Raw genomic sequence first — 144,179 nt, forward strand, 5'->3', positions numbered from 1 at the left:
GGCTGGCCAAATTCAGTGCTGCTATCTCATCAGCTGACTGTGTTTGTGGGGCTCCTTCAATGTTTCTGTCTGATGTAGCTAATTATGTCACCCAGGTTTATCATGTCACTCCAGCTGTGTGGGCCTCCCTGCCCCTTCTAAACTAATGTGGTCTCTCTCTTTCTAGGCATGCACCTCTAAACCGAAAATCACATTTATTCTCATTTTGAGCAGTAACAGTTGTGAAAAAAAAAAAATTGTGCCTTTACATTTTTAAAAAGGCAAATGATTGTCTTCCTTAATTAAGGTCTGGAAAATTATTTGTTTAGAGGCTCTGGAACTGGATAGGAAGATATTATTTTGAACAGGTAGAAGAAAACTGGTATTAATGAATTGCCTATGGAGATAACTTGAGAAACAATTCATCTCGGGCAAAATATTTTGTAAACAGCTGTATTTCTATTGGCCTAAAGGCCTTTAAGAAGTTTCTGTAAATTAGTGTGTCTGCCTGAATATCTTTTTAAGCATCCTTTATATTAATGCACTGATCCGCTCTGACAGATTTGTCATTACCTCATCCTTATTTTACAGTGAGAGTAGCTTGACTGGTCTCCCATGTGGCTGAAAATATGTGAGTTTGAAATTCAAGAAACTTTATTAAAAATAGTACTGGAAGGTATGGCAAGCTGCTATTCTTAAAAAAAAAAATCACCAAATATATAGAAAGCAGATTCTAAAATGATGGTTTGTCCAAACATTTAGTTCACACAAGCCATGGCTAGGGTCCTCTTCTAGAAGCAAGGAAAAGTGGCCGAGCTTGCAAAGGCATGCTATGGTTTCAGTCATTTATATACATTTTAATGGATTTATAATTGGATTCAGGATTCCAGCTGGAAAGCAGGAGTGGAAAGTGGGGAAAATGCCTCCCTGGGTATTTCCTTTATAGGGATCGTTGAGAAGCAAGCCACAGAATGAAACAAGAGAGAAGTGGGAATTGGTACCCCTAAAACTGAAGAATACATGCAACCAAAGGCCTTTCAGAAGTTGTACTTAAAAAGCTAGGCATCTGGGATCTCGATGGAGAGGATGACAATTTTGACAACCTGAGTCTGATCATTAATACGATGATTCATTCCAACCAAGACTAAGTCATTTTATTTGCATTAACTAAATATATTATGAGTAGAAGTCAAGCTGGCCATGGCAATAAATGGAATATGGAGTTTCCATTTACTTCTCTGGCAGAAATCCAATATCTTTTCATTTTCCCTTTTCTCCCTTCACAATGAACACAGCTGGGAACCCGCATATATAAAGGAGAAAGGCTGGGTGGTGGTTTCTTTCTTCCTGTTACATTTGACAGTTTTAATGACTATAACTTTTGCTAATTTCAAAGTGATTCCCACATAGTTCCTCATGTTGTTAAAACAAAAATTGCAATTTAGCCCAGGAAGATGCATAGAAAACTTTTCTCTCCTTCTACTTGTTTTTTTATAGATATCTATGCAAATTTGATAATAAAACAGAGCTTGAAGTATTAAATGATCACCACGGTTTGGTAAACTCTATCTTGTCATTAAAGAAAAATTGAATTATTAAAGCATGTACTAAGCCAGTAATAATTAACAGAATCCGTTATTAGCAGCTACTTACAAGCTGTGTTCTTTAGGGTCTTTGCTTTGCAGGAAGAATAAGTGACTTTGAAGGTGCTCTTTTTATTTCCTCCAATATTCTTGATAGTCTACTCCAAGCACCATCATTCACTATGGCCAGTGACTTAAATGATTTTTCTAGAAGGTCTTTGATTCCAGGTGTCCCTCACCTTGACTTTGGTAGTCCTTTACAGCCATGGTCGGGGTCCCCTCTTTGCGCTGGACTGACTTTTGGAGTAAACTTCCAGTTGCTGCTGCTGACCCCTCTCAACCCCCTAAAACCCTGCTATCGTGGGCTGGATATCCTTCCTCAATCCCTTTCATCACATGACTCTCTTACCGACAAGCAGACTCTCTCCCAAGCCCATCTGGAATCTCATTCCTTCCTGCAAATCAGTGCCTGCGTCCTCCTTCAAAACACGCGTGCACGCGCACACACACACACACACACTCTTCTCAAGCCAGAGTATTACGTCCCATGCCAATCTTTCCTTTACTATGCCCCTTCAATAATACTTATGTTTTCCTTATTTTGATATACATTATTTTGCATTTGCTACCAGGGGCTTGTGATTCATAAATGACTCTCCTGGGCCAACATTTCCTTCAGATAAACTATCACCTTCTTCAGAAGCTTCTCTAATTCTTCTGCCTAGTTTATACCACCTAACGATTTAGTTGAGCTCAGTGGAAGCCCAGTAAAGACTTTTAATTAGCTATTCTCTCACAGAGCCACATTTTGTTGTGTTTTTCATTGCCTGGTTACCTAATTACAGTGGTCTTTACAGCCCTGAGGTCATTCCCCATACCCTCCTGCACCTCGGGCAGGCTGTAGTGGTCACCACGTTGGTGCCCCTTGCTGTGGGTGTCATTGGCTTCTGTGCACCAGATAAGGGCTCTCTCTGTGTGCTGGTGCAGGCTTTGTATACACACTACAAGAAAGCCATCTATGGCAGTAAAATCATGCCTAAGTGTACTCAGCACATTTTCATCAAGTACCTGCTCCCCACACTATTGCAGGATTTTCCTTGTAACAACTTTTGGAAAACAACTGTCTCATGTTAAATATAACTCAACCACAGAAATGCATACAAAATATATGCACAATGCAATAAATTGTGTAAGGTCAACACCCAGGTAATGACCACCTAGGTTAAGGGTAGAAACAGTCCCTGAGAATGACGGACACACTCTCCCCACTTTCATGGAAGTGACTTCCTCACTTCACGGTTTTATCTCCCAAGTGTGCTTTACTACACTCTATAATTTAGATTGCCCATTTATTTTTATTATCTTGTAATAATTTTAAAAACTCGAAACCAATTGCTTTTAAGGATTAATTCCATGTGAATGCTTAAGTAAGCTCTCTTTTCTGTGTTTTGATGCTAACTTACATATACTGTGTCTCCATCTGTATCCTATTACCATCCATGTCCATCTGGGTACCTGTATTCTTATCTCTCCTCCTATCTCTATATCTCTACCTCCATCTCTAAATCTATCTAACCGTACATATCATCCATTCATTGGTTCTTAATTGTCATCTTGACTTTTGAACATAACATTAAGCATAATATGTTCTGTTATTTTCATGTCTTAAATTCTGGAATAAACGATAATGATGGCAATGAAGTTAGGGAGAATGTCAATATAAAATATACTCAGATATGTTAGTACTTATGGATCTAATCCTTTTATTAAAGGATTGTTCTAAAATCTATGAAGATAATGTTTAGAAAGGTTACTGTTCATACCAAGCAGTACTCCTAAAGATAATATTAAGTATAACCTAGATAGTAATTTTCTTCAGAGAGATTCAAGTGATTTGCAAACACTATCTTCTTGTTCTTAATACAGTCTTTTGAGTGTGTAGAATAGTAGGAAAGTCATAATGATCTTATTTTGAACCAAGCAACAAAGGTAGAAGGGAAAGAGACCCAAAACAAGTAAGCATATTAAATGTCATGGGCTTTACTGGTGGCACAGTGGTTAAGAATCCGCCTGCCAATGCAGGGGACACAGGTTCGATCCCTGGTCTGGGAAGATCCCACATGCCACGGAGCAACTAAGCCCGTGTGCCACAACTACTGAAGCCCGCATGCCTAGAGCCCGTGCTCCGCAGCAAGAGAAGCCACCGCAATGAGAAGCCCGCGCACCACAATGAAGTGTAGCCCCTGCTCGCCATAACTGGAGAAAGCCCGCGCACAGCAACGAAGGCCCAATGCAGCCAAAAGTAAATAAATAAATAAATAAAATAAATGTATAAATAAATAAATAAATAAATAAATGTGTCAGCTAACATGGAATCCTAGAATTCCTGGAAGAATTCACCGCCTCTGACACAGGACACCTGACTGTCTGGTGCTGAACAAGCCAGGACATGAAGAGGGACAAAATATTTGCAAGCTGACAAAGTCTATCTCTCCATGTTTGGAATCAAAATAGGACAAAAAGGAAGGAAATCAGCCAAGAGACTTAATGTGGGTTTTTTTTGGAGTCGAGTTTGGAGGTGTGTTCCCCTGTAAGACCCGCTGAGGATTGAGGGATTTTTAGCTCTATTGAAACAAAATCACACATATGTCAGGGAACTGAGACACTTCCAAAGGGAGGGCTGGCTCTACTCTTGTGGTCTGCAGCCTCGGCCCCGGGGGCAGGCGGCAAGCGGTGATGAACTCAGTATAACAAGGACAGAGGTAGGGCCCATTCAGAAAATCCTGACGTCTGCCTTGTGAAGCCCCTCCCTCAGGTTTATCTGATTCCACATTCAAATGAAGTGCTCCAGTGGTTCCAGATTTAAAGTAGGATAGTTGTGTTTCTGGTAACAGCATCTCAGTGTGAAGAGCCTCTCTCCGCAGTTAGCTATTATTTATCTAACCCCTGTTAAAGGTCAGTAATGCATTCTCTTGTCGAAGCCCAGTGACTGTGGTACTTTATCTCAATATTAAGTCTCTGCCAATCATTCCACTCCTCAGAACTATGATCAGAGACAGGATCCCTTCTTCCTTTGAATTAAAAATGATGTTCAATCCCGCTGGCCGTGCAGTTGACTTCAGTCCCATCTAAATGGGTTTGAAGTACCAATAAGACCTATACAGGCTCTAATGGACAATATTCAAAAAACTGAGATCAATACAATATGCAAATACACATCTACCCCCCTTCCTCACAATGGAGTTTATTAAGCAGAATAATGGTGGCTTATGGGTAAGTAAATATGAATTTATTACACAATACAGAGTGCATAAAAACTCCTGAAGTTGTTTCTACTTATAACAAAGGTTTTTCTTTTCCATTTAGAGAGAAGTCTGAGAGTTGAGCTTACTGGGCACTCACTCGATAATGTGTTTGGTCATTGGCTTGTCGATGGCTCCCTTTCACATTAAGTGCTATTTAATCCATTGAGGTCACCTTGAAGCAATGAAGAAATAATTATCTTAGGACTTTGAACTCACAGAGATAATCTACATTGCAGTTTCTTAATGGACACAGTATGGTGGCTTATTTTTGAAAATAGAGAGGTGAAACATTCATGGATGTTTTGCATATGTGTTTGTGGATGGAGAGAGAAAAGTCTAGAGTCTAGATATATATTTCTAGGGCTTAACTTAAATTTTCTTTTTACTACTGTGATTCCACAACAGTTTTTAGAAATGTATTGTCACATGAAGATAACAATTTACTTTCAAAAAGAGGTGAAGGGTATTCTGAGAAACCATTTATGGCTGGTCTAAGACATTAAGCTTCTCACGGTCACAGATGTGATGTTGTCTCTATCAAATCGTTAATGCTATAAAAAAGAAATGATGTTTCTCATCTCAGTATTTCTTTCTTTGGTTTGCATTAACATTGAACTGAATTGAACAGAGTGGAATTAAATAAGTGTGAAGTGTTTCCACACCTAGATCTATTGAATCTGGGCCTGCAAAATGACTCTCCAAAACTAAACAGGCTATAAACCATCCACTAAATAATGAGATGATGCTGCCAGCCTTACAGAATTGTTGAGAAGCTTCAATGAGATCATGAAAAGTGCTGTCATGAGGCTTAAATAGTAGATCCACCCTCCTGCCCTCTCCTCTCCCAAATGAATTAACACCAGGCCCTGTTGATCCCATTTGGAAGGTTCTTTCTAATCTGCCCGCTCTGTCCTTCTCCATAGATACGTCTTTGATTCACCATCACTCGTATCTGAGATACGAAAACCCCTGCCTGGCCTTCTGCATCAGTCTTGCACTATTCCAGTAGAATCTCCCCTCTTCAGCCAGGAGGGCCTTCTCAAAACAAATGTGAACACGATAACCTTCTATTTAAAACCCTTTGGTGGTTCCTCAATGCCTCCAAGATAAAGTCAAATTCCTTAATCTGCTTACAAAGACATCCTTGACCTGGCTGCCCAGCTCTGCAGTGTGGTCCCTGAGATCTCTCTTCAGCCCTCTGTGCTTCCAAAAATAGCATTTATGGGAAAACAGATGCAAAAATGGGTTTCATGAGTTTAATAAGTGTACAGCTAACAATATTGTAACTTGTAGACGATAAATTCGAGAAGCCTGAGGTCATGAAGAAACAGAGGAAGTGTATGTAGGTTCAATGAGACCATAGCTCGACACCAGTAAGTCACAGGACACTAGCAGACCACTTGAGCTCCGTGTCATGGGTCCTTGGGTGCGACACGAGGGGCTTGGACACAGTGATTTCTCTGGCCTTGGAAGACACAGTGCCTAGAAGTTTCTCGACTGTGTGTGCATGTGTGTGTGCACGTGGTGTACACATTTTGTGTGTGTCTGCTGTGCAGTCAAGCTGAGCCAAGTGCCAGTTGAGGCCGAGTGTAAGCTTACACAGTAACTCCTTTTTTAGGAGTCGAAATCTACGGTTTGGTCCATATGTCTGAATTGTCAATGAGAATTAGCCACCAGTATGTCAAAACGTCTGATAAGTCATCACGTACTGAGCTGACGCTACCAGATACCTGGTGAAGCACTTACATGCATCTTTCGATTTAATTGTTACAACGCTCTGTACAGTGGGTACATTTAGCCTGATATTGCAGAAGAGAAAACTGAGCCTTACGGATGAAAAACCTTGCTTATCACATGGGAAATAAATTTTAAAAAACCAAACACAATTAGGATTTTTAGCTCCAGTCGGCTAAAACCTTAAGGTCTGAACCATTATGGCACACCTTTTCCTAAAACCCTACCCACCTCCAACTTGTGAAAAATCGTCTGTTTCACTGGCATGGTAAATTAACTTCTAAATTTTGTATCATCTCTGACTCTCAGGAAAGCACTGTGACCTGAGGTAGAAAGGATTTGAGAGCAGAAGGCAGCTGTCTGCCCCTGTGACTCTGACAAGAGCTGAGAGGTTCCCGGAGTGGATGCACTGTGGGGCCTGGCGAGGAGGGGGGACACCACCCTGGCTCCTGAACCTCCGGCCAGGCTGGAGCCCTGCTCCGTGGCGGTTGTGAATGGGATCAGTCTTGAAGGATCTCACCATTAAAGACAGACTCAAGATATTTCCTCTGTAATAACATAATGATGACAAAGCCCATCACCATGTTCCAGGCGCTGGGGTTGGGTTTTCATGTATCCCAAGTGTCAACCTTTTTTCAAATTTCAGCATTTCACACAGGTCCATCATAAGGGTGCTTGCTTTCTCTCCATACTCTTGTACTCTTGTGTGATATACTCACCCTTTCACTGAAAAGAATGAATGAAAAAGGAAATCTTTAAATTAAAAAAAAGGAGGAAATCAATATCATTTGTCATAAATGCAAGGTGAAGAAATACATGCATGACCAAATACATGAGTACAATTTTATAAAGTTCATCTCCGTGCCACCTAAAATCTGCCAAAATATTATACAAACCAAACCAGTCCTTAGGAAAGTTGGATAATTGCATCACTGATTTCACAACCTTGTAAGACTGGACATAACATCTCCATTTCACAGATCTGAGATTGAGACTACCTAGGTAACTTGCCAGAAACCTTACGTATATTTTCTGATTCCAAAGCATCTGATCTCCCCATGGTCAGTCTAGATACAGGTTAGTTAGATTCATCTCATCCATTGTAGGCACACGTTTTTGTGTCTGATATTCCTCCTCACCTCAGCAGTCATGGCAAGCAAAGGAGAAAACCCTCAACAGGTTTATACCAGAATTTCAGTTGCTGTGCACCTCAAAAAAATTCTCCTTAAAGAAAAGGACTGTGTTATTCAAGTTACTAAACTTAAAAACACTGATTTTGAAGTTCATGTGTCATCTGCCCCGTTGTTCATGCAAAGCCCAGAATCCTGGATCAGAAACATCCCCCCAAAGATCCCGACAGTGTGTGTCTGTGTGCCCACAGGGATGGGCTCTGAGTAGCCCGGTTGCATTTAGGATGACAATGAAATTCATGCTTATTTGGGGAGCCCTTTGGGCCAGTTCCCATCGTTCATAGATCCCTGCACTTGGAGGGAGGGGACCACAGAAACAGCACAGCCCATGAGGTTGTCACCTGTCATGGTTCATGTTGGGTTTCAGGCCACAGTGTAATGACATGCCACACTGTGACATTTGAATGAGAATGTGTAAGACTTTGCATCCGTTCCCTTCAAATATTGTGGTGTTGGGGGGATGGTACGAAGGAAGTTATTGCAGATACTATAAAAATCACAATGAGAGAAAATGAGAAAGGCAAAGACAGGGAGAGAGAGAGAAATTTCGTTGCCCAAGTCATCTGCTCCTGACCACACAGCTCCTTAATGGTCATAACTATACTGAAGGGAAGGAGAAGAGCTGAGATGTGTCTGTCTGAAGGAGGCCACCTTGGGTTTCTGGCTGTAGACCAGAAGCTCTCACCCAGCTTTCAGCTCTGATACAACTGCTTAACTCAGACTTACCATCATTTCATGTTTAAAAAAAAAAAAAAAAGAGAGAGAGAGAATCCATTTGCTTAGATTGGTACCTTGAGTTAATCTGGAAAATTCTGTTTACAACAAGGATTTAGAAAACTAATTAGAAGCCTGGAAAATAAGAATACAGAGCCTGTGAGCAGAGAGGAAGATCCTTGAAGCACTTTGCCTCAGAAGATGCCCTGCAAGAACTCAAAGGTATTTCTTAAAACGCGTTGACATGTCAGGATTCACAATGACTTTTTCAGCAGCAAACAGAATATATTTTTTCACAAACATGTGCCTATTGAAAGAAAAGATCCAGAGTGTGTTTCTTTGACCCGTGTGACATCACGCTGTGTGGTGACAAGCTGCAGCACAATCAGTAAACAAACGTCAGGCCATCCCTCATGGGTAATGATGTCATAGAGACCTCGGAACGGGGCCTGGGGAGTTTGTGGGAGGAGGGCGGCAAGCTGATGCCATCTGGTTAGAGAGGAAGAAATAATAGGTTTGTAATGTTCTTCACAGTGTTGTTGTGTATTTTTGTGTGTATTTGCTTCCACATTTTTTATAAAACCAGGTCACTAATCTCTTGACATTTTCACACATGGATTGATACCGTATAGCAACATTCAGGCTTTTTCAATTTGTTTTTTGTATTATGAGATGTCATTTAAATCATTTTCAACTCCTCTCATTCTTCTCCTCCCCAATTCCATATTAAGCTTTGAATTGTGTATTGATCATTTTTTTCATTCAGAGGTTATGTCCTGGAGAAAATTTTCCATCAACATTTGTAAGTCATTAGATTTTCCTCTACAATTACTATTAATGTTAATATTGGTAATAATGTTGAGCACCTACTCTATGCCAAGCATGATGTTGACACTTCATATACCTAACTTGTTACTACGAGGACCAGGTAAGGCGAGTGTTATTATATTGCTTCCTGGGTTTGAAACAAAGAATAAGAGAAGGTAACTCACTTGCCTAATGCCACACAGTTAAGAAGTGGTGGACGCAGGGGTGGGAGGAAGGGGAGGGAGGGACGAACTGGGAGGTTAGGACTGACATATATACACTACCACGTGTAAGACAGACAGCTAGTGGGAACCTGCTGTATAGCACAGGGAGCTCAGCTCAGTGCTCTGTGATAACCTACATGGGTGGGATGGGAGGGGAGGGAGGGTCAAGAGGGAGGAGATATATGTATACATATAGCTGATTCACTTCGTTGTACAGCAGAAACTAACACAACATTGTACAGCAATTATACTCCAAAAAAAAAAAAAAAAACTGGTGGAGCTAGAATGCTGAGAAATCCTGGAGTGAAAGAGGTAAGTATTCAAAACACCTGAATTCCCTAGCACTAGGTGAGGCAAAGTGGTGCAGGGCACCTTGAACCTGCAGCTACCAGTTAAATACCGAGGAGCAATCTGAGTGTCTATTACGTGGGAAAGAGTCTCTGTTATGTGGGAAGCTCACAATACATGTGGTCTAGTCTGTGGTCTCCTTGGAATGCTTCGGTACATAAAACTTTGCTCACTGGCTCTAAACAGAGATGGCTAAACTCAACATTGCTCAGATTATTTTCCAGAGTCCTCTCCGCCATAGCCTCAGCCATAGAATGAAGGGGTAAATAAAGCACTTCTAATGTGCAACACATATAAGCAACTGGGGAAAAACTGGCCGCACCACGCAGCTTGAGGGATCTTAGTTCCCCCGCCAGGGATTGAACCGGTGCCCCCTGAAGTGGAAGGGCGGAGTCCTAACCACTGGACCGCTAGGGAATTTCCTTAAAGGTTGTAACGGAAATTATCAACTCCTGTTGATTTTAGCCACCCTGTTCAATGGATTCATACTATACAAACCATCAGAAATGACAGATGAAATTGAAATCCGACTGCATTTTTTTCATTTGCTTGAAATCCTTCTTAGTTCTCCATTGCCTACACATGTGGCTCAGTATGGTACCACTAGCCACATGCAAGGACTGGGCACTTGAAATGGTTTAGCCCAAACGGGGATGTGCTGTAATTACAAAACACACATTACATTGAAAGACTTAATAGAAGAATAAGACTGTAGAATAAGCTCATTAGTAACTTTTATATTGTTTACACATTGAAGGGGCAGTATTTTGGATATATTTTGTAAAATAAAATGTTATTACAACTAAGTCCACCCATCAACCAAGCCAAAAATAAACAAATGGGACAACATCAAAATAAAAAGCTTCTGTATGACAAAGAAAAAAAAAAAATGAATCGAGGGAGAAGTTAACCTGTAAAACAGGAGAAAATAGTTGCAAACCATATATCTGATAAGAGGTTAATCTCCAAAACAAATAAAAACTCCTACAACTTAATAGTAACATGACTAATAAGCTAATTAAAAATGGGTTAAGGGCTTATAAGTCTTTTAAAGAGCTGTATAACTGGAGTAACTCCTAGAATGGCTAAAAATAAAGGGTTGGGGGAAGCTAGTTAGGGAGTTTGCGACTGATATGTACACACTGCTGTGTTTAAAACGGATAACCAACAATGACCTACTATTATCTAGCACAGGGGAGGGACCCTGCTCAATATCATGTAAAAACCTAAATAGGAAAAGATTTTGAAAAAGAATAGATACCTGTATATGTGTAACAGAATTGCTCTGCTATACACCTCAAGCTAACACAGCATTGTTAATCAACTCTACTCCTAGATAAAATTAAAAGTTTTTCAAAGAATAGAGGTCAACCCTAAGACGATCCACAGACCTCTGACCCTATATAAAAATAAAAGATGATGTTAAAGTGGAACAGCTCCAGAGAGGATATTTACCTAAATGAGCTCCCATGGAGCCCTGGAGGACAACAGACAAAGGTGATTCTCCCAGAGAACAAAGTCAGAGCAGCCAAAGCGACCAATGAGGGAAGGCCACCACCAGCCGTGGAGTCCTGGCCCCATGGACCAGAAAAACTTTGTAGAACTGTTACCTCTGAGCACTGTTTTCCATTCCCCAAAGGGAAGTGGTCCCTCAGCCCCACACAACAAGCCTGGCTCTATTTTTGTGTAGCGGGTGCATTGGGAATTGTTTACTTTATCATTTAGCCATAGACCACCAAACAGGAGGAGCTAGATTAAGACTAACCCAAAGAATTGCATGTCAGAGAGCCTTAATCTGGACCTAGAGCTGAGCGAATTAACAGTATGGTGCAACTTTGTCTTAATTTAGGACGTGGTGTGTTTCACAAACACAGGGCATTTTGTTAGATGTGAATGGATGGGAACAGGCAGTTGCAAAAAGGTGGATTGGACATTGGCTGTTATTTTTGTCTCATAGCATCAACCCGCCCATTACTCCTCAAATAACTATGCCCAAAGCCCTCCGAAAACAACCCCGCTCCTGTGTTCAATCAATGCAAATGTAAGGTTGCAAAGATGGGGCATTTGGCCTAATGGATACATTTAGTTCCCTTACCAGTCATGGAGTCCAGATAGAAACACAGGACCTAAATCCAGCCCCTCTTTGCCAGTGAGACTCCATTCCAGAATTTTATGTGTGCCCCCTGGAAAGTGAACAGTTGTTCTCTGTAGAGAACATGTGGGGGACACACTAGAACTGCTGCAGCTTCCTTATGGGGATGGGACCTCAGATAGCTCAACCCAGAGGCAGCAGAGCTGAGATGTGAGGGGGAAAACTTGCCCTGTTAACACTGTTTGAGACTGGGGTCCTGTCTTTCCCCAGGACTCTTTTTCTGTTTGTTCTTAAGCTGGTTTCAGTTGGATTTCTTATCGATGGTAACAGAAACCGTCTAAACCAGCTGCCAGCAATATTCTTGGCACATGAGAGAAGTGTGCTAGCTACTGAAAATTCTTCAGAGCACTTTGAGTGCCTTTCATAATAGTATAGGTAACTGGTTAATGTTTCTAGAATAAAAATATGCAAGACTAGACAAAATTACATTACGCAAGAGTAGGAAAGAGGTAATGCTATTTTATCTTCAAATTTATGTGACATAAAATTAAAAAAAATCTGGCTTAAATTCTTCTTGGAGCTTTTATTTATTAGCTTTAAATCAAATGTATATTTTCAGACTTGAATCTGACATTTGTAATATTATGGAGATTTCCAACTTCTTTGGGGAGGGGTAAAAGAATTTAAACATATATGAGTTTGTGTGCATGCAAGTACACACACACTCGCAAAAGCTTGCCAAGAGGTATAATTTTATATTTGAAAGTGACATCTCAAGAGTTTTTTCTCAGGTAGAAAATGACTAGAAGTTTTTCACGTACAGGTACTGAACAAAATCAAAATGCACATTGATAGCACCTACAAAAATTCAGCTGAAAGCAACACTAAAGTCATTCTCACCTTGTTTTTGATATGGCCTGGCTTCACTGGATTTTACCATTCTTTCCTAAGTGGAACTACAATTATTTGGTTAAAAACATAAAAACTTTTATAACATTACTATATATTTTTTTATTATAAACTTGGTATGTCATCATATCTTGTCTGAAAAAAGGTCTATGCTTTAAGCCTTGAAAAAGTCAGCTGAACGTCTGCTGCTTAGACAAACATGCCTTTATTATCTGGTTTAATATTTGGGAACTACAATTAAATACATGTATTCAGAATATGCTCAAAAATAAAATTGAAAATTGAGTGTTGCCAAATTAGACTTTGTTCATATTTCCCAAAGAGACATAATTTGAATTTTCAAAATATGTGTGTGTGTGTGTGTGTGTGTTTCTTTTGTAGTTTGGTTGGCTTTAGGTATGAAGAAAGCATTTAAATAGATCCTGAAATACTGGTCTGCAAAAAGTCATGAAAGAAAGGTTGTGCATTGGATTATCAGTAGTATCATCAATTGGAAAGTATCCAGTGTCACATCCAGTTAGTATAGCCTGTGAAATAATGAAGCTGTTTATAAGACTTCCCATGACAATGTCGGTATAGGAAGGTGATTATGTGAACACAGGCAAACTACCTCTGAAAAGAAGGAATGTCATAGCCAACGGGAAAGGAAAAGAGAAAGCAACCTGGTTTCTCTCTCCTGTTTTTACTCTCAGTTATGCCATACTCAGGTTTTCTCCTCTACGTTTGAACAATGTTTACAAAAAATTCTAGTGAGTGCTACACATTTTAGATCATTATTGAGTCATAAAAGGGTTCCAGTGTTAATATTGATCACATAGTGTGTGAAAGCTCTCAATCTCTACCAGCTTCTATCACTTACTTCACAAAACTGAAAAGACCTCATTTTCTAAACTCAAAATGGATTAAAGACCTAAATATAAGGCCAGACACTGTAAAACTCTTAGAGGAAAACATAAGCAGAACACTCTTTGACATAAATCATAGCAAGATCCTTTTTGATCCACCTCCTTGAGAAATGGAAATAAAAACAAAAATAAGCAAATGGGACCTAATGAAACTTCAAAGCTTTTGCACAGCAAAGGAAACAAGATGAAAAGACAACCCTCAGAATGGGAGAAAATATTTGCAAATGAAGCAACTTACAAAGGATTAATCTCCAAAATATACAAGCAGCTCATGCAGTTCAATATCAAAAAACAAACAATCCAATCCAAAAATGGGCAGAAGACCTAAATAGACATTTCTCCAAAGGGGATATACAGATTGCCAACAAACACATGAAAGGATGCTGAACATCACTAATCATTAGAGAAATGCAAATCAAAACTACAATGAGGTATCACCTCACACCAGTCAGAATGGCCATCATCAATAAATCTACAAACGACAAATGCTGGAAAGGGTGTGGAGAAAAGGGAACTTCTTGCACTGTTGGTGGGACGGTAGATTGATACAGCCACTAGGAAGAACAGTACGGAGGTTCTTTAGAAAACTAAAAATAGAATTACCATATGACTCAGCAATCCCAATACTGGGCATATAACCTGAGAAAACCATAATTCAAAAAGAGTCATGTACCACAATGTTCTTTGAAGCACTATTTACAATAGCCAGGACATGAAAGCAACCTAAGTGTCCATCGACAGATGAATGGGTAAAGAAGATGTGGCACATATATACAATGGGATATTACTCAGCCATAAAAAGAAATGAAATTGAGTTATTTGTAGTGAGGTGGATGGACCTAGAGTCTGTCATACAGAGTGAAGTAAGTCAGAAAGAGCAAAATAAACACTGTATGCTAACACATATATATGGAATCTAAAAAAAAAAAAAAGTGGTTCTAAAGAACCTAGAGGCAGAACAGGAATAAAGACGCAGACGTAGAGAATGGACTTGAGGACACGGGGAGGGGGAAGGGTAAGCTGGGACAAAGTGAGAGAGTGGCATGGACATATATACACTACCAAATGTAAAATAGCTAGTGGGAAGCAGCCACATAGCACAGGGAGATCAGCTCAGTGCTTTGGGTCCACCTAGAGGGGTGGAATAGGAAGGGTGGGAGGGAGACACAAGAGGGAGGAGACATGGGGATATATGTATATGTATAGCGGATTCACTTTGTTATACAGCAGAAACTAACACAACAATGTAAAGCAATTCTACTCCAATAAAGATGTTAAAAGAAAAAAAAAAAGACCTCATTTTCATTTTTATTTTTTGCAGCTGGAGTGGAAATTAATGCAAGCTTGCAAAGGATTCTCAATGCCCAGACATTGAACAACTTGGAAGCTTTTCTAGACGAATAGTCAATTGTGCACTCGTGAAATTGCCTTGGGGATATGGAATCTGTGCTAAATTACTTCCCATTCTCCAAACACACCCACTTAGCTACACAGCAATGGAATGTTTATTAGGAATGGCTTTAAATATATGCTTTATTTATTTTTGTGTTTTATTCTTCCTGTTGTACATCACTAGAAATTTCTTCCCTTGCCTCCTTTATAACTATGCTATTTAATTGTTGATGTTTTGATTAAAATATTTATTGTTCCCAATATAATTTAGTTTCCAAATACCACAATTCACGTATTTAACTTCATTCCTCTATTATCTCCTAAATATAAAAGCCTGAGGAGGTTAAATGCTGATATTTCCTGTTCTAGGAAAAGATGCTTTCTCTAAGCAGTTATATTCACCTGAGTCAACTGTGAACAGTGGTTTCCACTAGAGGCTCCATTTTCTCCGCCATATCTCAATTTATTTGTCTAGTTTCTTCAAATGGAAAGTCAATAGTGAATGAATATTGTGAAAATCCTATACAGAAATTTTTTTTCTGCTCAACTTAGAATTTCTCATTTCCTGAGTCCTTCCATGAGATAAACTGTATCTAATAAATATATAAATATAATAATGAACTAAAAGTTCCATTTAAAAGCAAGAACTAAAAACTAGAGGCTCTGGTTAAAAGCAAAAATGGAGTGACTATAATAAAATTCCAACTATATGTAATTTATGAGAAATATATCTAAAACATAATGTATATGTAAAACATAAGGCTGAAATGAAAGGACAGAAAGCAAAAGATATACCAAGGAAATACGAACCAAAAGAAACCTGTGTAGCTATTTCATTATCAGAGAAAATTGACTTTATGGCAAAGTATCACTAGAAATAAAGAGGTAGTAATGAAAGTTTCAAATGATAAAAGTTCCAATTTACTAGGAAGACATAACAATGCATAGATTTCATGCAAATGTATGACCTCAAAACATGAAAAGAGAAAAAAAACCTGACACAATCATAAGAGAAAATAAAATAAACTGTAATCACTGTGGGAACTTTTGCAATACCACCCTCAATAATTAAAAGAATAAGCAGATAAAAACTCATGAAGGATATAGAGATTTAAACAAAAAAAAGATCTAATGCAATGGAGAAAGAGAGAGAGAGAGAGAGAGAGAAGGAAAGATGGGAGGAAGGAAGGAAAAGAAATCAAACTCAACTGCAGAATACACACTTTTTCCAGCATGCTTGGAATATTTTTTCCAAAATTTAACACATCCTAGTCCATAAGGAACTCTCAACACATTTCAAAAGTTTCAGGTTACACAGAGTACGTTTTTTGACAACCATGCAATTAAGTTGGAAATAAATAACAAAAAAGGTACAACAAAATATGCTTACTTTTGGAAATTAAGAAAGACACTTCTAAGTAACCCATTGATCAAAGCAGAAATAATAATGAAAATAAAATATTTTGAACTGGATTATAATAAAAATTCTATACATCAGAATATGTGGGCTACAACTAAAGCAGTACTTAGAGAAAATTTATAATCTTAAATATAGAAATGTCTATAAATTAATGAACTAAATGTCTATCTCAAAAACTTAAGAGAAAAAGAGACTGACAAAATAAATCCAAAGAAACAAGAAAGAAGAGAACACAAAAAATTAAAACCAGAACAGAAGTTATTAAAGTAGAAAAAAAATTCAGAGATCAACAAATCCAGACAAATCCAAACAGTGGTTCTTTAAAATGACCAAAATTGATAAACCTCTGGTGAGACTGTGGAGAAAAGAAGAAAGAAGACCCAAATAACTAATTTCATGGACCAAAAGAATCAGCCTCTATAGACCAGGCAGCTATCAGAAAGATAATAAAGTAAATTATAAACAACTTTAAGCCAATAGAACAAACAATTTACTTGCTATGGACAAAATATCCTAGAAATATCTAACTCACCCAGATTGCTCTCTCCTCAGCATAGAAAATGGGAGTAATCTTTACATAAGGAACTAAGTTTCTAAAACACAAACAAAAAATCCACTCCACTAAGATAATTTTAGATCCAGACGGTCTTACAACCAAGCTTTCCCCAAATATTTAATATACAACTCCAATTATACATGATTGCTTCGAGTATTTAATTTTTGCACTAATTAATCTGTTAAAAAAGGTAAAGGAGAGAAAATTACACACCACCTCCCTAATGAATAGAGATAAAAAAGAAATCTAAAACAAAACATTAGCTGGCTAAATCTAAACTCTAAAGCATGACCCATCAAGCTTACAATGTAATTCAAGATTGGGTTATCTTTAGAAAATCTGTCCATGCATTTCAATTCAAAACTGGTTATTCAAGGAGAACACTCTGATACATTCATTTAAATGGATGCATAATGGCATTCCATGAAATTTAAAATCCATTCATAATAAACATCACTTGGCAGATTCAGAGCAGAAAAACATTCCCTTTACTGATAAAAGTGTTTAACAAAACAACAGCAGATATCTCACTAACAGCGAAATGTTAGCTGGCCCTCTTAGGTTCTAACAGGAGACTTGTCCTCCACCACCGTTTCTTTTCAGTAGCGTATGGAGCTTCTATCCAGTGCATTAAGCGTTATAAATTAATACTATCCAGTGTGTTAAGTAAATAAATTGAAAGGTACAAGAGTTGAAAAATAAATTATTCAAAAGGAAGAAATAAAACTGTAATTATTTGTAGATGCTCTGAAGGAAATTCTCCAAAAGGATCTATAGAAAAGTTAAAAGAATTCATAAGATTTTACCAAAGCTGAGGAAAATAAAATCAATGTTAAAAACTGCATTTCTCTATCCCTGTAACAACGAAAATTGAGAAAAAAATACCATTTACAATAAAATCCCCAAATCCATAAGACAAGAGACAATTTTACCACTACCAACAGCAAAAAAGTGCAAGATTTCAGTGTAAAAAAATATAAACCTTCATTAATGACATTAAAGAGCACTAATAGAGAGACCCGTCATATCCCTGGACTGGTAGACATGGTAGTGTATTATAAAGATGCCAGTTTTTCCCAACTGAAATATATATATTTAGTGTAATTCCAAACAAAAACCAAAAAGGATTAAAAAACAAATTTTATGATTCAGCTTCATGGATTATGAAAATTCACATAATCGAAATAATTTTGATACTTTTAACAATGAAGCAGGGAGATAGTAATATGCCTGCTATCAAAGCTTTTTACAAAGGTATAGTAACAAGTACAGTGTGGTAACTGACCCAGAGACAGACAGACCAAAGGGCAAGAAGGGAGAGTCCAGAAATAGACCACAGTGCATGTGATCAGAACAAATGACAACAGCAGGTTCAGAAATCAACTGGAAGGGACAGTTTTCTCAATACATGGAACTCAGTCAGTAGGGGTCCATACAGAAAAACAAAACATATGTGGACGGCTATCTCAAAACATATGTGGACGGCATCTACTCTAGAAAAATTGTTCACCTAAATGTAAAAAATTGTTCACAATAAAATAAAATGAGATAAAATTTGAGATGCAAATATAGAACAGTTTTACTACCTCAAATATATTTTTTAAAAAGACACAAAGGGACATAGATTAAAGCAAAAGACTGATAAATTGCAATAAATTAAAAATAAGCAATTTTATATATGAGAGTAATTAAAGAGAGAGAAACAAAACGAGCCACAGAATGGGGGAATACATTTGCAACTAATTTATTTTGCAAAAAGACTCATATCTAATGAACTTTCACAAGTTATTCTATTGTTATTGTTATCGTTGTTATTATTACAAAGCAAACAACCTAAAAGAAAAATAGGAAAAAGATATAAGCAGACACTTCAGAGAGGAGCAGATACATGTCCAAAGAACATGTGAAAAGGTGTTCAGTGTTACTAGAAAATGAGATAGTACATATTCACTGGGCTGGAAAAAATAAAACAAATGGCAAAACAAAATGTTGCTGAGTGAGGTGCACAGAGCTCTGGGAACACAGTCTCTGTTGTTGGGAAAACAGTTGGGTTATCTCTATCAGAGTGAAAACATGTATATACTATGAAGCAGCAATTCCCTTTCTGATCATATGTGTACTCAGCAGAAAGTTAAGTATAACCAAGTACAACCAGATACATGTACAAAAATGTTTATTGCAGAAATGTTCATAGATAGTTAAAACCTGGAAAGAATTCAAGTCAACATCAGCAGCCTAATTGGAAAACACCTTGTGAATATTCAATGGAATTCAACACAGAAATGAAAAGACTGCATCACTTGGGACATGGACCAATTAAAGCTATATTGTTGAGTAAAAGAAGCAAGTGACAAAAATATGTGCTGTACAATTCCATTTATACAAAGTTAAAAAATAAGCAAAACTGAAATGTAGTATGTAGGGATACACAGGTGGATGACAAGAATATTAAGAAAGAAAGGAATGATTATCATTAGGTCAGGATAGTGAGTATACCAGTGGAAAGAGTTAGGACAAGAAGGGAAGCAGGAAGATTCAGGGGCTCCTGTGGTCCCAGCAGTGCTCGAATTTATTCTGTGGGTAATGGTTACAGGGTGTTTACAATTATTTGTTAAAGTATGCCTTTACATTTTATGGATTTTCCTGAGTGTGCATGATTTCACAACAAAAAGTTTAAAAAGTACATGATAACTTTTCTGCAGAAACTTGTATTTTACACATCGGAATTCTTACTGGTCCTGGTGCTTATGGGAGAAAATATGAAACATCAGCTTTGTTTCATGACCTTAACATGCCAATTTTACTTATCATTTGCAGGCAATGTAATATACATACTATATTTACGTCTGCGTGTATACACAGATACAGGTATAGATATAGATGCAGATGCACGTAAAAGAAAGCAGAGTAAGGACATTTGTAACGCTGTGCTGCTAAATTCATATTCCTGGTGAATCCAAATGATTCACTTGCATTTTTCTGACATCAAATAAAATTGATAAACTTGAATTCTCACTGTGCTCAAGTAAATATCTAAAAATTAGGTGTCATTGCATTGCGTATAGAAATAAAACATTCTGAATCATTCTAAATGTACAAATGCATCCTTGTCCTAAGCTCTGGGAAGGTGCTCTGAACACATTTGCATGTTGATATGGCTTCAATCGAGGTGGAATGTTCATGTGCAAGAACACTCGACTTCCTAGGAGATTATTTCTAAATATGCACAGTTCCTTTGTGATGCTTTGACGTTGACTAAGCCATAGCATTTTTGAAACACTCAATTTCAATTTTATTTTGAAATAGAGGGTTTAGTTTTCATGAAAACACAAGGATGTGTTCCACTAGATCATACAGGAATGGATCTGAGATTTTAGAACCTTTAGACGCAGCAGCATCTTCGGGGCTCACATGCAAATGGCCTTTAGGGTGAGATACAAGAGCTGTCAATTTCCCTTGACTTTGGAGGACTTGGCCCCCTGGCAAAATGAAGCTAGATTGCTTGGTTTGGCTGTTTTCCACTGCAAAAGTAAATGCTATTAAATTAATGGAGTAGATGTTTGTAATTTTAATAGTACAAATAAGACTTTATGGTTCTCTTTGAGACTGTCAATTATTTCATTTTGGTTGGGCATGCCTCATTTAAAAGAAAAATATGAAAAGGAAAGCTTGTCCTTTAGTGCAGAGTTACTGGCCATATGAATCAGCACCAAATCTTGAGAAAAGAAGGGAAAAGTGGTTAAATTCAGAAAGCTGACAAGGCTACATTTTCACTACAAAGGGAATTTTACTCAGGATGCAAGCGAAAGTAATTATACATTTAGTCAATAGTGAGGATCTGATTTGACTAAAGAACTCCATATTTCGGTAGAAACATCTTAATTTGTCATGGAGGAAGGAAGGTTCGTCTCCAACAATAATAAGATGCACCTGGACTTTGTCTACCAGTTGAGTCTAAGCTACTTTCTGTGTTTAGGAAAGGATATTTACCTCCAGAGTGTGTATCTTGCAAATTCAGCCTACTTCACAGTGGAACATCTCAACAATGCCAGGATATATTCCTTTTTCAATTTTGTCTGCTTAGTAATTTTGCCAGAGTGAATAATAGTACCTGAGAAATTCACTCCTAGATCTGCCTGAAGCTCATCATTACCCTTTTAAACAACCTAAAGTTGAGAATTATATTTCATCTGGTGGACTTACAGAGGACCTAAGCCCGGGAGACAGGCTCTCAGAGCTCTGAGGGATGGCTCCAAAGAGGTCAGGGAGGAGCCAGGACATATAGGAGTGTTTTGCGAAACAAAAACAAAACAAACAAACAAACAAAAAACCCAGGTAGTTGGAACATCAAAATGCTACTGTTAATTACAGAAAACCCAGATATCTCAAGTTAATGAATTTAGCACTTTTCTATGTACAGGATGATGCAAGAATCTGGGCTTATTGAAACCATTCCGTTGATCTGCACCTTAATTATCTGGGGCCAGGATCCTGCTTTTCTCCATCCTGAGTCCCCTCAGAGTGCACAGTTTGGGGGGCGGGCGGCTACAGTGGCTGATGTCTTGATGGCCTCAATATCCTTTATTTACTGATAAGGCAGGTGACATTCTTCATCCACACTCCCAAGCTGTGCCCTCTAACTGAAGAGGATGTGTATGACAATTTACAGATCTGTAAGAAATTGGCCCAACTTCACCTGGAAATATTTTGAAAGCATACTGATTCTGAAACCATTGAATCTCAGGCATGACACCAAATCTGGTGGAATGTTGAGCAAGATGGTAGAAATGACAGCACTCCTGCTGTTCAGCACAAGGACATAAGCTCTAGATTTAACATCAGAAACCCTGGGTTTGAGCCCCCCACTATGTAATCCACTAGCTGTTTGACCTTGAGGAAACCATCTGTCTTCTCTACATTCAAGAGTTATTGGGAGTGTCAGGTGAGAAAATGCATTGGGGCATATAATGGAAAGAAGTATCCATACTTCAGCAGGTTGACAGGAGCTCTTATTCAGTTTCCAAGTCCCAGCTGGGGACCAGGGCTGTAACTCTCATACTTTGGTCATTAGCCTTTTGATAAAAGTGGTTGCCACTCAGTTGTAGGTGTGTCTCTTACAAACAGTGTATAATTGGATTGTGGGGATGAAGATTGGCTCAACTGTGGAGAGTTTGCCTATTAATAAATGTGTTTCCAGTTCCATTATTATTTTCTTTGAGTGTTTTTATTGTGTGGTGTACATAATTTTTACTTACCGACTCTGTGTTTGTATCTGATTTATAAAAATGTTGACATATGAATATCCTTGGTAAGTGTACTTCTGGTCCTTCATTTTCTGTTTTGTGGCAGATTTGCCTTATTACACCCATTTCCTATTCCTCTTTATTTTTTGTTTTTGTCATTTGATTCTTAAAGGCTTTGTACTTTTTAAAAATAATTTACTCTTAACTTCTTGGACTTCCCCAATGAAGACAAGACTTTTGAAAATTTTTATTATGGTAATTTTTTTTTCTCTGAGGTGGTTTCTCCTGAGCTTTACTGAAGTTTGTGATCAATCTATTTTCTTTTTGTTGAGATCTTTCTCTTATGTTTATTCTCTCCTATTTATTTATTCATAAACAAAACAGATCTACTCAAATACACTAGTTGTCAATAAATTGTAGAAATTGAATTTGGTCGATTCTTAGTGTCCAAGGGTATTTGATTCTTCCCCAAACACTTTGGAAGCTCTTACTAGCTTTTTAGTTTCCAGGAGCTTATCACTATGGGCCTGATTGATTTTGTGAATGTTCTTCGTTTTGTGAATATTCTGAACTATTGGGTAGTAAAAAATAAAACCAACTCAATCACCATCAGAAGATGCTATAGTTCGTCTTCTAGTTGTAAAACAATGTACTCAGTACAGAAGCATATAAAATAAAAATTGATGGTCTTTTTTCATTCCCCTCTTGACCCTCCCACCACTGTTCCTACTAGCCCCAATCCACTTGCCTCCCCAGAGAGTTTAACTTTAACAATTTTGAGTGTATCTTAGCAGCATCCCTTTGGCTTTTACATAGGAATATAGATAAACACTTTATATTTCTTTCTTCTTTCTAGTGTATAAAATATTAAGATGATACTCTATAAAATAGTCTGCTGTATATTTTTCTTTCCAAAAATGTATATCTCAGAAAACCTTCCTTTTCAGTATATATAAACCTTTTAAATAGTTTCATGCTATTTCATAACAGAAACATTTCAATTTTTGAGCACCTGCTTTTTCAAAGACTTTAGTTGCCTACAGTTTTTTTTTTCTTTTACAATAAATGTTGTGTTAAACATCTTTCCACATGTGCTTCTTCATACATAATTGCAAAATTTTTGTAGGGTAGACACTGAAAGGAAAAATTCCAGGTCAAAAATGAAGACATTTATGCTTTTAATCAATGATCCCAAACTTTGCTCTTGAAAGGCTGCAGTAAATTAACTTCTTCAGTAGCACTTATTTGTCTACACTCTTGTCAATGCTGGTTGTTGTCAAAGATGTTAATTTTTATAAGTCTGATAGGCAAATAAATTGCATCTTATTATTTTTAATTGGCATTTCCCTGACAAGATGAGACTGAGCATATATTTATTATTTTGTATTTTTTCTTCTGAATATGTCCTGTTCTTATCCTTTGCTTAGTTTTTTTTTTTTTTCTTTGTAGTCAACTAGTTCAACTTCTTTTTTTATTGGTCCTGGATTTTGTTTCTCATTTAAGAAGATTCTCCCACCTCAGTAACTAAAGCCCACCATTTTACAGGGTGAATTCAATCCTTTATCTGATTCACTTTCTAGATTTTGAGTGAGAAGTCAACCTGGAATTTGTTCTCCTATTTCCCCAAAGAGCATATAAAATATATACCCCTGTTATGTAAAAAGAGACAAATTGCTCGGACGTCCTACTGAATTGAGGGGAACCTCACTCCTCCATCCTCTAGGTCAGCTCACATCTAGGAAATGACATATAGGTAAATTTGTCAAAATGTATTTGATAAGACTTTGCATTTTAAAACCTATCTTCCCAATGATTGCTTACAAAGAGATTGAAAATTTTGTCCGGTTTATACTTGCCCTCAGACAAGGAAATTGCAAGGGAATGGGGACCAGATTATTATGTAGAAAATCACCTAACTACTCAGAATTGTTTAATAGGAGAATAGAAAGAGTCAGCCAGGAACGGGCTGAAATATTTATTTTAGACTCAACTTTCAGAAGCGACACCCGCACCTTAGTTTATACTGACATCAGCATCAGGCTAAAGCTCTAGCTGCTTATTTTTCATTAGTTTATGCACTTATGGTTTTGTTATTTAGGACATTGTGAAACTTACTTCTCAATTAACCTTTTTTATGCACAATATAAACCGAGTGAAAAATGGAGCCACTTCAAGAATTGTTACAGAGAGGGAAAAAACTAGCTGACCATTGTGCTCAAGGTTCTGATGCCCAGGGTACGCAAACTGGAAGTGTACTGCTCTTTCCATAGTAGGGTCTGCACAAAGCCCCTCCTCAGCTCCATAGACACTCAGTGACTATTGAGTGAGTAATTGATCTCTAATTACAGTATTTAAACCTTGGGTATTCCATAGGAAATGATAGTACTCCTATAGGAAAAGGCAGCAGGCACAAATTGCTTAATTGGGGCTTAGCTACATAAACACTGTGATTTCTGCTATAAGCAGTTCATGTGAGCTTCCCCTATGTGAGATCACTGGAGAAGTTCTCTCAGGATGAGTTAACTTAGAACTTAGAATCACTCATGGAGGCCAAACTGTGTCAGGAGACATGACAGTGTAAACGAAGAATACAGCTTTCATGTGTACCATTTTCTAAAGGGGAAAGAATCATTTGACAGTCCTTGGGGTTAAAGATCAGCCTCATCTGTGATGTTGTTCAACTTGGTAATGTAACTCTCTTCCTTCAGCTTCCTGATCAGTGATCACCATTTCTCACAGGGATGTGGTAGAACCAATGGGATAAAAAAGCGGAGATAATGTGCTATGAGAGGTGCTAGATTAGCACAAGGCATGGCTGTTAACTTTGTAGGCTATTATTAATAACCCATAAAGAAAATCTAAATTTAACTCTACACCAATTCACCTTACCATGAACTGAGAGCAACTGAGTATCAGAATAAAAATATCATTTCCGTAATCCTTCCCCAGCAAAATTGTCTGCGGAACACCACACGCATTTTAGGATTACACCGATTAGAAAATGATTAATACCAAATATTTAGTAGACCCAAACCGTTTAATTATACAGGTAAACTAGAGCAACCCCAATTTTGAATCCGACGAATAGGTATTTTATATTAATACTAGAGGTTAGTTGTACATATTTTCAGGAGCAAAACAAAAAGAGGTAGTATTTTATTTAAATTCATTTCCTTGATCTCAGAGTTTGCAAAGGTTGCAAACAGTTGTAGTTCTGAGAATAATACTTTCAGACTCAAATGTACAACAGAACAAAACCAAGTGTAGACAAGACCAGTGAGGCAGTAAGACTACAGTGCCACATGTGTGAAAGTCATTGCTGTTCTTGTGGGAAACTAACACTTTGAGATTGTGGAAGTTGGAAGGGAACTTGGAGGTCATCTTGATCAATACCATCTTTTTTTACAAGTTTTAAATCTCTTCAGGATGTACTTGGTGAAAAACCTTTGCATACGTGTTTTTGAACTGAGAATATCTTAGAGCTTGCTGCTACATCACCAGGAAAGAACATCTTCCGTGCTCTTCTGCATTAACATAGATTGTGCTGGTTGCTCCAAGTGCTTGGCTCTGTGGTCCTGCTGGGACATGCAGTGGATGAGCCCTTGATCCTGCCTGAAATGACCCATAGCCACAGTCCTAAAGGTTTCCCAGCTCCTCACTGCCTGCCCGAGACTTGACCCACTTGGGGGCCAACCTGTCTTTTGCAGTCTCACACTTGCTCCCCTGCCCATCCTGTTCACCAACCACAATCAGCTCACTCCTAATCATTCCCAAGGAAAAGGAGTTCTCCACATGTCCATATTCTTGTTCTTATCCTTCTCTTCAGCCTGGAATTCCTGCTCCCTCTTCTCCTCTTCACTTGGCCTCATGGCTCATCCTGTGCCCTCTTCCCTGCCCGACGTCCTTCTTGGTTCTTTGCTTTTCCCTCTCTGCTGCTGCAGTGCCTGGTACTTACTTCTGCTGCAGCACGTAGGTAATCTCTCTCATAACTACTGTTTACATTGTGTGTCCCCACCTTCACTGTGGCTTCCTGCAGGGCTAAGTTCGTGTCCCTCCATCACCTCATGAGGGATCTGAACCCTAGCTGACACTGGATGTGAAGTGGGTCAGGGGAACACCTGAAAGACATATGCTGGTCTTCAGTTACCTCATGGTTTCCATGCATGTGACTGAAATAGAAAGAAGCTATTTCAGATCAAAAGTAGGAGTCTGATGCTCTAGACTATTCCACGGGCTTGGTCCGAAAAGAATTGTTAATTCTCTTTCATTACTTGGAAACATTTCAAGAACTGCAGAATACCTGAGTAGGCAAGTTATCTCATCTTATCTTGTAATTCTTCTCTCCTCTTCTCTACCTGATTCTGGGAAATACTAAAAAACCCTATTGTTCCATTGAGTCCTTTGCAGATTCTAACTCCATTTTTTGTATCAGAATGCTGTTAGGAGGGGGGCCATCGTTGTAGGTGTGTCCTGGGATCTTTTTTGTAGCAGTGCTGTGGGAAGACCCTGTGGATAAAGAGAAGAAAAAAAAACCTCAAGGAGAAATGGAAGAGCCGTGTTTTGGAAACATTTTCAATGATGGAATCAGGGTGCTATAACAATTCACATATTTCAATAGTTTTTTATTCAGTTAACTAATGTTTGCTGGATACTAGTATATTCCGGGCATTGTGATGGGTGCAATCTTGACTTTCCTTAAGAAATGATAAGTTATTCATCACTGCAAATGTTCATATATAAGTTAGAGAGTCAATTTTGGAGGTTTAAAATAGTAGGTTCAAATATTTAATGTATTTAATGTACTAATGCAGATAAACTTTGAAGCAATTTCAGACCAAAAGTTCTGTGAGTCAAATGTTCTTCAAGACACTTAATGCCTTTTAACATTGGAAATAAACTATACTCAGCAAGGTTTTAAATGATGATTTTATTGTATGGTAATTGTTTGAAAGTATGGAATATATACAGAATATATCTTTCTCTCTATTACCCGTTTCCTTTTCATCACACATTTACTATACTTTCACATATCTAATTGGTTCTTGTTGGATATATACTGATCAGCAATTTTGATATATTTCTATAATATGTTCTAGTAAGAGTATCACATATATTTGTAGTTTTTTTGTGATTTCAAAAAATTGAGTTAAAAATCAGATTTTTGGTTGATGTTTTTCTGCATGACTGTGCATGATAATTGTTTAAGATGGTAGTTAAGTGCACTTTGTTATTCTGAGGGGGGTACATTGGCACAGGGTTTATCGCAGCAGCTGTCCTGTACACCGTGGCAGGGATTCTTGCCCAGTACAGCTTGACTGGCTACCACATTGTAGAGATGATACTGAATGTTACACAAAAATGAAGGGTCAGGGGCTACTCGTACCTGTTTGCAATTGTAACTTGAAAGAAAAGGAGACAGGTATGAATCCAAACGAGTCCTCAGATTGCTCCACCTAACTTTTTATCTAATCACCACAGAATTAACACAAGAGAGATACAAGTGTAAATGGATATCATGAGAATAAAGGAGAAGCAGCAATGGTCTTAGATTTGCGTGCATACATAGATTATACATATATGCATAGATAAACTATGTACATACTCATATGTGCATATACACTGGGGGATATATTTTTTGTTAACTTGAATATAACACATCCTCTGGAAGTGCTCTAGATAACGGCTTCCAAAAGTTTTAAAATATCATATTACTAAAGTACATCTCACAGAGAACAACTTGTTAACAGTCTTCATCATATGTATAAAAAATATAATTCACACATTTAACAGGTTTTCAGAACAAGGATATCCAGCTATATTGGGTGTTAGTTTTTCTGAATTCTGTAAAGCTAACCAATGAAGGCGAAAGCATCAGAATATGAAGTGATTAAAAGCAACAATCAGTATATGCAGAAGGAAGCGATGTGAAGGAGGAAGGCCAGACTCCAGTGTGTACATAGTGGACTCCAGGAGCAACTCATTTACATGGTTGCTCTTTTGGGCCGATATGTATCTTTACATAACCAGTACTGAGAGCATTGGAATCCCTTCCTGATTTAAACACACCAAGAATTTCTATCTTCCTCTCCCATAATTAATTTAGAGGTTTAATACATTATTATTCATAGATATTTATCATGTGTTAATTTCATAATCATTTCAGACTTGGAGTGATTGACTAAAATCAAATTGTAGCTTGTTAAAAATGAAAATTAACTGCAGCATATTTTCAAATTGGAAATTTAGATTTTTCTGATGAAAATTTTGAGACACAAGGGATATAAGACTCATTGTAATCTCCCTACTGTGTCTCTATAAAGAGAAATTCTATAAAGAGAAAACATTATGGATTGCCATTCATCTTTTTAAAGAATACTTTATAATGAAATCCATATTATTGAGGCTTACACTTTTGGTTTAATTAAACGTGCTGTTTTCTTATAATGAGTGTATATGGCATAAAATATTTTGAATAATAGCCAATAGGATGTTTTGAATCAGTATATATTAGTGCTGATCAGTTTGTTTCCTTCAATCTACTAAAGCCAAACTCCTCAAATAATAAAGTTTTAAATTACCTTCGAGGCTTTCAAAACTAAATCTGACCCACACCCTAGCAGTTTGGAGAGCTTTCCTTCTGGTTGAGGCATCCCAGCTCAGTATTTGGTCCTGATTACAGCTGCACTTTACTGAACATCACATCAGAAATGCTAGTCTGTCTGGAGACTCAGTGCTCTCCACAATAGGAGTTCATTTGAACCCATGCTGGAGTTCTCCACAAAGTCACTTGTATTTAAATCGGAGACACAAACCTCTTTCTTCGGTTCCTCGCCCTTCCCCCTCCGCCGGCTGGCGGGTATATTTTCCTGCGCTTTCGTGATGTTAATTGGAGTTACATGTGTGCAATTGGGTCTGAATATACTTCCAGATGTGACTTTTGTAAGCAAGCTCTTTCAGACGAAAACCCCTTCATATTTCAAATGAAAGTGCAGCGCACAAAGTATCTTCAATTAAAAAAAAAAGAAATTCCAAAGGACACAGCCATTAGGATGATTAGACACAACGTAAAAAAATATAAAATTACATCTATATTCTGAATTAGGTCGTCTGATTTTGATTCTTGCTTTTCTCTTATTTTTGACTTTAAAACATTTGCAAAGGTCCTGGGTATGTGATCTTCATTTAAAGAATAAATCACTGCTTTTCACTTTAAAACATCATGAAATCTCACTTGGCTTTGTAGAAAATTGAGGACAGCACGAGAAATTCTAGAAGATAAACGATGTAAACAACATAACGTCAGCTGCCTAAAAATTAGTTTTGTTTGTGCCTTTACTTCATATTTTAGTTATTCTATAATGATAGCAGATTTGATACCAAGGAAAATAACTGATTTTGTGCATATCCTGGAGTGTAGTCAGAGAAGAAAACACGAAATATAATATGAGAGAAATGTGAGATCAAGTAATCTCTCTTCCTACGACGTCTATGCAAAAGCACAGCAGTGTTTCCATGCTCCTGTGGCCATGTCTGCTTTTATTTGGCAGGAATTCTCTTATCACTTAAGTCAATGGATCTTACATTTCTTCAACAGAATTAAAGAAAAGCTGAATCTCAGTAACAAAGAATAGATTTGAGTTTTAAAAATATATGCACTACTGTGTTATGTGGTGAAAGGACACATATTTAAAATGGGTTATGTTTTATGAAAAATCCTAGCCAATAATACCACAGAGCAAAGCATCTTAAATTAAAATCCAAAGAGGCAACAACATGGGGAGGCATTGGTTATCCTCACTCAAAGAAAATGGGGGGAAATCTTCAACGAGCCATGCTGTGCCTCCTCCAATAACACTCTGTGCTTAATTCTCAACCATTTATACAGGGCTCATTTATAACTCTGCCTGGTTCTACTTCATTGGCAAAGGCAGACACCAAAACAAGTAATTACCATAATTATTTTGGTCCAACATGAAATCCTTTTATAGAGTACACGTTTTATTTTGTGTTGGATTTTTATTAGCCACGTACATTTGAGTAAAAATTCTATTATGAATAATTATAAATACCAAAATGAACCCTTAGTGGGATGGGCTGATAATTTCACAAAGTCTTGTCTCTTTTTGACTCTTTTTCATTTTCTTGTCATCACCTTAGTTTTCATGTCTCTACTTTGAGAGATACAGCAAATAACATGCATAATTTAATTTTGAACATTAAAGCAAAGAAGTAGATTTAGTTTTCCCCAGGGCATTTTATTAAGGAAATATTCTCACAGCTAAGAAAAATACAATATGAAATACAGAAATGAAATAAATATGTGTGGTGGCATATTTTATTATATGGGATTTATTTTGATCAATCAATCACACTGAGAAGAAAGATTCTTTAGATCCATATTTCAATGCAAATATTGGGGGGAGAGGTGAAATCGAAGTCTTCAGTGTTTAATGAGGTGTCTCTTTCATTCTTCTTAGCTGAAATACTTTAAAAACGACAGTGGTTAAACTTAATAATTTTATTAGACTGTAATAGTTATTTTATTAACATTTTTCTCCAAGGATTTTTCTGTCTGATTATGAGTACTTTGCAATTTCAGACAGTATGATGGATGCGACTTTTCTATGACAAGAATTTTAACAGCCCTTCTCAGCACTCAATGCACACCCAATTATGCGTCTGAGCTAGTAACCTTGAATTTATGTTGCCATGGTGACAAACTGGTCATGCATTATGGATTATCATTGAAATTCTACACCCCTACCTAGCATAATGAGAGTTGGAGACTTAATCAAATCAGCCATTCTGTGTGACACAAAGTGAAGAACTAGCTCTCATTGTTCCTCGCCTAGAAAGGAAGCAGGCCTGATGGGGAGGCAGCTGCATGCTGCAGTCTGATAGATGGCTCTTCTATACATCTGTGAATGTATAGGCAGATGGTGCTCAATGCCTGGAATTTCCAGCTTAGGCAGCAGCTGTTCGGATAACCTCTGCCGTCTCACCTTGTTGTCATGGAACATTGAACAGAGACTGAGAATGTGTATGGATACATTGACAATCCGACTGAATTTACCCTGCATGGCATCCTTCTTTTATCATAAGACGGCTGGGCTAGAATGAATGCAGAGTGAGGGTAGGGGAGATGGGTGGGGGACACATGGGGGAGGGGAGGGGTGGCCAAGGGTTCCTGCTTCTGAAAGCCAGAGCCTGCTCTTGGACTATCTCTCTTTCCCATTTTACAAGAAGAAAGACAGAAAGCATTATTAGTGTGGTCCTCTTTGCCTTGGAGAAATCCAGTTTGCTGCTTTTTCAAAGTCCAGAAATCATAGGCAGAACAACCCAGCCTTGTATAAACTTCATGCTTCCTCCTTTCCATAGGTAATAGGTGTCTTTGTTATCTCTTTGCCTATTACAGAGACAAAATCCTTAAGGTCAAGGAGCAGGTTGAATGTCAGAGAAGCATCTGACCAGAGAGAGAAGTTTGCTGACTTGGTCTGGTTCTCTCTCTTCAGAAAACATGGTGAGTATAAACTAGACAGAACCAGTCACAGCACTTCCCGCTTTACAGTGGTTTTCACAAAGCTGGCTTGTCAAATGATCTTTTATATCTTTTATAAATTACTGGACAAATGCAATTGTTTAGATAGGCATGTTTTTGAACAGACCGTCAGGCTCCCTAAGTCTCAGGGTCCGTGTAGGTGTTTCTCAAGCAAAAAATGAAGACTTATAACTGTGTTTATATTACACTCCACCCGCCGACCCCTCATTCAGCACCACCCAAGATCACTGATAAGGTTGCCTCATTAACAGCCCTATAAGACCCACACATTCACAGAATTATTATATACTGACAGACATTCTACCTATTTCTTTCATCTGAGATGTTCTATTTGCTTGATTTTGTTATTCCATCTTATTATTTGCTTCTTACCTCCCCAACCTCAACATTTAAAAGTGCCTCAGCCATGTGATTGGGAAGACTGATTTGTGTTTGCACGGAGGAAGGTCCTTCTTAAATATTTCATTAGGTTTTGGGTGTCTCGCCTGATCTGGCAGACCTGCCTGACTGCGGAAGAAGCAAAATTGTCTTACTGAAACATGCTTTGACCCAATAGCTTACAATGGTTTCAAAAAAGCCACTACACTTTCTCATGTTAATGCTTGGCAGACCACCAAGTATTTTAGCCAGTTCCAGGGGGCAGGAAAGACCCTGACTCCAGAGCCAGTGCTGCCCTTATGTGTGTCCAATAAGAAAGTGGATTTTTAGAAGTCTTCCAATCGGGTCAATATTACACATTTAAAACCTCTCTGGGGTCTATTACTGACATTCAGGGAATTGGATGCATAGAAAAATTTTTTAAATGGACAGATACCTTTGTGTCATTTTCTAAGTGCTATTACAGGCTATCTATCTATAAATGGATAGAAAGACTTCATGTAGATTTGTATTGAAGAATATGAAAACTGCCATTAAGACATTATATTAAAACTAAAGGGTAATGCTGCCATACAAATTAAATACCTAAATGGAATATATAGGCAAAGAAATCTGCAGTCACCTAAATACATTTTTCTAAGCATCTGTTTTATACACATATGTCTCGTGTTCATGTGGAGAGTGGCTTGCTTCAAATGGATGGAAAGCAACAATCATTTGAAGTCTGTATCTTTGTGCTCATGCACAAGCGACAGCTTTAAACTATTATCATCAAAACCATTTTACTTAATTTTTCATTTCTCTGTGAAATAGCACTTAATGAGTAATTCTGTTTTTTCATAAAAGTGTTACAAATAAGCACAATGAGAACATCCATCCAAATAGTACTGCAAGCTCTAAATAGATAAAAATTAAAATTTTTTGACAAAATGAAGAAAACATGGTGTATTTTTCCACTAATTCTTCAAGCCTATTCATGTATAAATATACTCTAGACAGATATATATTAGATTTAAAATGTCCATAATTAAAAGTAATATTGTTTATTTTCTCTAAAATAATCATAAAAGCATAAACTTAGATATCAGAAAGTTTTTCTAAACAAAAATGTTATTCATATTTTGCAAAAATTGTCTTATTTGTAAAGGCTTTTTGCAAAGTATCAAGTACATATTAGATATATATAGACAGAAATAAATTAAATGTGTAATTAATATAAAAGTAACTTAAAATTTCTAGTAGAACCGTGATTCATTGACTAGGTCTTAGTATTACCTCAACACTTAAAATCAAAAGCAATTGCAAAGTTTGGAAATTGCAAAGTTTTATCCATGGACATTTGACAATGATTTAGCTCTAAAAGAACCTCTTCACTGGCTTCATGGTTCCTGATTAGGTCATATTTTTTCAACCAATTCTACTAATGGTCTAATAAGAATTATCTAACTATATTTTTAATTTGTTTAAAATAATTCTCAAATGAGTTATCAAAATATTTATGATGAACAGACCTCCATATATATATATATATATATATATATATTTTTTTTTTTTTTTTGCATACTGTCTAATCCCTATTTTTTAATGATTTCACGTTGTCATATATACTGGACCTCTTTGACCATCTCTCCTGTTAAATAGATTTATTTTATCATAATAAAATAAATCTATTTTATTAAATAGATTACATTTTATTTATTTATATTTATTAGACATTTTTAAAATGCTTGCAAGTTGGGAATGGCATGGTGAGAAGAGAAAGAATTTCTAAAAGAGAATGTAAGAAAATGTGTTTTTTTGTCCTATGGTGACTTGGGATTTAGGATGGGTGCTGGGAAGTGTGAAAGTGCATGCCGAGTTATGCTTGGTGTCTTGCTCTGTGATGGTTACATCAGGGAACAAAAACACACTCAGGACTGCCAGCACACACACCCTATTCCCAGCACTCTGTTGACTCCCCAAGCTTATTTTCCAGTGTGACCCACCCTGGGAGAGGCATACAACATCTAACCACTGGTTTCTAACTGGTCTATCTCTCAGAAAATTTACCTGTATGCCAGTCACCAATTTGATAACTGTTGGGCATTGAAGAACCATGTTCCTGAATTTTCGGAGCTAAAAGCATTATAGTAACTTCTCCTTCACTGCATGCCCTCTGCATTGCTCATGCAGGTTTTGGAACAGTTGCATATATATCAAAGGTAGTTATATTCTCTTTCTGTCCTGAATGAGGCGATATAGCCTCAGAGTCATGTTAGTTTTAGGGCTACTTTGGACCGGTTCTTTGTGAGAAATTAGAGTGAACTCCTTTGGCTTACATCCTGGCCCTCTTGTGCTAGTGAGGCCTTGGCTCTCCTACTGAAAATAAAGGTAAACCCAACCATGCATTTCAGCCTGAGCTTCTCCCTCCTTTGGAGCTACTCAGGGGTTAGTGTCAGCGTGAAGAATGGCCAGAGCTGCTTCTGCTGTGCATGGTTTCTTAGATGAGAAGTCAGCACTGTTACAGAAATCAGGTCAGGAAGCCAGACGGAGTGGGCTGAAACTCTCCACAGCTTCACTTAGTGAAAATCAGACCAGCCTGGCTTCCCATGTCTCCTTCTCTTTTCCTGCTGCATCACAGCCTTCCCTGACCCGCGACTCCTTCCTGAACAACCCACCTCAGTTCCATGCACCACTAAAAGGCAACTTGAGATGCTCTATAGAAACAGCTCCACCTGACATACCTGCCCACACCTGAGAGCTGCAGCCCAGGCTTAGGCTGTGCAGTGTTAATGGAGGCTGAGAAGGCCGCAGACCGATTTTCCTCTTTGTTCTGACCTTTCTCCCTCTTCCTTATTCTGTGGAAATGGAGGCTTTGGCCATGAGCTGGCCTGGCAGAGCTGGACCACACATGTGGTCCCGGAGGCCCAGGGCAGTAGCGGTGGCAGGACATCATGAAGAGGCCATGCTCCCTAGAAAGACTCCCCAGATGGCAGAAGTGTTGCTCTGATGTTATTTCCTCGGGATCTTGCTGCCCTCCCCTCTTTCATAGTCTGGGTAGGTGGGTAGGTGCGTATGCCTGTGTGTTTGCGGGTAGAACGTGGAGATAGCATGACTTAAGGCACTTGTTTTCAAATCGTTTTAAGCAGCAGAACACTTTTTCAAGTCAGCTTCTAAGACATTCAGTCTACAGAACAGATTGTAGGAATGCAGGGTTGGTTGGAGTCAGGTGGTGGCTTCATCCCCCACCGGGTCAGCCTTCCTCCCCCCGCCAGACCCCCCTCACACCTTCCCCATAGCTCCTGGCATGGTATGAAGAATCCTTAAAATTCAGGAGCACAGTATGAAAAGCCACTGGTTTAGCAGAAAGTGTATGGGATTTGGAGTCACAGGGCATCCAGTGGTGAGGAGCTTCACCAGATCCTATGGAATCTTGGTCAGTTCTCTATGCATCTTGTCCCCTTATCAGCAACAAAGGGAAATAATGCCCTGTCTGCAAAAGACTTTAAGAGCAAAAGAAATCCAACACTTCTGAGAACACACATAGGGTGTGAACTGAAGGATGAAACAGCCACTTGACTTTGCCTGATTTCTAGAAAAATGGCATTGTTGAGCGCTTGCTTAATTTTTCACCTGTGATTTCAATGTTCTCTTGGCTTTGCACATTTGGAACACTGTGCAGCAGCTATGCAGAAGGAGCTCCAGCTACATGGAGTCACAGACTTGTCAGGCCACATGTCCTCACTAGATCTTGATAGAAGAAGACGAACCACCCACAAACTAGCTCCAGCCCCCCAGTGATGCTTCTCATGATTTCAAAACAGCCCCACACAGCAGTGTCCTTCTCTGCTCTGTGATATTCTTGGATTTGAAGAACAGCTGTCAGTTACAAAGGAAGGGAAAGTTGATGTGATTTTCCTCCACCATGGCCAAGTCAGTGTTGGGGCATTTAGAGCACAATTCAGTCAATTGTGCTTTCTTCAACAATGCCACTCTTCATAAAAAGCATGGCCAGTTGGTGCCATTTTCCCAAGATAGTCCTGGTTTATTTCTGTTGACCCTGCATAACTATGGATAGCATATTCTTTCACTCTCAAAGAATGTTGAACTGGAGATAAACATTATGATCAACTGACTGATACACATCATTATGTATTGTATTTAATTTATATTACAATTATAAGTCAAGACAAAATAGAGCAACTATATCAACAGGTATTATATCACAGCTTTATTAACTGAATTTAAGCTATTATTTATCACTACCCACATTTTTTCTAATATTTCTTGCCAGGGCTACATAGAAGCAGCCTCTCTGTGTCTCAGCACTTTTTTCAATGAAGTCAAAACAGCTTTGTCTTCTGTGACCCTTTCAATCAGGACAGGTCTCCTGACAGGTCTCAGGACAGGTGCTCTGACAGATATGCTACAGCGCTGGCTTCTAGCTAGAAAGAAGGAAAGTCTAATCAACTCTCCCTCCCCCCACCAACCAATATTTGATTCGGTAATGCTACGTAAATACAAATGAAATTCATTACAAACTAATGAAACCAAAGTATATTTTGGCTCTATAGTATGCTTTTTAATCCTTGATTCCCATCAAGTCATGTGTTACCGTCACCACTTCAGCTTTGTGAAAAAGCTAAGATCCTCTGATGTGGTACCTGTAAATTAAGAGAGAAAGAAAAAGCATAAACACTAACCAAAGGATAAATGGTGAGTAAATTTGGTGCAAAAGTCTGAAAGTCATAATGGGTGATAAAGGAAACACTCATTAGCAATATCTGGGGCAAACAATATATTAAGGTGCAAAAATAACAGTAAATGTGTGGGAAAAGCGGGGAACCTTGTTGGTCAGCTTATGGCCATGACCTTAGCGTAGTTCAGGCACTACCAACTCAAGAAGTGGCACACAGCTTGGGGGAGGTTGAGGGAAAAAAACTGAGATGAAGCAAAACTTGGAAATAAGAACCAGCAAGTTTTAAGGATTATTTAATCTTCATTTGTCAGAGAGACAATGCAGAGGAGACCTAATAACAGGCTTTATATAATCAACAGACTGTTAGAAAAGAAACTGGCCCACTGAGCAAAGCTAGATTTGAGTTTATGCATGAAGACTTTTATTTAAACTGAGGGAAGGATTTTTCTGCCAAAATAGATAGGTTTTAAAATAGTAGCATGTGACTGAAGAAACCTAGAGTTTTCTTTGCAAGAGGACTTATATTTTTTGCAGGGTGCTGAAGGTGGGAGGAGACCCCCCACTGTCACATTCATGGGTGGGCCTTCCTGGAAGCAAAGGTTATCTGGACAGAGGAGCAGCTCTTGTTTTCCTGCCAGCCTCTGAGCAGCTTAGTAGCAGGGCTGAGCACCCTCTGACCCAGGTGGACATTCACAAGGATTGGTTCTCTGTTGTGACCACACTTCTCTAATTTGACGTACTTCAAAGTTTTCTTTCTTTTTTTAAAAAAATACTTACTCTCGATGCCTTTCACAGGACTGTTGTATTTATTCCCTATTTAAAAGCATTAAAAAATAGATCATCATCTTCTCCAGGTAAAAATGACCACTGGAATACATACATCTCCTTTTTATCTCTCTTCAAACCCTATGAAAACTAGAGTAAATGGTCATAAATCTGCCAGGGCGTTGAGTACAAGTGGAACAGCATTCAGGAACTGGAAACACGTAGAGAAGGAGAAAAGGACCACAGGACCTTGAAGAGTGGTGTGCTGAGTCCACAATGAGGAGCCTGTGAGGGAGTCACCTTGACCATGAGGATCCCCACAGCTGTGGGGACTGGCAGCAGTGGACACTGCAAAATTGGAGTGAATTCAGAGAGGAAGGGCTGAGAGCTTGTTAAGACAGTTAGATGGGGCTACCCTCTCTCCCTGTGCATCTGGGCCACTCGAAATTCCCCACGTGCAGGAACCCATGTTCTCACATGTGTTACAATATCGTGTCTCCCGGCCAGAGACCTCAGGTGGAGTGCAGCCTGGACCCACCCTAAAGGCAAGGTGATTGGAGAATATAGGAGCCTGGACACCAGTGTTCTGAGGGCCCTGCCCAAGGACTCCCACTGGGTGGACGGGCAGGAGTGCCAGCCTTCTCTGAGGAATGTGACAGGCTCCAGAGGAAAGCATAAAGATATTGATATTGGAGTTTTGCCAGATCACTAACCTCAAGATTAAAGAATTATTTCTGAGGCTTATATGCTTCAGTTTCTTGTTTTTAACATTTCCATCTTTAACCCATCTGGGATTTATTTGGGTGTACAGACATGTTTTTATACAGTTATCGTGTTCGAGAGGTATCCTCTGGTAAATATTGTGGTAAAAGTAGTGGGAAAGGTGAATGAAATATAGTGTTTGCAGAAGAGAATGAGTCTTGATGTGAAGCTAGTGCAAATTAATTCTCACTACCAACTCCTGGGGGATCACCAGAGGTTACTGAAAGCCTAGGCAGAAAGTAGCCAAGTTGACTTAAAGGTTTATTTTCAGAAAACCTCTTGCAGCTACAAGCCCTCTGAGGAACAGGTCCTGGAAAATAATGTCACAGACACAGCGGCGGGTTGAAGGAAGTTCCAGGAGGTTGTGGTGAAGGAATCTGTCTCAAACGGAGATGACCCACAGTCTCTGGGTTCTGTAGAATCATCTCCAAGACATGCAGACAGTCAATGATTTTCTCTCTGCCAGCGGCATTTCTATTTCACATCCTTTGGGGATCAAGGCAGATATTTCTAGCCAGTGTTATTCAAAAAAGGTCTCTGCAACAGATGACTTGAAATTCTTGTAAAAATACAGTTCCTGGGTCCACTGGATCTGCTTGATCAAAATCAAATTGGCAGCACTCGCTAATTAACTGATTGTAAAACAAGATGGTGCTCCTATTGAAGGGGGGATGAAAGGTTTTGGGGGAAAGTGATAATTATTTACTGCATCTTAGGACCCTTTAAGGTTTCTGAAAACCGGACCACACCCCAGACCAATTAACTCACAGTTTCCAGGGGTGACAAAGGCAGACCGGCTTGCTTTGAAGTTTCTCATGTGATTCCAACAGACAGAAAAGGTTGAGAACTACTGAGTGAAAATACTCAGTAAGTAACATGAATCGAAATAATATTAACGGGTCGGAGTGTTAGTAGATTAGGGCAGTGATTCTCAAACAGGGTTTCTGTTCTGTAGTTCTTGGTGGTGCCAAAGAATGGCCTTACTAGCAAGGAGCTGCTGCAGGTCTGGAGACCCCTTGGATTAGAGAATGTGATACTGAAGAAAAAGACATAGTGAAAATATCCTACACCTGCAAGCACAGAGTCTGCTCGAAGGTCTTCATGTGCAGGATGAGCCTGGAACTTCCAACCCTGTGATCCACAGAACAACTAGGTCTGCAGGAAAGACCTTCACAAATTCAAGCAATGCTCTCCCGAGTTTCCTGTTGAAAGAACCACATCTAATGTGGTTCCTGATTGCTTCCCAGTGTGAGCTGCCTAGCTGAGGGCCATACTGCCTTACTCTTAGGTAAAAATTCAATGGCTCAGGTAAAATATGGAAGGAAACAAGCCTACCAGCATTTAATGTTAAAAAACAACCCAGAGGGACTTTACTACCAGGAAGATGGAACAGGTTTCCCTATTCCTCCCACTAGGTAGAATTAAAACCCTGGGCAATCTAAATAAAACAAACATAAGGGACTCTGAAAGGTGTTTCTTTCTGAAAAAAGAATGCGGACAAGTGAGAGGACTTGGAACTCAGGGTGGTGAGTGTCCTGGTGAGGATGTAAGCCCCGTATATTCCAGACTTGGAGCTGAAGACATTGACAACCTAAAAATGCCGAAGAGCAGACAAAAGAACAAAAAGCAAAAAAACAAACCAAAAAAAGCCTTTTGTCTCCAGCCAAAGGACCAAGAGAAGGGCAGCCTAGCAAGACAGAAAATGTTTAGACAATGCCTGCTTTACTCCAGAAAAATGCAAGAGGAAGCTTTGCAGTCTGACCCCTGCAAAACCAGCAAACTCTGCATGGGGGGGCCCAGACCTCCACTCTTGCCTGTCACCAGCCTATAATGAGCTGCCCCAGCTGCTCTCCTGGGTGTCAGAGGAGGCACATAGGGAGCCAAGGCAGTCCGCCCCACTGGGTTAGTGGAGACGTTTGGGAGCCAAAACTTACTGCCCTAGCCAGCCCTCCCCTGCCCAGATAATGTGGTTGAATATTGTTATGAGTGTGCTCTGGAATCAGGATTTTAAAATCTTCCTCAGAAATTTTAGCATGAAGTGAAGTTTGAGAACCTCTGACCTAGAGCAGGTGTCAGCAAACTCTGGTCAATGGGTCAAATCTGCCCAGTGGCCTGGCTGGTTCCTACAAACACATTGTTGGAAGCCAGCCACACACATTCGTTTACATCTGGTCTGTGGCTTCTTTCCTGCTGGAACACAGAGTGGGGTAGTTTTCTCAGAGACTGTCTGGCTCACAAAGCCTAAAATATTCATTATCTGGCTGTTTACAGAAGAAGATTGTTGACCTCTGACTTAGAGGATGTCATGGTTATCAAAGTCAATCAGATCCACTCTATGACATGATGACTTTAAAAACTCGAGTCATTTTTACTTTATTTAATTAAGGGATAGTTCTGGAAATAGATTCTTTGTATGTAAAATAAGTGGGTCATCCTGGGAGTACTTTCTTCAGCTCTTGGCAGTTCAGTTTATGAGGAGGACCCTCAAGCTAGTGATCACACAGAGGAGACAACGTATTGAAGGATTCAGAAACCATGGTGTACAAGGAACTGAGGGTCTGGAGTTCCTGTAGAGAATAAAAAACAACAGTGTGAGAGGAATATGACAACTACCTTCAAATGTTTGCAGGACTGTACTGTGCTGGAGAGTTTAGGTTTATTCTATGTAACCTCACAGAGAAGGTAGATGTCCAGTGGATGGAAGATGTAGGAAATTAGATTTGACACAGTAATAGATAGAATTTCTAACAATAAAAAATTTCCATGAGATTATTAGCTTCCTCTCATTGAATATTCATGTGAGATGATCCCTTTTAGCATCTGAGATAATCTGTACTTCTTCCTCACCCCATTACTTAGAGACTGTATTAGTTGTGGTAGAATAATTGATATAACAAACAGATTCCAAAGTGCAATTTGTTGATAAATGCCATTTGCCTAAGATTCCCTGTTCAATCCTGCCCTTTGCCCCAGAAGGCTGACCTATCAATCCCATGACCCCTGGATTCCCTTTGGTTTCCCCCAAGAGGGAGCCCCTGGGGAGACCAGAGGGAGGAAGTGGACCAGAGGAGTGAGATGGAGTGGACCATCTGGACCAGAGGAGACCAGAGGGAGGGCAAGGCATTATTGTCCAGTTCCCTCCCTAGGGATTCATCTTGGGCTGGTCGTGTCCTTGACAGAACATCACTTTTCTCAAGGGAACTGGCTCCAGGCCCCTTTTTGGTTTCCAATAGCATTTTCTTCCCTTATCCTTCAGGCCTCTGCCAGACCTGGGCTACTGCACTGTCTCACGTGGGTCCCCTCCACTCTGCCCAGACCAATGCCATTGGTCCCTTTGCACATAAACTATCCTCAAATTACCCTAATTTGAGTGTGCTACCTGATTTCTATTACTATGCTGAGTTATAGATGCATATTGGCTCAACCGTAACTTTTACTTCTCACTCAAGAAGGAGTTCAAGGTGGTCACACTTGCCATTCCAGAATCAAGGATGACACGGACTCTTCTACCTTCAATACAAGTGTGCCCTGGGGTGTTGCCTGGAAGGAAAATAAAGTATGAAGAAATTCATGCCGGGTCTTCTATGAACTGGACCTGAAATGGCACACCTCACATCACATTCCTTGGAACCTCGTCACATAGCCTGTCTCGACTCTGAGAAATGTGGTCAAGGGGGTTGAGAACATTGTCCAGCTTTGGGCTCAGGAAGCAGAGGAAGTCGAGTTTGGTGAGAAGCTAGTGTCTCTGCCGCTGCCACTGACCATAGGTTGGGAGCAATTGGTCACTTCTGGCTGGTTTCTATCCCTAAGTCAATCATAGTAGGTCAGGTTAGAAGTGAGCCTCTGCCATGTCAGCCTGTAAACCTCAGTAAAACCCCTGATAGTTAGCTATTACGTCTAGTTTTCATCAGGTACTTGTACATTTTGTGCAGGAATAGACATTATATTGGAAGTCAAGCCTTTCTACATATGCAAGGAAGATGAACATCTGAACACTTTTTGACTCCTTCCTTGGATTTAAGATCCCCTTGTTCTAAATTAGTAGCCCTAACATATCCCTTGGTTTGTATGCAACCATGAGTTTCCCATAGAATAGAGATCGAAACCAGTCTGAAAATGAGAGTTGATCAAAAAAGGACAAGTCCAATGTACTGGCAGAGGCATAAAAAATGCCATTGCACAGATGTAAGATGAGGTTTCTAAAAAAAATGTCTTTAATGAGAGAGATCCTAACCTAACAGTCATATTAAAGGGGAAATTAAATACTATTTCTGCCTAGTAGAGTGGGAGCTGTACTAAATGTACCCTGTACCAGCCCCTAGAGGCACTTGTGTGGCAGAAAGCCTGCATAATAGGAGCTGTTGGTGCTCTGCCCAGGGGTCTTCTACCAACTGGCATATCCATCTCTCAGCAGACAAGAATATTGACAACCCAGCCTGTAGATACATGGAGGGTGACCCCAGACCTCTAGACTGTCACTGACTGAAAAGGGAGCACAGATCCAGATTTTATTGCCTAAAGATAAAATAACATTGGTTTCCTTGGTGCCACTGAGCTCCCTGTGGTGTCATCCTGAGTCTAAACTCACCAGACACTACCGCTTTCTCTAGTTTCATTTGATGTCTTCTATATGCCCCCTCTCCCAGGAAAGCTTCCCCAATGAATTATTTGCATAACAATCCCTATCTCAGGCTCTGCATCTAAGGAACCTGCCCGAAGGTAGCTGGAACAATATCACAAGGACTCAAACTCCTTGACAGATAGGATCCATCCTTAATCCCTACCTTTGACCCCATCACAGATGCTTCTAGAGTCAGGTGATGATGGTGCTCCAGAACCACCACTGATCAAGGGAGTTTTACTGTCATCTTAGATGCAACCCAAATGTAGGATCTGCAATACCGGTGATCCTAAATGCTGGGAACTAGGGGCCTGGGAGGGTGAAAATACTGGTGATTGGTGGCAAAGACTTAAGACTGAGATGGTGCTCTGGATGCAGTAGGACTGATGTTGACTTCAGAAGCCAATTTGGGTGAAATGGGCAGCATCTGGACCAGAAGATAATATGGGTGAGATTCACAACTGGAACAGGAGGGTGGTGGAGGAGTCTGCAGCTCAACTGCTTGTGGGTCCCCATGGCCACTGGGACACCAGAAACCAGTAGACTGAAAGGCAGGACCGAGGTCCTGTCATTGGGTAGGTGAAGGCTCTTCTTCCAGGGAAGAGAGGTGTAAACTGTTAAACTGACCTTGCTTAAGGTACATAAACTTGTGGGCTGGGGGCAGGCAGGGCCCAGGATAAATGTCAGGAAGGCAAATAGTGAAAAATGCGTGGACCTCCCCCTCTTGAGGCTTCAGAAAATGAGGCTAATACTTCTCTGGTCGCATCTTCTTTCCAGAGAGCAAGCAAAATGAGGGAGACATCAAGGCCATTCCCACAGTAGTGGTTCTACTGCTTTAATTATGAAACTGAAGCTAACGTGTTCCCTCTTTCACTGTCCAACACGGTATTGTTGGAGTTGAAACCCAAGCTCCAGCGAATTACAGGATATAAGAACAGAGTAAGGAAGCTCCTTTTGCAACCTGGACCAACTTTAGGCCTTTCTCATCTTTTATTTTTACAAGGTTTTAAAATATGAAGGATTTGGATTTATTTACTTGATAGGAGTGATAGGGCTTGAAAGGAACCAGATTTACAATTTGAGAGCAACTAGTGCTTGTTTGGGATGCAAATGAATCTGCATCCTTTTCCCTTTTGGCAGGAGCTGTGTAGGCTTAGAAATAATATCAAGATGAGGTAAAAGGAGTAAATACTTTATTTTTGGATGAAAAGCATTATTTCCACGTATGCTGCATATTTAGTAATGTAAGTCAGGCTACGTGTAGCTTCCAGAGGTTCAGAAATACTAGGAATAGAAAGAAATTCATCTAAAATCCTCAGTGAACAATTTTGGGTTTATTGTGTCAAGAGCAAGATATGCAGAATTTGGTAACTTATAAGTCAGTTTTCCCATTTTTGAATGCATTCTATAAACAGCCTAGTTTAGGACTATGTACATAATACTACTCTCTGTCTCTCAGACATTTAAGTTTTATTTGAGAAATTGCCTGGTCACACCTATTCAAACACACCGTGTGCCTTTGTACATTTCTGCACTTTTACAAAGTTTGCGATTTTTAAGGGTACCTTCCCCATTCATCTGTAAACTCCTTAAAGGCATGGGATGAATCAATTCATCTTTGATCCCTTAAATTTAGCATAATGTCTGGGACATAATCCATGCTAAATATGCTCATTAAATATGGGAATAAAAGAACAAACAAGGAAAGACAGATACAGAATGAGCTGCGTGGCTTGGAGGTATAGCTGAGAGGAAATATGTGTAAGCACAAGAAATGCAATTTCCACACTGAAAAGAATTTAACTCTTCTGCTGACTTAGAAAGAAAGGACAATCATATTAAAGGCTGATCTTTCTAAATGTGTGTATAAATTCATATATAAAATAAGAATTTCTATATATTTTTAAACTATATTTCACCTCATAAAGGCAGTCTCATCTTTAGAAGATGATTATATATATATATTATATAGTTTATCAAATATTGATAAATGCTTACTGGAAATCAATGGAGACTAGTATTTTGGCATAAAAAAAGAAAAAAGAAAAAAAGAAAAAAATATTAAAAAAAAGAAAAGAAAATATCTAGATAAGAAATACAAGAGGAAGTGCTCTATCACGGATGCAGTTTGGTAGCGTGACCAAGAGAATAAATGAAAAAGGTGGATATTGGGAAAAAGGAAGGAGTGAGGGGTGAAAACTGCAGGAAAAACATAAGAAGCCACCAAAATTGGTGTAGAAGTGCTAGAAAAGAATGGAAACAGAGCTCACACTCCCAGCCACCATGGTCTCTTACCTGGGTCATTGTCTCAGCCTCCTGAATGACCCCCTACTTCTGTCCTGAGACAATTTCCACTGGGTCCCAACAGGGCAGCTAGGGGGACCCTTTGTAAACTAAGTCCGATTCTGTCCCTCCTCTTCCACTTCATGCAAAGTCAAGCACAAGAGCTCAGGCTTCCCCCAACCTACCCTGCCTGTCTGACCCCATCTCTTGGTGCTCACTCAGCTCCAACTTCAAGGCAGCCTTTATGGTCCCATTCAATCCACACATGATGGGAGCCGAGCATCTTACATGGGGGAACTCTTCTCATTTTCAGCTCCTACCTGCACATGGGCTGCCAAGAGGGATGGAGACCTCTTTGCTTTCCTGTTCTTCTTCCTTTTTTTATTAATTTTTATTGGCATATAGTTGCTTTACAATTTGGTGTTAGTTTCTGCTGTGCAGCAAAGTGATTCAGTTATATGTATACATATAACCCCTCTTTTTTAGATTTCCTTTCCATTTAGGTCACCACAGAGCACTGAGTAGGGTTCCCTGTGCTATACAGTCAGTCCTCCTTAGTTATTTATTTTATATAGAGTAGTGTGTGTGTTTCAATTCCAATCTCCCAATTCATTCCAACCCCTTCCCCCCCCAACCCCGGCATTTTAGATTAGTGGTCCCAAATGAGAGCTCTGGCTCTAACCCAGCACTGGAAGAGTGGAGGGCCCTAGTTTCTTATGCATCACTCAGAGAGGACCAGTAGCTGGAGGTGGCGGCTGGCTGCAGACACTCGTGGGTCTTGACTTTAACACTCTCTCAATACTACCCAAACCCCACCACTGACCGCTGACAGAAAGAAGTGAACTGTGTCCTGCCTTCCCTCTCGCTGTTGGCATGCTCTTCTCACTTCTCACATCCCCTCCCTATTTCTCTCTCAGAGCGTTTCTTCTTTACAGGAAAAAAAAAAAAAGTAGTAAAGTAAAAGAAGGAAGACCATGGTCATAGTCCCACATAGGAACCTTAGAGAAACCTTCATTTTGTTCTCTCTTCAAGCGGCTGGTGAGCAAAGGAGGATAGGTCTCTCCAACCAAAATGTAAGTGTCTGGGGTATTCCACACTGGTTGGTCAACTAAAACTAAAATAAGATCTGAGGTTCTTTGTAATTTTATTTTTTTCCTCTTATGCACATTTGTCATTTAATTAATAGTTTCTCTGAAATGGAGTTTAAGGGAAATATCTAATTATTTGAAAATTATTGAGTATAATCTATTTTTTTTAAACTATGCTACAATCATCCCTTTGGCTTTTTCTTGGACACAGTCCTGCCACCACTCTCTTCTTCTGTGTCTACATAGAGACAGGCTTCCTCACATTTCCCTCAGCCCTGCCAGCCGTGCTGTAGTTAACTCATTTATTTTCATCTCCAGCAAGGTCAAGAACACATTGATATTTGTGGGTGAGCCAGACATCGTCTCTGTAATCTCCTAGGAAAGGGTGATCATCTTGTTGGGATTCTTTTCTGCAGCAAATGTTGGTGTTGACTTGGAGGAGGAACTTGCTGGGTCCTTAAGTCCCCGGGTTCTTTACATCAGGGGCGCCTTTATAAATCAGTCCTTCCTTTGATGAGAAAGTGAATGTCGAGGCTGGCTGGCTTCCAGCACCCCATGTGCAACCTCTTCTCCCTGATCCAGGGAACCGAGGCCAACATTCAGTCACTCCTTGCCCTGACAGTTCATTGGCACCAGGACAGCTACAGCAGAAGACCAGCTGTTTAACACCAAGAGTTTCTATGATAAAGGTCCTATCATATCTGATTTGAGAACTGCTTTTTAAAACAGCAATCCTTAATCAAGAATTGAGTTTGTGTCTCACTATGATTGAGACAGGCACCTAGTTTTATATACCTCTATATCAAATGGTTATCATTTGGAATTAACAAAGATATAATATCTATACAGACAATTGGCTTAATTCTACATGCCCGTTTGAAAAAATGGCATCTGGTATATTTAAAAAAAAAAAGCCATGTTTGTCCTCTGTAGAGAGGTGAGGACTTTTTGTTTTCTACAACTGAGCTACCCCTTGAGGAAATTTTGGGTATTAATAGGTTCTTTCTTAAACACAGGCACACGGAAATACCGCACAACAGAGAATAATAGTGAATATGGCTGTCACCCTTACAAGGCTGTTTGAAGACCCAACTCTGATTGGAACCCCAGGAGTGAAGGAAACCCTCCCCAACACATGATCAACCACGGATACTTTGTGAAACACTTATCCAAGATCATCACTAGGTGCCCTGACGTGGACTTGACCTAGGGAAAGCTGAGCACAATTCTCATTGGGCTTTCCGTTACCACTTTGGGGAATGATAATGAATGTGTCAGAGAGTCCCAGAGTCCAGTGTACCGTTTTTACTCCCAACATCACACAGACCCCTAAACACAGCCCTTTCCTGCTGCCTCCAGAGTGCTGAGATATCCATTCCCATAAACTTCCTTACATCATATTTGCTGAAGGACAGGTGAGGTCAGCACAGATGACTTCTGAAACTGATCCTGCCAGTGACGGTGGAAAATTCCACTGGGTGGATACTCCCTGAGGCCTGTTTTTTCCTTCATCTGACAGATATTTCTTGAGGATCCACAAAATACTGGTTGCAGTTGAAGGTACCAGAGATACAACAATGCACAAAACAGACGAAATTCCTGCCCTCATGTTGTTTATATTCCAAAGTAGAGAGACAAAAAACAAAAAACAAAATAAACAAGTAGTGCATAGACATCAAATATAATTAATTCTATGGAAAAAAGAAAATCAGAAAAGGGAGTTAGGGAATGTGAGGTGTGCTGCAGAATTACAGGTTTGAATAGGATGTCTGAGAGGTTATATGTATAAATAAAAATTTTATAAATATTATTTTATTAATATTTTTTAAACACTTTATATATTTTTAAAGCTTTAAAATATACTATAGAAGGTTTCCCCCCTTACCCCACCCAGGGTTTGTTTTCAGTGGTTGCAAAGAGAAGCTTATTCTTGAAAGAAAAAATGGTGCTACATTTCCCATTCATTCCTGGTCAATGTAGAAATTTACAGAGGAGCTATTTACATGGAAATGAGTAGGTACTAAATAAACGAACCAATGAGTGATGAATGAATGATGAGTTCACCCAGGGGAGTTTTCATGATAGAAGAGAGAGCCAAGCTCACATCCTTGGGGAAGGTCAAACTTACAGGCGAGCCCTCATCAGAGGCTGGTGTTACCCACAGGAGAGATGAAAGGGCAGGCAGAGAAGTGGGAAGTCAGGTCCAAAAAGGCTAGGTCAGCTCTGGAAGTGAAGGAATGGTTTGAGCCTCCAGGAAGAGGAAATGATGACATGACCAGCTTTAAAGGCTGCAGAGATCAAAGAGGTTGGAAGAGGGAAAAGGCTCCTGGATCTGATCCCTGAGGAATTATAATTTGCTGAAAGAACAGAATGAAAGCCAGGCTTCTAGGACTCAGGGAGCAGGGGCAGGAGAGGGGAGAGGAGAACCCTTCTGCAGGGGGAGGCAACACTTGTCAGATTGGAGGCTCTTCTCCCAAGTAACTCTGGGTTCCCAGTCATTTCAAACTTCACTCTGGCCTTTTAGATACATCTTTATGCAAATATATATATATAAATATATATATGTAATTTTTGAGGAGCAATATAGTATATTGGAAATATAACTTGACCCAGATCTACAATTTATCCAGTTAGAAAACTCTTAGAGGCACAATTTGTTCATCTGCACAATTAAAATAATACTTGTTCTGCTCCCAGAGAAAATGGGAAGTTTAAATGAAAGGATATGCATGATCCTGCTTTGTAAACCAGAAAGTGGTACGAAATAAAAAGTATCTTTATCAAAATGTTATTCTTTGTAATGGTAGTGCACCCACTACATCTTGTTGTTTTATTTTTTTTTCCTGTTTGACAGACAAACCATTTTATTGTACAAAAATTCATGAAAAGGCATATGATGTAGTGAAGGAAAACTTTAGAGTCAGAAGACCTCTGTTTTAATTCTTTCTGGACCAATAAATAACTTCCAACTACCTGGCGGGCTGTGCTGCTGTGCTCGCAACAATTCTTCTAACCAAACTGGTTGGCAAGATTCTGCCAGTCTGGTGACTTTCACTCTTGGCCACTTTACTATCCCCAGTATCCCCTCCATCAAAATGATGGCTCATGCCCAATGCCATCTTTCCTCTGGGTTTTGTGTGTGCTGTCCCCTTGGTCTACCCTCTTTCTTGTTTGCCTTCTTTCATTATCCGCATTCCACTCAGGCTCTAAGTTTCCACTGAGCCTTCACTTTCTGTCTCACTCCCGTTTGCAGTGAGTTGCTCTTTTCTCTGCTGTCCCGTGGCACTTCTCTCACAGCATTTGTTTCTTCTGCCTCCTGTATAATTGGTTGTTTACATATTGGAGTTTCCTGCTATGCTGAAAGCTACTTGAGGACAAGAACCAAACTGTGTTCATCACCATAACCCTATCACTAATCATACCCCTTCAGTTAGTATCTGAGGGGATCAAACACATGAATTCATTGCCCATCGTTTACCATCTCTACATCTTAATTTCATCCCCCATGAAACAGCGATGTTAGAGGATGTAATTCCTAAGACCCCTTTGAGCTCTGACGTTTTATGTCCCCTTTTCCCAGACTCTATGCTTTCCATTACAGCCCATGTTCATATATTTTGAGAAAGCACACTGCATATAATGGTTATACATATAAAATTGAAGTAGAAAAATCAATTTGCTCCACAAATGCACACAACGTAATCTGAATGCAACTGTAAATTGTAGAGACTTCTCTGAGAGTCTGGCTCTATTACTAGGACTAGTAAAAAACTCATTCTATAGTCAGATGTTTCAAATGTGCTTCTAATACATATTTATTTACAAACTCAAACCCTTTGTGCTTATAAAAATGGCAGGATAAAAAAAATGCCTAGTTTATCACTGGGTCATGCAGATTTACACATTGCTTTTTATATAAAAAGTTTAATTTACCACCTAAAAATGTTATTTTCCCTTTTCTTCTAAATAAGCAACTATAAAATTAGTTGACATCCTATAGTACAGAGGAGGGAAAAATCATCCTCTCCTATACTTTCTAATGCCATCTTATCAACATGGCATTGTGCTGGTGGCTGCACTGTAATATTAGTTTTCAGTTTCTTGTTACAGTAAAAGTTAATGCTGTACTGAAATTCTGCTTAATATTTACACTTGTGTGAGCCATCGAGATGATGCATTATCTTAAGTGCATTACCTCACTGTGTCTGTGAATCAGCATCATTAGATCAGGATGAGATCATTTTTAAAGAAAGATTGAAAAGAAATCAGGGTTCTGGGAATTGATTGGGAAGAGGGAGAGACTCTGCTAACGATACTTAGCGTTTATTCAAACCTTTTGATACAGACAGCTTTGTGTCGCTCTTACTGCTGCTCTGTTCATTTCAGTGCATGGAATTTGCATGATAATTGATGCAAAGTTTCTATCAGATCAAACCTTGGAACATACATGGTGAGACATAAAAGTAATGAAACCCCATATGATGGGCGGCTCTCAAGGAAGGGTCCCAGTTAGCAAAATTTCGTGTACTTTTCTCCCAAAGAAAGTTCTTGTGGAAAAAAAAAAAGATTTCCGGCATTGTTGAATCCTACAGCAATTTTAATTTGTGTATTTGGCATCTAGTAGGTCCTGAAAGATCTCACTTACCTTGGCTCTACTACAAATGTTCCCTAGTGAACTGATCTTGGGTAATTTCTGTGCATTAATCAACATTAACTGGATTTTAGCAATCTCAAGCATGCAGATCTGACTTCCTTTCTAACTTTTCTTTTATTGCAAACACACGTTGCCAGAAAAGCCATCTCTCTTGGTGTATTGTATAGTCTTGGCTTCTTGCTAAGAAACTGTAAGTTTGAGAATGAAATGGATATTTCTGTTGTTGGGAGAGGGCAGAAGAGAAGTAGTTATTTCCAGAATTCACTAACCATGGAGCACTATAAGAATGTTGACTCTTAACAGAATTTATGAAGTACTTAATGGTTACAAGGTGTATTTCTCTTAATTTTTCATGGTGATCTTTCCTTAGCTTCTGCTCATAACTAACTAGATCTCCCTCCCTAGCTCAGATCTGCAGAGGTTTTAATAGTGCTTTTTTGCTCTTGTTCATCTATGTCTTTGAAGAAGCTTTACGTAATCAGTTTGGGATATAGACAGAGCACAGTTTCCAAGTATTAGATATGTTAGTGATTAAAAGGGAGGATGATATATTTCACCCTAGTTTAATATGTCCACTCACGTAAATGTAATTTCACAGTAATTGCATTCATTTCTAGCCCTCAGAGCTATAAGGCCATTGAGTCCAACTCCAATGAGACATTCTTCTCCCGGACACCCCTCAACAGCAGCCATTGTGCAGCTCTGCTGGGCGTGTCCTATAGGACGGAACTCACCACCCCCTCATGCAGCCCATTCCATCTGGGGACAGAATGTGTCATGGAGACATTTTTCTCTCATCCGTGTTTAAATCTTGGCATCTGTGACTTTTCCCTCCCAGGAAGAGTCACCTGTGAACTCTTCCATCTTTCCTTAAGTTTTTTTTTTACACCTTGAGGACTTTTGTTGATAGATGTGAAAATAACTTGGTATGACCCAAACTGGTTCAAATGCCCTATCTAAAGAGGTGGTCACGGATCGTCTATGGTCACCTAAAAATGATGCCATTTTAAGAGGTGAAGATGTTTACCTGAAGAAGAGAACAGTCAGGGAAAAAGTGCTTACCAATGTATGACAGAGTGATTTTATTCATTCAGTGTGGCTCTGAATGACAGAACTGTGCAAAATGTGGAAGAAAAGATAAACCCAGTGACTTTTAAGGCCTTTTGTAGTGTAGCATAGAGGAGGGGCTACCTCATTTAATAATCCCAGTGCAAGATAAAAGTGGGGTGGCTGTTTAAAAAAACAGAAAAAAATTGTAACTAGAGGTACTAAAATATATTTTCTTTTCTTTTTTTCTGTAGTTCTCTCTTTACCTGATATGGAATTCTTTATTTGTAATTTAATGTTGTTCTCCTTCTGGAGTGGGAATTTCGTGTGGTGACTGCAGACTCTGGGGGTGCCTGAGACCTCCAGTCTGCCACATGGGGTTCACGATGACACAGGTCATCTGCCACCCCCCCCGCCCGGCTGCATGGACCTACTCTCTGTGCCCGTCAAGTGACTGCACCCTCCGCATGGGGATGCCTTTCATGCTGGGTCAGGATGGGTGAGAGGCTGACCTGCCAAGCTGCCTCCCAAAGGCAGTGGGGCTGCCACCCAGGGTAGGGTAGCTACCACTGAATCTGTGCATAGGCTCCCACCTGTGGCCCCTGAAGCAGCGGAGTCTGGGCAGGGGCTGGGAGGAGGCTGGGTTGGATCCAGTGAGTCAGGGGTTTGGGATCAGGCAGCCAGTATCCCCTCCCAAGGAAGTGGCTGGAAGTAGGACATCCCTGAGTCAAGGCTCAAAGGCCCTGGTAGGTGCTCTGCTGGACCAACCAACTCCTCTTTCAAAGCTCGGATTCACAGAAAAAATTGTTAAGGATTTCAAGACAAGAGCAGAGCCTGAAACCCAGAGCACCAGGTCCTTGTGAGCTCTGGACTGTAGGTCCCATCGTCAAGAAACAGCAGCTGTGTGGCCACTGCAGGTGTGACTGAGGGGCGTCCCAGATCCAGCAGGTCTCAGCTCTGAGATGCGGGGCGAGCCAACCACCCTGAACTTCGGCTGAGTACTCAGTCAGATGTGGACAGTCATAGTCCCTGTCTCAGTGCTGTAGTAAGGACCGAACACCTGGAACATTGTAAGTGCTGGACCAGGGTTTGTTCTTATTGTCAGTGGTGCTATTATCGTGAACCCTTTTTTAATGGTTGCTGATTATATTCTCTTGGGGTCCAAGGACTTGGTTTGTAGGACATGGATTATCTGAGATTCACTGAGAATGCTTGGTCTATGGTCAATCTTTGTAGGTTTTCTCACCACCGGATAGTAATTGATTAAAGGAGAGACATACAGTTAATGGATATAAAATATCTGCAATGGAGAAAATATATGGAAATTTATGAAAAGGTATATAGAGCAAAATTAAGATTGAAAAGAAAAGGCACAGCTTCCTGCACCTCGCAAGACCTTCACCCCATTTAGCTGCTTCATCTAAAATTGTGGACACACCTATAGCTTCAGAAGACCTTGGCAACTTTATCCTTGTAAGCAGAGCATGTGGGCTGGCTGCATCTTCTCATTTCCACACCAGCTTTCATTTCAGACTTGTTCCATCCTCTATGTGTTTATGTTGGCATCTTTATCTAACTGATTAATGGTCTCACTGTTAGAATCATGAGGTTCTGTGTCAATCAGAAAAGAACAAATGAACTATATTTTTTGGCCTGACAAATTTTGTTGGCTCTCTTGGCATTTCATTTCATTTCACATGTAGCTATGTTAAAATCTTCTCCTATGATTGTAATTCAATTTTTTATGCTTTATGTATTTTGATATTATGGTGTCAAGGAGGTAAAACATATGATTGTACATATTCTTGGTATTAGAATAATTGCCTTATTACATAGGATTATTACATATTAGAATAATTGCCTTATTACATAGGATTCATTTTATTCTAATTTTCCTAATAGGATTCATTTTATAATTGCCTTATTACATAGGATTCATTTTATTCTAATTTTCCTAATATTAATATTTTTACACCAGTTTACATTTGCCTAATATTTACGTGGCATAACTTACCATTTGGTATTTTGTGTGTTTTAACTTTATCAGTCATCCAGTTTGATAGTCTGTCTTCCAATAGCTTAGTTTAAGACCATTACATTTACTATGGATTGATATATTTGGAATTATTTCTCCTGTCTTTTTTCATTGTTTTCTATTTTTATCTTTTTTTGCACTGACTTCTCCTGGATTGATGGTTTTATACAACATCTTTTTCCTGCTTAAGAAGTACTTCTCTTCTTTCAAAGAGACCTGTATATCACTGATATAGGTAACTCTATTTTTTGCTTATGATTGAAGTTATTTGGTATTTCCTCCTGACCTTGCTTTACTCATTGAATATTCCTTCCTACCACATCATTGTTGTTTAGAGGTTTATTTTTGGCCTTTTACAATAAGAAATGGTTTTCTTTGAAGGATGAATTGAGAACAAGTATATTCAATGTATGTTCTCACTCTTGTTCTTTCATCCACACCCTCTCCCTGGTGGTCTCTCCCACATGGTGACGTGTCATTTTCCCAGCTTCTCTGGTGAGGGTGTGAGTCCTGGAGGGGGAAAAAAGGGAGGGGAACTCCCATAGTCAGTATATATCAGAAAATATCTTTATTTTGTACTTACAGTTTTTAAAAAATTTGTGTCTGAATCTTTGACACTATTGATGGAAAGATAAGGTAGTTAAACATTTTATTGTTCTTGAACTCCCTTCCTCATGATGCTTATTAGTTATATTATTTTTTAAGTGTTCGAAGTAGATAATGTCAAAGTACGCTCTCTGATGTTAATACACATGGGTTGGGTTCCATATTTCAATAGCTTCATGGCTCCTCAGCAGCGGTTCTTTCATCATTGTTCCCTTTCCTGTGTTATTTTTATTCCTTTCTTGGTTGTTCACCTTAATTAGACATTTCCACATGCCATCACTTTTGCATGAGCATTAATTGCATGCAGTAGTCTAAGCTGACCTGTCTTTGGCTGCATGAGGACTAGTCCCCATTTGCACTTACTGACATCTATTACTACTAATAAGAAGTATGGGGCTTCCCTGGTGGCGCAATGGTTGAGAGTCCGCCTGCTGATGCAGGGGACACGGGTTCATGCCCCGGTCTGGGAAGATCCCACATGCCACGGAGCGGCTGGGCCCATGAGCCGCGACCACTGAGCCTGCGCATCCAGGAGCCTGTGCTCCGCAACGGGAGAGGCCACTGCAGTGAGAGGCCCGCGTACCACAAAAAAAAAGACGTATGCCATCAGTCTAATTGTAGTTCTTTGGAGGTAATTTATTTTTATTTATTGTACTTGTGTATACTTTCTGAAAAATAATTATATATTTCTTGACTTCTTTATAAAAATTAAGAGTTATTTCTATTCTCTCTCTGATATTCTCTTCATTTCTATCTGGGATTCTTATTAAAAGAATGTTGGAGACATTCCACAATTGTTAGAAGAATAGGTTGGAAACCTTTTCTTGATTTCTCTAATATTCATTAAAAAATAATAAACTGTGGGTTTCTGTGTGCCACTTTCTCAAATGAGTTTTTAGTCCTATCTTCCATTTCACTAACTGTCTCTTTCCAGCCTCCCGTGTGGGATGCAGAATTCTAAGAAAGGCCCACAGTGATCCCTGACGCTTGTGAAATCCTCTCCTCTTCGAGTGTGGGTGGAACCTGTGAAAATGATGTAAGTTATGAATTATTTGGCTAAAGGGATATTTTCTGCACGGGCCTAGTGGAATTACCTGAACCCTTTAAAAGCCCAGAGTTTCCTCTGGTTGTTAGCAGGAGAGGGAATCAGAGATATTTGAGACATGAGAGGGGCTTGCTGTGCCATCACTGGCGTAGAGGATGGAGGAGGCCAAGTGGGAAGGAGGCTGGCAGCCTCGACAAGAACAGCGTGGCCCTGGCCGAGGGCCAGCAAGTAAACAGGACCTCCGACCAGTGGGGACCAGGAATTGGGCTCTGCCCGCCACCTCAGTGAGATTGGACGTGGATGCTTTTCCAGACACATTGATTTTGCCCTGAGATTTCCCGAGCAGAGCACCAGCAGAGCCCACCTGGCCTTCTGTCTTATACCTTAAAAGGTGTGGTTTTAAGCAGCTAAGTTTGTGGTAATTTGTTGTTCACCAATAGGAAACTAATACTCTATCGACTATATGAAAAAAATTAAATGTCTACATTTTTTTCCTCAAATTTGTAATTGTCTTTTTTGTTTTTTTTGTTTTTTTTGCAGTACGCGGGCCTCTCACTGCTGTGGCCTCTCCCATTGCGGAGCACAGGCTCCAGACACGCAGGCTCAGTGGCCATGGCTCACGGGCCCAGCCACTCCATGGCATGTGGGATCTTCCCGGACCGGGGCATAAACCCATGTCCCCTGCATCGACAGGAGGACTCTCAATCACTGCGCCACCAGGGAAGTCCTGTAATTGTTTTTTTTTTTTATACATAGTAATTTAGTATCTAGTGGTTTAGATGATCTTGAAATTTAAACTCGTTTTGTTCAAGAACGTCTTTATCTTTGTAACAAAAGTTGAGTTTTTATCCCTCTGAATATCTCATGCGTATTCACCTGAAGGCCATAGTCTATGGAATTAACTCCATCTAGAGTGAATGTCTCTTCTGACCATTTACTTTGGGTTTCTCAGCATTAAATGATGGTTAACTTGCTCTGATAATTTGGTCTATAGTCACGTAGAGTGACTTTGTGAATCTCTTTCCCTTTGTGATTTTCTCTCACCTGTTTGTGGAGCTTCTTCTGCCTCTGCCTGGCTTTCTGTGCCTCCCAGAATCCAGAACCATTTCTGACAATTGTCACTGGGGGACTGTGTCAGTGCTACTGGGGACATCGCTTCTCCAATTACCATGAGCTCCTGGGGTCTTGGTGCAGCTCCTTGTCACAGACTGTCCTGTGTCCTCTCCCTCTCTAGACAAATTTTTTAAAGCTATTGTGGGAGGTGGAATTGACAACCATCTTTGGTTTTCAGGCTCCTTTGAAGACAAGGAAAGACTTCACATGGCATCTGGCATCAAGGGACAAGACTGGAGGGGGCACAGGCTCCTTTCACACCTGGGGGCTGACCCATCTCCAAACCCAGCAGATGTCTTGCCCCAGCTATATTTGCCTGTTGACCTCTACATCTGCCTCACGAGAATGCAAGGGCCCTGTCTGAGAGTAAGGCGGTGACTTCCTGTTATTCTCTGCTAATATTTTACACGTTAAAATGCCTTGAGCAGAGGGGTTGATCAAGAGAACTCTGCCTCCACCTTAGCAAGGAGTTGTAGTTATTTCATCTTTCTTGTTTCAGTTTTCTCTTCTCCAGTGTAGAGATGATGCTATCTGCCCTGCTTACTTCAGAAGTTTGTCAAGAGAGTCAAGTGAGATAAGGCATCTGAAATGCTTTGAAAGCCATAACATTTAATAAAAATGCGAAACTGTAGCATGGGAAATCCTATGTGATAACTTGTACCCATCACCAAAGGCTGGAAATGTTGTCACATGAAAGGAGACTAACGCCTTTTGCTTTTGGACACTGAGGGAACCAGGCAGTTAACATAGACTTATTGACAATTCAAGGTCTCAATCTATAGGATTTGTGCTCTCTTTGACATTTGTGAAAAGGCGGTATTTTGAGAGCAGTCACCAGTTTCACGTAGTGTAGGTTTCTGGTTCAAATATGCAAAATGTCCCCTGAACATTCAGAATCTATTCAGACAACTTGGGAAATAGTTTCAGATCATTTTCAATGGGGAATTACATGAAAGAGCATGTTTACTTATGTGGCTTTGCAGCTGGGAAAGAAACAAAATATTAAAAGAACTCTCGGGATATTTGTTGGATACAAATAGACTTGTTTCCAGACAGCCAAGTGGTAGGTTTTCATTAAAAGGGACCAGATGTTTTTAGGCAGTGGATGAATTTATTCTGCTTCACTTGTTATCCAAATAATCCAGAACTTTGAATATGCAATGTTACCAGATGGACCTGGACCAATATTCTTTATGTTCAAAAACCTTAAAATGAGCTGAGGTCTGTGTCTCAGAAAAGCACTCTGTAGGAATAGGGTCAGTCTGGCCAGGAGAGTCCAGGACACTGAAATTAGGCAGATCCCAAAGGGAGGAACAGGTGCTTTTTTCCTTGATGATAAAAGGAAGTCACAGCCCATAGGCAGACACATAATGCAGAGAACGTGGCCGAGTGTGAAGGATTGCAGGAAGGTGATAGTGTTGGGAGGTTAGAAGTGGTAGAACACAGGTCCATACGAGGGGACAGAGAATTTGGAGACAGGGATTGAGGATAAGTTAGAAAGAGGTACACATAGATGGCATACTGCCAGTGCATAGAGGCATGTGGGTTCAGTTAGATATTTCTAGAAGCAGAAGTAGGAACTCAGCTATTATATCAGATTTCAGTACTGGGACCTATGTATGCTGGAAGGACAAAGGCAAGGCATAGCCTGGAAAAGCCAGATATAGGGACCAATAAAACATGCATTTTTTTGAGATCCTACCTATTCCAAGGACTCTGTGGGGTTGTTTGTATTATTTGAACATAACAATACTTTCATAAAATAAATTATTCTTATTATCAAGGTGAAGGGCATAGAAGTAAAGACTAATTGCAAAGGTTAAGTATATATCTATACCACCTAGAACAGCATCTGAGACATAACTAGTATTAGACAATTGCCAATGTGCTATTTTTACACTGTCTAGGAGCCCTGATTTCTGAACTCCCAATCAGTTTAGGCTGCTGGCCACAGGCAGAGAAATCTCAAAGAGGAGAACCGTATTCCCTTTCATCTCTACTTGAAAACTGCCCAGTTTTAACCTGAACACATCTCTGTCGTTTGCTATGTTACTAAAAGCAGCAAGGAACAGTCAACAGACACAGACATCCTGAGTTTGACCAACCTTTTCTTAGGGCAGCATTGTCAGTCTTTCAAGTGACTTCAGATGATTTCAGTCTGATTTTTTTGATATTTGATAAATATGATATTTTGGTATTTTGCCCTAACATCACAGGGCACACTCGATTCCCTGTGTGTGATATTTGTGTCTACACTGCCCAGAATCCAACTAGTAAATCCGTGTCACTTAGTTCAGTTTTGTTTTTGTTATAGAAGCACCCTCCTTCCAAGGGTCAATCTCTGTGTTAGCTGAGATACTGGCTAAGCTACTGTAACAAAGAGATCCCAAAACACAGGGCTTAAGTGAGATGCAAGTTTAGCTCTCCCTGCCTTAACGGTTCACGCTGTGGGGCAGCATCCTGAGAAGGTAGCCATGGCAGCAGCTCCTGAGTTTAACGCCTGGCCTGTGCGGAGGAGGGGGCCGCTCAGGGAAAGGCCCTCTAGGGTGATATCTGCAAGTTGCGCACATGCCTTCTCCCCCTTCACCAAGGGGACAAACTTCTCCACATGACAATGTCTGTCTTCAAGGCAGGCTTGGAAAGGTACTCAGTATTTGGGGAGCCACCTGCTCGCAAAAATAAGGGACTTTATTCTATGGGAAGGGACACTGTCAAAAAGAAAACAAGAGGCAGGCACAAATGTCTGCCCATATGCCTCCTTTTCTCCATTTCCCCGTGATTCTGCCATGACAGCATTTAGGTACTTTCTTACAACTGCTTATTTAATGATTTGTTTTCTCTTCTCGCTCTAAATTCCATGAGATGCTGGGCCATGTCTCTGCTACTGTCCATCTGACAACCTGCCTGGTGCCTGGTATGCAGTTTTGTGAGTGTTGGGAGGATGGTGTCGAAGCTACATTATTCAGCAGGTCCCCTTGTCAAGTTCACACGTAAGGCAAGTAGCTTATCCGTTGGATGGATAGGAAGACAGTCCTTGTAATATATTCACGAGAAAGATTTTTGTAACTCAAGATTTATGATACTTAAATGCATTTATTCTTATGTGTATTTAATAACCAAGAAGGCTGGTCTTCAATGTCTTATAACGTCATCAATACAGCTATTTCAGGGCTTTCTCCTTGGGTTGCAATCATGCTTCCTTCTGTGCCTTTAGAGCATGACCACTGCAGCCAGGTGCCGAATGTTAGTCTGGATCTGCAGCAGGCGGCGGGGCAGGTGAGAGGCAGTAGGTGCTCACTAAAAACACGTTGACCGAATATTGCCATAGAGCGTGAAATCAACCAAACCAGCGATTATTCCTAAACTGTGTAGATCGCCTGATCTATTCTCTAGTGTTCCTGATGCATGATTGCTTTAACCAGCCAGTTTTTCATAGTTTAAAGCTAGTTTCAATTCACTCCACAGCAAGCGGCCAAGAACGACAAAGCAACATCTGCTGACTACCAAGTAAGCTGTAGATGCTGCAGAGAGGTGACCCTTGCACTGGACAGCTGCCATGGTATTTGTAATTTATAACTGTTACGGGATTATCAGAGTAACAAGCCAAATGCAGAGGATCTCAGTTAAAATTTCAGATGATGTGTATATATAATGTGCATATATTTAAAATATATATGTGTGTGTATATATGTGTATATATTTATAACGTGTACACATGACTATCCTGTATCTAATATATAATACAATTGTCTAATATCTAATATATACTATACTTATATACTATATAATACATTTATATTATATCTTTATAATTACAGGTAATACATAATGATTATTGCATTTACATTATTTATCATTATACTTTGATAATACTCTAACTCTATATTACATATATTTTTATATATTATGTACACACATTTTATATATATTACATATACACACATTATGTATACACCCACATACACACCCATCCAGACACATGCATCTGAAATTTAAACTGAGATCTTTTTCATTTGAACTTGTCACTGATTCCCTAACCGATATCTGATGACTGCTCCCAGCCTTCCTTATGGGGCCTGAGGGACATGGCTGTGGAAGGAGAAGTGGGTCCTAGGGTCCAGTGTAAAGACAAAGTTGAGCAAAAATAGAAAGTCTCGTCTGGGTGGCCTGGCCAGTAAGCTTCCTGCTTGAATCAGAATTTGCAAAGTTCCCTCAGTGGGGGGAAGGAAGCATTTGGTGGCTGACATGTGGGAGGTCACAGATGTGTCCCCAAGCATGCAAACACACACGCACACACATGTGCACGAGCCCAACGTGGTAACCACAGGGCAGGAGGAGCTGAACGGGCCCCAGCCGGGGTCTCAGTGGAAGCCCCTAGGAGGGGGTTGGGGGGTGAGCAAGGATGGGTTATTTTTTCTTCCACTTTGAGTTGGAAGCTGTTGGAAAGTTTTGTTTTCTACACCAGTGTCTTTACTGGAGAGTTGACCTGTCACAGGGCTGTGAAAGCTGGTGGCACCGTGGGAAAGGGAGAAGCAGCCTTTTCTGGTAGGGTGTTAGCTTCTAGAGATCGTGGGAGGCTCGCCCTGCAGAGGAAAGGGCTGTCTTACCTCCAGAAGTCAGGAGTTTTACTGTTACTTCTCAAAGGCAGCCCGCGGCATGGAAGGGACTTGTAACTGTGGCCACACTGTCTGGATCCCAAGTTTATCAGCATTTATTCTCGGACTTTAGGCACATAATGGCTTTGGCTCAGTCCCTTCATCTGTCAAGTGGCCTTAAAAAATAATTTCCTGGCCTGTTCTGCAGGGCTACCTGGAGACACAAAGAAGAAGAAAACATTTTTAAAAGTGTTTTAAAAATTGTTTTTTTTGAAAAAGTGAACTATGCCTCTTCAAGGGTTGCTCTGTGTATATTTCTACCCCTAGTATTTGAAGGTCTGTAAGGCAGGGGGACTTAGCATCCCCTCTGGGTTCCTAAGGTGTCTGTGCCAGTGCCCTGCAAAGGCACTCAGGTAAGTCCCCGCTAAGGCACATGTGAGCGGAACCATGGAACATCTTCTAGAAATTTACATGTTCACCTCAGGGACGGTACGGTCCTCAGACTCCTTAAAGAACCGGCCTACCATCGACAGCTTTTTTCTAAGAAACACTTGAGAAATCCAGCTCTTCCCAGAAATAATTTTTAGGAGGGAATGAGTGTTACAATTTCAATCCCATTATGTTCTGAAATCTGGCATTTCTGAAGTCCATTACTTTTTTGGCTTTTACTGATTTCAAATAGGGGGCGGTTACATTTAATTTCAGCAGAGCCCAAGACAAAATAATATCCTATAGTTTTAATAGGTTAAGCCTACAAAATATTTGCAAAACAGCCTAAAGAAAGAATCTTATCTTTAAAAGTCAGAGATCTTGTAATATTCTTAAAGTAAATAAATTCAAACAAATTTCCAAATGAGAATTTTTTTAGCTTTTCTTATATTCACATTTGTCTTCTACTTGGATGTGATAAATTGTCTTAGTGTAGCAAGATTTGGAAATTTTATTTCTATCCATCTTTTTCCCACATTTGAAAAGCAATATACAACTTTATTTAGCTTTAAAATCCCAAGTGTGATTTCCATGAAACTGTGTAAGTATGATCTTCTCTTTAAAAATAATTTTAAGGGAAAAGAATCTCTGTGCTTTCATTTCTTTATTTACTAAGTTATTTTGCTGCAACTAAAAGATACACCTCATCACCCCCTCTCTTTCCTGTGCCCTGTGTACTGTTGTCCTTTCCACAATGAAGTCAGGAAGTTTAGATGAACTGGGTTTCTCACCTGGGTTAGCATGTGTCTCTATAACTTGGGCTACAGACAGAAGGGCAGGGTGGTCTTTTGGTTTAGTGTTTGGAAATATTAGCTAGGGTCCCTGAAACAGGTGTCTAAATGAGCTCCAGCCCTGTCACATTCAGACATACAGATCCAGGCCAGGATTTGGCGGGGGGCCTGGCCCTTGCAGGAGGTTTTGGGGCACAAAGGCTGGTGCCTTGTCTCCCAAGGGAAGTTTGGTGGAGACTTGATGGCTCTGATGTTGCCCTGTGGGCTCCAATAGGGGCCTTGCATCCCAATGGCTGAATGGCAGGGAAGGGTACCTTTTCAGCCCAGCTCCAGGGTTCTGGGAGGATCTTTACAGTGCATTAACAAAAGAGTCATTAGGGGCTTGTAGTAAGTGTCACACTCAGGAACTTCTGGTTGTGAAGGTTGTTTGGGGAGAGATGGAGAAAGGTGGTGTTTCCAGGGCCCCTTTCTCCTCCTACGGACACAAGCACACAGCTCACAACTTCCTCTAAGGCCACTCCATCACAGACATGATATTTTTGTTTTTGTTGTTGGCATTTTAACATCTTTGCTTGTCAGCATTTTCTATTCCCCTACTGACTTTGTTGCGTGAATGCTAGAGATTAAACATGTGGGGTTTTCCTTTTTTGAGGGGGGGCATTTTGCTTTTTTTTTTATTATAACTTTACCTGAAACACAATATTATGCAGAAAACATTCTTTTAAATGTTATTAACTATACACATTGCTATTGATAAAAATAGTCTCATACACTTGCTAACATCGATCTCATGTGAGAACTTGTTGTTCATCACATACATATTAATAAGACACATAAATGCCAGGAAGATACCACATCTGCAAACTCTGCCCTCCAACACTCTCCCTGACACTTTCTTCTGCTCATGTAGCTTGTAAAATCATTTGCAGAAACTTCAGATGCATCCATAATACTCTGTAGAAAACATACTAATAGAAGTACGTTTACTAATAATCTTATAATTGTAGCAATCATAGATTCCAGAGAGCTCTAGACTCAAATATTCTCTTTGCAAATGCTTTCATTTGTGATTGCCAAAGTATTCACAACTTTTAGTTAGGGAAATGTCGTCACGATCTGTATATCAATTGAGGTTTTCTGAAGGTGACTAAAGGTATTCATTCAAATGTCTAACATTCAGGACAGCTTCTCAAATATCATGTCTTTGGCAGCTGGGTCTTTTGAGATGATACTCGACGTCATGTAGGGAAGTACAGTTTGAGATGCGGTCCCTGCCCTTAAAGAGTAAAACACTTGTTTCAACTCTGCCATCATCATTGCTTAAAACCATGTAAAATAAAGATGTTAAAAAAAAAAAAAAAAAAAAAAAACCATGTAAAAATATTTCTTATTTAGACTCTATTAAATAATGACAGCCAAATAGCGAAACATAATTAAATCCACAGTCTTGCTCCGTAAGTTTTCTCCTTCCTGCCCAGTCAAATCCGCATGGGATGCCATTTGCTATCAGAGAGGGTATTTATAAAACTATGACCAAGACATAAAGAAAATTTCCAAAGTGATTAAACAATTGGCAATTGATATTAAAGGAATGGCATTTTAGGGATGCAGAGAATTGTCCTAGGGGGACTGGATTACCTCATACCTTATATATAATTAAAGGAAGGTTAACTTTCAATGCAACTTTGAAGTCTACCACTATCTTCATGGATCCAGCCAGCAAGTATTTTTTTAAGCGCTTACATATGTTACTTTTTCTTCTGTGGTTCTTTACCTTCCCCACTGAAATGTAGGCTATTGTAGTAACCAGAGTATTTAAAAACTGAAAGGAATAGCTCAGTTCATGGGTTCAATATTCTGATTTTATTAAGAGGAAAATGAGGCCCAGAGAAAGAAGTGATTTTGGAGGTTTACAAAGGAAATCATTTGCAAAACCAGTGCTTTTTTCATTATACTTCTTTTCACTAATCACTAACTTGTCCTAATCAATACTGTCTTTATTGTATACCTTCCCCCCTGGGGTTTTCTGTCTCTAGAAAGCTTTTGAGTTAACAAACATTTCCATTAGATTCTAAAATATAAAATAGTAAGATGGTAGACAGCTAGATTAGAAAAGGGAGATTTTGTCATTTGAATAAGATGTACATTTCAACTAGACAACAGTCTCCAGTTTTGTGGTTCAATCCTATGATATGCTAAAGGTGGGATTTTTTTTCTTTTCTTTTTTTAAATGGGGTACAGTTGCTTTACAACGTTGTGTTAATTTCTGCTGTACAACGAAGTGAATCAGCTACACGTATGCATATATCCCCTCCCTCTTGGACCTCCCTCCCACCCACCCCCATCCCACCCATCTATTGAGGTAATGGAAATGTGTGTGTGTGTGTGTGTGTGTGTGTGTGTGTGTGTGTGTGTGTGTGTGTGTAAGCAGCACTGTGGCTGCCCTTTCTACTAGGAAGTTGAGGTAATTACTGCCTCACGGTAATCATCAAATCATATTCAGATATTGAGATAGGACAAGAATGGGGTCCAGCAGAAGGCTTGGCGATCCTATTTGCTTCAGGGCTGGACTGCCTACAAGGGATCATTGTACGTCTCTGTGATATGTATAAACCACTGAGGGACACAGCACGATGAGTGAACTTGAACTATAGCAAATACAGTGGTTTGGTCATCTCTGTACATTTGAAGGAGTAAAGTTTAGAAGACTTACCTTGTGCAGGTATGAAGAGGCACAGGTCGAGAGAGGCCGATTTTGGTTTAATATAAGGAAGATTTTTCTAGTATTTAAATTTTTATAAAAACCAAATGAGCTTCCCTGTGAAAGCATGAATTTGACATCTTTAAGGTTTTGAAAGGCAAGGAAAGCTTTGATTTGGGGATGTTGTAGAAGAGCTTTCTGCCTTGAGTGTCAGGTGCTACCTCACAACTTCTATGAAGCTGTCTTCTTGGCTCATGCATAAAGCTGTCCCCTGCCTGGATGCAGAAAAGCAAGCCTCAGGCCACTGTGCACAGGTTGCTCACCTAAGGGGGATGGGGACAGAGAGGAAAACACACTGCTGTCTGCATATTCTCAAGTAGCTCTGCTAACCAGAGTGCAGAGAAGTCCGACTCATCAGCATTCCTTCCAGCTCCAGGGTGACAAACGACGGCAGCGGATCAAAAGGGGCGTGTCTGACACATGCAGATGAGCTCCAGCAGGGGTCTGTGGACAGAATGAGAATTGGGATGATTCCAGATTTATTACTCTGGATCAGTTTTCTTCAAGCAGCCACAGGAGCCAACCTTCTATCCCAGAGTATTAAAATTCTTCCCACTGAGTTTGGCACCATGGGAGAACAGTCATAATACCCATAGCAATCATCCTAACACACATCATCACATCACAGCTGTAAGGATCACAGCTCTGAACAGGTGCCAAGCTACAGAGCGTCCAAGGCTGTGAGAGGTACAGGCACTCCTTTCTAAGGGACCCGCTTAGTTAGAGGTTTGACAAGACCCGTGTGTGCTCAGAGAGGGCCTTCTGCTCTCTGCTGCTCTCACATTTTATTATGACATTGGATATTGTATTTGTATTATAATAATATTACCTATTGTCATATATTATAATAATGTTGTCATATACTCTCATTATAATGTTATATATTATTTTATTTTATGCTCTGACCTGAACTACCCAAAGAATGGGGAAATGCCGTGATAAGAAGCTAGAAGGCATACACATACCACTATAAATAAACCAGATAACCAACAAGGACCTACTGTATAGCACAGGGAACTACCTATATTTTGTAATAACCTATAAGGGAAAACACCTGAAAAAGAATATATATATGTATAACTGAATCACTGTACTGTATACCTGAAACTAACATGGTACTGTAAATCACCTATACTTCAAATAAAAAAATCAGGAAAAAATTAAAGAAGCTGGCCGGTCTTCCTGTTGGAACTCTCAAAGGTTTGATAGTCTGAGAAAGTCTGCCACTTCCTTCCCACCCAGGAACCTCTGCGTATCCACTCACTGGTCAGTAATGATGAATGACCCACTGAGAGCAGCTGCTGGGCAACCTGTCAGTGTGTTGGACATGGTGGGGATGAAGAAAAACTTCATCTCCAAGGAACCAGAGCGCTGAGTCCTGCAGTGCTGTTTGGAGACTAGGTCACCGACCCGAGTTCAAGGTGGCGTCAGTTGACAATTTCTTCAGTGACAGACAGAAGTTTGTGGGAGGGCCTCGGACTTCTATTCCATGCTGTGTTTTAGAACTAGGAGACCTGTATCCTGACATATTTAATTTATGTTCTCTCTACAGTTTCTTCCAGCTTCTACTTTGCCATCTCCTTTGTTTCCCCATATCTCCCCTTTCCTTTATTTTTTAAAAAGATTGCATCTTTTGGAGCAAAGCTGAGAGGAAGGTACAGATATTTCCTGTACAACCCCTGTCCGCTGTCCAGCACAGCCTCCCCCATTACCACCCTCCCCCTGCACCAGAGTGGGACATCAGTTCCAATGGATGAACCTATGAAGACACCTCATCCCCTGAAGCCCACAGTCTGCACTGGCATTCACTCTGCATGTTGTAGGGTCTAGGGGTTTGTACCCTGCCCTTTTCATCTGCTCCTTCCACCCGCCTTCTCTCTCCTCCACTCTTCTCTGTTCCTCGTCACCTCCTGCTGAGGACCTGCCTCAGCCCCTGCGCTCTTCTGGAGCCTGAGAGAATTATATTTCTGCATAAGCTTGGCATCTCATTCTGAAAAGGCAAATGTTTTCCAGAATGATTTCTTTGATTCCTAGTAGAAGGCTTTGTACCGTGCATGTCTCCCTCACTGAAGATAAGCCGCATCTCACTAGCACAGCACCTCCATCAGACCATTTCTACTATGTCACATCTACAAGATGGTCACACGTCAGAGAGACAGAGAGAGAGGAGGGCTCCTAATGAATTTTTAGTTCACCCTGAATCTGAAGTCTTCTGTGAAGAGCACCAAGAAATGTATTCTTACACCTTGGCACTGCAGGGTCAGACTTAGCAAGCAAAACGATCTCTCAAAAATCTCTTTGCGGGGCCTGATGCAGAATGCTGCAATATTTCCTTATGAGATGCAATGCCAACGTTTGTGCAGCCTGGGATCAAGTTACTGTGATGTATTTTACTTTTGCTTCAACAGAGGCTTTAGTCCTTCTTTATTGCAAAGTAATAAAGGGCTTTCTGTCTCATAAAGACATGTTTCTTTATAAATACACTTTATAAATATATCCTTCTTTAGGCTGCTTTTGAAAGTATCAGAAAATGTCTCTTCCCCAAACAATAGGTGAGCATGTAAGGACGTGTAATCCAGGCATAGCTGAAGAAGCAAAAATGTAAGTTGGAATTTTTCTTTAGCGGACGGATTTGCAGGTTATTTGGAGAAATGTGAGACCCTAAAGGAGGAGATAGACCTCAGGTATTCAGAAGTCTCCAAAGGTCTGCAAGGAAAAGGGACAGAAATGGAATACGGCAGCAGTCACCCTGCGCTGTGACCGAGCATCCCTGAGAGGTGCAGGGATGCTCAGAATGCCAGGTGGCCCCCCGGTTTCTGCTGACTCAGCACAGGTCAGGCTCAGCAGAGACCCACAGCCCTCTTTCCTGTCTGTCTTAGGGCTTGGTCTTTAAGACCCTTATACATTGAAGACACATTTTAAAGATCGCAACACCTTACTAAGAACTACTCTTTGTTTCTTTTATTTATTTTCCAACTTACATTCTATTATTTCATGATATCTTCATAAATAATATTTTGAAATAATCCATGTATTTTAATTTCCTCAAAAATATTTATTCATCCTTCATTTCTTTGGACTCTTTATATATATATATATATATATATATATATATATATATATAGACTTTTAATATTTTAAAAATACAGTGCGGGCACCTATTCCTTAAACACTGCCACATTCTCATATTTTTTATATTAACAAATTAGAATGTTCGTGATACTTTTTCCCCAAGGGATATAATAAAATTATAGATTTAAAAAAAATTCTTCAGTGTCCTATTCAATTCAGCACTGACTGCTATATCACACATTCAGTTGCTATTCAAAGGGAATATACCATTGTATTTTCAGATATCCAATTTTCCTTTTTCGTTGGACAATGTGGAATATAGACTCTAAGAGCAAAGTATATGTCTTTGCTTAATACAAGCTTCTTTTAGCTCAGCAGTCTTTACTTTTTCTCTCAGAGTAAATAACACCTGCCCAAAGCTCAGCGGACGAAAGCAAACGAACTTGGAAACTCATTTTATGAGACAGAGCAGAGCAGCGCCCTTGCCCACTTCCAAATCCTAGCCTCGGGGCTTCTGAGAATTCAGCTGATTGTTTCCTCGGGAGGAGGAGCCCTCTGCATTCCTCCTGAAGCTTTTGGACTCTCCTGTTTAATCCTTTCTCATCTGGCCCCCTCCCCCCTCCCCGCCATTTACTGAAGAGCAAGCTTCTTCTTGTCCCGACGAAACGCCTCCCTGGGACGGTGGCTGGTGACTCTGAGGGCGGGGCATTCAGAGTCCTGGATTTCACAGAACACCCTGATCCCAGGTGCAGCGTCCCCTTGGCAAACCATGTGTTCCCATTTGATGTTTACGAAATGTGGTCTTTTGGGGGCGAAAGACACCATTTCAATGAGCTTATTTCAGTGTTTGATCTGCTTTTCTCCAAATTGTAAAGCCAAAGCAGACTTTTTTTTTTTTCCCCCTCTGTTGCAGTGGACATGAATCCATCAGCGTTCTTCTCTAGAGAGAAATGAGAAATGTGGGTTATAGATTCTCAAAGAAACTTCTGTGGATTTTTTTTTTTTTCAAAAGAAAATAAAATCAAGATAAATCCAGCAAGGAACCCATAATCATGTTGTCATTCTAGGGCTCTGAGCAGTTTTTTCATGTTCTGTCTGATTGTCTAAACCAGAAATATCTTGTATTCTGTCTGGGCTTTGGATTTTCTCACCTATGAAATAGGGTAGACGAGGTAAAAAACTAAGTTCATAAATCACTTCATCATCTGCAGATGGAAATTGGTCATTTTAAAAATATTAAACTTTCTGCTATACCGGAGAATGGTGGTGAAGGGCTATGTCCTCTGTACCCTCACCTGTGACTCTCTCAGGGTGGGACAGAACAAAGAGGCCTCAGGGATGGGTTTCTTTACAACCTGAAGAAGTTCGGAGTCATGTCTCATCACCTTCCCTCCAAACTCCGTGTCACAAAGCCCACAAAATTTGCTAGTTTTTCACACCGGTGAGCCAATAAATTACATTGGCTCGAATCCCAATTAAAAGTCTGTAGTTTTCATTTTGGAGACCAGTGATTTCAGATTTAGGAGAATTGCTATGTGGTCTTGTCATACAACTCGCATCTACAGAGACAAGTATAAAAATGTAGGCAAGTTAGAGGGGTTTACTAAATGCAGAGTAGGAAAAAGCTCCCTTCTCCTCCTTACAGGCTTACAACTAAATTGTTCAAGACCACTTCTACAAATCCACCAGGGGGTGCTCAGCCCCACTGAAAGCAGAGGGTGCAGATGCTCTAAACCACTTGATTGTAAACAGCCCAATGGAAGATATTGGCCTTAGTAAGGAACCCTATAATCTTTCTACAATGACATTATTTTGGTATGTCAAGAGAATCACATTTTTAAAGAGTGAAAATACAACACTTTGCTTTAAAAATTGTTGCCTGTGAATACATAATGTTTCATAGCTCTACAAATAGTAATAAAATCAATCCATTGTAATATTTTGTATATGCTTATATTAAGCTTCATTAACTTAAAGAGGTCTAAAAAGTAGATAAGACTCTGGCTAAAAGAAGTGTTCAATCTTGAACATTTCTTGTCAACTATTTTTTCCAGAAAAGTCCATCAAATGAGCACATGCCAGTGGACAGTACATAATGATCCTGGCTTTTAAAATCTTTTTAATGATAACATTTGGTCATGATTATGAAAAAGAATACAGTCAAATTTAATGCCACTCTCAAGCCTGCAGATTCTAAATTTGGAATCATAAAAACACTGTGATTTTCCACAATTTTTGTTTATAATGAAAGATTTATATGATACAAAGAAAAATGAATATTCTACATGGCTTGTGGGCTAAGATCAGTGCATATTTTGATATGAAATGGCTGAAACAGAAAAGCAGTTTTGAAGGCACATAAATGAACAATGCATTTCTCAATCTCAACATTGTTGTGCTTTAAAAAAAAAGCTTTTCCCATCAGTGACTGTTATAAAGAGTTAAAATAAGCATTTAAGTACTATTAGAAAAAGGTCTAGTTTATTTGTTGCTTTAAAGCACTAGCTTTGCCAATAATGATTTGTGCTCTGCCCCCTCTCCCCTACCAAATGTCTTAAGCATGGTTCATGCTTAATGTCAAATAATTTAACAGAGAATCTAAGCCTCAGTTTATCAGGATAACACACAGAGCTTAGTTTAGAAAGTTTAGATTTTGATAAGAGGAAGTTTATTTTTTAATTTTGGTGTCCAATTAATATGAAACCAAGATGCTGCTTTTAAAAATGATAAAAAATAAACATTATAAGAAACTTAGATAGACTTTCTTTCTTTTTTTCTTCAGCTTCTGTGATTTAGATCTATTACCCCCTTACACACTATCCAATTGCCTGAGACACATTTTCTCCTGCCTTTTTTAGCCAGCTGTGGTCTTAGCGTGTGAGTATGTATGGTGTGTGCTTGTGTGTGTGTGTGTGTGTGTGGGCACAAGGGAATGATCTAATGGCAAAGAAAAAGAAGAGTTGGATTTATATTTGGCTTTGGCTTAAAACTTTTGAATCTTCATTTTCCCACTATAAAGGGGTTGGACCAGACGGTTTTATAATATTCCTTCCAAAGCTCAAACTTAATGGATCTGTGAAAGTTAATGTTGTTGTATAATTGCAGGACTTCTCTGTTCCTTTCGAGACAAGTAGCATGTTGTCCCAATGGTGGTCTACCTTCTAGCACATAGATATTGCCTAGTAAGTTATCTGTCATCTGTCTATCTGTCTAGCATCTATCTATTGTCTATTTTTATATTATTATTTATTTATCATCTATTATCCACATGTCTATCTATCCATCTGTCTATCTATCTAAACTGTCTACCCATCTATCATCTCTCTATCCATCTATGTATCCATCATCCATCTATGTGTCACCATCACTATCATCTTCTATAAAAAAACAAATGATTTCCCCTTGCTTCATCTGTTCACAGGAGATCTTAAGCTTTGATCATTCTCGTTTCCTACCATCATAATTTTCCCCAAACACTAGCTGTGTATGTTAAAATCAAGTTTTTAGTACAGTGTTAGAAAGATGTTAGGAAAAGGCAGACATGATTTACTATGTGAACAGGTGTGAGTGTCTGGAGACCTCAAACTCCCCCAAAATAACATGACTTTGCCTTCCCCTCTACAGCAAGACACCGATCAACAGAGACCCAATCTTTCAGCGGAGATTTGGTGCTAAGAAAAAAGGCGTGATTCTGGGTGGTTTATTGCTGGCCATTTTCATTATTTCTTGAAAGGAATGCACCTTTAAAAAAATGAAGAAAACTAGTAAGATATGGTTTTAAAGATGAAAAGATCTTTCCAGAATTATGTCTGTGTTTATGTCTGTGTTGTACAGAAAATCTCTTGTGGCTGAAAGGTCATATAAATCTCAGATGCTAAATGTTAACTTATTAATTTTGTCATTCTTTGGGATAGAGTTTTGGATAATTCAAACTATAGAACATATACCATACCTAAATAGGGCTTCATAACCCATTCAGAATCATTTTTGTCCTTTCCATTAAAGAAGGAGAAGCTTCCTATAAATTTGGCCACTTAAAAAAAAATACATACCATCTTGGTATCTTCCTAGGTGGGTAGATTAAAGCCACAGCAGAACTCAGCCTTAAAATCACATTCGCTGGCCACACATTCTCACACTTTATTATGAAAACCAAACAAAAAACAAACAAACAAATGAATGATCCTGGTTCTTTTGGAACTTGGACGTTAAAGTAAACCAAAGAATGCTTCCGTATGTATTAGATCCAAGGACAAATGGCTGTGGCTGTGACCCCAGGTTGGCTTGGCCACAGTGGGTCACAAGAACAGAAAGGGTCCCAAGGTAATAATTAATGTTAACGTAGGGTGTCAGTTTCCCCTGTATTCTGCCTTTCCTTTCCCTTTTCCTTGGATTTTCCCCAGAATTTAACCAGGAAGCTGGTTATGAATTGTATTATCTCAGAGCCAATAGCAGAAGTACTGGACTTCATTTTGGTGTGAATATTACAAAGTCCCAAGACCTTAGGGGAAGGTAGAGAGTGTGGGGAGGAGGTGAAGACGACAGAGAAAGGGATTTGCAGGAATGGGAGGGATAGTTTTTAGCGTAAAATCTGAACCTTCCCTGTGTTGAAGAGGTCCTGCTACTTAGTAGGACGCAGGGCCTATTTCCTACCACACCGTAAAAAAGGGCAGAATAACCACTTTTCTGACTTTCCAGTCAGCAGTACCAGGGTACATGACTCCTGCTTCATGAATCCCATGCTCTGGTCTAGGACTTGTCACCCAGAGAAAGCAGGACCCGGGAACTGGGCTGATCTGTCTCCATTGAAGCCCAGGCACCAGCAGTGACAGCTTATGGCAGAGGCCGAGATGCCCTCTCCTGCCCATTCCAGCCCTGGGGCTCCTGCCTGCATCTCTGGACACCTTACCTCTTGTCATCTCTGTCCTTCAAGGTCTGGCTCTACAGAATCTTGGGGTATTCTGTGACCTAACTAAATTTCTTTTAGACTCAAATTAGTGGATGTTAATTTTGTGTCTTGCAACTAAACACCATGATGGATACAGACATTAAGTATGGGGTCTATGAATGAAGTGAATTCTATTTACGTTCCACCTACACTTGAAAATATGACCAACTCAGCAACCCTGGGAACAAGACATCAATCCCTGTCTGGTTCTTTCCATGATCTATCAATTCTCAACAATTTTGATCTCAGAACTCCTTGTGCCCTTAAATATTATTGAGGACAGCAAAGAGTGTGTGTTTATGTGGGTTATATCTATTGATATGTACTCTGTTAGTAATTAAAAGAGATAAATTTTAGAATAGTTATTAATTTTATAAATAATAAAAGTTCACGGTGTGGATAACATATTCTTATGAAACTTATTGAGAAGAGTGGCAACTATTTTTGCAAATCATGTCAATGTCAGGTTTAGAAAGTAGAAAGTAGAAAATAGAAAGTAGCTGGATTCTCATCTCTCCTTCTGCATCAATTTGTTGCAGTAAATTGTTAAGTTAAAGTAGGTTCAGACAGAGATCAGTGTTTTAATAGCCTTCTCAGGTGATTGTATATGTTTTCCTCTGATAGCACATCGTAACTTGAACAGTGTTTCTTTCTTAAATGTTAGTGGCAGTGTGGAATCTGGACCCACATCAGTGAACGTTTTGGACTCTGTTGCGCTGATCTATCTTGTACTTGGGATCTTTCACTGATGCAGGATTTTTTAACATTATGCATTGCTTTGTTTGGAAAATTTCAGTTCTCAGAATTATCCAGATTTTCCACATGTCAACACATCATTATATAATAGGAAAAAAAATCACATTTGTTATTATCACCACCTAGCTCATTAGAAATGTCTTTATGTATTGAGAAGCTGACAAGCTCAGAGTAATGGATACAAGTTTGCCATATTTCTAATTTTCCACTGAAAAGTTCTAATATTATCATTGGCAACAAATACAGTCTGTTGTTTTTCTTGTAGTGACAGTCTCACTTCATTTATTTTCCAGGGAATGTCTGCCAAACACCTCAGTCTGAGTGACCAGTTTGTCTGTCAGTCATTCTTTCAAATAAAAATGCTGTCCTGTGAAAAAAGCCGCTAATTCAGCCAGCAGCTGAAATGCGTGACAAGTTCTTTTCCTTGACACAAGTGTGATAAGCACCATGAGATGGTATCCAGTAGAAGTGCCTTATGTGTGCACTCTGCTTACCACACAGAAGAGGAAGGAGACACAGACGTAAAGCCTGAAACTTAATAATGTTAACCGTATCTACATCCTTATTGAGGGCACTCTTAGGTGCAGCTGGCACGTGCGTGCGCGCGCGCACACACACACGCACACACACACACTGAGCTGCAAGCGCACGGCACAGAGAATGCCGTGGCTGCTAGAGCGTTTTGGTGCTTCCGCTTTGCTTTCTGCTTGGCCAGTCTTTTTGCCCACCGTTGCTTTTGCATTTTCAGTGCAAATTTAAGCATAGTGAAAAAAGCAAGTAGCGTATTAATTTTTTGAGGAAAACGGTTTTGACCTTGCTGATATCCTGTAGCTGTCTTGGCACCCAGGGGTCTGCAGACCACGGAGAATTGCTGGCCAATCCAGTCACTCTCTAGGCTCTTAGAGACTACTTCCCACCTGTCCTCCCCTCTCCTAAAGCCTCAGATACCACCTCCCTCCTCCTCATTCTTGTAAATTTACAAGCAATCTGCAGAGACTTTCCACCTGCACCCATGTGCCTGTCACATCCCCTAACCTACCTGGATTTGTGCCACACACAAGGGCTTCTCTCTTGACCCAATGGATGAACTGTCTTCCTGTCTAAGTCCCGTCCTGCCACTGGGGCTTCCGTCTTGGTCTACTCAGGTATAAACCTGCAGCTCATGTCTCCTCTCTGTCCTGCTCTCTTGCTCTACTGATTAATTCCTCTTAGAATGAAGCAAATGGGATGTCACCTGCCTTAGTCACATCAGCCTTCCTAGCTTCTATATGTCCAATCAACGTTTGTCTTCACAGACTGTCTTCAATGTTCCTGTGCCTCTCATGCGATCCCCCTCAGTCAATGACCTCCTGGGTCCCCCTGGATCAGGCTTCCTTCTCCAAGACTCAACTCCAGCAAACAGATCCTGACAAGGTCACTGGCAACCTCCCTTATCACTAAGTCCAAAGTTAACTCTCAGACCTCAGTTCATTTGAAGCTACTGAAAGAAGCTGGCACAGTTAATTCATTGTTCTTTTTTGAACCAATGTTGTCCCTTTTATTTTGGGATGCAAGAAGCTTTGGGGTTGAAGTACTTACTGCACATAGCCTGCACTCCATACGTATTGGCTGTTCTTCTCATGCTTCCTTTCATGTTTTAACTATTATGTGACATATTGCAAGTACTACATGTGATGTAAAGCAGATCTACTTGGAGCAGTTTGGTTTTTGTTCAGAATCCTACTCATGGTATTATGTTTGGCAAATCACCTATTCTCTCTGGATTTCTTTCATCCCTACTATATTAAGGGTAAAAACGACTGTTTTGTTAACTTTTCGAGTATATATTAAGTTATTATGGTGGGAATTATGATATTGAAGAAGCCAAAATAATAAAATACGTCTGCTGCCATCTAATGTATTGTCTCATCTGACCAGCTAGAGGGGGAAATAAATCCATGACTCTAAGGACCGTTCCAAGCTATTGTTCTATTATTGGGTGTACACACACACACACATTAACCTTAAAAATATTAAATAACTGACATATCAGGCATTCTCCTCTCTCCCAGTAATGACTTTGTAGCAGAACCTGTTGATTTCATCAATAAAAGCATTTGCAGGTGGTAAGTGTAAACCTGTAGGCACAGGGACAGAGGGATGGAGTGCTGCCGGAAATTTCCAAGTTTCTTGTATTTCGTCTCCTGATGGACCTGGTGGCCAATTTTTTGTTGGGTGTATTTGGAGGTGACGCCAGTGCTGGTGAATGAGAGTTAAGAGTGAGGGAGGGAAATGTGGCTCCGTCATGGTCTCTCATCACAAGGTGAGAACCAGTAGACCTCTTGCAACAAAAGTATCTTTTCCTACCCACTGGCGTTTATTCAGGTCAATGAGCTTTCCTGAGGGATACAAATCATTCTCAATGTTATGGCAGCTGCTTCAATTAGGTTAGCACTTATTAAAAATGAGTTTGATAAAAATTAAGTTTTGGCTTTTCATCCAGGGGTAAGGAAGGAGGATATATTTAATTATGTAAATATAAATAATTACAAGAATTAATATTTGCATAAGATTTTAACAATCACAGAGGCCATGAAACTGAGATTGGTCCTGAATCCTCATACATCACGATGAAGCTGCAATGATTACTCCTATTTCAGATGAATAAACTTGGAGGCTAATAGATTTGATGAGGTTTATGTAGTAAAATAGAGACTCAGTCAAATCCTGACCTTCTGATCCCACAGCTGGTTTATGTTTTTCCAAAAGCGGGGAAGGAGTCAGAGTTGCCATCATGGGATGTAGCCCAGACTGTGGATCTCACTTGTCAAACTGTCTTTCAGACCCTCACCATCACCTTCCCCCCTGTTTTGGGAAGGTGCACAGCTTTATTTGAAGGGTCTTAAGAATTAGCTTCTAGTAAGACAAAGTCCTGTGCTCTTAGATGGACTGGTTAAAAATGTCAACATTGTTTGCAAACACAAACTTGGCTGTGATCTTTATTTTTCTCAGTAAACCAAGCCTTGAGTTCAGATTGTTATATATATAACTATTTTTTAAAATATTTTCCTTTTTTAAAAAGGTTTGACTCAACTTTCTACTCATGTGTAAAAACTATGTAAACTCTGATGCTGTGAGTTCGTTTTATAGATGATTTGCACTGTCATTCAAGGAGAAACATTTAAAATCACATACAAGTTTCAACTTCTGTCAAATTGCCAAGATACAGAAAAGCAGACTACACTACCACTTGCCACTTATTGTGGATTTATATATAGGGAACCTGTACTGCAAAACTCTTCTCTATGGCTCCTTCTAGAGGTATAATGAAGATGTATTTTGTTTTCATGCTGAATTCCATCATTCAGATTGTAATTGGGGCAGGATTACTAATAGTCACAGGTAACTAATGAATGTTTATAATGGAAAATGTAATAAATAAAATAGGTTTATAATGAAAATATAAATAAATGACTATACATATCTTTATATTTTTAAATTTTTATATTTTATAAATTTTTAGATTTATTTACTAATTTGTTGAAAGAGATATAATTATTATTATAGAAAATATATATTATCTATTATTATATAAAATGTATATTATATATTATAATATATAATTATTATATATAATAATAATATTATTATTATAAGGCTTATGAGTGAACAAAGAGTGACCACCTGAACTTCAGCCAGGGCCATACAGGCAAACTCACTGAACAAACTCTGTTAGACTCTCTGGATCGCTTGGTGCTGGTGAAAAATGTGAGGGAGCACACGAGTGTAGTCAAGGGTGAAATGGAACGGCTTGGGGAATGCTAGTTCTGCCTGAATCACTAATCCCACATTTTAAAAGCCTTTCAGTCACCTGTGGCAGCTTGGGGATGTGAGGGTGGAGCGCGGCTTTCTCTTCACCTTTGGGTTTCCTTGTCCTTGGAGAGTTTCACACATCTGGGAAGATGTTGACTTAGGACTCCGTCTACAAGAGGATGTATTTTCCCTGAGGAGGATGAGAATTTGCAGTAAGCTTTGGAAACACCCGGCACGAACCAAGCAGTGTTCACTCTGTTAAACCACCCTTCACCTATCAGTTTTATCACTTTGCAGTAGTAACAATTCACTAATCCACATGTCCTTCCATAGCATCTGTTCATTTTTCTGTTCTGTTAGCCATGAATTCTGTCAGTCAGTAAATGTTCAATAATCTGAAGAATGTGTCTCCAAGTCAGTTTGAGCATACAGAAACTTTGGTTAGATCAAGTCCTCCATCTGATGGAGAAGAAAAAATAGACTTCATCGTTTATCGTGAATTGCCTTGAAATGGTCTACAGCAACATGATTGTCTATACAGCATAATTTGTTCTAAAATTTTGGAATAATGAGCAACATAGATTTTATGAGAAAAAAAAAAGCATGAGCAGTTTTCAAAAGAAAGGCACTGCGGTAATATTGAAGCTGTGATGTGCATACATGGGCCAGAATCTCACACGTGTCTAGGGGAACAGCAGAAAAGCAATGCACACAATCATACTTGCCTCTTTAAAATTCTGTGGCTCCTAATGGCAGAATCACCTGCTCTCCACCATCTGCCAGCTGCGGAGGGAGCAAAAGATAGCACGTGCAGGTACTGTAATAGACAATCTAATTAGTGTACTAAACCTTAATTTACTGGCAAAATTGTAAACATAAAAACAATTATAATTTAACAGATCTAGTCCTCTGCTGCTGTAATGAACACTCTGCATGTGCTATATTGTTATACTCAGTTTTCTACATTCTGTTGCAGGGTAGCTTTCTTAAGACATCACAGGGACAATGAAAGTCCACTCTAGTACCTGTCTACACATTTCACTCACATTTTCAATCATAATCGGAATTCACTTGACAATGAAGCTGCTTCGTTGTAAATATGAGCAGAACTGAAAACTTTTGGGCCAGTTTGGCATCAGTTCTGAGGAGAGCTTGCGGACTCACCAGAGATCCGACTTCTCTGATGACGTTTAAGCCTCGGAATGGGACAATTTGAAACAATGTCTGTCTAGTGACTGCTTTCACCAGGTTCTCCGTCCTCTTCTCCTCTCTCTTACCCCCTTCCTGTTTTCCATATTTTCTGCTTACCTCCCCTTCTTCCCCTTCCTCTTTTTCTTCTTCCCCTTAATCTTTATCTTCTTTGTAAACCTGGGAACCTGGGCCATCGTTTTCCATCTGAATGAGAGAAGGGTGAAGAAGCATGGGCTCTTGAATGGACCACCTCCTCTCTCTGTATCTATCCTAATGTTAAAATAAGCCTGGTTAACCTGTGGTGCCTTTAAAAGGTGAGATTAAATAATTCAATACAGGAGTTGAGTATTTGGAGACAATAAGATTATGTGGGAGAAATTAAGCTGGATTCTGCATTGCACATGAGCTAGGACTTGCATGCTATAAATTCTAAATACACTCTAAAATATGTTACTAGCCAGGCAAAACTGACCTTGAACATGAAGCATGTTTGGCAGGTCAGTCTCTCTCTGTTACTTACGGAACTTTCACAGATTCGTTTGATCACATAGCTTCGTGGACAACATTACACATAGACAGGAAAGGTGGGTGCCTATGTGATTTAGTGTCACAGTTTTAAGAAGACGGTGAAATTCAGCAAACACATGGATGTATAGTGCTTTTGCAAGGACTGGCTTAAGCTTGGACTGCTGGCCAAAGCTCTCGGATGGCAATAGTTTTGACACTACCGTTGCTTGACACCCCTGCTCTAAGGGGAAGGAGACTGATGGCTCCCACCTTCCCTGTGGCAGATTTGATGGTTTATGACTTCATGGCCGATGGTGTTCTCTCTCTAGGCTGTACCCTAGTCCCCCTGCCCTACTGCCCAGGAAGCCATCAGTGAGAAATTTCCTTTGGAATTCGAGGCCAGAAAAGGCCCTGCTTGTTCCAAGAAACAAACTTTCCCTTTCTCTCAGACAACTAAGAATTATAAATTTAACATTTTACCCTGACAACAAACAGGATTACCATCGAGTATGAAGCTCCACCATGCCTGTCGTGTCACTCCTGGTCTGCATTTTTGAGTTTTTCTTTTCCATCATCTTGCCGTCTATTCCTGTTTGCTTAAGTCGTATCGATTTCTTATATGTGGTCTTTTCTTGAAGGGAACGAGGTATATATGTATTTCTCCCTCACCTACCGAGGGCTTCTTATTTGTCAGGTACAGAGTCAAGCACTGGACATAGCCATTCTGAAGTTCATGTTTCCGACCCTCAAATGTCTTACTGAATGTTGGGGAACAGATATAATCAGACAATCGCAATGCTTTACGATACCAGACATAATGGAGAGCACTACAAGGTAGTGCGGAGGGAAGGAGGAGAAAGAATTGTTAGCTGGGAGCATCAGGAAAGGGATGAAGCAAAGGGTGAACTAAATTAGAAGGAATAATAGTTGTTTCTCAGGGAAACATTTTCTGTTGTAGGCAGAAAATCCCAGAAGCAAAGGCAAGGTTATAGGAACGAGTTTGCCAAGGTCAGAGAAGTCCCTATAGGAGAGTCTGGTTGTGTTACAGGGAAAGAGTGAGTGGATGCCAGAAGCCAGGACACAGAGATGCTAGTAGGAAGTGCACATTGTAGATTTCATTATGAAAAGAACCACTGAGGAATTTTAGGCCGGGGGTGACATCATTGCATGTTCATGTGTGTGCTGTGTAAAAATAAAATAAAATTTGTAAATGTCAGCTGAATTAAAATGCATTTTAAAATAACCCCAGTGACATTTAAGGCAGAATGTGAGGGCATACCCACATTATTCATAAAATAAAGATCCAAGCACGTGACTCAAACTGGTGTGGTAGCCTGATGCCCCTCCCTGGAGTACAAGGTATCAATAGCCTCTATTTATTCACAGCTTATTTATTTTTCTCTGATGGTCATTTTACAAAAGTTTGATTTTGCTAATCTTGGCTAAAAATGTCGTAGTGCTTTAAAAGCTATCCTTGCTGTGTTTGGTGCCCAACACCTACTGAATGGGTCCTGGGGGAGGATAGCCTTTGGGGCTGGGCAGGTTATCCTCTCCTTGGAATCAGTCTATCTTGATAGCGCATGGAGATTGATTTGATAATCTCCAACAGTACTGGAGAATGCCCCATTCATTTTTCAGAGGGATAGTAACCTTTTGGCTCAGGTGCTGCCCAGCTGCCCGGAGAAGGCCGCGTCCACCAGAATGGCACGTTCTACCGAGCAGAACATTGCTTAGCACAGACGGTACAAAGACGAGCTCTGTCCTGGCTATTCGCAAGCACATAGAATGTGCAGGTAAATGGACAGACATCCTGAATGTCTTGGTTTTGTTTCTCCCATGCTTTGCACACCCATGACTTAGGGATTTAGGCATTGACTTGCATTTTGGACAAAAGTTTTTCTGCCGCCCTGCTCTAGTTATTCAGCTCAGCTTCAGTAAACGTTGGCATCATTGTTTTACCCTCTAAACCTGCTGCTTTCAGAAGAATTCACTGTGTGACAGAGCTGGTATTGTACCCTTGCCCTTAATGTAGATTCTCTCATATTGGGTAGACAGTGCACATTTCCTTATGTCCTTTTGCTTCATTCATTTGTTATTTTAGTCAATCAGCCAATAAATATTTATTGAGAAAGTAGAATTTTCCAGGCACTCTGCTGGGCTCCAGGCATTTAACTGTGTGTGAGACGGAGCCCTGTCTTCGCAGAACCCACCGCTAAAGACAAGCAGGTGAATAATCCCAGTGCAAGGGGCTTCATGTACTGACGTAGTGTTATAGGAGAACAGAAACTAAGTAAACAGCTTCCAAGGTGTATGCGTTGTCATGGGCGACAAGAAGTTGCCATCACCCGTTTCCATGACATCTGAAAGGGTGGAGACAGTAATCACAGCATCCTTGGATGTTTTTCCAAACCTCATAAGTTGCCCTGCACATGCTCCCTGACAAAGATGGAAAGTCATTGCTGTAAAGCTGTAGTGCTCAGCTGGGGGTTCTTTTGTGTCCCCACTTTCCCTGCAACCAGAGGCATCTGCAGGATCCAAAGACATTTTTGCTCGTCCCTCTGGATGAGGGTGGGCTGCTATTGGCCTCTGGCGGGTATAGGCTAGGGATGCTGTTAAATATCCCACAGAGCACAGATCAGGACCCACAACAAGTAATTATTTGGGCCTGAAACATCCATGTGCCGAGATTGTACATTTAGAAGATGGTCACGCTAGCCACAGTACGTGGCCAAACGGCCGTGAATTATGTTCTGTAACGTGACGAAATCTCTGTTTAGATTTACAGTTCTCTCTTGTGTCGCAATCGTTTATTGAGTCCCAGATAAATGGCTTTCTTATATTCAACCAGTTTGGGAATGTAGGTGGACACTTTCTTTATTTCCCTGAGGTTCTTCCTAACCTGGTGACAAACAGGGCTTCTGTGGCCATCAGTGTGGGCTTCCTGAGCCGATATCCACATTAGTTATTACGGCTCACCCCAACCCGACCCCTGGGCTCCCTATGACTCAGGCCCAGCCTTGCAGTGGCTGTCTGTCCGCCTCCCAGCAGCTGTCCTTCTCCACCACCTGTTGTGATGCGCTGATGCTCTGTCTCTTCATCCCACCCCCCGGCCACCATCTGGTCATGGTCCTGAAACCAATCTCTGACGACCCAGTTTTAGTGACCATATCTCTTGGAGGAAATCAACAGATGACCCTTTTCTTGCAAATTTTCCCCTTTGATTAAAAAATCATCTATAAATTTCTCAAGCACTGATGTCTAAGTGTATGTGAGTGATTCTGTCCAAGGCTACAGAGGATGCCTTGCACACATCCCTGTACCATTTCTGGATGAGGCAACGAGAGAATCCTTTGGTTCCCTTCCCTAGAGTGACTCTTTGCTTCTCCAGAGCATGCTTCACTAATGGCTAGGTGACTGGAAAACTCCTTTGGAATGGCTCAGCTCACCACCCCGAAGTTTATGTAATAATGCAATTTTTATAAATTCTTGTTGTTCACATGAATAATATGGTGTCCCAGGTCCATATGAAAATCAGATCCTCATGGCCTGCTGTGACATATCAAATATTTGGAAACTAAGATGCAGATTTGGCCTTCACTATTATCTTTAACACATAGTGTCCATGCTTTATAATGATCTTAGACATAATAATTCTGTTCAATGTAATAATAATAATGATGATAATGACTAACACTTATCAGCTTCTTATTAGGTACCAGTTATTTTGCAAAATAGTTATGTGATGTGTTACTTTTTAGTCTCACAAAAACCTATGAGGTACATGCTTTCATTATCTTCTTTTGGCTGATAAGGAAAAAAGCTATTATGTTCCCAAGTGGAATTTGAACCCACCATTGACACCCAATGGGGACTTGATTTAAATGAAAATGATCTTTCTTTTTATTTTATCATATAATCATATTCTCAAATATTATAGCTTTGCAATTATGATTATTATAGAAAATAACATACAAGAGCTCTGAATGTAGGCTCTAATCTTTTAAAAATCGTGGCTAACGAAAATGTCATGTATCTTTACTGTGTTTTATAAATAGAGAAAAAGCATTCTGACATATGCACTGATTCTACAACCCACTTCATCTTCCAAATTTCTTATTTGTATCCTTTACATATGACTGCCATTATAACTTTAGTTTTTACCCTGTCACAATATATATGCCTCAATATAAAATACTTATTGGGAAAAATACACATCACATTTAGAGATGCTGTGTAGATTCATTTTTGGTTGTTTATATAAATATTGCACATGAGTGTTTGAAAATTTAGCAATGTCAGTATTTGTATAAAAATAGATTAACTGTGATTAACTTCTGACCTAAAGGCACTAGGCGCACCTCGAGTGTGCTCAGCATATTAACAAGAAATTCTGTCTCTGAAGATTTCATAGCCCATATGCACCAAGTGAGGGACAAAAACAGTGGGCTGCTTTTCTGATGGATGTATTTTGGACTCGTGTTCAGATTTCAGAGATAATGTGCAAGCAGACAGGCCCCTCCGCTTCCCCAGCTCTCAGGTGGGGCTTTCAGGATGCTGAGTCTTCCTCTGCTGAGCCTGAGTCAGGCTGAGTCTGCCCGAGACATGGCAGACTGCCACAGACTGTGATTACAAAGCTGGTAACATTCACTTAGTTGAGACTAAATCGTGGGAACTTGCAACCCACCAGCCCGGTAAGTGGACTCACGCTTCCAAACATCTGATTGTGTCCTGCAGCCCTGAGGGTCCCCTCCCAGGGAAGACATCAGAGCAGCCACCTCCACATCTACCTTCCCACATGGGCCTTTTCTTATGCTGGATTCTGTTCCTTCACGTCTGCTGAGCTCTGAGAACCCAGCTGTCCTGGGAGTGGCATTCCCGAGGAAGGTGCCTCCAGCCTCCCCCTTCATCCAAGTGCACAACTCCATCTTCAAGCCCCTGGCTTCTTCCCCAGGCCGTGCCCTGCTCAGTCCCCAGCCTAGGCCCCTCATGGAGTGGATCCATTCCCTGCCGTGCCCTCTCCATCCTCCTGGACCTGTGGTTCTCCAAATGTAAGTTCTCAGTGTTTAAAAATAAGTATTAGGAATTTACAAGAAGTAGAAACCTTTCTCTTTTAACAAAGTTTGGCTTTCAAGACTATTGATGGCTATAAATTTAACACATCAACTTTAACGTAGAAAGAAATCTGTGCAATAAATTCTCTGTTCTAGGATGTTTCTATCCTTTTCCTAGGACACAGATGTCCTTGATCCATTTGATGGGAAGATGTTAGGTAACATGATTCCGGAAAAAGACATATTACATAACATATTTCAATATAAATATATACATGTAACTAAATATAACTATATAGCTATATAAATCTATATAATATATATAACTTTATACATAGTATAAGATACATGTGTGTATATATATATATATATATATATATATGTATGTATTTTTTCTCCCTGTTGTAACATTGAGCTATAAATTTTGAGACAGAAAAAGAAGGAATCCTGCCCCAAAGGTCTACTCTACATAAATATAAAATGTCTATTTTTATGTTTAAATGACCCCATTCTTACCCTTACTTCACAGAAGAAGTAGCATTCCCATCAACATGTGAAAAGTATTTAACAAGTTCAATGGTTTATAAAGCCATGTGTATTTGCAGACTTTGGAGTCATCCCTTAACTTACCCTCTGCAATTACTCAATCAACAAGTCTTGTCACTTTTTCATTCCTTCACATTTTCACTTTTCTCTGTAACAGCTGGTTGTCAGCCATGATCGTCCCCTGCTTCTTACAGGGTTAGTCAGGGTCTGTGCTTCGGTTATAAGTTGAAGCTTATCATCTGTAGGCCCTGTGGATTTGAAAGGCAGAACTCCTGTCCCCCTGAAAGTCTGTGAAGGCTGTCCCTCTGCTCATCCTTCTAGAACATACCACACCCTCGTCTGGGTTTCTGAACAACAAAACTATATGCTATTCTTTACTGTGATCACCAGGATATCTGTTGGGGTCCACTTTTCTACAATACTTTTAAACCATTTATTTAGTTCACTTAGCTGTGATTTCATCTTTTCACAAATCAATATAATCACTGCTTGGAAAATCTACCCTCTGCTCACCTCTGCTCCTAAGTCAATATCATCCTGGGTCCCAGCAGGGGATGCCAGGCCCTCATGAAGATTCTGGGTACCACTTCATCCTCAACCCCTTCATGTCACCACTGCCAGCTTAAGCTTCTTCCACGCTGAACTGCAATAGAGGCCTCACACTATGCAAACAGAGTGGCAATTGAAAAATTGGAGTAAACAGTGAGTCAGAAAACCGATACAACGTCTTCAATATTATATTATAACATAAAAGATATACATTTACATGCATTTACCAATGTTCTGATGTGAGGCCAAAAACTTTTCTTTGAGCAATGATTGGCTGACCAGAGTTATGGGTCAATTTTCTTGGATAAACCACAAACATAATGCCTTCTATATAATTTCCTGAATTGGTACTTTGAAATGGAACGCACAAAAGTTTGAGTGCACCATTCTTTAGATTTTGCAGACTTCTCCCAAACTTTAACAGTGTTTTGATCACACTTAATTTGTATCTTTCCTCTTCCTATTCAATTGGTTTCCTTGATATTTATAATTACATCACAGTATAACAAGAACCCCTCAGGTAAGCAGGTTGTGAATAACAAGAGTGACCTCTTGGTAAGCAAATAAGCCAACTGAAAAGAGTGGAAATATCTTTGGGGCTTGAGAGAAACCTGCAGGCTGGGAGATGGTTGAGCTTCGGGCATCAGGATCTGTATTTGCTGCAGGTTCAGGAGACCCACACTTAACTGGAGGAACGTAGTCCACGGCACAGGTTTTATTGTACCTACAGCTTCCAGGGTGCAGTATCCTGCCCATCATCTATAAGCATTTCCTTTGTCTGGAATGCTCTGTGTCTGTAATGCTGTACCTGGATTCCTTCATTTGCCAAACTCCTACTCACCTTTCAAGACTCAGCAACAGCCCTTCCTCTGCAAAGCCTGCTCCCAAATCCTACCATCCACTCACCTCTCTTACCTCTACAGAGACCTGTGCATGTCTTTCATTCTGTATTTACATTTCATCATGAAAAAATGTACTGTATTTGCTTTCCTTCCCTATTAGACTTTAAACTTCCAAGGGCAAATGTTTGTCTGTTATGCTTGAGTCCCTGTACCTAACATGGTGGCTGGTGTACCCAGTGAATTCTGCTTTGTTGAATGAATACGTAGATATCCAGCTGATGGGAGATAACTTCTGTCTCCTAATGCTACTGCGACCTCTATCCTGTATGGTCCCCACAAGCCATGTGTGACTATTGAAATTTAAACTAGTTACAATTGCAAGAAAATGAACACTTGGGTTCCTTGGTGGCTGCAGTCATATTTCAAGTGGTCAGTGGCCACATGTGTTTGCTGGCTTCCGACTGGGCGGTGCAGGTACAGAACCTGTCCATCACTGCAGCAAGTTCTAATAGACGAGGCCGCCTGGTCCTTCTGGAAGCTCCGGGTGCCGTGTTGGAAGCATTCGCTCTGCTGCTTCCCCCGAGGATTGCTCATCCTTTTTGATTTTCTTCTGCTCTGGCATCACATAGCACAGCAGTCCCTTTCTTCAGACAACTTTGCTGATAAATTTTGTTCTTCCTATTGGGCTGTGGCTCCGGGGACTTTCTTAACACATTTTTATGGAAAGTGGTTTGCTTTAACAGCTTTGATGTGGAGAGCTATTTGAGATAAAGGCTGCCGTTTGCTGGTTTAAATCCCATTCACACAATCTCAATTGCAAACATCCTTATCCATGGTCATCCGGAATGTAATAACCCACAGCTTCACAGCTGATATCTGCAAATACCGCTCTACGACGTGGCGGCTCTGCTTTGGGACAGCTCAGAGGAATTTGACTGCTCATGATGCTTTAGTAAGACCCTAGGATAACTGGCCAAATGGTGCTTATAAAAACAGTCAGCTTTTAAGAAACGTTCCATGTGTAGTATCTTATTTGTCTCTCTCAGCAGCCTCTTTCACTGCATTGCATTTGAAGCTGCTGGTCTAAAGGTAATAAAATAACAGCTACTTTCATCTATATTGTGCTTTATAGTTGTAGAACGAGCTTTCAGAGAACAGTCTCTCTTTTCTAGGAAAGAGTTGCGATAATTGTCATTTCTAATCAGCTGAAAAATGAGCCAGTCGATATGTCATTCTTTCAGCCAAAGTCACAGATATCCTTTTTACTGGGCTTACATTAGTTCATATTCAGTAAGTTAAGTCATCTTTATTGATTTCACTGTATCATAATTTACATTAATTTATGATGGAGCTTTAGGTGGCAATAGCTCCTAATATATATTTTTATAGTCTCTTTTCAAGATTCTCTCTCCCAACAAGTCTTTCCCTTGGTTAAAAATGTATAAGCTAATATTAAAAAGCCATAGGAAAACTAAGTATTAGCAGGAACTGGTTTTTAGGGTTATGTATTCTTTGTCAGTTTTGTTTATCCTCACATGGCCTCTCCCGTTGTGGAGCACAGGCTCCGGATGCGCAGGCTCAGTGGCTATGGCTCACGGGCCCAGCCGCTCCGCGTCATGTGGGATCTTCCTGGACCGGGGCACGAACCCGTGTCCCCTGCATCGGCAGGCGGACTCTCAACCACTGCACCACCAGGGAAGCCCTGAAAGTATGGATTTTGAAGAGGTTTGGTTCCGTGGATGCTTAGAAGAGCCCCAGGAGCACAGAGCCAGCTGGTCCTCCACGCCAACCTCCCTTGTCCACACCCTTGCAGCTCCTTCCTCCCGTCCCCTCTAGCGATGATGCTTCCTCTTCTCCTTCTCTTCCTCATCCTCCATGCCTCTGTCAATCCCTTCCACTCCCAGCATCTCCAGAGTTTTCACAAACAAACCTCAAACACACAGATGCATGGGCATGGGCTGGAGTTTGTGAGCCCGATGTTTACTTACGGGGAGTGGTATGAGCCGCCCGTCCCTTGCCAGCATTATTCTGTGTGCCAGTTGCTGGAGTGACAAATGATACAGAGGGAAATTCAAGGTGCTGCCAGTATTGTCCCCAGAGGTGCATGATTCACTATAAGCATACATCCTATTTCCCTTGATGACAGCCAATGAAACAGCAAGTCCTGAAGGACAGGACATGGGTGGGGATTGGAGCTCCCAGAGCCTCAATCCCAGCTCTGCTCGCATTGCCTATGTGCTCCAGGTGGGACACTGGCCCTCCTTGCTCTTTCTGATGCTTCTCAAACTAGGATGCTTGGAGCTGTCTGGTTGTCACCATGGTTAGGAGATTCTGCGTTCGGGGGCCAGGATGCCGCCTGTTCTAAAATCCACCTGGACCATCGGCCCTGGACCGATGGACCTGAAATGGCAATGGCCTCCCTGCTGCAAAACGTTGGCAGAGTACCTCTAAGTTTCTTTGTAAACCCAAAACTCCGTGATTAGAAATTATGAATTACTTCTTGAACAATGAAAATGAGAAAAAATTATGCCTAGTATGAATAGTCCCCTTGTTTTTAAAAGGTTATGTTTATTTATATGTTTATCAATTATAGGATGTATTTAAAATGTATCACTCTCATGTTAAAAACTAAAGAACAAAACATTTAGAAAATGAAGAATAACAATCTCCATGGAAGAGAATGAATGATTCACTGAGAGAAGATACAGCATCTGAGGTCCCAGAAAGATTCTACTCACTGAGCAAGTATTACATATATGCACCTCTTGTGTGCATAGCATGACTTATCCAGCAGAAGGTGCACAGACCAAACAGAGATGAGCCAGTCGACAGAAAACCTGGGAATCAGGGCAGGACATAGACACAGACGGAGATGGTCATAATATACACTGTAGAAGGACTTGAAGGTAAAGCCACCAGAGAAGTGGTAAATGGAAAGAAAGGGAAGTAAGGGCACTTGAAAGACAGGAACAGAAATGGGAGAGAGAAATGAAAACATTTGCAGAACTCCCTGTCAGGGACAGGAATAAACATTCTACTGTACTTTATCCTACTTAATCCTCATTGTGGTGCTGGGATGGAAGAATTATCATCACCATCTAACAGATAAATATACGGAGGTTTGATGAGGTTAAGAAATTGGTGAAAAGTTACACAAACTAGTAAATGATAGTAGATCCAGGTTTGGAGAGGAGAGGGTTTCAAGAATTTTATGATTTGCCCCTCCATGTCAGGTCCCTATTTTCCTACGAAAGTATTTATCATTTTTTCTTTTTCATGAATTTTTTGTTGTGGTGGTAAAATACATGTAACACAAAGTATAACACCATGACCATTTTAAAGTGTATGTTTCTGTGGTGTTAAGTATATTCACACTGGTGCACAGCCATCACCACCATCATGTCCAGGACTTTTTCATCTTGCAGAACTGACCCTCTGCACCCATTAAACACTAACTCTTCATTCCCTCCTCCCCCCAGCCCCTGGAAACCACCATCCTACTTTCTGTTTCTGTGTATTTGACCACTCTAGTGATCTCACATAAGTGGACTCACAGTATCTGTCCTTGGTTCATCCACTTGTCAGAATTTCCTCTACTTATGGCTGAATAATATTCTATTGTATAAATATACCACATTTTGCTTATCCAGTCCTCTGTCAGTGGACCCTTGGGTTGTTTCCACCTTTGGTCTACTGTGAATAATGCTGCTATGAACATGGGTGTACAAATATCTGTTTGAGTTCCCACTCTGAATTCTTTTGGGTAAAGACCTAGAAGTGAAATTGTTGGATCATATGATAATTCTATATTTAATTTTTGGAGGAACTGTCATACCATCATTTACAGTGGCTGCACCAGTTTAAAGTCCCACCAGAAAGGCACAAGGGTTCTGGTTTCTCCACTTCTTTGTTTGTTTGGTTGGTTGGTTGCATTTTTTGATAACAGTCGTTTCTGATGGGTGTGAAGCAATATCTCATTGCGGTTCGAGTTTCATGATTTTTAAGGACTATTTAAATGGTGAGGCTATTAGTCCTGGCTTATTTTCTCTCTCAACTGCCTTTCTCTTGGGTCTCCTGGGTTCTCCCATTCAACTCTGCTCAGCACCCCCAGACCGACCACCTCTTGGCTCCCAAGCTGCTATCTTCATTTTCCAGGATCTTCCTGGCATATTCCAATTCTCTCTGATGTCAAGGGAATAAACCACCTGCACACCCACCAGCCCTGCTACTTAATCTGCCACCTAGATCAGTCCTAAAAGTCCCAAACAGGACCCATGGAAATAACACTGGGGTTTTAATCACAGCGACTCTGAATACCATGTCAGACATAACAGGTTTCTCTGTATACTCACTAAGTTTTCAGTATTTATTAAGTAGAGAGGTAATGCCCATAAAAATTAGGTCACATTTCACCTGCTGTAGAAGAAAAGAAAAAATGAAAACCCTTTTTAATGGCCCTCACCATGAGTTTCTGCAGGAAGTATTAGCCATCAAGTTGAGTATTAAACATAAAACAGCAGTAAATATGATATTCATAATCTGAAATGAATCTTACCACCCATTTACAAAGAATACCCAGTTTATTTAATGGAGTTGTATTAATACATTGCTGTGAAAATAATGGCTCCAGACTGCTTGTTTTAATGAGGAGATTGCCACTGGGTAGACATTCAGTCTTACTTTCTTAAGCCTACCAGGAAGATGGAATATTTTAGCTTATTTCCTTCCTTGTATGAAATTAATGTCAGAAACCTTCATGCTGAAAGGTGTTGAATATGATTTATTAGAAAATCAAATCACGTGTATTTACACGTTTTCCTATGAAACCCAGGACATTCTGGGCATTCTTACATTCCAGTCTTCAGCAAAGCCAGGATCTGTAGGTGAGGGAACAGTAGTGTTAAGACATCCTGTCTACTGAGACACATACCTGTGAGCAATTTGCTATCCCAACAACTCCAAGCTCTCCACAGACCCTTCCAGAGAGCCTGCTTCCATCCACACGTGACATTTTCACCAAAGCTCTGCTCATACACCAAACAAAAATGTCAACTGCGTAGCTCCTCCCAAATATTCTGGGGTGCATTTTGAGGATTCAGGAATCCTTGGAATCTGGTTAATGACAAGGGCTTGGCTTTTCTTTTCAAGAATTATGAAGGCTAGAACTTGAAAAGCAAAAACCTGCAGTGAATATGAGAGTATTGCGGTGAGAAATCTTTCCATAATCAGTGAAGGCTTTGTTCTCTGAACAGTTTTGTTTTTACTCTTTGCTCAGTCTTGTGTGCAGACCTTTCTGATTTAATGTCTTCCTTGAAGGCCATCTCATCACCACCTCAAATTTTTTCTGGAGTGAAAAATAACAATCAGTTACTTTCAGTTTTTGGAAGGATGACCTCCAGAATGGTGAGAAATAGTCTTGTGGTTTATAAGCCACTAGCCTGTGGTTTTCGGTTATGGACACACCCCAATGGGTCTCCCTGCTTCTAATTTGCTCTTTGCAACTCAGAATGACCTTCTTAACACACAACATGTTCACCTTCCTTCCCTCCAGTGTCCTCCCTCTCCTCTTCAAAGGCCCCCAGTGGGTGACCAGTGACTGAGAACAAAGCCCATACTCCTTCCCAGCACCTCCGAGGGTCTGCACAAGCTGCCCCCTTCCAACCTCTCCAGTGTCCTCTCTCTCCCCAGCAGTGCCATCTAAATTAGCTTGTCTCCAGAAACCCCACTCCACCCCAAAACACATTTTCTTCCTTGCAGAGAGCTCAGCTGAAACCATCTTGTTCATTTGTTTTTTGATTGCTTTCTCTCTCTTCCCATTAAAAATAGAAGCCCCACCTTGACTGAGTTGCTTACAACTCATGTGCAGAATAGTATCTGGTGCATGAGAGGTCATCAATAAATAATTGTTGAGTGAATGGATAAACATATTCAGAACCGGCTGGGGATTTGGGACAGTTTTGTTTGCAGTCTCTGAACCTAAGCACTCCTTGGAACTCACTGTTTGGAATTAAATGGTCAACATGCTTTCCTGCTTCCTTGACCTCTGAGTTCAAGGTCTTACACGGAGTAGATGGGAAGTATTGCTCTACATGAAGTTGAAATTTGTGCTCCAAGCCACAGCTTATGAGTTTGGGGTCAAAGGATGTGTTTCCACCCTCCCTTCCTTCAGACCTTACCCGGGAGGGTTGATCTGGGGAGAATCATCAGCTTTTCCCTGGTTGTGGGCTGGTGGCCTGTGTACCATACTCATCCTGGAAAGGACCCCAGCCTCGTGAGGGGTGGGAGATGCTGGAAAAGGATCCAGGTTCTGGCAGCTTTGAAGAACCACAAGCACTCCTCACCTGGGACCATCTTAGGTCTCCTAGCTCACATGGCATCATTTTCCTGCTTGGGAAAGAAGGTCCTTTATCCCTGAATTTGGAAGGAAGCAGAGTAGTAAAATATTTTTAAACTTCATAAAAATCTGTGTTGAGCGCCGTCAGGGGAAACAAGGAGGGGGTGGAGAAGGACAGCAGAACCTGCTGCTCCACCAGGAGTGACCGTGACTGAAGGCAGGTGTGACACCAGCAGTGCTCCTGGAGGGTCCGCGGTCCCTGACTCCGTGGATGGCTCCGGAAGTGACACGGTTTTCTCTGGCTCTGGACAGACTGCACAGAGCACAATCATGCAACGGATGGTGATCAGTTCTTAAAGTGCTATTTCTTTAAATTAGGGGAAAAGTTATTCTTTTCATATTAACTTTCCAAACTGTTTTACCTGTGAAAATGCATAAAGGAAACCTTGTTGAACATGGAGTTGCGAAGCCCTGAGGGGAGCGTTCACACAGGCATCACCCATCCCAGCCTATGGACCCTGGGGAAGGAAAGGAAAGGGTTCCTTCTCCCCAAACAACAACCAGCTCCCCAACCCTACAGCCAATGAAGAAGCACCGCAGCCTCCCAATTTCCTCCTTTCCTCTGTAGAAGCCAGCGCCTCTCTTCTGTTCTCCAGACTTACCTATGGTTTGTCATTATTTGTTTGTCCCAAATTGCAATTCTCTGTTATTCCCAGATAAATTCATTTTGCTGGTAGGATAACCAACTTTTATTTTTAAAGTCAACAAACCGTTTCTTCTATGACTACAGTTTTCATTTCTACAAAAGTACATGAAAAAACTTAGGTTCTAATATTATCAGCATTAGATATAATGGAGTACTCTCAACTATATATCTGTTGTAATTGACAGAGGATATTTATTATCATGTAATATCATCTTTTATCATCAGCTAGAACTTGAAATAATTCCACACTGACTCTGAAAGCAGATGTCTATAAGTTGATGGAGCTTATAAAATACAGATCTCAAAAATCATGTTGACAAATATTGTATAATCTATCATGGTTTTCTACAAAGAGAGAAAAATCTGTCCATTTCTAGAGTTTGCATCTGTGGAGAGAGTTGTAGCTTTCCTCGTAATTTGAATTTTCTCACATTGCTGCATGCTTGTTTCATTTTATTTTGTGTTTCTTGGAAATCTGGAACATGGTAGGGTACGGTGACCATGAGGGTATTTGGAGCAGTCATGAGAAAATGGTAAAGTTGTAGCTTAGTTAGTCAGGAGCTGTGGATTTGGGGTGACTCTACGACTTATTATCCAGATGGGGACACTTTTTAGGACTAGAAAGGTAATATTAATATATTACCTGAATCCTGAAATCCTGGGCAAATTGCTGTATATGGCTGCCCTATAACCATGGGCTAGTTAGACCACACTGGCAAGCAACTGTCATCCCTGGTGAGTATCTCAGATGGGAACTGAGAATTCTAATGGAATGGAAGAAAGTTTAGAAATACTGCGTTTGATAACATGATTATTATTTGTCAAGTGATCTTTATTTATTCTTGTCTTTATTTTAAATAAATTGCTTTTATGTTTCTAATTTTTAATTTTTTGGTCTGTACTTAGATACAGTCCCCTTGGAGAAGGAGGTAACTGGCTTTTTAGAAAACTGTTTGCCTTTTAAGCAAAGGACTGTGTGTTTGGAGTCAGGCTGCCTCAGGCTCTAACCGTTGTTACAAATTGTGCCTTTATTTTATTTTAAACATTTTTTTTGTTTTATTTTTAATTTATATTTTTTATTAATTCTTACTGGAGTATAGTTGCTTTACAATGGTGTGTTAGTTTCTGCTGTACAGCAAAGTGACTCAGGTATAGGTATACATATATCCCCTCTTTTTTGGATTTCTTTCCCATTTAGGTCACTACAGAGTATCAAGTAGAGGTCCCTGTGCTACATAGTAGGTTCTCATTAGTTATCTATTTTATACATAGTAGTGTATGTGTGTGAATCCCAATCTCCCAATTCATCCTAACCCCCTCCCCGCTTGGTATCCATATGTTTGTTCTCTAGGTCTGTGTCTCTATTTCTGCTTTGCAAATAAGTTCATCTGTACCATTTTTCTACTGATAGATTTCACATATAAGTGATATTATATGATATTTATTTTTCTCTTTCTAACTTACTTTGCTCTGTATGACAGTCTCTAGGTTCATCCACATCTCTGCAAATGGCACAATTTTGTTCCTCTTTAAAGCTGAGTAATATTCCATTGTATACATGTGCCACATCTTCTTTATCCATTCATCTGTCGATGGACCCTTAGGTTGCTTCCATGTCCTGGCTATTGTAAATAGTGCTGCAATGAACATTCTTTTTGAATTAGCAAACATCATTCTCAATGGTGAAAAACTGAAAGCATTTCCTCTAAGATCAGTAAACAAGACAAGGATGTTCACTCTTGCCACTATTATTCAACATAGTTTTGGAAGTCCTAGCCATGGCAATCAGAGAAGAAAAATAAATAAAAGGAATCCAAATTGGAAAAGAAGAAGTAAAACTGTCACTCTTTGCAGATGACATGATACTATACATAGAAATTCCTAAAGATGCCACCAGAAAAATACTAGAGCTCATCAATGAATTTGGTAAAGTTGCAGGACACAAAATTAATGTACAGAGATCTCTTGCATTCCTATACACTAACAATGAAAGATCAGAAGGAGAAATAAAGCAAACAATCCCATTTACCATTGCAACAAAAAGAATAAAATATCTAAGAAAAAACCTACCTAAGGAGGCAAAAAACCTGTACTCAGAAATCTGTAAGGTACTGAAGAAAGAAATCAAGATGACACAGATGGAGAGATATACCCTGCTCCTGGATTGGAAGAATCAATATTGTAAAAATGACTATACTACCCAAAGCAATCTACAGATTCAATGCCATCCCTATCAAATTACCAATGGCATTTTTCACAGAATTAGAACAAAAAAATGCATAATTTGCATGGAAACACAAAAGACCCCAAATAGCCAAAGCAATTTTGAGAAAAACAGAGCTGGAAGAATCAGGCTCCCTGATATTAGACTATACTACAAAGCTACAGTAATCAAGACAGTATGGTAATGGCACAAAAACAGAAACATAGATCAATGGAACAGGATAGAAAGCCCAGAGATAAACTCATGTACCTGTGGTCACCTAATCTATGACAAAGGAGGCAATGACATGCAATGGAGAAAAGACAGTCTCTTCAGTAAGTGGTGCTGGGAAAACTGGACAGCTACATGTAAAAGAATGAAATTATAACACTCCCTAATACCATACACAAAAATAAACTCAAAACGGATTAAAGACATAAATGTGCCTTTATTTTAAAATCCCGGCCACACTTATGTTGCTGGTGGAGTATCTCACTCACATATCAGTGTGAGGATTTGGATGGAACAGCCCTTGTAGGTGTTAATTAATGCAACACCTGCCCCATGTGGAGCATTCAGGAAATGCCTGTGCCTTCTGTTTCTGTCTCCCCAACTTTTTCCTCTGCCCTAGGGGTTGGCTCACTCAGTTCAACGCTCTCTGTTCTCACTGCCCAGCCTTTAAAGAATTCTGTATTGTCTTCAGCCTACATGACTGTTCCAGACCCTTACATTTTTTCCAACTTTCATTTTCACCCCTCTGAAATCCACCTCTATGCTGTAGTCACAGTTAAGCATTCTAACGTTTGTTTTATGGCCTATTATATTTTTTAAACTCATCTGTCAATCCTCATTGTCCTGGTGAAAATCCAAAGTCCTACACATGTCCATCCAGACCCTTCCAGTCTCCATCTACCTGTTCAGCTCCATTTTTCAGTCTCTCTTCCCGTGGGGACTTCACCCCCAGTTCTGACCAGGCAGTTCTTCTCATTCTTTAGTTTTGACATCAAGACACATGTATCCTTCAAAGTGAGACTTGGGTTTTCTTTCCTCTGTGTCGTCCTTGCCTTTAAACCCCAAATTTTACCTCCCAAGCACTACTCTTCTATTTACCTTGAGAGCTCCTTGATGGCAAGGACTAATTGTTTTTCACTCTTTCCTGAACTGAGCAAATAAAACAGGCACAAATCATTGAGAGAGCTGGCGTAACATCCACCACTATCCTAGTCTGAAACAAAATCACGCAGACAGGCTGGTGCCACACGTGGAGCCAACCCCACCTGCAGTGCCCTTGGAGCCCTCGTATTTAATTTTGTTCTCTGCTCCCTGTTATTATACTCATATTTTTGCTCCTTTTTACCATTTAAGATGTTACTGGCTGGGAAATTACATCATCAAGTTTATTTTCATTTATTGCAAATATTTCTTTTGTGTCTACTATGCACTATTGAGGATACATGCATGAACAAAACCTATTACAAAATATTGCTTCATGGCACTTATGTGGAGTCATTAGGCTGGTGCTCAGAGAGTACGTTACTTGGCTTTGGAAAAGCAGCAAATTGGTTTATGGGCAAAGTGAATGACCTTGAGTGACCTTGTAATATTTGTTTTTATTTCTCAGAGTACTTGTTTGGCTTATTTCTTTATCCTCCATTTTTATTCTGGTTTAAAAAGTTACCAAACTGCTGATCTCTACACAATCACAGTAATAGCAGGCTTATTATAATAGCAAGCAAACTCTGGAATATCAGTGTCTCAACACAGCAAATGTTTATTTCTTGTTCATATCCTGGTCTGGGGAGGGTTGAGGGTTCTCCTGTGGGGTATCCACTTAGCAGAAGAGTCCCAAGGTGCTTCTTCTTGCAGTTAAGCCACCTGGAACCCTCAGTTCCCTGGGACAAAAGCATGGTGAAGAAGGCCAACCCTGTAAGCAGCTGGCTTTGTTTCTGCTTACTTCCCATTGGCCTGACCCCAGTCTCCTGGCCCCAACCTAACTCAGAGGGGTCCCGTGAAGCCAAGAGCACATGGCCACTTGGTGAGCACTGACAGTAACTATTACACTGAGGTATTGTGAATTTAGCAAGAAGAAATGACTAGGCGTGTGCTTTGTAGACTATAGACTACCATGCCAGATTCTAATGGCAGCAAGATAGGAGAAAAAGGGAGAAAAAATAACTTCTATTTCAGCCTCTACTGCTAAGTGGCGAGCCTATTATGTGGGTCATATGATGCATGCAGATTTCAGCTTTCTCGCTGGTAAAGGGAAGATGTTAGACTTAATGAGCTGTGGGGTCCATTTTTGCTTTAAAGTTCTTCTTTCTAGGAGCTGGCAATTCAGTTGGAAATATGAGATGAAACAAAGCAACACTCTGTTAAAACATTTAGAATTCCCGAATGCAGATATGATCAGAACGGAGCTGGTTTCACTGGCTGGTGGGTACTATTTATTATAAACAAAAGGGCCTCGTGCTCCCACCACCAGATCACAATGGTGATGTTTAAATACTAACAGTATTTCACACCCTCATGTTTCATTTATTATATGTTCCCAGAGCTTGACTTTTTCCTTTATGCTTACACAGAGGATGGTATTCTTCATTTGCAATGCGTGCAGTTTCTTTGAGTAAGTTTAAGCTACAGTGGGAGTCAGCAATTTTGTGTGTGAGTGTGTGAAGGACCAGATATTTTAATAAATAGTGTAGGCCTTGCAGTGCATACAATCTCTGTTGCAACAACTTATCTCCGAAGTTTCCAGCAAAAGCATCTGAGGGTAACATGCAAATACATATTCATGGCTATGTTCCAATAAAACTTTATTTACAAAAACAGGATATGGGACAGATGTGACCATATTTTGCAGACCTCTGATCTAGGGTCTTGGATATTAAACTCTTCAACTTTTATCTATCTAATGAACAATAATCTATTTCCATCCTTGTTCTGTGTATTACTAATGAAATATATTTTTCAGGATGACCTTCGGACAGTGTCAGTTTGGAAGTTCTTTAGAGTAATTTGTTAACGATTCTATCAACTATAGCTGTGAAACAAATTAGTAGCTTAAAGTAACACACATTTATTATGTCACAGTTTCTGAGGTCAGGAAACATGGCTGGATCTCCCGACTTGGAGGCTCGGATGGGATGCAGTCAAATCATCTGTGTCATCTTGGTTCCAGTCCTCCCAGGGTTCACCTCAGACAGGCTCTGCGTCTCAGCTCGCTCGGTGGCTGTTGGCAGGATTTGGGTCTTGGGGAGTGTTGGACAGAGCCCTCACCTCCTTGCCAAGTGGGCCTCTCACAGCGCGGCTCACAGCATGAGCCCTGCTTTACCTCAGTGAGCAAGTGGGAGCCAAAGCAAGAAGACACATGTCCCGGTTCTGTAACCGCAGCTCAGAAGGGCACCCCACCACTGCAGGGGAGGGGATCACGCTGGGTGTGACCAGCAGTGGGTGAGGACCACTGGGGCACCTTCAGCAGCTGCCTACCATAAGGACAAACCTATACTTAAGGTATCAATAGTTTAGAGCCAGGCCCTATTCTGTGAGCACTAATAATTATGGGCCAGTTTATGGAGCTCCTAAAGGTACAAATACCCAAAACACCCCATTTTCCAATCACTTGTGTAACTGAATTTCTATTTGCAAAGAATTTTTGAGTTCTAAGAAATAACATGCATCCAATAATAAAAATCATGTATTGAATGCTTCCTTAGAAAGACATAAATAAACTTTTTTTTCCTAGAGTTGGCTCTTCTGCCAATAGTTTTCTACGGTCAGTTACCTGGGGTGCAGCTAAATATACAAAGGGGACAGCATGTTATATCTGACAGATCACCTCAGCTGATCAATTTCCCCAGTGTGACAGGTGAAACTTAGACCACATGAAAGAATGGATTCAATACTAACCTTTTATAACCAAAGCGACACTCTTTTCTTATACATTAAATACAAGAACATCATCTCAGAAAATAAAGCCAAAGAAGGAAAAAGAAAAGGCTGGCTACAGAAATCTTGCAGCCAGATTGTGAGATAAATCTAACCTTACAGTTTGCAAAACACTGGCATTTCGTCATCTTTTATTTATGGAATTCATTAAAATGGGATGCTAATCTATCATGCACTAAAAGGGATCCTGTAAACGGTCCACAGGAACATCTGGGCCGTGAACCATAAGGTAGTAGGTGAATTAGCTGCCTCCGCTCAAGCCTTAAGGCTGTGAGTGCTAATGGGCTGGGTGTACGTGGTGGTCATTTGCCTTTCATTTCCAGATTCTGCCGGGACCTCTCCAGGTTGCAGAAGACACTCAGCCAGTATGAATAGAAGCCCTTATTTCTCCTATTGCTGCGTACTCCTGTGGAAACAATGCTTATTTTTATTAGGCCCTGAAGGAGCACATTTCCTCAGACGTGGCAGAGGCAACTGTTAAATCATTCAGCATCAGAAAGGTTAAATATTTATCTCTGGCTTGTATTATGATAATACACCTCCCAAAGTCAGCTTCTCCAGAAAGAATTGGCTCCCACACGCTGACCGATGGAGCCTTTGGAAACCAGAACGTGATTCCCATGTTGACAACATTTTCTTTGGCCAAAGATCTGCAGGCTGGACACGAAGGCTGGCTGGTGAGTGGGAGAGGGGATGTCAGAGCAAATCAGAGGCTCTCTCCTGTTCAAGGTGGGGATGCAGCCTCCAGAGGCTTCATGCTACCCTCACCGCTCAAGACAGGCATTTCACTCAAGTGAAATGGGGAGGAAAGTCTGGACACCAGCAACACACAACTGCAGGGCTTTAAGTTGCCCTTAATCCTATCAAAAGATGAAGTCCAAGTTCTCATAGGAAGCAAGGCTCCCCATTTTCTGACTCCCATTGACTTTCTCCTGGTGTCAATGGGCCTTCCTTTGCCTTACTCTTTGTGATCTGGGAGACTGAGCTCATTTTAATTCTTCTCACACGTTCTGTTATTTCTCAACTCTTGGTCTCTGCCAAGAATGAGCTCCCATTTCTCCTCAAAAGCAATCAACTTCTGGTCAGCATTTAAAATTGCCTTAAATCTCATGCTCTCTTTCCACATCTCCTAGAAGATGTTTTTGTAAGTATTTATGTACATATCTTACTCAGTGGACTTCTAAGGGTGGAACGCTCTTCTTTGTCTCTGTCCACAGATCCTGGAATAGAGTAGAAGCTCAATACATATACATTGAGTGAATGAGTTCATACGATCTCACAAAGACACTCAACAACATTAAAGGCAATAATGAGTATAATGATGATAATGACATTGAATAACAGTGCTGAAAAGTGTGAGAAATTTCACTGAGAATAGAGGACTACATATATCTGCCTTGTAATCTAGCTGCAGAAGGAGATTTTCCCCCTACAGTAGTTAATGAAGTTATTCATCAGCAAACCAGTAAGATTAATCATCTATAGTGGGCTCTAAGGAAACTGAGAGAGACGTTTAACATCAGAGTTCACCCCTGCGCTAGCCCTCAGGGCGTGCAGATTGGTGTTCTCTTCCCATCAAACTCTTTCACCACTTGTTCTTAACCTCTCTTGCTTTTTGCTCTGATTTTTATTTTTTTATTTTTTTACTTGAAGTATACTTGATTTACAATATTGTGGTAGTCTAAGGTGTACAGCAAAGTGATTCAGTTATGTATGTATATATATATATTTTCAGATTATTTTCCATTATACGTTATTACAAGATACTGAATATAGTTCCCTGTGCTTTACAGTAAATCCTTGTTGTTTATCTATTTTATGTATAGTAGTTTGTACCCGTGAATCCCATACTCCTCATTTATCCCCCCACCCCGCTTCCCCTTGGGTAACCGTAAGTTTGTTTTCTGTCTGTAAGTCTATTGCTATTTTGTACATAGATTCATTTGTATTACTTCTTAGATTCCACATGTATGTTTCTCTGACTTACTTCACTTCGTATGGTATTTAGGTCCATCCATGTTGCTACAAATGGCAATATTTCATTCTTTTCTATGGCTGGGTAATATTCCATTGTGTGTACATATACGTGCCACATCTTCTTAAGCCGGTCATCTGTCGATGGGCATTTGGGTGGTTTCTGTGTCTTGGCTATCGTAAATCTCTTAGTATAGGCACCACATTGCCTGGTAAAGGTGTGGTGGTCACATCAGAGCTCGTGGGCAGGAGCCCTGGGGCAGTGGCCTGTGCTTCCTGCACCCTTTGAAGGTGGGTGAGGCAGGGTTTCCATCTTCCCATAACTCAGGGGCCAAGGCAGGAAATGATGCACCCTAGAAGAGAAGGTGACTTAGGCGGAGCTTTGGACGCTTAAACTGTCTTAAACATTACTCCCTCTGATCTCTCTGGGTGCAGTGGGTGATGCTGGTCTCTGAAGCGGGGAGGATTGTTCTCATGGGTTGTTGTGGGTATTCAGGTGAGTTAAGTAACAGAGCATTTCAGAACTGCTAAGGAGTCTGCCTGCTGTCCCACTCCATAAGTGCTGGCCATCACCGCTGTTTGTATACTAACACATCTAAATGAGGGCCACAGGAGAGTGGGGAGTGCCAGGCTCGGGGGACCATGGCTCCGTCCTGCCCTCAGTCACCTGCCCTCTCTGGGCCTGAGTGCCCCCGTGCTTTACATACAGTGATCAAACTGGAAAGTCTCTGGGTTCTAGTTGTCAGAGTTTCTATGGTGTTCCCTGCATTGATGTATGTGTGGACAAGGGAGGAAGTCACTTTGCTTGGTCTTTAGAAAGGCAGAGTCCATATATGTATGTATGTATTCTTTTTCAGATTCTTTTCCATAATAGGTTGTTACAAGATACTGAGTAGAGTTCCCTGCACTGTACAGTAGGTACTTGTTGGTTACCTATTTTATATATAGTAGTGTGTATATGCTAATCACAAACTCCTGATTTATCCTCTCTCCCCTCTTTCCCCTTTGGTAACCATAGGTTTGTTTTCTATGTCTGTGAATCTGTTTCTGTTGCGTAAATAAGTTCATTTGTATCATTTTAGAAGTTTTCTCCAAGTTCCATTGGATATCTTTTCCCTAAACCTGGAGTGCTTCCAGTATCAGCATTTTCGGACCTGGGTCTTATCTCAAGACTTGATTAAAGATGGTACACTAGATTTATTGTGGTGATCACTTCATAATGTGTGGAAATGTCAAATCACTATGTAATACACCCAAAACTAACATAATGTTGTACGTCAACTGTATTTCAATTAAAAAGATTTGATTAGCATAAAAAAAGAAAAGCAGTGCAAATTCCAGAGCCCCATGGAAAGCCATGCAATTCAGGATTTCTCTGGTTCTTCCACTTTGAAAATAATCTTGGCTGCCTCATCTTTGCCAGCTCAGGGTGTATCCACGGGGATTGAGTGGAGAACCCCTTCCTCATACCCAGGAAGTTCTCCGGCCACCCCAGGCTTCTCGCTGCAATCCATTCAGATGCTAGGTTTCCCCTTCGATTTTTCTTGAGGATCTTACCCCTTGCAGAGGAAGGAGGGCACACCCAAAACTTGGGTGAGCTCCTGAGTGAACTGAGGTGCTGGGAGACACAGACTCTCCCAGCTTAAGCTCCAGGGATTTGAGGTAATCGCAGAAGTTCAGAGAGTCACAGCAGCTCAGGAGAACCAAGGATACTTCGTGGACCTTGTCACTCTGTAGAACATCTAAAACTAGATGAAGGACTTCCCTGGCCGTCCAGTGGTTAAGACACTGCGCTTCCACTGCAGGGGCCACGGGTTCCATCCCTGGTTGGGGAACTAAGATCCCGCGTGCCTCGCAGCATGGCCAAATAAAATAAAATAAAATAAATATAATATTTAAAAAATTAAAAAATAAAACTAGACGAGTTATTTGGGAGAGATATTTAAAAATCATTGTCAGATCTTCGGTGATCCATTTGTGTAGAAGAACATTACAGTTAATATATCGATTCATCTTAGAAGGGTTTCGTTTTGTTTTTATTTTGCACTGAGCATACATTTTGGTCTCTGAAAACACTGGGATCTTTTCTAGCTATAAAGCATCTACTTAAATATATTATTATTTGAGGGACAGATGTCACAACTATCAAACCTGATACAAAAATAATAAAAGAGGATTTTTTGCTATGTCATAAAAACATACTCACCCTGAGAATACACTTAGCAACATGTCACATTATTGAGTCTAATAACTTCACAGAAAAGATTCACTCAAACAGAAGGGAATAGAGGATATATATTTAAAACTTAGAGGAAACTGTCCTTCCACTGGAAGAAATCAACATTCCCCTACCTCTTTTCAAATGTCCACTTTCATTAAACTAGTCCTGGCACGCACACATACACACACACACACACACACACACACACACACACACACGCAGGCTCACTAAATGCTGTCTAAGGAAGTGGGCAGTTTTGGCTGCTTTCAGGTCATTTTGGAGGGAGAACTGACTTGATTCCTGAAGTGAACACAGCAAGAGATTTTCCCCAGTCCATCTGCTACTGACCGTTCATTCCTAGTTGCCAAATCCATCCCTCTTCCTGACTGGGATCAATGGCCTGTGACAAAAATTAAACGCAGGCTTCAGCTCCCAGATTGAGTGATTTCAGTTTTTTTCCTCTGGAGAGCACCTCCAGGACTGCTCCTTGACCTTGAATTTCAGTCTCCCGGGCTGTCACCGCTGCAACCAAGGGGAGAATACATCTCCAATCTCCTCTCCTTGTATTTTCCTTGCAGTTCTATCATTAGCTACTGGTATTCCATGGGAAAAATAACTACTTGAATATGAAGCAGTTATATTAAATTAGATTAGAATAAGGACCATCACAATTCTGACTTACAAACGTTTTTGTTTGTTTGTTAAAAAAAAAAAAAAACCTCTTCAATATATTAAGCAATGAATACGCTCAACAACAATCATTATTTCTCAGGCTAGACAAGTGAGTAAATCTAAGTTTCCATGGGTTCAAAAATTTGTTCAATAATTCATGTTCTTGGGCTAAAGAAATCTTGGGACATGGAAAAGCGCTTTCTCTGTTTGTTTCTTTTACACTCAACTCTATACAAAGGAATATGTTGCTGGATTTCTGGAATGTGAGTTTATTTCAATTTACATCATTAGACAACAATCAAGGCCACATAAGTTATATAAGTGCTACAGAATTTTTATGCTGATTTCAACTTTAAGGCTATTTCAAAGACAATATTGCTTTTATCAACCATGTATAATGACCTTTATTAATAAACAGCCTGAAATCAGACTTACTCATTTAAGTCACCTGTGCAACTTTGCCTAGTTACACATTTCAATACCTGTGATATTATTGCAGAAACATGTGAAAATCATTCCCAGCTCCATTATAGGAAAAGAGCACATTTTGCTTTAAGTTCTTGTATGAACAAGGGATCATATTCATGAGAGCATTCACTTCCCTGCTGAAATATCAGGACAGAAATATCAGTGGCTCACAGAACTAAGGTCAAAAATCAGTAGACCAAGCAAAACCTTAATTTTGTTTCTAGCAGGTTCTTTAATCAATGACACAGATTCAATTTTCAAGCTGCATTTTCAAAGACCCATTTTTACCTAAGGCCTGGCTCAAATGCTCGATCAATAATCATTTAAATGTGCAGCTAATCTCAACCGGATAGTCATATCACTTTTGAGTCAGCATTTGGGTGATAGGAACCACTGACAGTTATAGCTGGTTTGAATTTGAAATATTAATCTTTACTGAAAGTTTTTTTTTTCTTTTAATATAGAGAAGAATTAAATGATTTATTTTTTCTTTCAGCAAGACTAAGAGTCTCCTTAACGTAAATCTCAGCTATCCTAGATATCTGTCACACAGACAAGCTGTTATTTTCCATTAATAGGACTTTCAGAAAATACTAAGATAAACTCTTGCTGTTAAGAACCTCTGCACTCTGCCTTGGAGGTCCTTTTCTCTGGGTCGCTCCTCTGGGCTCACATTACGGTTAATGTACATTTCAAATATACACAGGGAAATGTATCCCTGAGTATGAGGGAGGAAAAGGAGACCCAAATATATAAGCCTTTTAAACACCAACTTGGACAATTTCATATGGGGAGAATACATATGTTTAACCATTTGAATCCTCTGAAATACCTGCAGAAAATTCAAGATTTATGAACATTAGTATTTGGAATATTATCTGTTTAATGAATCATAGAAGGATATAAAATATAGTGGGGATGGGGGACAGTGTGTGTGGAAAGTGCCCTTAGGTGTGAACGCCAAAAGTCCTAAACTTGAATTTCACCCTGTTGCTGATTGGCATAGAGGCCCCAAACACACGAGGTCCACTGAGTTTGCCTTGTTTTTCACTGTATTTCCAGGATGGAGGACAGTCTCTGGCATAGAATGAACTCAATAAATACGTCTTTGCTGAAGATGTAAACGCACGATTAGGGAAAATCAAATACCCTTTCTGAGTCTCAGTATTCTTATCTGTGAAAAGTGTTGAATCTAAGAAGATGAAAATGCAGGGATTTGAGAAATTACACAAAAACCTTGCTGCAGCCATCGGAAGGCGGCCACACCAACACCAACCTAAAGTCTCCAGGCCTGGGGGAGACTGTTCTGGGAAAGGACATTTGTGGGCTTGTAGAATACAAGGGGGCCCTGGACAAGACGCCTTGTCTAAGTCCCAGTGGGGCTTCTGAGTTTTCCTGGTGCCTCGTGTCTGAGGATTCTGGCCTAATGGCTCTTTGATCTTCAGCTTCTTTGGCTTCTTTTGGTGTTTAGACAACTTTGATTCCCTGATCCCATTTTGATCATGACTTTCCCATTTTTTTTTAGCCTTCCACCATCTTACGATCAATGCATTTCTTATGCTGAGTTTCCCTGTTCTTGTAGATGGCTTTGCCTTGTTTCATGGTCACCCAAAGCCCAGTTTGCAACCTAGTACTAAAACGATTGTTATGCGTGATTGGGGCCACTTTTCTAGATGCGTTTTTTTCTAAATACTGTCCTTCATCAACTTGAAGACTCTGAATCAACCACTCCCAATTTTCTCCTCTTATGAACAATTTCACTCCCTCCATGCTGGATCTCTCGTCGAGTACCACAGGCACTGACGGCTCTGGTGGGAAGAACTGCTTAGGGATAGTATCTAGAGTTCTTCCCTCCAGGAAATGGCTTGAGCTGGGGGGTGCTGCGCTGCACCCACCTGTGCCTGCCCAGCTTTAAGACTGAAGAGAGAGTCCGGAGTCAGCAACAGAGATTTCAATGGTTTAATGCATGGGGAGCTTACAAGTCTGAAGCAGGGTCCTGGAGCGACACCCCACCATGTGTGGTGGACAGAGGGCAGGATGTGGCTCTCAGGGGTGGGGAGGGGAAGGGAATTTTGCCAGTTATAGGGGGAATTACGTCAGGTTGGCTCATCGGTTACCAGGGAAACCAGCAGAGGGGCAGGCCCCTCACGGCCCCTTTGATAAGAACAGTCACCAGCTGGGACCGGGTCAAGTATGCAGAAGGTCGGTCCTGTGCATAGGGAGTAGGTGAAGGTCAGTCCTGCATAGGGAGTAGGTGAAACAGGCACTAGTCCGGCAGGGGATGCACAGACAGCAAGAGGACAGCCATCTCGAGCGTCCTGACCAGACACTGGGGAAGGACTTTACTCAGAAGGTCGTTCAAAGAATCATAGATTTACAAGCTATCCCTTCAGTGAACCAATTATCTGGCTTACTGTTTACCAGGCACCGGGCTAGGCAGTGGGGTTGAGACAGCAGAACCTCCTCTCGTGGAATCTGAAGCCTCGTGGGATTAAATGAAAAAGGACAACTGTGAAAAAGGCTACATAAGGCACCCAGAGGTCTAAGAGAATAAGGTGAGATGCAAATTGCCAGGGAGGTTGGAGAAGGCTCCCAGCTAAGGTCTGATGAAGCAGCAAGAAGTGGACAGAGGAAGATGGGGGAGGGGGAGGTCCAAGCAGGGAGCGTGATCACAGCATGAAGCGATGGACACAGGTGGGGAGGAGATAAGGAGACATAGCCATGGGGGGAGGGGTAATGTAGAGATACCATTTATCAAGCATATAGGTATTATCTCATTTAACTCCACAACAACCTCTGATGTAATTACTGTCCTCATTTTTCATGAAACTGAAACTCAGAGAGTTTGAGACAATTATTCAATGTCACAGGGCTGTTTATTACAGAAGCCAGGATCAAAACCCAGATCTATCTGAGTCTTCTCTGCAGAGGCTGGAATGAAGCACAGAATTATGGAAGAAACACAATTTTATATTTGTTTAGAAGGACTTACATGGACGTATAAGTGGTGGAAAGACTACGGAAGTAGGAAATAGAAGAAGAAAGTGAGATGTAGGGTAAGTCTAAGAAATTTAGGGTAAACTATGTAAATTCTGGGCCTCTGTACATCCTCACATGGGTGGGGAAGGATTCCCAGAAGAATCAGGACGTGTAAACCACACAGGTATTATCTAAGCTATACCTCTCCTGTTCTTCTTATTTTTGTTTTTGCTTTTCTTAATAGAAATACAGGCATAATGTAAAACCTTGTCACTGATCTGCAGGAACACCTAGATTTTTTTTTAATAAAGGATAATAAACTATATGAAGTCTATTTCTCTCTTGTGTCCTCTTGGTTTAAGCTTACTAACATTTTTTCATAGATGATTAGATTAGTCCAACTGGAATCATAGCTGCTCTGATTATTACCTGCTAGACAGTCCTTAGCCAAGAGCTTACAAACTATGTTTTTTTATTTTATTGGGTGTTACTATATACATATCCTTTGAAAAAGTTGGGATGGAGCTTCCAAACAATTAAATTCAGATGTACTTCTGCTTCTGATGTTTCCTTCTAAGGAAGAAGGTAAACAAGTCATTTCTCATCAGCAAGCACAGTGTCATGGTGGATATGACATATTTTAGAAGTCATTCAAACATTCTCTTTCAAACAGTCCTTACCACATCGTTGCCAGATTAAAATGACAACGACAGCAAAGATTTAGTAACTGGCCTATAATTATACTCCAGGAAAAATGGAATTAGGAGATAGAATTCTCCATAACCAGTAATCAGATCCCTGTTCTTGGTGATAAGTGCTCACATTTTTCTTCCCATCTGTGTCTTTTTAAAGATCAAGTAACCCAGATGGGAGGTTTCCAAGGAAAACCCAGCTGCTGCCTCCTCTGATTGGGGTGTTGCTCCTCTCTCTATGACTCACTAATAACTAAACTCAGACACTCTTCTGCATGAAATGAATACAGTAATTCCCCAATTATTAGTCATTTCATTCCCAAGATTTAAGTAGAGAATGTCCACAAGACATGTCAGGAAATATTGATAAGAGACTAGAGTGAGAAATGATTTGCAGGATTTAAAACCAGCAGAGACAGCTGAGAGGTCCTTTTAAACTGTCTGCATTTTCCTTGGCTGCATAAGCATCACTATTCTATAAATAAATATGCACTTCCATATTTAGCATGTTAAGACAGGGAAAAAGTAGGTATAGGCAGGCATTGCCCAAATATATTCTAAGAAGCACTAGCCTGGAGAGATGCCCAGGGATAAAAGTCTTCCTGATTCAGGTAAACATGAATAAGGCTGTGTGTATTCTCTCTTCCTTAGAGATTTACCACAAACCTTAGCACAAATAAGGCTTAATGGATTTTAATATAAAGAATTCTGTTTTACTATCTTGACCCAGCATTTTCTGGATAATGGCTCAAGACAAACAATTTTCATGACAAAGACTATTCCATTGAACATATTTTAATAATGCTTCTTATAGGTGGAAATTATGGGCCATTATCATTTTCTTCTTTTTTTAAAAATATACTAGTGATACCATTTTTTGTCCTTTCAAAAAATAATATGAAACTCAAAGAGACGTTAAAGTTAGCCCTGATTCTACTTCATATGTGGACTGAAGCATCAATTTGCATGCGTGACCATTCACAATGAGCTAATTTCCTTTCATCACTTTAAGCTAAATTTCAGGATTAGAGGATGCATACTGTTACCCTAGTCTATACCCTCTTTTACCTTATGTGTAAGCTGTAACTCTGTCTTTACATAACATTTTCTTTTTTACATCTCCTTTTTGGTGCTCCTTGTTAATCCAAATCCTTTCTGTTTCCAAGGTCCGTGATAAGTCCTATCTCACTTCAAAGCCTTTCCTAAAGATTTGCTTCCATTTGGTTTAGTTCAATAAACACTCATCTGCTTAATTCACGTTTGACTCTGAACTGTGGGTTAGAGATGTAAAGTGGAGACTTGTCTCCACCCTAAGGATATTACAGTCTAGCAGGGAAGACAGTGGTACCAGCAGTAAAACACGCAATGGGCGACACTAGAATGTCTGTATGAACAGTCATACAGGGAGGGCAGGAAGGCGGCTGTGTAGGATAGAGGCGTTTGCATTTCTGTGTGCCTTGTATCCACGTAGGAAATTCGGTACAGCTTAGTTACCCCTTCTTAGAATACACACACACAATCACACACTCACACATGTACACATATTCACACACATAGGATCGGGTTTCAAAAGAAACCGATTATATTACATTGAAATCCAGGTACAAAATATTTAAAGAACAAATCTGTGGTAAATAAATACATGGGCTGCTTTATTAATGCATTAAATACTTAACTAATGAGATTTAGTGGTGTCTCTAATGACTACCACAGTTTTGAGGACAGAAACCCCATTTTAAGATCTCTGTGACATACCCATGCTGGGGACCGAATCACAAGAACGTGCAAGCTCCTGGGATCTGTTGGGTGTATTCACTGAATGTAAATTTCAGCTGGAGGCTAGTGGACATAAAAAAGCATTCTTTTCTATTCAAGTTTATAGATGCCTCCTGAAAGTTATTCAAGGACCCCCTAAGGCTAAAAACCCTATAGTTTGGGGCTCCTCGGTGAGCAAAACCTTCACTCAGAATCAAGAGATAGTTTGTGAGACACGAACAGCTGTACTGGTGGACAGAGGAATGCAGGGCATTCGAGACAGATGAAAGACAAGGGCTGGTAAAATAATAAGTGTGATCGTGTACTGTTGGCCTATGAATGACAGAGAAAGAGAGGTGCCGAGGGACGCTTAGAAATACGTAAGGCACCGAATATGAGGGCCTCTCCTGCCATTTGTGACTTCTTTGTTGACACTTCAATTTTTTCTAACTTGAAGGAAAAACATATATATATATATATATATATATGATATAAATGAGGACAAATCATATACATGTCATATTATGTATATATGTATCCATGTGACATATATGGAAATGAATAGGTTTCCCTAGTTGGGTTATAAATTACTAAAAGTAGGTTTGTGTCTTCTATTTTGTTTGTATGTTTCTCAGCATAGTGTTCTGCAAATCACAGATGTCCAACAAATCCTTCTTATATTAAAATACTTCCTAGGGGTTTTACTGGCGAGGCACCCTAGGAAATATATATCAAAATAGAAATCCTTGACACAATAATTCTAAATCAAACTGTTTATGTAAGGAAATATTCTGACATGAAGGCAAAGATCTATATATTATAATCTTTAGTGCACCAATGAAGCATTGATAATAAACTAAACAGGGTAAAGCACAATAGGGAATTGTTTAAATAAATGATACTGTGGGCATGAGATGAAATATGGAATATTATGTAGTCAATAAAATCATGATAAAAGATATTAAAAACACGGGAACGTATTTACAATATTCTTGACTTGAGAAAGTAGACTATAACACCGTAAACACAACCTGAAGTCATATATGTACAGATTTAAACACAAATTTAAAGTGTAAACAAATGTAAATGACCACTGATTCTTGAGTGACAGGGCGAATTGCACCTGGGTGGACCCCCCAGGACTGCACCTGAAGTCACACATTCATGCTTGGACCACATTTCAAATACATCAGTTAAGAAAGTCAACCAGACCTGAGAAACGAAGGTTATTTGCAGAATGCCTGATTTAGAAGAGGTGTTTGCAGATGAATGAATGCAGGGGAAAAAACTAAATTAAGAAAAAAGTACTGCTTTTTGTATTGATTCAGGATGCCTCCAGAATGAACCCCCGTGCCACGATCTGTCCTCACGCTGTCACATGGCTGGCCTTAGGTGTGGTGTATGGGCAGGCGCCTGGGGGAGGGGGTGCTGCAGAGACCCCTCCGGCTTTTCGCCGGTGCCTGAAATTGTTGCAACAAGAAAGAAATGTAATATTCCATTGTATATATGTGCCACATTTTCTTTATCCATTCATCTGTTGATGGACACTTAGGTTGCTTCCATGTCCTGGCTATTGTAAATAGAGCTGCAATGAACATTTTGGTACATGACTCTTTTTGAATTATGCTTTTCTCAGGCTATATGCCCAGTAGTGGGATTGCTGGGTCATATGGTAGTTCTATTTTTAGTCTTTTAAGGAACCTCCATACTGTTCTCCATAGTGGCTGTATCAATTTACATTCCCACCAACAGTGCAAGAGGGTTCCCTTTTCTCCACACCCTCTCCAGCATTTATTGTTTCTAGATTTTTTGATGATGGCCATTCTGACCAGTGTGAGATGATATCTCATTGTAGTTTTGATTTGCATTTCTCTAATGATTAATAAAATAGATAGCTAGTGGGAAGCAGCCGCATAGCACAGGGAGATCAGCTAGGTGGTTTGTGACCACCTAGAGGGGTGGGATAGGGAGGGTGGGAGGGAGGGAGATGCAAGAGGGAAGAGATATGGGAACATATGTATATGTATAACTGATTCACTTTGTTATAAAGCAGAAACTAAAACACCATTGTAAAGCAATTATATTCCAATAAAGATGTTAAAAAAAAAGAAATAAAGAAATGTGAGTTGAATGCCTTCACCATAAACACTCAATGGCGAATATCAGATCTTACTTATCTTACTTGAGAGGTATTGACAAGGACAGTTGTGCCAGAAATGCATCAGGGAAGCAGGAGCTATCTCAGGAAAAGGAAACTGGGGAGTGGGGGAGCTCTCAGGTTTCTCCTTCCTGCTTGAAGCTGAGCTTTCCCTGGTAATGTTCTCTGCAGGGAGAACCAGAGGCAGGAATGAGCTCAGTTTCTCGGTTATACAATCAGCTCTTCCTTATACAAATAGGTTATTTTTCATGTTACAGATGAGAAGACAAAGAAGCAGGGAAGAACCTTCAATGATACTTGTAATCTCAGGGTCTACATACATTAGAAAAAATGTTCGCTATCGTGATGCTTCCAAGTTTAATAAGAACTAGAGCACCTAATGAGGTAAAGGAAAACTTGTGTACCAGAAAAAAGACAGCTGACTTGACCCATCTGGTTTTCTTGTATTAATACCATGAAGGTTTGCAAACTGTGAAGAAAATAAGGAAAAGAGCATAGATTCTCCTGCCTTCCAGCACTTGAACACGCTGCTCCTCCCCCTTGCAGGGTTCAGTGCTCTCTTCTGATGTCTCCCATCTCCCTTTCTGTCCTTCTTTCCTTTGCACACACATGCGGGCTCACATACATCACTATTTCAGCTTCGTTCCAGCTGGGGATTCCTCCTTGATTTCTGGAGACTGAATTATCTGTCCCTTTGGGTTTCCCAGACCATCTCATGCGTCTCCTGGTCAAAGAACTCACCTTGCTGCGTTAAGCTTTTCAGTTTCCTCCGTTAGACAGTAATATGGCTGTATCAGACACTTCTTATACCCCTCTGCACGTGCCCTTGGGTACCTCATCTACACAGCCGTAGCCTCTTGTCCCAGCTCATGCCCTGACAGGTGGTACCCAGGCACAACTGCACAGTGCCTTCCTCAGACTGGCTTCTTGAAGCCCCGCGCACATCACGCCCCTTCTCCAGGGTTGCCCTGATGTTGCTGAAGGATAGGAGGCCGTACCACCCATAAGACGTTTGACCAATGACAGACTGGAACCAATGGAAAAATTTGTTTTTCGTTCTCCCCCAACAGATTCTCCTCAGAAACAGGGGCTTAGATGGCTTCTTCCAAGATTTTCTCATTATATGAATAAATTAAAATCATGCATGTGTGGATAAACAACAGGGTCCTACTGTAGAGCACAGGGAACTGTATTCAATATCCTGTGATAAACCATCATGGAAAAGAATATGAGGAAGAATGTAGATATTTGTATAACTGAATCACTTTGCTGTACAGCAGACATTAACACAACCCTGTAAATCAACTGTACTTGAATAAAATCAATTTTAAAAATTATGCATATCTATGAGTAAAAAGGCAAAAGTATAAGGAACGGTAGATATCGGAGAGAATGAAAGACAAAACTACAAACCAGTATTGGGCTGTGTGCACCATGGGGTGGTTTCAGAAACAGAAAGCCTAGCTTCTCTTCAGAGCGCCAAGTTTCTATGGAGCTCCTCAAGATGTAGACTAATTGGAAGGGTTCCAGACAGCAAGGATAATGATGAAGGAGATGGAAGAATGGGCTTGAAGGGGGAAAAACTTAACAGTAGCAAGCCCTCAGCTTGGCTAAGCTCTGGCTAAGAGAGAGGGCTGCAGCTTAAACACAAGGGCGGGAAGACCTTTGAGTGAGAAGAGCTAATTATCATGAAATCAGGGGATAAAACCTAAAATACTAGGAATGAAGAGGAAATTATCCCCAAATGTTCCGAGATGGTGCTGACAGAGCCAAGATGTTGGCAGTTAACTCAGCAGAGCCCTAGAATACCCCATTTTGAGGAGCAGTGTTTTGGTGGAAAGGAGTCATCTATTGCCCTTGGGTTGTAAATGCTAGAATGCAGCCTGTGAGGCCAGAAAATGGGCATCTGAATTCAGAGCTGCAGAATGAGCAGACAAAGCTGGATCAGGGGGCTTCCCTGGTGGCACAGGGGTTGAGAGTCCGCCTGCCGATGCAGGGGACACGGGTTCGTGCCCCGGTCCGGGAAGATCCCACATGCCGCGGAGCAGCTGGGCCCGTGAGCCATGGCCGCTGAGCCAGCACGTCCGGAGCCTGTGCTCCGCAACGGGAGAGGCCACAACAGTGAGAGGCCCACGTACCGCAAGAAAAAAAATCAAAAACAAAAAAAAACAAAAAAAAAAAACAAGAAAAAAAAAGCTGGATCGGGAGAATTTGTCCATGCAAGGATGTCCTGATGGTGAGTTTCATTTACACATGATCTGCAAACCAACAGAGCCTGCTCTGCTGGAAAGCGACCTCCCTGATCTGCAGGCCTGGTTTAGGACAAGTTCAATCTGAGGTCTGATCCAGGAGGAATCACATCATTTTTCAGAATCAACAAAGAAACAAGCAAACATTTACTATCTCACTGCAAAGGGGCTTTCTGTCTAAAATTTTACTTCTCTCCTCTTACAATTAAACAAATAAAATAAAACCAGCCAAAGCAAGAACTTCCCTTTCATTGTATTTTTCTCATGTTCACATTAAGCTTGGTCTAAGAAATCTACCTGGCTTCTCTGACGAGAGCTGTTTGCCTTTTCTTGTTTGTTATTTTTGCTAAATTTTGAGAGCTTAATGGAGAGTGTCTCTATAATAAAGGAGGAACCTAATGTACACAGATTGAATTCAGTGCAATGTCAAGAGGGGTCTTCAGCTCTGTCGGGGATCAGACCCAACTGCTCAGAGGGCACCTTCCTATTTTCCTTCCATTTATTTACTTGGCAGTAGCCACACTGCCTTCCTTGACCCTTCTCCATCCTCCAGGCCCATTCCTGTACAGTCAGTCTGCTGAGAAGACCCTGCCCCTTAGAACACTCATCCCCAATCTCAGTCGGTTGAAATCTCACCCCACAGTTCAGCCCGATCTCCTCTTACTTCGCAGCTCCAGCGTGTGTAATCCTGCTGAGGGGGCTTGATCTGTCCTCCCGTTAGGCTCCTGCAGGCTTCATTCTTCTCTTGAGAGTCTACCCTGATTCCAACACGCCTGTGCAGAGCTGGCTGGTCTCCCTGAGTGGGGCTCACCCCAGAGGCTCCTGAAGCACAGACTCCTGGCACCTTCTCCCAGAGGTTCTGATTGAGCAGGTCCAGTGAAGCTGGACTTTGCTTTTCCACCAGCTTCCCAAGTGTGGCGTCACAGGCAGCATGGGGGAGCTGCGGCCTGAAGTCGAGGGCAGTGTCGTGTTTTGCTGTTTGTTGTTATGCACTTATCTCACGGAGCCTGCCAGCCCCAGAGACCACATGACATTCCTCTTTGCGTTCACTCTGCAGTGAGATACCAGTACAGAACCTGCCACTCTGGATCTTTGTTTAATAAATGCTTCAGGCCCACTGAGCAAAACATGGTTTGAAGGGGTGCTACAGGTAATCAGGTTTTATTTTTGTTTTTGTTTTCCAAGTGAAGGCAGCAGGTATCAGCTGAGATGAATGAAAACATGAATGGAGTCTTCTCTGCCTGGATCAGGGAGCACTTGAACACAGACACAGAACACTTGCCTGCCATTCAGTGGGCAGGGGTGTCTTCCATTAGCCACAGAGGACTGACCTTCCTGGCCACTGTTATGGCAGCCTTCCCACCAGGTCACTGCTGCTTCACCAAAAAGCTTGGAAAGAAATGCCAGCAGGACCAATGGGGCAACAGCGATGCTTTCCAAGAGAAGGAATGTTTTTAAGCTGTAACATCAACTCTAAAGGAAATATCTCTAGAAATCAAGTCCAGTGCATGGAATTCAAGTTGTGTTCCATGATACTTGCCTGGGTGCAAGTCAGCACGTGATTCCAGTTAATGAAATACACAGACTTTGCTGACCTCATCACTATGTTCAGGCCAGTCTCCAATGAGTGTGCAGTTCCCGCTCACCCCCCTGCCTGCCTTAAAGGCAACCAGACATAAAAAGAAAAAATGTAAGGAAAATTTACCAAAACACACTGGTTGAGAAAACTCATGGAAATAAATATTTCTTATAAAACAAGTACAAACAAAAGCAGTTGGTGCAAATCTCCCCCAAACAGCTCAGGCTGAATGGCAGATGTTGTGAATGCCTGGCGGTGGGATTAAAATCTTAGGACAAGTTGTAGGAGGTTTTCAATTTCATCCTGGGCTGGCCATCCCCCAGGCCCACGGAGCCTCCCTAATGAGGCAAACCCTGGGTTTGAGCAGAGTTTTGCAGCTTCACAGAGAGCAGAGTCCCGGGAGAAAGGCACCGAGCAGGCACAGATGGGGCCTGATGGATCCTAAAAGGAAGGCATTACCTGCCGAAGTCACTGGGCAGCCACAATTATTATAGGCCTCTGAGTTCATTGTCAATTAGAGTGGCAGTTAAAGCAAGCAGCAGCTGTGACAGATGGCTTGTCTCCAGCTAGTTGTGCTAATGGGATTGGAGCCAACTCAAATCTTTTCTTCCCTCTGGAAAGGAAAAAAAAAAAAGACCCACATAGTTGTCAATTAGTCAATGTAAAAGGGGAGAAAGCATCATTTCTACAAAGGGGTCATTTATCTGTTTCCTTCTAATCCCTGCTTCTAGCTTTTTGAAGTAGAGATTTTGTTTATTTATTGCTTACTTCAAACATGTTTTAGCAGAATGTTCAACCTTAGAAGACACTTTGGGCTAAAGCTTTGTTCCATGTGAACTTACAATATGGTCTTCTCATAATGGAACCCTTTCCATCAAGTGGTTAGCATTTTAATTGGCCAACTCTTTTCTTCTGGCTGGAATTCGTAGGCCATTCTCTTATTCACATAGTGCATGGGATCAAAACACGAAGGGAATGATTCTGCATGGAGGGGCTCACCCCGGATAAAATACAGCCCAGAGGATCTGGCTGAGGCACATCGGGAAGAAGAACCATCACAGAGAAGCAAATGGCGAGGCCTAATAAGCGTGTGCTCAGGCGCACTGCGGGTCGGGATGCTGCATCGGGTGAGAGGGATACGGTTAGCTCCTCATGCTCTGGCAGGGGTGCAGCTGTGTCACAAGAGTGCCATGGCACTGGGCTTGGCCAAAAGAGCCAATAGTAGTTCACATTGAACCAGTGACTGCTTTTCCTACAGAAACAAGACTCTCAGAAATCAAGGTCATGGTGTTTTCAATTTCTTTAACGTGAATCTTGGCTTTGGCTGTGCAGGGGGGGGAGCTCTGCCACCGTGTCAGTCAATGAGCAAAGCAGACTTGTCCTCACCACCCCCTCCTCTCCATTTCTCCATCACACTTATGCACACGGACAAGGGCATCTAGGCAATGGTCACATGTCACATGCACCACAAAGATGACTTTAAACAGGCCAAGAGAAGAGCTGCTCAGAGATAAAGACAGAATAGATTAACCCAAATTCCAGAAATAGAAAGAAATGGATGAGATTTAATTCCCAATAAACCAACCTGGGGGCTAAAATTATTGTCTTTCTATTCAGGGAAGTTGTAGTTCATCTGTGGAGTTAAAAAATGACATTGATCAGCCTTATCATAAACTTATTTTTTATATCATTAAATTCATACATAGCATTATCGAAAGTTTAGAGAGTACAGCAAAATTTTAAAAAGAAAGAAGTTTTTACACACACATATGGCAAGGAAATTATATGTATAATTTAAAATCATATACAGAGCTGTTCTTCGCTCTTCACCATGAGAGCCTGGAGAGGGTCCTGAGGATGCAGCCTGGATGTACCCCACCCCAGGTCCCCAGGGGATGCTCAGGCTCCTGCTGGTCCAGCTCAGTCTTTAACAATTCATGAAGATAGTAATATCAGTGTTCCTATCACTTGGAAGGCTCCAGAAGCTTCTCCTCCATTCTGGACACAGCCCGGCAGGAGGAATTCTGTGCCAGGTGAAAGCAGAACACAAGATGATGAACAGCTTCTTTATTATGTATTTGGTCACTAACAAGGCTGGCTTTGAACACATGAACCCCTTCCACCAGTCCATCTTATGCATCAAAGGCCAGGAGTCATTCCTGATGATTCTTGTGGCCAACGAGGGAGACTTGATTTGATGGACTTGAGGAAAATCACCAAGGAACAAGCAAAAGAAATGACAATCCCAGCTTTGAAACACAGCATCTCAGCTTTGAAACCAGTGCCAAGGACCTACCTCTCAATATCCACAAGCCTTCCATGACACTGTTAAGCAACACATTCCTGAAAAAGGAAGAAAACCAAATGGGGGAGGGACCAGCTCTCCGACACCCATCCACTGCAGAGAGTGATGCTGGACAGGCCTGAGGCCCTGCAGCACAGTGACGGTGAATGGGCCAGTCCTCCAGGCTCCTTCACTGCCCGACTGTGCTGCCAACCATTTCTAGCCACTGCTGCCCAGAACTAGGCTCAGGAAGGTAGAAAGGGAGGGTGGGCAGGGAGGAAACAGCATCTGGGTTTGCCCAAAAAGCATGGCCACCCATTGTCTTATGAGAAACAAGGATATGAGCCATAACCAGTAGCAAGTGTCTGAGCACCTGATTCCTGCCCTCCGATAAGTGGATGTGGGAGTGTTTACCAGGTACACAGCACAAAATAAGTCATGAAAAATCTTCCTTCCCTTTCTCCCAGTCCCCAGCATCTGAGCTAGGATGACTTTTGTAGGTTTTTCTATTATTTTAATGGTGATTACTTTAAGTATGGAGCCTGTGCCCGTTGCCTGGTGGAAAACATAAAATACGTTCATATCTATACATACAATATATTGTTCTATTTTTATTCACTTAATATCATATAACAACTATTTTCCCTCATCCTTAAGACTCTTTGCAAAGACATATTTAATGGTGCCTAAAATTCTTTTGCCTCTTACTTGTTACCCAATTACAGGCTGCATCTAGTTTTTCACTTCTACGTACATAACTGATTTATCAGAGAACAAAATGGACACCTTTGCAGAAATACTCTGGATCTAGATGCTCTACTCCCCATCTACCTCACAGAACGTCTTTGCTTGTGTCTCCTTACTGAATGAGGTGCCTGGAGCGGGGTGTCTCTCTACTGGGTCAGACGTCTCTGCCCGGCTCCACCTTCCTCTGTTCTGGTATCTGCTGCTCGGCTCTATCCCTCGGCCGTATGGTGCTGACCTTGCCTTGATTTGAGGAGCAGCCCCTTTGGAGCGCGGATTTCCACTGTATCTGTCCCTCCCTGTCCGGGAAGAAAATGTTTGCTTTGTGTGATCACGCTTTCATAAGCAGATCCCACTGCTGAGCCAGCAGGTTCCTATTGATGCGTCTTTTTTTTTTTTTTTTTCCGATACGCGGGCCTCTCACTGTTGTGGCCCCTCCCGTTGCGGAGCACAGGCTCTGGACGCGCAGGCTCAGCGGCCATGGCTCACGAACCCAGCCGCTCCGTGGCATGTGGCATCTTCCCGGACCGGGGCACGAATCCGTGTCCCCTGCATCGGCAGGCGGACTCTCAACCACTGCGCCACCAGGGAAGCCCTATTGATGCATCTTTTTCCTTTTATCCCACCGTCCTCCTCTTTTTGTTTCCCGCGTGCTCTGATTGGCTCGGTTACTCAGGAGCTCCTCCTCCCCCAGGTCCTGTTATTTCTCCTTCAATCTGATCTTCAGGTTCTTCAGGGGCCATTATGCTCATGTCTCACCCACAAGTGAGGTCAGGGTCCCAGTTCTTCTCCATGGATTCTATGCCAGTCAAGGATCCCAGCCTGGCATCTACATCAGGGTCTCTGACAAGAGTGAAGATATTCTCAGACCCATCACAACAGTCATGGGAGCCGTTTTGATCAAGGCCCAGAAACACCACCCCGACTCTCTGAACCTCCAGCATAGGGCTACATAACATGTGGAGATCAGATCTATTCTCACCTCAGATGGACTCAGCATCATCAACTAAGTATTGTGTTAAAGGCTGACACTAAGGTTGACATTTGGAAAATGGAAAACACGATTATAAGAATCTTTGAGGCATCTATGTTTCTTAAACCTAATGTGAAGTAAGACAACCTTAAACATGATTTAATAATGAGAGAGAGACTGATCCGTTTTCAGGAACAATGTTTGCACTGAACTTATTTTCTCTGTGTGTCTGTAACCCAGGCTCCACCGTTCTAGTATCAAAAACAAAGTTTTCTCAGTGCTGTGAAAGGCTCCTGAGGGATGGCAGGAATTTGAAACGTTCAGGAGACACGCTGTGATTGTTGGCGCTCTCTTCTCAGCTTCCTCTATTACCCCATCTACTGTAAGTGTCTGCCCGTCCATCTCACCTCTAATCATGGCATGTGGGCAAGAGCGATGGTTCTAGCCAAACATATTTACCTGTAAGTGTGAATCTGTAGACTGTGTCTTTGTTTACTTGTAAGGCCAGCTTTTCCGATGTGTGTTAGCAATGAGAATGAAATGTAAGGGCACATGGTAGGACTTGATAATGAATTTTGATAATTAGTTCTTTATTCATTTGTTTAGTAGTTAGCTGTGCAACTAGCCAGATATTTATTTTCTGAAGGATTCTTTTTAAAAAAACATCTACTGTGATACAGACATTCTTCTAGACAGTGAGACACAAAGTGGCATCCACTGCCTTCTAGAACCTTCCTTCTTTTTGTAGATAAGAAACTTGATCAAGATCACATGTGGAAAATATTTTTCACATTAGTGGATGGACACTTCCCTTTAATAATATAAACAAGCAAAAACAGCCACAAAACCCTGAATTCTATTGGTGTCCGTCTTGGACATCAGATCTCCATGTCTTAAATTAAAATATAATGAAAATTACAAGTCTCTGACATTTCCTTATAATAACATTTTAATATAGAAATTTTACAGTTCTTTTTAAAATAGATTTTGCTAAAGATGGGTGGGAAAGTAGTTGATGACTAGTTTAAAATGCCAAGTATTCTGTCCTGGGTGAGTGCTCAGAAATGCTCACTGAGAAATATATGAGAAGAATGATCCTCAATGTTTCATGAATATGAGATTTCCCAAAATACTTTTAATTTCACTGCTCACATCTCTTTGATGTGAACATAGAATCAACATCAAAGGATACAGCTCAATGTTACCTGGTAGAAAAATGCAAGTAAATATCATCTGTGGAAAAAAAGGACATTATAACCCTCAAATTATACCTTCAAATAATTTTGAAAATACAATCACAACACAAATCAAAGGTAACTAGTATACAAGGAAACAAGACACCATGATTAAGAATCAAGCAAACAAGACTCAAAGAAACATCTTATCAAGTTTTGATGTATTAGCCTGATTAGCCAAAGCATAAAAAATAATCATGTTTACTATGTTTAAAGAAATAAGAGACAAGCTTGAAAACCGAAGATTAATTGTACTTAAAACAATCAAAATGATGTTTATTAGACCACTGCGTGACCAGTTTCAAGGTGATTATCAGAGCTGACTATGCTGCTCTGCACATAGCTCCCTCCCTCTGCCTATATACCCCTGAAACTCCCTTTTAAAAGTGTGTGTCCCCAGATTGGAAGCTGAGAGTTCTTTCTTGGACACAGCCCACCTTCTCTCCAGGTTGCCAGCCTCCTGAAAAAGCAACCTTTCCTTTCCTACCAACATTTGCCTCTCAGGTATTGGTTTCAAGCAGCAAGCAGCTGAACCTGAGTTTGGTGACACTGTGACAATAAATTCTGGCACAATTCCTGGCTGTGTCACATTTAGCTGATGCACAGGAAAGTTACTCAACCTCTGGGACCCAGTCAAACATTACCAGGCATACAAAGGAGCAGGAAAGTATGGCACATAACGAGGAAAGAAACAATCAAAACCCAGAACTGACACAGATGTTGGAATGAGCAGACAAGGACACTGAACAGTTACTATAACTGTACTCCACACATTCAAGTTCAGTAGAGACATGGAAGATACAAAAAAAAACAAAAAACAAAAAAAAACATATTGAACATCTAGACAGAAAACTATAATATTTGAGATAAAAAATACAGTGGATGGGGTTACCAACAGATTAGCTGCTTGAGACAAAAAAAAAAAAGTGATCTTGAAGACATAGCAAAAAATACAATCAAAAATGAAGCAACAAGAGAAAATGAATGTTGGAAAAATGAAATTAGCACCTGGGAGTAGTGGGCAAACTCTAAGAGGCCTAACAGACAAATAATTGGTGTCACTGAAGAAGAGGCAAAAAGAGGAGGAAGAAAAATATTTGAATAATTAATAACTAAACATTTCCAAATTTGATGAAAAGTCTGTAACCATAAATCCAAAATGTCCAATGAACCCCAGGACAAGATATATTTAAAAAAACACACTGAGTCACATTATAATCAGCTTGCTCAAAACCAGTGAGAAAAACCGTATCTTAAAATCAACCAGAGGAAAAAAACATGCATTGCAAAGAGAGAAAAATGTAAAGATGACTGTAGATTTCTTTTTAGAAATAATGAAGAGAAGCGACAACGAAGCCACATCTTTAAAGTCCTGAAAGTAAAATACTCTCAACCAAAATTCTATACTAAGCAAACACACACAGAAAAACTCCCAGAAAAGGGGAGAGAAGAGGCAGAAAGAATGTTTGAAGAAACATAATTTTTCTTGAATAAACAATCCTTGGAATGTTATAAGCCTTTTGTTAATTTCCAGAGATCTGAAAAAGTTGGTATCAAAATTCTTTCCTATATTTCTCATTGCTTTCAAAGAGGAGACAGTTTTGGAATATTTTTACTCCACCAGAGAAGGGGAGCATTATCTGTCCTATATTGCCTTTATAAAATCTCTGTTTTTTTAAAGCTAGTACAGTAAGTAAATGTACAGTTAAAATAATAAAATGCCCTTTAAAATAGACTGTTCAGGGAGAGACAAAAAATTATTCTTAAACTGTCATATATGTTGCAATTAATGTATTCACAGAATGCACAACTTGTGGCATTATTGGAGTTAAAAAAAGAATTCCTAGGAATGAAGTCTATTTGAGATATGACTTTTGCTCTCATTTTAAGCTAAATTTGTTTACTGTTAATGATTGTGTTTGTATGTGTTCTTAATGTCTGGCATTCAGATTTCTCATAGCATTTGTGCTTGTTAGTGATAAGTAAATTATTATATATATCATTGTGCAATTACAAAATTATAGTTTACCAGTGACAGAAAAGATCATTGACAATATATAATAATTTTATATGTGATACCTAAGAAGTTTTGGCTTTTCCAAGGTCACATAACTTATCCATAGAGTCAGAACTAATATCTGACTTTTGATACCAAAACACGAGACTCAGGTAGAGGAGATCTGTTATCATCATCTGTACTTTACTCTGTATACGCAATAAGATTTCAATTATGTAAAAATACTTGGCTGGATAGGAACAGATTTTAGAATTCCTGGGGGAAAAAAATATTGTTTTTACCATACTTCTGAGTTTCTAATTGCTTAGCATAATGTTTAGCATCTAGTTTCAAAGAGCCACCTACTTTGCAGGAGCAAAAAGTTTGAGCTAAAACAATGTCCTTGTTCCCTTTGTCCCCTGCCCAGGTGAAGTCTTACATGACTTAAAAGTGCCCTCAAATTTCAGGACAGGTGGTGCCTCTTTCCTCAGGAGACCCTGGGATTCAGACAGCAGCTTAGAGGTGAGAACCCCAGGGTAGAGGTTTTACACCTGAATTTGAGAACCTGGGGTAGATGTTCATCCTGGAAGTCTGCAGAGACATCCCTTCAAAGCATTTGTCTTTGAACTAGTTTGTGCCACTTGGATGTTGTTAGCTTTCCAAGGGCAAATGCAGCCCTGTTCTGGATATGATGAAGTCTTATTGCTTCTACTTAATCAAGGACAAACATGTCTTTGTTCTGCCCGTTTTTTTCCAGAAATTCTAAAAGGGAGAAACTAGTTATTAATCTAACTCACTCACCTTGTGTGAATAAAACCAAATAGCAGCAGAGCCATTGCCTTCCCACAAGACCAATAGTAAATTTTACAAACTTAACGTGAAATGCAAAGTAGTCTAATCAGGATCAAAATGACACAAAAAAGCCTAATTCTCATGATCGAAAACAAAGGGATAATAAAATTCCAACTGTGTACAACTAGTGGACTGAACTGAATCTTCTACAGATTCTGGATACTCTCCCAGAGGAAGTTTCCCTCTTCACATAGGTCCACTGGGTGATCAACCCTGCCGAAGCATCATAATCTCTGGTGAGGAAAATGCATGTGCCCAGCTCCACAAACGGAGGTCTAATTCCATAGGTCTAGGGAGTGGTGCTGCCAGGCTCGTAAAAAAACCTCACAAATGATTAAGAATCACAATCATGGGACTTCCCTGGTGGCACAGTGGTTAAGAATCTACCTGCCAATGCAGGGGGCATGGGTTCGATCCCTTGTCTGGGAGGATCCCACATGCTGCAGAGCAACTAAGCCCGTGCACCACGACTAATGAGCCTGCGCTCTAGAGCTCACAAACCACAACTACTGAGCCTGTGCGCCACAACTACTGAAGTCCATATTCCCTAGAGTCTGCATGCCACAACTACTGAAGCCCTCGCACCCTAGGGCCCATGTGCTGCAACTACCGAGCCCATGTGCTGCAACTACTGAAGCCCGTGTGCCTAGAGCCCGTGCTCCGCAACAGGAGAAGCCACCACAATGAGAAGCTCGTGCACCGCAACGAAAAGTAGACGAAGTGTAGCCCCCTCTCGCCTCAATTACAGAAAGCCCACGTGCAGAAACAAAGACCCAACACAGCCAAAAAAAAAAGAATCACAATCAGGACTGAGGACCGCTGAAGCCAGCGTCTACTGGAAGAGTCAGGAAGTCATAATGGCAGTGAGATGAGTCAGCCAGATAAGGATTTGAATCCTAGCTCATTTATTTCTTCCACAAATAATGAGTACTCAGGAAGTACCAGGTGTGTGTGGGACTTTGAGATTAGAGTCTGTGAACCAAAAACACATTGTATCAAACACATGGACTTAGGTTCTTACTGACTGAGTAGCATTTGGCAAGGTTGTATGTCTCTTGCATCCATTTAGTCATTTATACTGATAATATTAATTTTATGTCAGGGAGATAGCGTGGGGATTAAGCCATCTGATGTGTGCAAATGTCTGGTGTCAGGGACTCGATGAATATGAGCCTCCCTACACATACACACACACACACACACACACACAAATACACACATGCACACACACATGCACACACACACTTATATGCCCATACACATACACATTTATACACACAGGCACATACACACACATACACACATATGTACACACATACACACCATATACACACACAATACACACATATATACACACATATACACACATACACACACATATATCTAGTTATTATTTTTGTTCTTCTACTTAATAGCCAACTATGCAAATACACCAACTTAGAGTGTGTAACCAAGATATAGTGTCATTTACTAGGTAGACAACATGTTAATCAGAAAAAATATAAAGTTAGGAGTATAGACATTCAGGTTGTAGTTCTAGTTGGGCATAAATAATAACAACATAATACCAGTTTATCAAATACAAATATTATGAAATGTGCTTCTAGACATTAAGTAGTAATTTTTAAGACAACCTCATAAGTTAGATGTCACTGTACTGCTCTGATGAAACTGCATATCAGAGGCTGTAGGTACCTGTGTCAATCCATGCAGCTAGTTACTGGGAGGACTCTGGGAGTGAGGCTGTGTCCCTGCATGACCCTGGGCTGCCTTCCAGCCATCAGATGTGGGACTTGCAACTTGCCCTCTGGCACGCCATGTTCTCAGCTGTCAAACAGTATCTGTCCAGCCTACTGCAGAGCTCAACATAAAGCAAATTACACTGGATTTGTAATGTGTTTTGCAAATTAAGGTGGAATTTTCTCCATTGGAAAACTCCTTTAGGGACCTTGCAGGGAGAAGGCCATGGCAGAGATCACCGTGGGAGTCACCTGACCATGGCTCAGCCCCTACCCTTCTCCTCCTCCTGTGGCTCCCGTTCGAACCCCAGGAGCTGGCAGCACCTGTTTCCTCCACATGGAGATTGAAAGGGCATCTCAACTCTTGCTGTAGCCACAGGACAGCTCATTCTCTACTAAAGTTTTGCTGAAAAAAATTTCTGATGAAATTAGCTTTTAGGAAGGTCAGGTTATTATATACAGAGCAGTTTTCACAAGAAGTAAACTGAATTGCCAGATGAGTCTCCATTTTACTAATATGGAGTTTGAGTCCTAGAAAGGTGAAGTGGCTCTCAAACGGCCAGTGCCCAGCACAGGGCCTGTGCCTACTGGTGAGCAGGGTGCTTGGGGCGGACGCAGGACCAGCATGAAGGGGGCCTCCTGCCCCTCCATCACCATAACTGCTACGGTTATCTCAGGACAAGAAAGAGCTTTGACTGGCAGACATATATATGTATTTGTATTGTAATACCAAGCAAATTATTACTTAGTAAGTCCAGCTTGCTTAGTAAATAAACATTGTCCTGCCATAAGGGTCCATGGGCATAGGAGAATAAGAGATTCCCAGAGCTGATAGGACCCCCTCATCTGAACTAAATGATGTCTGAGGCTCTTCCTGTCTGGATCTGAGGTCCTAACATTCTACAACTCTGGTCAGAGGTAGGTCAAGAATGGATTTGTTCTCTCATTTCTGATAGATCCCGATTTCCTTCATTATCCTTTCCTCAGGGATTCAACTCAGAGGGTGTGATGTTTCAGAAGTTGTTAATTAAGTGACATACAGCAGCTAACTTTGAAATACATTTCAAATATATTAAACAAAATATTCTGCAGTAAAGGAAATCTTATCTTTAATCAAGTGGTTCTTTCTTTAGAAAGGAAAAAAAAAAACCCTGATGCCCCAGACACAGATGAACACTGGGCTGTGCTGGTGTCTGATGTCGAGGTGCTGGTACCTCTGATTTATCACTTCATAGATGCACCGTCTTGCACCGAGGTGAGGTTCATTTTGTCTTACTTTGAAGTGCCTTCAATTTCGTGACAGTCTGGGTTGAAACTGAGCTCCAGGGGATGCAGTAAACTGGTCCAGCATCCTATTTCCTTGCTGAAATGACACTTCAAAAACTGTATCAAAACACAAAGTAATTGCCACTGTTTTCTTGTGGGGCACAAGCAAGGGGTGGGGATTTCCTTGTAGTGATTGAATTGACTTTAACTTGTAAGTTCTGTTTTGCAAGACTTACAGCTGGGCCACTGCTCTAATGCTAGAATCTACCTGTATGGGGACAGGAAACTAGCTTGGATGTGACAACCCGATATGGCACCAGGATGTAGATCCTGAGTGGAAATCGTTCAGTGTTGGTGATGGGGACTTAGTTTTTATGTTACCTATCAGATCCTGTTGACCAGAGATTTTTGAAACACCAGTATGAATCTGAGTTATCATTTTTAGTATTCTCCTTCTAAACCCCAAGTAAGACTATTCCAGAATTCCATATTTGAAATTATTTTCAAAATATGGACTCTTACTGAATGAAAATATGCACGGGGTTTAAGCACAGTAATTTGAGGGAGAAAAAAACAAGTTGATTTATCCCTATATAAGTCAGTAGGAATCCCCAGCTCTGCAGATTTGCAGGAGAAACCAGGACAAAAAGATGAGACTCTGGGCCAGGAAAATAGCACCAGGGACTCCAGCAAGACCCCCCAGGAAAGACCTAGTGACAGGAAACTTGGGAGTTGGCAAAGCAAAACAGCAGGAGCATTTGCATTTCTTTAAAAGGGCACATTTGTCCCAGGTGTCATGGCTAGACCTCTGGCCCAGCAGGAGGCTGCACCTTTGAGGGTTCTGAAACTCACCTTGGAGAGGTTGCAACCATTCGAAGTCAAGTGTACTTGCTTTGGTCAGAAGGTCATGGGATCTGACCTCGTTCTTAATACACACATGACTGTCAGTTGCAGTCCTCAAGCAGTTGACCTCAGGTGGCCCCTGCTCGGAGCAAATGCCCAAGGAGACAGGAATTCTTGGCTGCCCACACCCAGGGCTCCCTCCACAGCCCATGCCTCCAGGGCACACTTACTGTTCTAGGAAGAAGAAGGGAAACAGTAACATTTCCGGTCTTAACATTTGTCCTTTTCTTAGGAGAATGTGCACTTATATAGAGAAGCTTTAAAAGAAGTTAACCCAAAATTAGATTGAGAAATAGTGGGATTTGGGGTATTTGTTAGTGCTTACCTAGAATCTGTGTGGACTGATGCAATAAATGTTTGTTATATAAGATCTCTGAGAACAATGCACTTTAAAAATGCTTATAGTGTGCATGACCCTTTGCCTTTGTCTGGTGGTTTGTCTACACTGGACACATCTGTGATCTCTGTCCATCCCCACCCCAGACATACTGACCTCACCAGCTTAACGATCTATGCTTCTAAGGTGTAGTTTCCTCATACATAAAATAGGCAAAATACTATGTTCTTAGGGTGGTAGTCAGGATTTGGTGAGTAATACACAGGAAAGCACATTCTTAAGTACATAGGTCCCCTGATAAGTGATTTTTAAAAAGTAATAATTAATTAATTTTTGGCTGCGTTGGGTCTTTGTTGCTGGGCGCAGGCTTTCTCTAGTTGCGGCGAGCGGGGGCTACTCTTTGTTGCAGTGCGCAGGCTTCTCATTGCGGTGGCTTCTCTTGTTGCACGGCATGGGCTCTAGGCACACGGGCTTCAGTAGTTGTGGCACGTGGGCTTCAGTAGTTGTGGCTTGTGGGCTCTGGAGTGCAGACTTAGTAGTTGTGGTGCACGAGCTTAGTTGTTCCTCAGCATGAGGGATCTTCCTGGACCAGGGCTCGAACCCGTGCCCCTGCATTGGCAGGTGGATTCTTAACCACTGCACCACCAAAGAAGTCCCTGATAAGTGATTTTTGAATGAAGATAGACTCCTAATTTTTGAAATAACTGGCAATCAGAGCATTTCTCATTTCCTTTTTCTTTCTTTTTTATTTTTTATTGACGTTAGTTGATTTAGAATGTTTTGTTACTTTCTGGTGTACAGTGAAGTGACTCAGTTTTTCATATATATATATATAATCTTTTCCATTATGATTTATTACAGGATATTGAATATAGTTCTCTGTACTATACAGTAGTTCCTTGTTTACTATTTTATATATAGTAGTTTATATCTGCTAGTCCCAAACTCCTAATTTATCCCTCCCCACCCCCTTAACCTTTGGTAACCTTGTTTGTTTTCTATGACTGTGAGTCTATTTCTGTTTTGTAAATAAGTTCATTTGTGTCATATTTTAGATTCCACGTATAAGTGATATCGTATGATATTTGTCTTTCTCTGTCTGACTTACTTCACTTAGTATGATAATCTCTAGGTCCATCCATGTTGATGCAAATGGCAGTATTTCATTCTTTTTTATGGCTGAGTAATATTCCATTGTATATATGTACCACATCTTCTTTGTCCATTCCTCTGTTTAGGGACCTTTAGGTTATTTCCATGTCCTGGCTTTGTGAATAGTGCTGCTGTGAACACTGGGGTGCATGTATCTTTTCAAATTAGAGTTCCTGAACATTTCTCATTTTCTAATGTCACTGGTGATCTTTCTCTAACCAAGCAGACACACATCGCTGACCAGTTCTTATCCCATTGAGGTGAGAAAGAGGGAGTCCTGTGGGTCCCCTCAAGATGGAAGCAACAGAAAAGTTCTCTTATGTAAGATTATTCACCTTACCTCCCACCTGGGAATTCAGAAGGGAATGTTAACTTGTGGGCAAGTGGAAAGACTGGAGGTGTATAGTGAGGAGAGCGATTCAATGCCGCTGCCCAAACGAGGCAACGTAGAAAGATGGTGGAAGTCAACCGAATTAGCATCACAGGCTTGGAGAACAAACAGAACTGGGGTTTGACCAGCCTCCAGCAATCAGCTCTATAAACCTGAGGGCATCAAGTCAGCACCTGCTTCCTCGGTTGTAAGAGAGAGCACAGGCTACTTTGGTCTTTTGTGACCAAAGACCGATGCCATAATGGTCTTGAAGTTCATGGTACAGGGCCAGGAGCGCAGGTATCCTCTGGTACGTGGCAGTCAGGAGGATGAGGACCTGAAGTAGCATCAAGGCAGGTGCCAGTGACCAGAGAGCTGTCAATGGGAAGAGTGGTGTCCCCAAGTATCGTCAGAGCTGTTACAGGGTAAGCCCTGAGATTTTAATTTGGTGCAATCATGTGAGTTGGGACAGTTGTATCTAAAAGTCTCAGGATGGACAAATACAATTCCCCACATAGAAAGAAATTTTTAAAAACTCTCAGAATCTGAATGCTCGTTTTCAATTATTTTCTCAGGAGGTGTGTTGGCTGTACACAAATTCTTTACATGGTACTCCTTGGGTTCACAATTTGGTGTGTTCACATGGGTATGCAGTGAGAGGGCAAGTTACTCCAATCAATTGTATCACTTCAATCAGTATTACTAGTTGATACAGAAGTATTGATTCTCTCATTCTTCAGGGGGCAGCCATGTCCCTGGCTAACTTGGTGCAAATACTTTATACAAATACTTTAATTCTTCCATGGGTACAGGATGCAGAAAGTTGGGGAAGTACTGACTTTCCTGGCTGCCAACCGCAGGTGCTGAGAAATGCAGACCCTGATGGGTGTGTAGTCTGTGGGACAGAGCACAGCTAAGATTCTCAGCATTTGCCAAGCAACCCAGAGCACTGTCTTCCTTACTCATCAGAGCTGCTCATCAGACATAATGCTGTGTAATCTATCCACCAGGCAGAAAATGGACTCCATCCTCCACGTTTTCATCAATGATATATTATTTTCTTTCTGCCTTTCTGGAGGTTTACCTTTTCTGCAGGTTGTAAACATTGCTTGTAAACATTAGAAAATTTGAATAAAGTTTTCATCTATGAATTCCATTCACAGAGTTGATCTAGGCAGGGCTTATCTTCTGAAATGGATCAGCGTGAATTAGATGTGGGTGGGAGAAGCTGATAAGAAAATTCTCTCAGCGGGGGAGCTGCAGGGAGCTAAGCGGTTCCAAGTGATTCTCTCCAATAACCCAGCTCAGCGTCAGCGCTGCAGCTGGGGCCAACACCTCTGCTGCCAGAAAAAGACATACGTGTTCCAGAACACAGCAGCATGTGGGATACAATCTATATTTAAAATTCGTGTTGGAAATGAATAGTTAGATCTTGATCTAGAGGACATTGAAAAAGTGGCTTAAAATGCATATTCCGAGTACAGAGAAATCATAAATGTGAAGCTACTTCAGGCTTTTAATCTGTGCCTCTCACATGGGGCATGGGATGTACTGAGCCACTCTTGAAGCAGTTATTAACTAGAGCAGCTCTCTGAACTCCTAATAACGAATCACGTTCCAAGTGGTGGTGATTTGAAATACAATTTGTCCCTCTTCTTGGTCTATTTTAATAAATATCCCAGAAGAAGATGTATCTTCTTGGTGATAGAAAACAGGTTTTAACTAATTTTCATATTTATACTATTAGATTCTACAATGTTTGTTATGCAGTGAAGTACAGAGAGCAGTTTAAGACAAAGTTGGCAAATCATATACGCACTTTCAAACTTTTAAACACTATTCAGAATAAAGACAAGGTATCCTTCTGTTTCTGTTAAAAGTAATAATAAAAGTTATCTCATCAAATTAAATCTATCCTGCAGAAACCTTTGAAAATACCCAGACATATCTATTTGCTGTTATAAAAACTGAAGCCAGATGCGTAACACACATTGGCCAAACCAGACAAAACAGTACCAGGAGGGTCACTTTTAGCCCATGACCTTGGTCTGAGCTTCCTGTGACAGCCGGCCGCCCCAGGTGGTGTCTACCAGGCTCTGACCCGCTAACGGATCTCTTACATCTTGTTTATTCCTTTTTGTTATCTCCTTTCTTGAACCCATCTGCAGCTCACATTATTTTTTCTGTTTGTTGGTGAAGAAATATTACAATACTCAAAGAGTTAGACTCTCTCCTTTTCTCCATGTTGAACACAGGCCAACCTGGTTGTGTGGAGAATAAGGGCAGGTCTGCAGGTGCCGTGGGATAAATAGACTCCGCTGACCTCCTCCCAGTGCCCAGGCCTGGGAGATGCAAGTCTCAGGCGCGACGTGATCCACACACTCATGGGAGGAGCCAGCTTTCCAGTCTCCGACTTCCATGCGTTTTTTGGTTACCCTCAGCAGGCCATGTGCGGAGGGTAGCGGCGGAGTGGATTTTGTAGCTTTGCCCACATTCTCAGAGGCCCTCTCATCCGTGAGACTGCCATGGCCCTGCAGAGCGGACCCACAGCTGGGCTTTCTGACACTGTGTCCCCGTCAGATTAACATTCCTCTCATGACCCGCCTGTCCACAGCTTGCCTTACCCACGTCAGAGGGTCCACGTGTTGAAATGAATCATAAAGTATGAAATCAGGATACAACTGAAGGCCAGAGTAAGCCCAAAATAACTTTTCCTCCATCTGCAATGGCCACATCCAACCATATTAAATTAAACTGTAGAGAGTCAATCACAAATCTGTCTCTGTAGTTTATGGTCTTTTATGGAAATACATGGTGCTAGACGCTTCCAGGGAGAGGAGAGGGTCTGGTCTTTAGTGGTGGGAATCTGGTGATTTTATCGTCCGTCCAGGTTGTCCAGGAGCTTGTTCATATTTCAGTGCTCTTGCAAAGACATTTTTAAATAATTTAAATAATCAGCCCTAAGTAAGTGAATATGTGGGATCCCTCCAGTCTATAAAGACATTATAGTGATGGAGATAAAGACAAATACCCAGGTAAAAACATACAAGGGTTCCAAAAGGAAAATATTGTAACAGTGGCTCAAAATAACAACAAATCACTCAGGTTCGCAGAGACCGCGTACCGCTGACATTTCCCGAAGTCTTCATTGTGGAGTCCTGGGTATGAAGAAAAGGATACAGTTTCCACAGAAGGAGGTGAGCTGTGGTCCAAGACTCCTCAGAGAAGTGGTATCAGCCACAGTTCTGAGGCCAGGCAGAGTGGGGAGAGGTCCCGGGAGCACCACCCCTCTGCTTTGGTTCTCTCTCTGAGGATGAAATGGGAGGGTGACCGGGGGAGGAAAGGATGGGGCAGGAGAGCCCCAGGGCTTTGCTGAGAGGTATTGGCTTTTCAAGTGTTTGGTGTAAAGATGAGGTAAAGATTCCCTGTGACGGAAGGTTCAGAGAGCCGACAACACGTCCTCCAGTAAATGAAGACCAACACCTCATTTGAGTGAACAACAAAAGGATGTGAGTTTAATATATTGAAGGGATGGAAGATGGACTTTCTTCTTGTTCAGACAGACCTCAGCTGGAGCGGGGAGGCCTGAGGGTAAGATCTACAGATGTTTGGGGACACGTCCACACACACAGGCCCATCTTACTTTACTGACTGAGTTGCTATCCAGGGCATGAGACAGATACAGGAAAGAACGCTGCATCAGAGTAACAAGGAAGGAATTCTAATTTCATACTGTGTGACCAACGACAAATGGCCAGTATTCGCAGGGCCCCAAATTCGCGTATGTGAAAAGAGAACGTTAAATCTTGTGCTGTCTGGGACTCCTTTAGACCTGAGAGTTGATGATGTTAGTTTAAAAATAGGCACATGCATTTCATCAAAGGCTTTTACAAATTTAATAAAGTACACTATGGAATGAATTCACTTGTGTTTTGATTTAATTGTTGTTAATTCAATCGTTTTCAGTGCTGCCAATTGTTTTTATCCAGATATTTTTTTAAAAGAGCAGTTTTAGATTCACAGTAACATTGAGAGGAAGGTACAGACATTTCCCTTATACCCCCTGCCCCCATCTGCACAGCCTCCACTATTATCAACCTCCCCACCAGAGGGTACATTTGTACTGTTGATGAACCAACATTGCCACTCCATCATCACCCAAAGTTTACAATTTGCATTAGGGTCCCTCTTGGTTTTGCACATTCTGTGAGTTTAGACAAATGTATAATGACAAGTATCCACCATTATAACACCACACAGAGTAGTCTCGCTGCCTCCACACTCCTCTGTGTCCCACTTACTCCTTCAATTTTTAGCAAACATCTTTGAGGCCATACTCTTGGCCAGAGAGTGTCATAGGCATGGGCTACAATGACAATTTAAAACGTTTCTAGTTTCTGCTGCTGGAGACAAGTATGCAAATGAATGTATTAAAGCATCACAGGTGTGAGAGTGAAGTTTTTTAAAGGGCACAGTGAAGGGCAAAGAGAGATACAATTTTTATGTTTTCTTCCTTTATTCTAAGCTCCCTAAACTGCTTTCTCTACCAAAAATTTCTTGCCATGGAAGATGGAGGCTGCCAGTGAGAGCAAGAGGTTGATTAATTACATTAATGATTCAAGAACGGTAACACACCCAGCTAGGAAATATTCAGTTTTACTCCAATATAAAATAAAAAGTTAAAAATAATAAATAAATGTAACCAGTGTTTTTTTATTCCTTAAAATTTCTGATTACTTTTCATCTTCCTAGAAGTCAGACATACAACCCCATGCCAGGCATTTTGCTGACTTTACCCTTTTGGGACAGACCATATTTAAAAACTGTTTGAACATGCGAACATCCATGAATTCTGTTCTCTGTATATGTTTAAGACCCAACCAAAGTAGGATGTTTTTTAAGCTTTCCATGTTTGTACTTTTAATGTAACATTAGTGGGACATCTGCCAGGCTAATATGGACACTTCTCTATCACTAGAAAACCCAATTAGGACTTGTTCTGAGTTTGATTATCAGTCAGAAGCATGCATACGGAAATATTCATTAGAGAGCTGCTGAGAGCTATGATAAAGCAGCAGCCAGCTGAATTGCAGAGTCGCTGTCACACTCCCCGCACTGTGGTACATTTGCTTGATAAAAGACAAATGACCACGTGCCCTGGAGATGCACTGCATGCTGAGGGGTGTCCTGCTGACTCTCTTCAGGATGTTACCCAGCATTTCAAGACATGATGCTGCAGACAAATGATGAACTGCAGCCTGGGCCTCTGCCCACGTAGGCTGTGCAGTTCTGCTGCTCCTGGGTGGGCATGCTTGAGGCTTTAACGATGGACTTGGAGCTGTTTGTGTGGGACGTGCAGGCAGGTGGGTGTTCCTACGTGCCTGGTGCGTGGAATACGTCAGAGGTGGCACCTTCCCTCTCTCCTGCCACAAAGTTGCAATTCTCACCACGAATTTCTAGATTAATCTGTTATTAGTTGTTAACTTTGGGTTGGGTTTGGTTTGGTTTGTTGAGGTCCTCCCAGTCTGTCCAAGAGGATTTTGAGAGACTCAGAAACAGGCCCAGGAATCCTTGGTAGGGACTCTGAGCAAGAGGATGCAGGGTGCTGGGAGGATGGGGCTCAGGGGAGGGTGAGGTCTCAGTCGAAGCGTGTGTGGAGTGGTCCCGGGCAGCCAAAGGCAAGGCGTGGAGGGAGGATGAGGGCAGGAGAGGAAGGAGGGCTTCAGACTTTCTTTTCTCAGTACCATGTGTTTGATCTAGGTTTTGAGGTTAGAGTGCTTTTCTAAAACACTATTTTTTGAAGGAATTGATTTGGCCAAAATGACTAGAATTTGGCTAACTCAGCAAATGGCTAACAGTCATCCAACATGGTAGAAAGGCTACTTTTCTCTCTCCTTGAATGTTAGGCTTATAATGTAGCCCAAGTGTTCCTTTCAGCACCTCTGTTTGACTTCTGCTCCCAAGGAGGCTCCCAGGCCACAGGGCATGGGACGCATCAGCAGACTCCCCGCATGCAGTCCTAAGAGGCCAGCACCGTGGACGCCACTGTGCTGTCAGCTAACAGGATCAAAGACTTCTGAGCAGCTTATCTGAAAAACATTTGAGTAATTTGGCTCTTAACGGCTTCAGTGTGTTTGCTATTTCAAACATTAAATATATTGATGTATTAATAATACATTATATTAAGATAATGTATTATTATATAAAATATATAATTTATATTAATTATAGAAAAACATAATTAATAATTTATTAATAAATATATTATTTTAAAATATTTTAAAAGGGAAAAATATGTTTTCAGATTGGTTGTTCTATTTCCTGCATAAGCTAAGAAACAAAATTGAACATCACAACCTTCAATCCAGTACAACAGTGTGTCTGAAAGTGATTAACCATGTTTGGAAAAACCATTGAAAAATAACTCACTTTCTAAAGAAAGTAAGTTGGTCTCTATCCATCAGTTTAGCATTCCTCATATAGTGATGGACCTGATAACAGAGGACCTTATGATCAGAAGCTTCAAGACGTCAGTATTGGGATGGGGCCATGTTCATAAAATTTTGTACCTTCATAATTCAAGATATGTGATAATGATTAAAGTGTTAACCCAGATTGCTGGCATATACAGTAACAGTAAACACTTTTGTTTGGACAGTTAAGGAAACCTTGATATGAACCAGAAGACACTTGAAAGTGACACTTTGGTAAAGACTGAGAAGGTGACTCAGCATATACCATTTTTTTGCCAGTTCAGCAGCACAGGGGTACAGGGTGTCTAGGGAGATACTTCCTCCTCAGCCCTGCCACTCTCTAAGGGTGCACTTCTTGAAAGAACAAAGAGTCTTGTTCCATAATGTCCACAAGCATTTGTCCCATTGATGTCACAGAGAAAAAGGAGAGCAAAGGGTAATTTTCATGAGGAAAATATTAGGCAGGCCAAAAAGTTCATTCTTTCTTTTTGGTAAGACGGCTCTAGTAGCACTTAGTTGTCTATAACTTCATTCAAAACAATTTTGTTAGATTGTATTGTGACAGCTGTCATATCAGCACACATTTTAAAACAAACATCAAAATTGGTGAATTTTTGTGTAGCCAGTTTAATATTGAAGGTGGAAGAAAAAGAGCAATTTACAGCATATTATGCTTTATTATTTAAAAAGGTAAAAACGCAACTGAAATGCAAGAAAAAGATTTGTGCAGTGTATGGAGAAGGTGCTGTGACTGCTCGAACGTGTCAAAAGTGATTTGAGAAGTTTCATGCTGGACGATGCTCCAGAGTTGGGTAGACGAGCTGAAGCTGATAGTGATCAAATCGAGACATTAACTGAGAACAATCAACGTCATCCCATGCAGGAGATAGCTGACATACTCAAAATATCCAAATCAAGAGCTGAAAATCATCTGCGCCAGCGTGGTTATGTTAATCGCTTTGGTGTTTGGGTTCCACAGAAGTTAAGTGGGGTCGGGGGTGGGGAACCTTCTTGACCGTATTTCTTCATGCGATTTTCTACTTAAATGTAATGAAAATGTTCTGTTTTTAAAATAAATCGTGATGGGGAATGAAAAGTGGATGCTGTACAATAATGTGGAACAGAAGAGGTCGTGGGGCAATGGAAATGAACCACCACCAACCACACCAAAGGCCGGTCTTCATCCAAAGAAGGTGATGCTGTGTATATGGTGGGGTTAGAAGGGAGTCCTCTATTATGAGCTCCTTCTGGAAAACCAAATGATTAATTTCAACAAGTACTGCTCCCAATTAGACCAACTGACAGCAGCACTAGATGAAAAGCATCCATAATTAATCAACAGGGAACGCATAATCTTCTTTGATGACCAGGCAAAAACTGTTACAGCTTGGCTGGGAAGTTCTGATTTATCTGCTGTATTCACCAGACATTACACCTTCAGATTTCCATTTATTTCGGTCTTTACAAAATTCTCTTAATGGAAAAAAATTCAATTCCCTGGAAGACTGTAAAAGGCACCTGAAACAGTTCTTTGCTCAAAAAGACAAAAAGTCTTGGGAAGATGGAATTATAAAGTTGCCTGAAAAATGGCAGAAGGTAGTAGAACAAAACAGTGAATATGTTTTTCAATAAAGTTCTAGGTAAAAATGAAAAATGTGTCTTTTATTTTTACTTTAAAAAATGAAGGAACCTTTTGGACAACCCAATAGAATTTTCCAGCATTGATCACTGGCAATTAGGAAAATTCTTTACCAAAAATGATAATTTGAAACTGACTTTAAGTGAGATAGGAAACACTGTCTCATGTTGGTTCCCCAATATGAGAATAGGGGAATAGTCTGGATGCTTTTGAGGATGTTTCTACATGGTGGGGACACATGGCCTCTACTCCAAAGATTAGGCTGGGAATCATGAATGAAGTCTCCTTCCCTGAACTTGCAGAGGGTTCAAGATGGACTTGAATAAACCATGTGCATTTAAAATAGATTAACTCAATTCCATGGTGTTTTTTTTTTTTTTGATTGTTGTCATTTTGTTTTCTCCAAACTTTCAGTAAAATCTCAGTATATCCCAGTATCAGGTAGGAATTAAGGAAAAAGATATGAGTTCTTGCTAGTCTAGAGCAATGATCACCTGGGAGGAAGAGACACTGGTAATGTCTGGAAACACAATTTTCTTGTCACATCTGGAAGAGGGGCTACTGGCATCTGGTGGGTACAGGACAGGCTGCTGCTAAACATTCTACATGCATAGGACAGACGCACTGCAAAGAATCACCCAGTCCCACATGTCAATAGCAACAAGATGGAGAAACCCTGGTCCAAAGTGTTAAACGGAGACCAGTATTTGCTGAAGTTAGCATGGTTTTGGTGTTAACGGCAGTAATTAGTAAGAAATTGACAAAGAAGAAAGTGAATTTCAAGAGTTAAGAAGAGTACAAACGTTTCTTGTGTCAATAATTTCCCCCATGGTTTTGCTGTACAAGTTAGGCATTGAGGGTTTTTTGAACAAGGTTATAAATGCCTTTAAAAACCGACTGGACATACAGGCATCACAAACCTCGTTATTAACAAGGATTGTACCAGTTTTTCAGAGTTGATTCTATGTTGTTGGACTGGCAGAAACAAAATTTAGGAGGTTCTTTTTGTTGAGATTCAGGGAGAATATGTGGAACATCTCTTGGTACCTGCTTCTGTGCTAAACATCCTATGTCTAATCTCATGCAACCCCTCCACAAGCCATCAAAACAAGTATTTTCTTTTTATTAAGAAGAGGAAGCAAAGGCTTAATTTAAATAATTTTTCTAGGATCTTAAAGCTGCTTAGTGTACACCTGGGATATTTCTTTCTCCAACTCCTCAATTTTATCATAATCCCACTGTCACTTTCATCATCACTGCCAGCTGTGACCTGGAAGCCACATGGAATTCCTACCATCCCTTCTGAGTTTTGCATCTTAAGGCAGCTATGAGGTTAACCTCACGGTTGAACACTCCTAGTTTCCCTGCTCATTCAGAAGGCAAGACAGTCAGTGCTTTCCCAGCCTGATCACCCTCTTCATGAAGTTCTTGCTGACCACGACCTCCTGCAATGGGAGACCACATGGTATCAAGTTCCACCTGAGGTCAGAGTATGATGTCCAGCCGGAAAATCATGTCCTCTAATGAACAAACATCGTGTCTCTCTTATCAAAGACTGATTCCAGAAGCCTAGTCCTTAATGGAATTCCTGGTCTTTAATCACCTCAGTATATTTAAAGTGCTGCAAAATTAGGTTGTCATACAAACACATGCACACAAATATATAACAAAACATAAAATCTGTATTCATTTATAAGTATATAAATATATGGAAATGTTGTCTCTAAAATACTTATATTTAAACAGATGTGAATATAGACATATGTAGGGATCCTAGTTGGACTTTAGGTGGTAGGAGTAGCCTGAACACAGGCATGGCAGTCCCTGTGGGGAATTCTGTTCCTTAAATATTTGGAGCTGAGTTGCTGAGGTTTAGGCTATGTGAATCTTCAATTACGGTGTCTTTGCTTGCTATTCTTTATTATTTTTAAACTTTATTGGGGTTTAGACTGCTGTTCTTCTTCAAACCCCTTGAATTGTAATCTTAGCTCATCAATTTTCAGTCCTTCTCTTCAAATGAAAACATTTATAATTATAAATTTCTCACTATAAACCTCATCAGCTGCATCCCACAGGTTTGATATGTAGTATTGTCATTACCCTCTTTATTACTACTATTTTAAAAAAAAATATTTTCTCCTTTGATCCATGAATTTTTTAGAAATATGTTTTTAAAACTTGCAACTGTATGTTTTTTAGACTTCATATTATACATTTTTAATTTAATAACCTTCTCTTAAGAGAACGTATTCAGTACAATATTGATTTTCTTGTCTAAAATGTTGTCCTTGCCCAGTGTTTTAATTCCACTGTGTTTTCTTAGCCTCAAAATTAATTTATGATTTTAACATTGTAAAGTCAATGTTTGTTTGCATTTATTTACGTTCGCCAGGTTTTTTGACTCACATCTTCTTCTGGCATCACATTCTCCCTTTTGGGATCAATTTTTATTTTTGCTGATTATATTCTTGCAGTGTTGCACTGATGAGAGCTGTGGTAAACACTGTTAGAGCTTTACATTTTGTTTGTCAGAAAACGTCATTATTGTTTTGGTTGTATGGTTTGCACACATTCTTTTTCCAATTAAGCAAATATTCTTTACCATAGTAAACATTCTTTATTGAATGAATATACATAAATACACATAAGTGTAATGATGTAATATATACATATATAATTATATATATATTCCCTTCTAAAAATGCTTTATCAGTATAAGCTCTTTAGAGTGAAACAAATACTAATTTGTTCAACATACACCTACTGAGCACACTGTGGATGGCTTAGGCTCCGTCCTGAAGATTCTGAGATAAAATGCAGTCCTGACCCTCAAGGATTGCACAGAGCCCTGTAGAACACTCCATGAGCGGGATATTCACTGTGGAACCTGAAAGCCATGCAAAAGTTTTCTAACTGAGTCAGAAGAAAAGAGGCCAAGTAGGAAAGATTTTTGGAAGGTTGACACTGGAGGCGAGTCATGAGGAATGAGTATGAATTTAAACAGACCTGTAGAAAAGAGACATAAAGAGGAATTCATGTGTAAGGCACCTGGTGTGAAGGACTGAGGTGCTCTGGGACCAGACTTGCTGCTGGGAACCTCCTGCAGAGACGTGGAGATGTCAACTGCTACCCCTGCTGATGAGGATGATTCTACCTGCCAGTGACTCATTATCCTATTCCAATCAGAGCTCCTATTCCGAGACGCAGCTATGAGATAGGAAGGGAGACATTTCTGCTCCAAAGAACTGTTGCATAAATACATTCAATAGAGCTTGTCATGTGGTCAGTGTTTACTCAACACGTGTTGAATCCTCATCTATATCCACAGCCCACTCCATCCTTTGAGAAAACATACAGATCTGCCATCCCTTCTTTCCAAAGTGTTTTTGGCAGCAGTTCTCAATACTGCTGGGAATTTTGATGCTTACTTCAGAGATTTTGATTTTATTGGGTTGGAGTGTGGCTTAGACATCTGCATTAAAAAAAAACAACAAAAGAAAAAACAAAACAGGTGATTCTAGCATGTGTCAATGTTAAGAACCACTGGCTTATAGTCTCTGACCTGTCCATCAGCTTTTCTCAACCAGGCTTCTACCAAAACAAAAAACAAAACAAAAAAAACACCATCAAAAAATGTTTTGAATGATTATTTTCTCAATTCTCCAAACATGACATATAGGTAGTAATTTTCTAGTGCATGGGAGAGAAATCAGTTCCTTACTTACAACGGATGCTTCAGGGCATTAAGTCGAATTTTCTAGTGGAGAAAGATGATGTTTATAATTATTGAAATATATTTCAACAACCAGTGGTAAGTTAGTAAACCAATCCCCAATGGCAGGAAAACAAGGCCTGGAATGTTTGCATCTGCCACTTTCCATAGTGTAAATACTCCACCATGATTGATGCTAACCTACCAACTATTTAAGAAATTGTTCCAAAATTCCTGTATAGTTAAAAACTAGCTTCCACAACCTGGTCTCACAAATTGGCAGGACCTGACTCCAGCACAGCAGACATTTCTTGCGGAATCTGTTTAGTATATAGATAACATGCTATGAGGCTAATTTTTGAGGCCATATCATTGTGATAGTTCTTGAATTTCATCAAAGCACCTCAGATATATGTTTCCTACCACAGTGGCTGGTGAGGCGAGAGCTGGATTGACCCTTATGCTTTCTCCAAAGCCTGTAACACCACAGTCACCAGCTATAAAAGAGTGGGGTGTGGATACAAGAAAAGAAGAGACTATAAGACCGTGCAAAGGATTCTTTAAAAAGAACCCTGTATATCACACAGTGAAGAGAAAACACAATACTACTTTTGTTTTTTAAACTTGGTTCAAAGCAAGGAAAAGTGTACAGAGGAGAAACAGCTGGCTCTTTTACTGAACAGAAACATCCACATTCAAAAGACTCCATAGTTTATTTATGCTATTCAGAACATATGGAAAACTCGTGAATCACCCTCACATAAATACGGATATTATAATAAGGTGGAGATCTGAAAAAATATCACATGATATTGAAAACAGGAAAAAAAGGAAAGAAACCAAACTCAATGGCTTGGGAATACTGACATGCCACAAAAATATTTTAGAAATTTGAGAATGTTTACCTTAAAGAAAAGAAGACCCAAGAATTCATGACTGTTGTTCCCAAATAATTGTTCTGAGTGGAAGTTCAAATGGTGGAAAATGGTTCTGAACACTGGGAAACATGTTTGCATTTAAACATAAGGATGGACTTTTTAAAAGGGCCTTGGAAGATGGCAAATTGGCAGAGTCTGGGTGATACCTGGTGACCTTATAGGAGGGAATCTGTTGCCAAATGAGGAGAGGCTTCACTGAATCAACTTCAGAGTCTTACCAACCCTCATGTCCACAGTTATATTAATCATGCGGCTAGGAAGTGGATGTGCGGCCAAAGCGGTGGTCCCTGTCCTGGGCTAAGCAGAGAGGGACAGCACACGTGATTTCATCATGCTACTCAGAATGGCGCACAACTTAAAATCCATGAATTGCTTATTGCTGGAATTTTCTATTTAACATTTTCAGACCATGGGTAAGTGAAACTGTGGATAAGGGGAGGCTATAAGTTATCCTCTCCTATTTCCTTTAGGACAAAATGTAATTTATGCCCCACATTTAAAAACTGAGCAGTGATCAGCATGCTTTATCAATGATTTTGTCATCACCACCTGCTTTGCCAAGAAGTTCATGTAAGTGCAGTTTGCATATATCTTCTTTCCGTAGTATTTAGTCATCAACACGTTGCCTATTTTATCTTAATGTAATTAACTCTGTGTTGATCACTTTTTATGGCATAGCCTCAAACCTCAAAAGCCTTTATGGTTTACGCCACAAACATGGATGGTCTTTCTCAATGCTGTGGGTTTGCAGGAGCTCCCCTTGTCT

The sequence above is a fragment of the Delphinus delphis genome, chromosome 12 (genome assembly GCF_949987515.2).
Source record: "Delphinus delphis chromosome 12, mDelDel1.2, whole genome shotgun sequence".
NCBI lineage: Eukaryota > Metazoa > Chordata > Mammalia > Artiodactyla > Delphinidae > Delphinus > Delphinus delphis.